General features: G+C 37.0%; 6 protein-coding genes and 2 pseudogenes across 8 annotated transcripts; 4 read left to right on the top strand and 4 right to left on the bottom strand.

The window, feature by feature from the left end:
• Positions 1-26052: 26052 nt before the first annotated feature.
• LOC145048950 (fe(2+) transport protein 1-like) lies at positions 26053-27582 on the bottom strand. The gene is made up of 3 exons (XM_078997606.1): positions 26984-27582; positions 26698-26847; positions 26053-26601 (listed from the first exon to the last, which is right to left on the bottom strand). The coding sequence occupies exons 1-3, from the start codon at positions 27569-27571 to the stop codon at positions 26296-26298; spliced, it is 1044 nt and encodes a 347-aa protein (XP_078853732.1). The 5' UTR covers positions 27572-27582; the 3' UTR covers positions 26053-26295.
• Positions 27583-43554: 15972 nt separating this feature from the next.
• LOC145030504 (dof zinc finger protein DOF1.7-like) lies at positions 43555-45539 on the top strand. Of its 2 annotated transcripts, XM_078978864.1 has the most exons (2): positions 43555-44658; positions 44972-45539. In XM_078978864.1, the coding sequence occupies exons 1-2, from the start codon at positions 43992-43994 to the stop codon at positions 44977-44979; spliced, it is 675 nt and encodes a 224-aa protein (XP_078834990.1). In that variant the 5' UTR covers positions 43555-43991; the 3' UTR covers positions 44980-45539. The 2 variants fall into 2 exon arrangements, with proteins under 2 accessions (XP_078834990.1, XP_078834987.1); XM_078978861.1 differs by lacking the exon at positions 44972-45539 and having other exon boundaries at positions 43556-44908.
• Positions 45540-55366: 9827 nt separating this feature from the next.
• LOC145030498 (ubiquitin carboxyl-terminal hydrolase 6-like) lies at positions 55367-58223 on the bottom strand (annotated as a pseudogene). The gene is made up of 13 exons (XR_013676608.1): positions 58048-58223; positions 57834-57960; positions 57669-57728; positions 57511-57578; positions 57357-57407; positions 57152-57260; positions 56958-57046; positions 56797-56866; positions 56638-56718; positions 56283-56378; positions 55932-56049; positions 55757-55831; positions 55367-55582 (listed from the first exon to the last, which is right to left on the bottom strand). The product of XR_013676608.1 is annotated as a ubiquitin carboxyl-terminal hydrolase 6-like (transcript).
• Positions 58224-61541: 3318 nt separating this feature from the next.
• On the bottom strand, positions 61542-64088 carry LOC145030492 (Ubiquitin-conjugating enzyme family protein). Its single transcript, XM_078978853.1, has 11 exons — positions 63952-64088; positions 63395-63460; positions 63217-63284; positions 63009-63042; positions 62848-62917; positions 62635-62692; positions 62369-62497; positions 62199-62290; positions 62007-62094; positions 61862-61940; positions 61542-61770 (listed from the first exon to the last, which is right to left on the bottom strand). Exons 1-11 carry the CDS (start codon positions 63956-63958, stop codon positions 61703-61705), a joined length of 759 nt encoding a protein of 252 aa, XP_078834979.1. The 5' UTR covers positions 63959-64088; the 3' UTR covers positions 61542-61702.
• Positions 64089-91476: 27388 nt separating this feature from the next.
• LOC145030486 (Tudor/PWWP/MBT superfamily protein) lies at positions 91477-96087 on the top strand. Its single transcript, XM_078978849.1, has 3 exons — positions 91477-92303; positions 93428-94200; positions 94899-96087. Exons 1-3 carry the CDS (start codon positions 92113-92115, stop codon positions 95720-95722), a joined length of 1788 nt encoding a protein of 595 aa, XP_078834975.1. The 5' UTR covers positions 91477-92112; the 3' UTR covers positions 95723-96087.
• Positions 96088-119166: 23079 nt separating this feature from the next.
• LOC145030464 (ESCRT-related protein CHMP1B pseudogene) lies at positions 119167-120114 on the top strand (annotated as a pseudogene).
• A 3029-nt stretch (positions 120115-123143) lies between these two features.
• Positions 123144-125654, top strand: LOC145030471 (IAA-amino acid hydrolase ILR1-like 4). Its single transcript, XM_078978838.1, has 5 exons — positions 123144-123672; positions 123980-124105; positions 124403-124717; positions 124815-124943; positions 125040-125654. Exons 1-5 carry the CDS (start codon positions 123337-123339, stop codon positions 125433-125435), a joined length of 1302 nt encoding a protein of 433 aa, XP_078834964.1. The 5' UTR covers positions 123144-123336; the 3' UTR covers positions 125436-125654.
• Positions 125655-125838: 184 nt separating this feature from the next.
• On the bottom strand, positions 125839-128316 carry LOC145030479 (Core-2/I-branching beta-1,6-N-acetylglucosaminyltransferase family protein). Its single transcript, XM_078978845.1, has 2 exons — positions 127358-128316; positions 125839-126726 (listed from the first exon to the last, which is right to left on the bottom strand). Exons 1-2 carry the CDS (start codon positions 127865-127867, stop codon positions 126088-126090), a joined length of 1149 nt encoding a protein of 382 aa, XP_078834971.1. The 5' UTR covers positions 127868-128316; the 3' UTR covers positions 125839-126087.
• Positions 128317-144179: the final 15863 nt, after the last annotated feature.

Genomic DNA, 144179 nt, shown 5'->3' with positions numbered 1-144179 from the left:
ATGAATCTTCAATAAATGACTTCTTTTTGAGCATTTGGGATTTCTGCAGAATTTGACATTGAACGCACATTGGGTGAGGAGGCATCTTGTAGAGATTCATGAAAGATGGAACTTTCAGCTTGATAATCTTCAGAGAGAACAGAGAGAACGAATCTTCTGGATCACTTCCGCAGGTTTATAGATAGCAACAGACTGATTGAGGAAGCTTTAATGCAATCCGTCACATAATCTTGAAGTCAGCTTCACCTTGCTTCTGGGGATAAAGGATTGAATGTCGAAAGAATAATCTTCATTTCTTGCTCCTTCGAATGAGAATTCTTTGATGATCACGGATGAAGCTTTGGCTCAAAAATCTCGATACAGTCTCCACGAGTCTCATCTACGTCTGAAATCATTTTTCAAGACAAAAGAAAACTAAAAGAAAAATTAGCACACAAAAAAATATTTTTGGATTTTTGATATTTTCTGAAAAAATAAAACAGAAATAACAATATTTTTATTTTTAATTTTCTATTTTTTGTTTGATTTTTGAATTTTTTGATTTTTGATTTTTTTTTAAAATTCTCCCCCTAAATTTGTGCATAGAGAAAAACTATGAACAAATTTAACAAAAACAAAAATATTTGAGATCAAAATGTTAGACAACCTTAATCTGTTTGTTAGTACCTTCCCCTTCATGAATATATCTGGTTGATCGTCGATATTGTGGTCCACTTAAGCACGAAAAATTGTGACAAATTTTGGACATGCTATAAGTGACAAGACAAGTTAATCCTATGTTCCTAGATAAAACTTCCTAAGGACCATTCATATGACGACGACCAAGGATATTGTTGTCCACCTAAATTGAGCAGTGAGATCTACAGACAATCTAGAATTGTTAAATTTTAGATGTACTAGAATATGTTTCCCGCTTCCTGACATACTCCAATAATCAAGAACTTCCGAGATAATCCTTACTTTAGGTGAGCAGACTATTATTCATAGAGAGGATAGATTTGGATTATTATTAATTATAGTTTTTATTAAAGGGATTGAGAAGTAGAGGGTTGCATATGCTGTGTACCAGGTCGGATTGTTAATCACACAAAGGAGACAACATATCGCTAACAGATGGGAAGAATTTCATAGATATAAGATGCATAGAAATAGATTTGCATATGTTGCAGTCCAGGTCGGATCTCTTCCAATCACGTAGAGGAGGCAACATGTGACTAACAGTAAGAAAGAAAGAAAATAATTTTCTACAGACCTACTTTATCGGAATTCCCCAGTCGCTCTGTCAATACCGGAATTAAGGACAAAATCCGTACATCGAGGAAAAGTAAAACCACAGTTCTAGATACGGGTTCTTTAATGTGACTAGTGGATTCTCATGTATATCTCCCTGCTTAACCTATCTAAGCGTCGTATTGTCAAGCTAAACGAATCTATCTATGTCAAGATTTGTCAAGTCATTTGATTTCTTAAGTTCATCTGCACCTAGTCAAGTCCATTAAAACCCTTCGTGCCTACCAGCACATCGAACACATAGCCTAGACAATTCAACTTTGATACTTTACACAGACTCAGATTGCCCGTTATCACTTGTTGATATCACTTCCCAAACAATACCTACTAAAGAAAAACTATAAGAAAATGAAAAATTGTCTTTAAAACGAATCATAGTACGATAAATTCAGGAGTTTAGAGAAGAAAACTCAAACCGTAAGTCACCGAATGAATTTGCATCCAAAAGGTCTGAGAACAACACGCATAATCTCAGAACAGATCCAAAAATTCTTCATGTCATTAAGCACTAACCCCATTTGTGATCTCTTCCTTTCCTCCTATCCCGCAAAGGACACATACTCTCAAACAAAGTTTTGAGTGTTACACAATTGAGGGATGTCCCCTATCATGTGCCTGGAACAGCCACTATCAACAAACTGAAATCTGATGATATACCTCCATAGCTGATCTGACTCAGAGCGGGATCAATTGGTCTTTGGAACCTAGTCCATTTTGAAACCGGGTTGACCTTTGTCATATTTGCAGGGTACTCTCTCCCATGACATATTCTGCTTATCACAAACAGATGACGTGGAAACGTTAGAGTCATTAGGTGATTTGGGAGATTGAACCTTTGGAACCCATTTGTAGTTAGGTTTGACCGATTTTTTTTCGATCCGATGGGTGCCTCGGCACTTGATTTTAAACTTGAAGCCGATCGTCGAGATGACTTTGACCTAACCGGTCTTGGCTTCACTGGAGCATCTCTTGGATTGGGCTTCTTGGTCGGCATTCCCTTCTTGCCTTTGGGATTTGGATTCTTGGCCTTGAAAGTTTGATTCTTGGCCTTCTGCGTGTTCCAGTCAGCATTGTCTGAACGTGACCTGGAAGGGTTTCTTTTGACGTATCTCCCTCTTGGCACGTTCTTCCAGCCTTGTGCATAGTAAGGAACGTATGCACGATTAGAATAATTTCTGGCAATATGTCCAAGTGTTCCACAGTGAAAACAAGTCTTTTTCTTCACTGTGAAGTTGTTTCTTCCTTCCCCTGGTGGCGTGTCCTTGCCTTGTCTCTGGTTGTTCACACATGCATACTTACAGCAAGCCGTCGGCTTTGCTTGTTTTGGAGGCCTGTATTTCTCAACAGCAGGTTGATCAGAAGCAACTGAGTTCGAAGCAACAGATTCAGAGTTCAAGGAGTCATTGTATTTTTCAATAGTTTTCTCATTGTTCTCATCTTCTGCTACTTTACCTGCACATGTAACAAAATCATTAGAAACGTTCACTTCATTCTTTTCTGGCACAACCGCAACATGTTTCCCATATTGTGTTGGATTAGTGTCTAAGTCCATAACTGTTTTGGTATGTACTTGACCCGATTATGAGCATGGTCCTTTTGGGTTGCCTTCACTATAGCAATATGTAGGATGATTTAAGAAGAGAAAGGTTTAAATATGATTTATTAATATATTATGAGAATAATATATTAAAGGAGAAATCATATTGTTTAATTAATATTGGTCAAGAATTAATTAAGAATTACTTTTGTGGCTAAAAGAGATTAATTAAACTTAGGGGACTGAAGTTGTAATTATAAGATAATTATAATTGGGCTATGGATCACCTAATAATATATAGGTTGAACGAATTCTATGGGAAGCCCATTAGAAATCGTCCAAGGGATATGTTTAAGGAGTCCATGGGCTGCTTAGGGCCTAAGCAGTCAGATTAGGGTTTCCTAGTTGTAAACCCTAATAGCCTACATGTATAAAAGGGACCCTTAAGCCCCAAAAACGTGGACAACACTTCCATTAGGGTTTCCAGCCGTTTTTGGTGCCTCTTGTTCTTCTACTCTTCATCCAAGTTGCATATGGTGTTTGTGACTCCATTAGAGGTACTACATTTGTGGTGCTTGCTTTCAAGAGCTAAGGAAATTCAAGGAACTAGTTGTTATTGCTATATAACAACAAAAGGTATGTATTCTAGCTTTATATATGAATTTCGAAAATTATAGTAGCATGCCAGGTTTCTTTTTGTGTTCATAAAGTTGTATAACTAATAGTGAAAACATAGATCCAATACTAGGGTTGCATGCACACATAGGATTGTTTGTATAAAACCCATCAGTGGTATCAGAGCCATTGGTTTTTGTTTTCAATTAGATTTTATTCAAATTTGTGAACTTGACATATTAGGGTTTATGGCTAATAAACCCTAAAGGCTAGGTAATTTTCGCAATTAGGGTTGCAAAACCCTAGATGGCGATTTTTGCTAGGGTTTCCCAAATCCTTTCCTTAGCCTCCAAGATTTTGAAATCTAGGGTTATCCAACCCTTGGATTTCGAAATTACCTCCTTCCCCAAGGTTAGATCCTAAATTTTAGGGATTTGGATAATCCCATATCTTGTAATTATCTTTTAATTGTTAAATATGGTAATTAAAGATCTTGAATTATCCCATCCCTTATTTTCGAGATTTAGAGAGGGATTCAAGGGATTAGGATATCTTAGATGTATAATTGTTAATTATCCTCATGATCTAGATAATCCCTTGTGATTTAATAATTTAAATTAATTGTTTAATTTATGGTAATTATTAAATCAAGAGTTTTAATATTTAAAATTTTAATTTAAATGTCTTAAATTCGAAAATTTTAAGTGTGATTAAAACCTAATTGTTTTGAAGAGTTTCAAAACTTGCCCTCAAGTTTTGGAATTTAAATTGTTGATTAAAAGTTAATTTTGAAAGTCTAAATTCCAAAACCCTGATTTTGAAAAGTTCAAATTAAACCCTTATGGTTTTATTAAATTAATTAAGTGTATAATTAAAATAGATTTAATAAATCCATAATGATTTTGGTTAATTAAAAGTATAATTTAAACCACCTAGTATTTTAAAAGTGTAAAATACACCCTTATACTATATATAAGATTAAAAGTTTAATATTATATATGTATAACTAAAAATTCAGTCTTACCGTTAGTAGGCCTCATTCACGAAGCTAGTCTATAAGGGGTGTTTAAGGAAATTGCCTATAAAATGGCGATTGAATGGGTATCCACTCTTACCCACCGCACTCTTGACTAGTGGAGGGTCGTTAGCCGAACGGGTAGGATAGGACAGAAACCTTCCATTATAAGTATAATGAAGTACAAAGTAACTAAATGCTTTTTCAAATTCCCAAATCATAGTTACTTTAGGCAAAATGTGAAATTGTATGCTAACCCATGGAATTACACTTCGTACCCTTGTCAAACGTTAGTGGAGCGTGTGTGGTTAACCGGCACACTAATTTGGGGATGACATTGGTGGCAAAGGATGGCTCGATGCTTATCATAGATCAATGGAGCGTGTGTGGCTAACCGGCACATTGATTAGGTGATAGTAGCATTGGGTGCACCACATGATTCGTATGGTTATTCACACCTTGTTTGTGATCCTCGGCATCCCAGTCACGAATAGTAGGGCATAATCGAGATTAAACATGCCATTGAAGAGTTCAATGAGTCTCAAAAGATCTAGGAGTTTCAATTCATTTAAAACTTAAACTTATTTTTCGTTTTTCATGGTGGAAATTGGTAAATCGTCATTTACCTACCTTCAAATATTCTGCAACTAGATTACGGCATCCCTCTTCTAGGTTGTAGAGTATTGTGTTGGATCCTAGCTTGATGTTTCATTTGGGTGTTGCATCAAGAATTCTAATCAACTTTGGAACAAGCTTTCCAAATGAAGATGACGTTCCGAGATACGATCAAGGAAATGAGAGTCATGCTTCACTTCCTCCACCTCCTCCAATTATTCTCCCTGACCCACAAGTTCAAAGGCTTGAAAAGTTCAAGCTCACTCAAGCCCTTTTGGCAAGTAAACACGAAGATGGGAAACCTGTGTGTGCGCACGTCTTAGAGATGAAGTCATACATTGATAGGTTAAACATGTTGGGTGTCGAGATTTCAAGTGAGTTGGCTGTTGACTGGGTTCTTCAGTCACTTCCTGAATCATATAGTGAGTTCGTTAGAGAGTACTATATGATGGACCACGACGTGACCCTAATTGATCTCACCTATTTGCTTATAGCTGCTGAATCAGCAATGATTTGGCGTGCTGGTCAAGCAAATTTGTCTAGTGAATCAAACTCCCAAACTTTAATGGACACTGGCAACATTGGAAGTCCAGAAAGAACTAAGTCTGTGATTGTCCGATGTGTTGTGCCAAAGGAGTCTATTTGCTTTTATTGCCAAGAGAAGGGGCATTGGAGACGAAGCTACCCTAATTACCTGAGAGATCTAAGAGATGGGAGAGTCAAGACGTATGGCTCTGCTTCAGGTAAAATCCATTAACTAACTCTTTTAAGTTCCTATTCTAGATTCTTAATACATGATGTGATAAGATTACATTTTGATGTTTTGAAGGATCGAGGAAAAGAGTGGAAGCTTGAGAAAAGAAGTGAGCTGAATCTAATCATGAAGAAATGGATGTCGATCGCATTACTTGAAGAATGGATTCTTGAGCTACTACTTGGAGTTAGAATAGATTGTTAAGAAAATGTAATAACATAGTTTTTCAATTGAATTACATTGTAAGGACAAATTTTTCCGCAATAAAATAAATTTTGATTTTATCTTATTTGTTTATCCTTGCGATGGCATGTATGAAAAAATTGATGTTTGAATGTTTCTATTATTAGAAATAATGGATTTGATTCTTAATTGTATTATTTGTGGAAGTGTCAAGAGTTTACCAAGTAAGGAGAGTTTCTCATCGCCCAAGTTTCAATTGGACAGAAACTTGGAATCATGCAATGTGTATTGTATGATGAATGGAAAAACTTTCACATTTGGGAAACTTAGACTAATTCTTTGGCAAAATGTCAGTTGAAGGACTAGGAGATCAAGTACACTAGGTTGTGCGTTGATCAAGTCCACCACAAGAGTGACAAAGATATTCGTCATGATTTACTAAAGTTTAGTAAATGTGATTATACTTATAAGATTAAGTGTAATTCTGAGATTGATTGAAAGAGTTTCAATGAATAGTAGAACGAATAAAGAAGAATCGAGTAGGCAGAAAGATAAAAGTTTCTCTTTTCTAGGAAGAAGGGAGAGTACCTTTTATTGTGTTTTATGATAAGTCTTAAAGATTAAGAACCATGTCTCAATAGATCCTCTAAGTGAGTCTTAGTGCAATTGCATGTCTAAGAAGAGGAATCAAGTATTGTAGAAATGGTTAAATCAAGAAGTCAATCATACTTCGTTCCAATATCAAGTCTTAGAGTCAAGATTGTGACATTGAGTGAAAAGTCTTAAGTAGGTTTATAACACTCATCAAATGTGGAATTTGGAAAAGTTTTCTTATTCTTGCACATTTGAAATTGGTAAGTTGTGCTGTCTTGGATAAGACAAAGACCAACTAGGACCAATTGTGTGAAGTGTTTTGTCTTGATAAATGCTTCACTAACTCTTGAATATTTGTTTGTCAAGAAATGTTTCTTGACAAGAGAATCTTATATGTCAAGAAGTCAGTGGGAGTCTTAATGGTCTTGAAAAGTTTCAAGAACAAATCAAGAATAAACCTTATCGATCATCACTAGCACACGACTTGAGGTTTACAACCTATCGTGCTGACATTGTTTTGTTTCTGTGCCATTCCAATTGAGTTAATTGTGTATATGAGTTCTATGAGTTCTCATTTGAATATACACTAAAGCCTTAGTCGATGGAAAGTAAATTGATATGTAAGGACAAGTTACTAAACTACTTGGAAGGCATGGTGGGCACTCGTGTTACCATAGGGCAAGAAATCAAGATTAAGAAAGTTCAGTCCATATGAGTTTGGATTTGTCGCAAACCTTGTTTTTGGCAAATTCACATGGATAGGAACTCATACACCATAAAATCTAAGTGTCATAAGATTCCCTCCTTCATGAAAATGACTGTGAGGAAATGCTTTCACTAAGAGAGATTTTAAGAAGATAGCAATTGTGAAAATTGTATTCTCAAATTCGATTATGGTTACGGCATCCCTTTCCATAGTTCGAATTGTGAGATTTCGCAATTAGTTTCAACATTTGGAACTTAGTAACATAAGTTATGAATTGTTTAAACACACATATGAGCTATCTAAGGCAAAGGTGTATAAGGTTAAGAAGCTTAGATAAAGGCTTATCGAAGCATCTGGTATTAGAAATATGAATTTCAGAGATTCAATAGGCATTGTTTTCTGGAAGTTCATTTGTTTTTTGAATACATGTCAAAGCTAGTGGGAGCATAAATGTTATGCTTATATGATAATCATCATGATAGTGGGAGCATAAGTGTTATGCTTGTATGATTGTTATGGCGAGTATTGCAAGTTAGCAATATTAATTATAGAAAAACAAAGATTCCATTTGCAAAGTTGCATGGGTTGAAAAGTTGTTTTGCTATAATTAAGGGAGAGAATATTATACTCCATTTCAAAATCTAAAGCTTAGATTAAGAAATTTTAATATTTTCAGTCAAAGGATACATTGTGTGTTCTTAAAATTCGATTATGATTACGGCATCCCTCTTCATAGTTCGAATTGTAAGAACATAACACATAAAATATTATGGCAAAAGATTGGTAAAGTATCATATCTTTATGTAAGACATTATGCATCGTGTCCCATACGCTTCGGGTATAGGATCGATTGTAAATGCTATAGTATTTTACCATTCTAAAATTTTCCAAATGTCTAGCGCATTAAGAGGGAAAAAGGAATAGAATTGGTTTTGACTGAAAGAATTTAACAACTATCAAAGGACGATCCAAATTTCGCTGAGGATTGATCGCTTGTAAGTAGTTGGAAGTATGGTATTGGATGGACCATATCGACATTATTATGAATAGATAAGATTCTATTAAGAATGAGTTGTCATATGGCAAATGTGGAAATGTTTCCATATTGGAGTTGGATATTGAGAGTCTATGCCTAGATTAGAAACTTTTATGTAAGAAGGATGTTCAAAGGAATGTACTTTGAATGTGAGACTTCACATCTATGGAATTGTCTTGTAACAATTTCTAAGAAAGTACTTTGTAATTTCATTAGCTACGTCTTGGTGACTTTTGTGCTATGATTTTGCAAAGGGATCGTTGCATAAAATGTTAGAATCTAGCATATTCTAGTAGTGGCAAGAACCTTGTGTTCTTACACTAATAATTAGGATTAAGGAATTGTGAAATGAGCATCATTGGAAAAGTTTTCAGGTGATCTATTTCGCAAAGCATGGACCATAGGAAACAAAGTGTGCATGTTTAGAGCATGGGACAATTGTTGGTATAATTCAAGTAATGAGTTGATTATCCGAAACATTAAATGATAAATAATGAGTAATCAATATGGTGGATAAATAGAAGGGTTTTATTTACTCTCACAAGTTTGAGGCCATATAGGATTAAGTATTGTTGTCATGTTTCAATTTGCATGTTTTGACTTCCAGAATAACTAGGTTATTCAAACATCCACAGTTGGTCATACGTTGGGAGTAGGTATGAATAAAGACTGTCATGAATCTGTCTGTAGATTGTCTGAAGTGTTTAGACATGGCACAAGTTTGCTGCAGAGTTCGTGAGTGCTTTGATAAGATTAAAGTATTGGATTAAACCCACGCTCACTTGGATCACTTCACGGTTTTATCATGAGTGATTAGTGAGACGATAATATTGTATATTCTTGAAACCGAGACGTGTGAGTTGTTATTTGTTGGTCAGTTACACATTGATAATAAGTAAACGCACCAGTAACTTGGTGTTATAAAACTTATTGTTGTGTGTGATTCGATCAGTAAATGCAAGCGAGCATTTGAGTCGAAGTTTATCCATTCCTTTTACCCAAAGTGGGATAAAAGCGATATATGTGGGCCTCTCGATGATTTAGTGATGACACCTAAGCGCTTGGCCAAGCCAATACTAAGTTGATGTGTTCAATTGTAGTCTGTTATCAGTCGTCATGAATCGGAAGTCGGGAAATAGTATAGAGAGAATGATTGAAATTCATGTCTTTTGTCTATACGATATCTTGAGAATGGAGGAATATATAATCCCTTATCTAGAGGACACGCTATCTGATAAGATCAGAGTTGACAGCGGCTTTTGAAAGCTACGATTGCTGATCAGGTTCTGAAGTCATACGGAAAATAGTTATTAGACTTATCCAAGTGGGAGACTGTTGGATTAGTGTCTAAGTCCATAACTGTTTTGGTATGTACTTGACCCGATTATGAGCATGGTCCTTTTGGGTTGCCTTCACTATAGCAATATGTAGGATGATTTAAGAAGAGAAAGGTTTAAATATGATTTATTAATATATTATGAGAATAATATATTAAAGGAGAAATCATATTGTTTAATTAATATTGGTCAAGAATTAATTAAGAATTACTTTTGTGGCTAAAAGAGATTAATTAAACTTAGGGGACTGAAGTTGTAATTATAAGATAATTATAATTGGGCTATGGATCACCTAATAATATATAGGTTGAACGAATTCTATGGGAAGCCCATTAGAAATCGTCCAAGGGATATGTTTAAGGAGTCAATGGGCTGCTTAGGGCCTAAGCAGTCAGATTAGGGTTTCCTAGTTGTAAACCCTAATAGCCTACATGTATAAAAGGGACCCTTAAGCCCCAAAAACGTGGACAACACTTCCATTAGGGTTTCCAGCCATTTTTGGTGCCTCTTGTTCTTCTACTCTTCATCCAAGTTGCATATGGTGTTTGTGACTCCATTAGAGGTACTACATTTGTGGTGCTTGCTTTCAAGAGCTAAGGAAATTCAAGGAACTAGTTGTTATTGCTATATAACAACAAAAGGTATGTATTCTAGCTTTATATATGAATTTCGAAAATTATAGTAGCATGCCAGGTTTCTTTTTGTGTTCATAAAGTTGTATAACTAATAGTGAAAACATAGATCCAATACTAGGGTTGCATGCACACATAGGATTGTTTGTATAAAACCCATCATATTGGAGATGTGCCTCCTTGTCAATTTCTTCCTGTGTCATAGGGATGGATGTGTAGTTATGATTGAAAGGTGGAGGAACACAATCATACCCTAAACCCTTGTTTTGATTTTCTTTGAATTTTAATTGGTTTTCAAATAATGACTCGACTATCTTACTTGACACAGTGTAATTTTTGAAACTAATATCTGTTTTTCCACACTTAATTTTCAACGCGTCAAGTTCCTCAGTTACAGCAGCAAGTTTTTTCTTAATGTTATCATAATTTTCACACTTGTTGCTGTAATCTTCTTGGAATTTTTGGAAATCCTTGATTTTGGTTTCTAATTGAGCTTTTAACGATTTTTGTTCTTTCCTAATAGTGTATCTTTCATATTTTAGGTCCTCATTCTCTCTCTTGATTAGATCTATTGATTCTCGTAAAAATTTAATAGTTTTAACACAAGATGGAGTACATGAACCTTCATTTACCGGAATTGATGTGGAACTCATTTTTTTTTTTTTTATTAATTGTCCTTTGACTTAAAAACAAAATGAGAAGGTCAACCTTAAAATTCAAAATTAAAAAATCAGACTTAAAAGTCAAATCGAAAAGCTAAATTTGAAATTTTAAAAGTTAAACAAAAAAGTCAAAGATTAAAGTCAAAGGTCAAACTTGAAAGTCAAAAGCAAAAATTTTAAGGAAAAAGACAAAAATAAAAGTCAAAACTTAAAAATAAAATCAAAAAATAAAAACTAAAATTTTTGGGTTGAAAAAGTATTTTAAAAAATAAAATTTTGAATTTTTTGGCTGATTTTGTCAAATTGCGAAAGTTTGGAACCGAATGGGAGTCTTTAAGAATAAAAAATGGGAGTTAAGGAACAAGATGCAGTCTAGAAGAGTTGGTAAGGCGTTGGGTTGCTCAACTGGTCCCAGGTTCGATTCTCGGCAACCTCAATTTTGTTCCCCTTTTTTATATAAGGCCGCACTGCTGCCAAAGTGAGTTGCTGCCGAGCCAAGCTGTCCAAGCTGATCACCGTTCACCGAGCCGCACACGTCCGAGCTGTACACCCGAGCCGCACACATTCAACAGATTCGCGGAAAAAAACGACGTTTTTCATCATTTTTTGCTCCAAAACTCGATCAAAAACTCGTTTTTATGAAAAATGCAAAGAAGAAACCCCTCTTATTTTTCAGAGATCTATCAAAAAACGCAATTATCTTTTCAAAATAAGATCAAATAAGTTCCAGATTTGAAAAAATTGATTGATACAACTAATCTATGATACCAATTGTAAGTCCCCAAAATTGCTTATGTATCAATCAGATCCAATTGATGGTGCGGAATCCCAATCAATTGGATGATGTCAGATCAAAATAGAAGAGAATGAGAAGAAGAATTAAGATGAATCTAATGATGTATTCAATAATATGATTGATGCTCCATATACATAGATTCTCTCTCACACACACTCTTCTTCTCTCTAGTTTATCTCTCTTCTCTCCTAGCCTTACACTCCCACATGCACTCCTCTATTTATATCACTCCCAGAAGTACACGAGTGTACACCTGCACACACGTGTATGGCCGTACACAGGGTGTGCAGCCGTACACAGCCACAAAATTACATATTACATTATAGAAAAATATATTTTCCTAGAAAAGCAAAGTATAAACCATATTTTTGACCCAACATATTTCTTGCATTTAGTTAATAACCGGGGCATTTGGATGTTTTATTCAGAATGTATGGTACTTCACCTTTTTTCAATTGTTTTGTAGATATTATGGATATATGGATGATGGATCAAAGAGCTATGGAGGTGAGCATGAAGTAATGGAGCATTGGATCATGGAGCATAGATGACAGAGCATGGAGAGAAGGTGAGTGGGACGAGTCGCAAAAGAAAACTTGAAGACATAACCCACATCCTTGCATTTCATCATAACAAATGACTATGTTTAAAACGTGGTTCGTGTTACCACACACAATCAAATAGATAACAACATGCATATATATGAGTGTGGATGTGCGTTTGAACCGAATACCCGAACCAAAACCGAAAACCGGACCGGACCGACCCGAATTAGGACTGAATAAGTTATTTAGGTCGGTTCTCGGGTATCTATTTTTGCCCAATTCGGGTTATTCGGTTTGGGTTACCTGAATAAATGTTTAATTGGGCCAAAAGAACCAACCGAGAAAGTGAATAGTCACTTGAACTGAACAACCCAAATAAACCAAAATGTCCCGAATAACCCAAATAAACCGAAATTGTCCAAATAACCCAAATAAAGAAATTCTATATCTAGTTCAAGAAAAAAAAAATATTTAGTTCAAGAAAAAAATATTAAATTAATATTTTTTTTCTTGAACTAGATATAGAAAATTTCCTTATTTGGGTTATTCGAGTCATTTCGGTTTATTTGAGTAATTCGGTTCAAAAACATAGTGAAAATGTTTATTTGAGTTATTTTGGTCCTTTCAGGTTAGTAACCGAACCAAACCGGTCCATATTAGTATAATCAATCCAGGTTTTGGTTCCCACTTTTCATCAAATTCGGGTTTCGGGTTATTCGGGTTTAGGTCGGTTCCGGCCCAAAGCACATCCCTATATATGAGCCTTCAGCATGACTAGACCGCCTTGCAAGGTCTACAAACTATCTGGACCGCTCCAACTGCTGGCTCTACCGGTCACATATACAAAAAACAACAACCTAATCTCAAAATACTATTCAAATTACCCAAATGCCCCTAAGTCAAGCTTAGTTAAAGTCAACGATCTACACCAAAGTTAACTCCAGCTGGTTGCCACGTTGTGGCCATCTTTGGCCACGCCGTATCCATAAATCGCCAAAACAAACAGGCCTTAGTCCAGTCGCCACGTCGTGGCAGCTTAGGCCATGCTATAAATAGAACTCGAGATCAGCCATTTTCCTTGCGATTTTTCTTCCTTTCTCTCTAAGTTTTGCATCTTTTTGCGTGCCAATTATATCCCGAAGCCCCGATATCATTCTCGAGTCCCGAAGATCCCGAGAGGTGAGATTCCCGAGCCGAAGCCCTGCCCGCGAGAAGCCAGGTTTTTGTGAAGATCTTCCAGATCTACCGAAGAATACTACTTCTACAAGTCGTAGTGTTGTCCGATCATCTTCTAATCAAGTGAGTGTGTGGCCACTTTCTTCTTACATATAAATATTAAGTATTTGCTATGAAATATGTATTATGTGTGTGTATATATATATTTGTTGTTTATTTGAGATAATTGTGGAGTGGATAAATTATATAGGTTTTAATAAGTTAAACCATATATGTATTTTGTATCTACCAATATGTTGGGTAGAGCATGGGTATATGAGATTCTTGGTATGGGATAAAAGATGATTTGGATCATAAGATATAAGAGTAAAGAGATAAACTTGTTATAGATTCGGGAGTATGGATTAGATCAAGAGGTTATTTTTAGATTCAGGAATATGGATTAGATAATGAGGTAAATGTTAGATCCAGGAGTACGGATTATCTATTTTTGAACTAAGTGTTCATCCGACAGGGTATCATGTGCATAGTCCCTTTCATGAACATAATTTTAATACAAGTATTGATTAAAGAGTTAATTATATATGTATGTGAAGTATTTGTTCTTGCCCGAAATACGTGTTATATATATAATTGATGATATACAACGTACGTACCAGTAATGGTCCTATATGTGTTAAGATGTGTATATATTACTTAAAAACTTTGTGTTAAGTAATACTCGTAGTTAGCGTTTCCAAATGGAGATAGTATCAAAAATTGATTATAGGCATCGTAGGGTTGCCTAGCGATGGGTTAAGACTTAAATAGGGATGTTTAGTTCCATTAAGTTTGGACATTGGGTAGCCTCTTATTAAGAGTACGTATGTTGTGAGATTAATGATCGGTGGAGTACATCCTACGTACATAAATACATTTTATGTACGAAGTCCTTTTCAAAGCTCTGTGTCTTGGGTGCTGCTTGTGCCAGAAGTACTATCATGTACAAAGTCTTTTGACAATTTTGTGCGTCGGTTACGGGAGCGTACGGGAATACTCTATTAGTATTTCCCCACACTTTTATTTTGAGAGAGCTTTGGAGTCAGCGTTTCTTTTATGAAGTGATCGACCGAGCTTCATATGTCAGCGTTTTCTTTCACGAAGTAATTAAGGGAACTTCGTAGACTGCCTAATAAAGTGTGTCGGTAATAGACCACTGCTAGGTATGTCTGGTGTTATATTGCTGGATAGGGTGCGTCTGGGGGTGAAATACCTCATGTATTCAGACCATAGCCTAGGCATTAGTCGGTGTTTCCATTTCTGATGCTGGTTAGGGTGAGTCTGGGGGTTCGGACCATAGCCTAGGCATTATTCAGCGTTTCCATTGCCGGATAGGGTGCGTCTAGGGGCTACATACCTCACGATATTCAGACCACAACCTAGGCATTGATAACTACCCTTGACTTAATTGTCTTGTTGTTCTTTCTTTTACGAATGAAGGTTCGTGGTGAAACTTATTCCATTCCCCTCATTTGATGTCTTTATTGATCCTCGTTTGCTGCTAGGGAATTTCCAAAGCAGCTTCATCAGTTTGTTGTTCATATCAATTCCTTAGGCTAGATCTCGTAAGATCATAGTATAGGGTCAGTATGTGGGGATCGATGGGATGGGATAGATTGTTTTAGAAATATGATTTATATGTGTTAATACTATTAGTGGTTTTGCAGGATCGAGATATACATTATTATCACCTGATTTGAACTAAGAGCTTTCGTACTCTGTGTTCCTTAGGTGATTGAGTTCACCACGGATATTTGAACTAAGTGTTCATTAGGTGTTTTTGAACTTGGTGTTCATTAGGTATTATTGAACGGAGGGTGTTCAATGAGTGTTCTTGAACTAGGTGTTCATTAATTATTTTGAACTACATGTTCACCATAGTAATCTAAGAACCATGACAGCACTAGACTTTGTACCAATTCCTTAGTGCAGTTCTTAGAAATGAATGGAAGAAGGATAATTGGTTCTTAGGATAAATATTTAAGAAATAAATGGAGATAATGGGGATGGGTATTTGAATTGATTGTTTGATAATTAAAAATAATAATTATATTATTGTGGGTTGAAAACCCTATATGCTCACCAGGCTCCCAAACCTGACCCACTCAGTTTTCTTTGCATTACAGGTAATGGCACAAGGGCATAAGTTGGTGGACTTGACGAGAGATTTTGGATTATAGGACAGTAGTTATGAATAAGTGTTGTAAGGTCTATTTTGTTCTGTTTATGCTTTTGGTCTGTATTGAGCATGACATCCCGAGATTTTGTTATATAATGAAAATACATTTCTTTAAAGAAATGCTTTGATAATTTTTATCATATTTTGTTTTGGGAACAAATTCCGCAACTGTATTCTTTAAAAGTGTTGGAATAGTGTCTAAGGCTGCAACTATATTAGACAAGTGTTTGACCCGATTGTGCATGGTCCTTTTGGGTTGCCTTCACCATAGCAACTTGACCGGATGATTTATTATGAGAGAATAGATATTATTAATATATTATGAGAATATTATAAGGAATAATAATATTGTTATTTGATTAATATAAGTCATAGATTAATTACTATTAATTTGGTGACTTAAAGAGATTAATTAAATAAGAGGGTATAAACTCTCAATTGTTTGATAGTTACACTTTGGGCTATAAATCCTTAAGAGATAGGGTTTGGACGATTTCTAGGGCTAGGATAAGCTCAAATTCGTCCAAGGATTATCTAAGGAAAGGATTAGGATTGCTTAGGGTTTAAGTTATCCAATTAGGGTTTAAGGGTGAAACCCTAGGAGCCTTAGAAGTATAAATAGACCCCTTGGGGAAGGGAAATCAACACCTCTTCAAAAGCAAGGAAACCCTAGCCGATTTCCTCCTCTCTCCTCTCTCTCAAATAATTCTCTTTGCTAGTTTGTGTTTGTAAGCCATTAGAGGAGTGACATTTGTGACTCTAAAGCTCCAAGAACAAGAAGATCAAACAAGTGTTTCAAGGTAAGCTTCTAACTCTGGTTTTGTATTGTTCTTATACCTAATTAGTCACTAGAAGTCTTGGATTCAATGCATGTTTAATTAGAGAAACCTAGATCCAAGCATTAGGGTTTGTATGTGCACATAGGAATGTTCATATGATCAAAACCCATCAAAAAGAATACTCTGATTTTAAAAACATAGCTTAAACAAATCGGTTTTTTCTGACCGTGAAATTGGGGATGTCACAGTTGGTATCAGATCATTAGTTTAAGCGAACTATGAATTTGTAGGAAATTTCTAGACTTAAACTTTGAATGCTAAGTAATGATTGTGAGGAGTGTGTCTAAAATATGTTAGGTAGTACATCTAAATTGACACAAGCACTAGTTTATTTTAGGAATGATGCCTAAAATGCTTTAATGTGCTAAATGTTTTGTGTGATAGCTATTTTGATGCTATTATTTGTTCGGATCTATGGTCTGTTGCCGACCGGATCTGGAAACCGGATCTGGAAACCTTATGTATTTAGGATTCTAAGCGTATGACTACGATATTAGAACTAGCATGTAAACGTTTTGGGGTGATAAGGAGATTTATACATTTATCGTAATTAAAGCTTTCTTATCTTAAATTCTCGCTTGGTACACCGAACGTCTGCTTGGGTGTACGAAAGGTCACGGTGAAGACACGTAGGGAATTAAGTAAATGGAAGAAATGAAAAGGCTTATGATAGTGAACAACACCTATCGGAAGATATAGTAAGAGTGGTATCTTGCCTATTGAAAGTCTTATAAGATAACATTACATTTAAAGGAGTACGGTACGTCTAAAGTACACCTTGGATTGACAGGATGATGGAACGATTGGTGAAATTCTTGAAGTTGTCTCATCGTTTGGTATTTCCATCACTAATCGAGTTGAAGTGGAGTTGATGATTGAAGATTGAGAAATGAAGAAGTCCTAGTAGAGTCTATGGAAATTGTTTATGATTATTTGGACACATTCGTATGTGTTAAATTGTTTTGTGATTTTCTTGTATGATGACTTGGTCGACCGCAGGACAATACTAGGGACGAGTATGAGTAGGTTTGAAAGGTAGTAGATGCATATACTACCGGAAGCACCTGACTCGCACTTGGATCAGGGAAAGTCACAAGGTTACCAAGAAGCTGGTGATTGATTCCATTTTATTCTAGTATGTTATTACCATTGTTTCAGTAATGATTAGTGAGATGGTTGTTATTCCGACCCTAGTGGTCATATAAATTTAAGTTCGACTGCGATGAGTATGTTACGTGGTCTAGAGGACCAAGTTAGATGTAACATCCGACTAAAGTCAGAAAGTTGAAATTAATGTGATCGATAGTATCGCACTCGTTGTTAAAAGAAGTTTGCAGGTAGAAATGATACATGCTGAAATGTGATTATATCACATTAGAATATGGAGGAAGGCATATTCCATTTTGGAATTTAACTCTAAAAGATCGAGTCTAAGCGTCGTATCATGTGATGAGAGGTTAATAGAGAATGACCCATCGATCTGTTGCAATAGATAAATGAAAGTGTTTATCCTAAGAAGAAGAAGAAGGAGTCCACAATAAGGAATTATTTGGTAACTTGAAGATTACAATGGAAAGTACAACATAGTACGATAAGCAGATGTAAGATTGGGCATCGTCTGCGGTCAAGAAAGCCATACAGTTAAATACTCTTTCGAGGAAACATAGAAGTTACGATTATTACCTAGGATGAAGAAATTACGTGTGGAATCATTATGAAAGTCGTATTTCGTTGATGATTCCGGGACGTAATCATCCTAAGGGGGAGATAATTGTAACGCACGTAGATCCGGGCTAGTCAATTTAGAGATGATAGGCGTCAAAAATGGATTTTTGATGAAAGATTATTTAGAATGAATAATCTTAACTAAGTTGTAGTATATGTTACAAGGTTTCTGTGCATATAAAGAACGCCGAAATCTGAGTTATAACGAAGAAGTTATGACCTGTCGAAGTTTTGCGACAGAATCGGCACGACACAGTATGACGTAAATAGTGAATTTACGAAGGAGTGATATTTAGCCTTAGTGATCAACATGAAAGATGTATATAATGTTGAACCGAGAGCGTGCATAAAAAGAAACGCCTAAATCTGACTTCGTATGAGGAAGTTATGATTTTTCGAAGTTTCAGCTTAGCAGTAGACATCCTAAAAGTTCGAATTTAGATCGAGCGAGTTTTAGCCAAAACTTTCTAAACGAGAATCGAATATCTCGTTGATATTAGTGCATTGGTGAAAAGACAGACGAAAACGGACGTCAGACGAAGAAGTTATGAATTTCTAACGAAGTTTTTCTGTCCCGGCCTACTAAAAATAAATAATAAAAAAAAATTAAAATTAACCGACGGAGTCAAAATAAAAGTTGTAGAGTATGGTCTGAACTACGCTTGGATATAAAGAACATTGAAAACGGAGCTCGTATGCGAAAGTTACGCAATTTAGAAGTTTGACGAGTCAAATTACGCCGAGCGTAATTTGAGTACGCCCCGCGTACTCAGAGGAGTGCAAGTTGCCTGACCAATACTCGAGTGCCACTAAATGACGCATGCATTGACGTCGAAGTACGCCCATCGTAACCAAATTACGCCCAGCGTACTGAGTACGCCCAACATACTTGGAAATTACGCCCAGCGTACTTGGAAATTACGCCCAGCGTCATCCCAGACCCAACAACTTATAAATAGAACTCGAGATCAGCCATTTTCCTTGCGATTTTTCTTCCTTTCATTATAAGTTTTGCATCGTTTTGCGTGCCAATTATATCCCGAAGCCCCGGTATCATTCTCGAGCCTCGAAGCAAGTCCCGAAGATCCCAAGAAGTGAGATTCCCGAGCTGAAGCCCTGCCCGCGAGAAGCCCGGTTTTTGTGAAAATCTACCAGATCTACCAAAGAATACTACTTCTACAAGTCGTAGTGTTGTCCAATCATCTTCTAATCAAGTGAGTGTGTGGTCACTTTCTTCTTACACATAAATATTAAGTATTTGCTATGAAATATGCATTATGTGTGTGTGTGTGTGTATATATATATATATATATATATATATATATATATGTATATATTTGTTGTTTATTTGAGATAATTGTGGAATGGATAAATTATATAGGTTTTAATGAGTTAAACCATATATGTGTTTTGTATCTACGAATATGTTGGGTAGAGCATGGGTAGATGAGATTCTTGGTATGGGATCAAAGATGATTTGGATCATAAGATATAAGAGTAAAGATATAAACTTGTTATAGATTCGGGAGTATGGATTAGATCAAGATATTATTTTTAGATTCGGGAATATGGATTAGATAATGAGGTAAATGTTAGATCCGGGAGTACGGATTATGTATTTTTAAACTAAGTGTTCATCCGACAGGGTATCATGTGCATAGTCCCCTTCATGGACATAATTTTAATACAAGTATTGATTAAAGTGTTAATTATATATGTATGTGAAGTATTTGTTCTTGCCCGAAATACGTGTTATATATATAATTGATGATATACAACATACGTACCAATTATGGTCCTATATGTGTTAAGATGTGTATATATTACTTAAAAACTTTGTGTTAAGTAATACTCGTAGTTAGCGTTTCCAAATGGAGATAGTATCAAAAATTGATTATAGGCATCGTAGGGTTGCCTAGCGATGGGTTAAGACTTAAATAGGGATGTTTAGTTCCATTAAGTTTGTACATTGGGTAGCCTCTTATTAAGAGTACGTATGTTGTGAGATTAATGATCGGTGGAGTACGTCCTACGTACATAAATACATTTTATGTACGAAGTCCTTTTCAAAGCTCTGTGTCTTGGGTGCTGCTTGTGCCAGAAGTACTATCATGTACAAAGTCTTTTGACAATTTTGTGCGTTGGTTACGGGAACGTACGGGAATACTCTATTAGTATTTCCCCACACTTTTATTTTGAGAGAGCTTTGGAGTCAGCGTTTCTTTTATGAAGTGATCGACCGAGCTTCATATGTCAGCGTTTTCTTTCACGAAGTAATTAAGGGAACTTCGTAGACTGCCTAATAAAGTGTGTCGGTAATAGACCACTGCTAGGTATGTCTGGTGTTATATTGCTGGATAGGGTGCGTCTGGGGGTGAAATACCTCATGTATTCAGACCATAGCCTATACCTCATGTATTCAGACCATAGCCTAGGCATTAGTCGGTGTTTCCATTTCTGATGCTGGTTAGGGTGAGTCTGGGGATTCGGACCACAGCCTAGGCATTATTCGGCGTTTCCATTGTCGGATAGGGTGCGTCTAGGGGCTACATACCTCACGATATTCGGACCACAACCTAGGCATTGATAACTACCCTTGACTTAATTGTCTTGTTGTTCTTTCTTTTACGAATGAAGGTTCATGGTGAAACTTATTCCATTCCCCTCATTTGATGTCTTTATTGATCCTCGTTTGCTACTAGGGAATTTCCAAAGCAGCTTCATCAGTTTGTTGTTCATATCAATTCCTTAGGCTAGATCTCGTAAGATCATAGTATAGGGTCAGTATGTGGGGATGGATGGGATGGGATAGATTGTTTTAGAAATATGATTTATATGTGTTAATACTATTAGTGGTTTTGCAGGATCGAGATATACATTATTATCACCTGATTTGAACTAAGAGCTTTCGTACTCTGTGTTCCTTAGGTGATTGAGTTCACCACGGATATTTGAACTAAGTGTTCATTAGGTGTTTTTGAACTTGGTGTTCATTAGGTATTATTGAACGGAGGGTGTTCAATGAGTGTTCTTGAACTAGGTGTTCATTAATTATTTTGAACTACATGTTCACCATAGTAATCTAAGAACCATGACAGCACTAGACTTTGTACCAATTCCTTAGTGCAGTTCTTAGAAATGAATGGAAGAAGGATAATTGGTTCTTAGGATAAATATTTAAGAAATAAATGGAGATAATGGGGGTGGGTATTTGAATTGATTGTTTGATAATTAAAAATAATAATTATATTATTGTGGGTTGAAAACCCTATATGCTTACCAGGCTCCCAAACCTAACCCACTCAGTTTTCTTTGCATTACAGGTAATGGCACAAGAGTATAAGTTAGTGGACTTGACGAGAGATTTTGGATTATAAGCCAGTAGTTATGAATAACTGTTGTAAGGTCTATGTTGTTCTGTTTATGCTTTTGTTTTGTATTGAACATGACATCCCGAGATTTTGTTATATAATTAAAATACATTTCTCTAAAGAAATGCTTTGATAATTTTTATCATATTTTGTTTTGGGAACAAATTCCGCAACTGTATTCTTTAAAAGATTACTTTGATTTTAAAAACAAAGCATACACAAATTGGTCTTTTCTGACAGTGAAATTGGGGATGTCATAGTATATGTGCTCGTGTTTGATTGGTGGTTGAGGCTTATCTTCTTTGTGCAAGAGCCAAAAGACCTGGACATTGCAACCCGATGGTTATGGGCGGTGAGTATTCCATCCCGAGGATTATTGGACTCGCAGTATGCGGCCATTCCAACACGATGGTTGTGGGCTGTGAGTATTCCATCTTAATGATGATTGGACTCGTAGTATGTGGGCATTCCAACCCGATGGTTGTGGGCCGTGAGAATTCCATCCCGAGGATGATTGGACTCGTAGTATGTGGGCATTCCAACCCGATGGTTGTGGGTCGAGGGTATAACATCCTGATGATGATTGAACCCATAGTATGTTGGCATTCCAACCTGATGGTTGAGGGCCTGGTTTATTCCAATTCGATGGCTGATTGGACCCATAATATGTTGGCATTCCAACCCGATGGTTGAAGGCTTGGGGTATTCCAACACAATGGTTGATTGGACAGCCCATAATATGTTGTTTGTGATTATATGTATATTGTTGTGTGTAGGTATTTTGGAAGAACTCACTAAGCTTCGGGATTACAGTTTCAGTTTTGGTTTCAGATACTTTGGATGATCGCGGGAAGGCGAATGGATGATCGTACAATTCCTCACATTTTATGATTTTGATTTCTTGGATACTCTGACATGGAACTGTTTTGAAAACACTTTGTAATAATTAATGGTTTTAATGGTTGAAAAGGTTTTAAATTGGCTTGATTTTTATGGGTGTTACATAATTGTCCATTAACTGTTCCTCAACTAGGCCAAAGCCCAAGTCCAACCTTGATCCAAAAAGGTACAAAATATACAAGGCCTATAATTGGCCTAATTTTCCAAATCGGGCCCAAATACTTATTGGGCCTTATCCTAAGGTCCAACTTTCTAACTAGCCCACCACTCATACTCAAAAAATTCAAACAAAGGCCCATGATGAGTTGGCCCAAAGATGGCCTAACTCTCAAAGGCCCATCAGAAGACATACGTTGGGCGTACTCTGAAACTACGCGGGGCGTACGTGAGCCTCGCATTAACTGGAAATGGGGTTGTTGACTGCGTACGCGGGGCGTACTCCCGTGTACGTGGGGCGTAATCCCGTAGAGTTCAAAACTCGAATAAGTGCTTAATGGCTTAAGCACTTAAGCCCAAATTCCAGATCCATTAACCAAATGTATCTCAAAACCATAAAGTCTCAAAATTTAAGACTTTAGACATCCAAAAAGTCCTTAATACATGGTCTTAATCCATTAAGACCTTTCTACCAAATGCATGGGATACTTCTAGCCATTGGGACTTCATTTCTATTACTTAGGACCCTTCCTAGGGTCTGAAAGAACAACATAAAATGTCCAAAACATAGCATGCACAATATTGGGACTTTTGGGACAAGAAAAGTACCAAAAAGCTAACAAAACAAGATCCACACAATACAAGCACAAAGGCATAAGCTTTTTACGTTATGTAGCTTCTAAATGACAAGATGATCCTAGATCTACAAGCTTGTTTCACTCTCCAAACACCTTGATGCAACTTCTTCTTCTTCAACCATAGAAGAACACACTCTTAGCTCACACACACACACACAAAATAGAATCTAAAGTTTGCCAAAAATGATCTCAGGACTTTGAGGCTAAAAGGATGGGGGTAAAGAGTCCATAATCGGGTTTAAATACTCTACAAACCCTAAAAGTTAGGATTGTACCGAGACATACGTACGCCCTGCGTACATATGTGTACGCCCAACATACTACGCCTACCATACTCATATCTACGCCTAGCGTATTCCCTTCTGCCCAAAATTACCAATTTGCCCCTCGGGTCACGTAGGGTTAAATTCAACCAAATTCAAAGACCAATATGACATATTAATTACCGAAGGAAGGATTTGAAAATACCTAGAATAATGGGATGTTACAACCAGAAACACTGCTTTTTAACACATGTCAAAGGGAAAATACTCCCGAGTTGATGGAAATAAGTCATCATGTTCCACAACAATAGTTGTGATTGTTTTTAGTGTTTGCTTAATTAGTGTATTGATGTTCATGTCAACATTTGTTGCCCCTGGTCAAAATCTAGTCTTTCTAAAATTTCTGTCAGTTGGCATAATATTTTAGTAATTATATCGAAGCAAGACTATAAGTGTATAGTGATTCATATGTAAATCACAAGTGAATCACATATGAACTAGATGTGATTCACATGTAAATCACAAGTGAATCACATATGAGTTACATGTGATTCACATATGAATCACATGTAATTCACATTTAATCACAAGTGAATACATATGAATTAGATGTGATTCACACATAAATCACAAGTGAATCACATATAAATTACATGTGATTCACATATGAATCACATGTAATTCTAATGTAAATCACAATTGAATAACATATGAATTACATGTGATTCATATGTAAATCACAAGTACATCACATATGAATTATGTCTATATGCATACATGCATTTTGTGTGAATGTTCTTCGTTAATTATTATTATTATTATTATTATTATTATTATTATTATTATTATTATTATTTTTAATTTTCTTGTGAATTTCACATTTGAAACATAAAAGATACAATTACATTTGAATATCACATTATATAATCACATGTGTATCTTGTATGATATAATTACATTTGAATCTTACATGATATATACATATGCATTTTTGTGAGTATTATTGCATTAATCATTTTTTAATTTTCTTGAAGATTTTGGAAGAATTTGTGGAAAATATTGAAAAAGTGAAAAGTAATAAATTGAAGAAAATATGGAAATCTTAACACGAAGAAATGATAACATTTTGAAACTTTGTAGCATTTTTTGTTTTTTATATTTAATTTTGTATCGAATAAAATACTTATACTATTGTGCTTATAAATTAGTAAATAAAAATGAGTTTTTTTAATGATTTACTTACGAACATTATAGTATATGAAATATGCATATATGCACATGAAACATTAATTATTTTGGTTAAAAAAATTATAGTTTTTTTTTTAATTTTACTTTTTAATTTTACTGAATTTTAAAAGTTTACTATTTTTAAAGAACTTGCTGTCTTTTCTAAAAAGAATATTTTTTTCATTTTTTTTAAATTCATGTTTTCTAAAAAATATTTAAAAAATCTGCATATTTAAAAAAAAGGCGAAGATTATTATTTTTATATAAAAAACTGAAAATGTGATTTATAATGTTAATTTTTAGACATTTTTATAAATATTTCGAATAACACACAAAAAAAATCAAACATTAAATAAGACCGGTAATATGACGATCATGTCCTTAATGGATTAATTTTGATCTAAAGTTCCACCTTTAATTTTTGGTTCTCGAAAAACTATGAGTTCTCAACAGATCTCACCTTATAAAAAACTAATTATTTTACGATTTTGTCTCATCTAGTTTATCCTTTAAATCTCCAAACGTCAATGTCTCATCGGTCGCTGGGGGTGACAAATCGGATAACCGTTTCGTGTTTTTAACTGTCACGACATGTCATAACAATTTTTTTATAACATGAACAGGACAAGACACAATGATGTGTTTTGATTTTCTAACACAAAAACAACCAAATTAAAACATGATAAAAACGACCAACATGACAAACACAAGAAATATAAAATAAAATAATCCTTTAGTTTATTTAAATCATATAATTAATCTTACAAAATATGGAAACGCACATTAATATCTTGTCGATTTTGTATATAATTTAAACACGAATACAACACGAAATGACGTCGTGTTTTTTATATTTAACACAAACACAAAATCGAATTTTAGTTTCGTTCTAATTTCGTTTCATGCCGTGAATTGTCACCCTATACCGGTCGCAGTCCAAATTGAGGGTGACAATCACGTTATGTTTGAGTTTGTGGGTCAAAGTTCATAGATCCGGGTTAATTGGTCATTAAAAAAATGTCTAAATATCACATATTAATTATTGGTTCTTCCTCTTTTTTTTATTTAATAAATATATTTTTTACCTTTTTAATTTAATTAAAGAAACGTGTTTAAGGTCAACCCGCAAAATTATTTGCAAACACAAAAACAACTTGTAAAATAAACAGGTTAACGGGTCAGAAAAACTCAACTCAAACACATTTATATTCATGTCGGTTCCGTCGTGTTGACATTAAATGTTCACCCGATTCCTTACGGATGTTTTTTATTGGTTTTTTTCTAGTGTTAATCAACATTCTACTTTCATTTACTCCTAGATAGAGCCAATTAGTAATGAAACCCTGTGATGAAAGGGTAAATTTTTAATTTAATTAATCTTTGATGCGTCAATATTACCCTATTTTACACATTCTTAAGCCAAAAACCTTCTCTAAAAGGAACAAATTAAAGAAATCAATATTGTTTATGCCCAAATTGCCATCACAGACATGCCTCCAGCACCTAGAAACACAGCGACATATGAAGCTGCTTGAAGCTTCATATCTTCTTGAAGCTTCTTCCCCATGAAATCCGCCGCCAGTAGATCCACCAACGCCATGTAATTCAACAGCCCTGCTGACACCGCGTCTAGTATTCCGACCACCATCAGAGCTGCCGGACTATTCTCACGGTAGACATTTGATAACCCGATTCCAAGTGCTATCCCAAATGGAGTTGTCACCGAGAAGAAAAACACCATCATTGCCTTCATCTTTCTCTCATACTCCGCCTATATACAGTACTCATCATCGGATTAATAAAATCAATGATTTTGTTTAAGACTTAAGTTTAAAAAAAAGCCAAATTGGAGTAAAATCGAACTGACCTGAAGAATGCAACCACCAAGACCCATTCCTTCGAAGAATTGATGAAAGCATAGAGCAGCGACGAGAGGTCTTATGGTGCATAAATTATCCGATGCACCCATCGATAGTCCAATCACAACTGAGTGTACAACTATTCCTAGCTCTAGCACCTGCATTATCATATATAATCATGCATGCATATCTAACATGTTAATTTGCTATAAAATGATCATTAAAAACAATTTTATATATGGACAAATAAGTTGTAAATAATATTGTAGACTTAATTAGGTAAAGGAAATGTACCTGAGCAACCACTCGATATCGCCTCAACTGTGATGTTGGTGAATCAATCCCAGAAGATCCATCGCCATGGAAGTGACCCGAGATTTTCGGATCCAAATTCTCGTTTCTTGGCCCGTATTTCTTGTACCAACTCATAGCGTACGAATCAACCATTAATGTCAATACAGCTGACAACATTGCAATAAACGTTGTGAAGGGAAACTTTCTCCATGGGTTTTCAGGCAAGCATTCGGATGTTAGGCAATCAAATGAATCGGGTAAGACGTGCATGTATCCAGTTGCAAGAATCACACCAGAAGCAAAGGCTTTAACCAACACAAACAGCTTCTTATCGGGTTGTAAAGCGGGTATAGCCCGTGAAAGCATGGGTAGAGTAACACCCATCATACTAGCCACTAGAATTGCTGCAATGGCGACGAGTTTAAGCTTTAAAGATTTGGTTTTGCTGTGGCATGGTCCGCCGGTGGCCTTCAGGCATTCTTCCGGGATGGTGTTGGGTGGTTGGGTGGTAGGGTTAGCACCGTGAGACGGTGGTGGGAAGGTTGAGAGTAGGAGGAGTGAGAGGATGAGGAGGTGGAGTTTCGCCATGGGTAATGAGGTTTTGTTGATGTCGTTCTTACGGAAGCCATGCGATATTATATAACAGGTTAGCGGGATTTAAGGATTCAAGCTGGCTGAGCAAATGACTATGTTATCCTTTCCTAAGAGATGGTGTTTTGAAATTAGTAAGGGCAGAATGGGAAAAAGATCTAGGAAAGAGTCAAATGGGTGGGCGTGTGGCGAGAGTGTTGTAGCCGCCGAAGTGTGTTTGATAAAACCATGCTTTTGGTGATTAGGATGCTGACGTAGCACATGATAGTATAACGAGGAACAACACTTTTAATTCATTTTGAATCATCGTCATATTTTTTTGTATAAAAATGAATGTTATCATAAAGTGAGAAAAATGTCATATAAATAAATAGTTAACCGCAAATAATGTCCAACCTAGTTAGGTTGATGTATAGGGTTTTATATTCACGTGGGACGTGAATATACTCATGTGGTGTCCAATTTAGCTAGATTGATGCATCGGGTTTTATATTCAAGTGATGTTATACTCATACGAGGCGTGAGGTTGATAGTTCAACTTCCTTAAACTGACTCTTGTGGTGTCACATGTGAGATTTTTTTCTTCTAAAAATCCATTTTAAAACCTGAGTTTGCCTTGTAAATGAGCTTGAACTCGAAGTACTCGTTGAAATATTGCGACTAGACTTCCATTTAATACGTGTGCCGTTTCTAAAAAAATAAAGGAAAATTGAGTAATCTAACTTTTATAAACGAGTATTTTTTATAATAATAACCATATTATTATTATTATTATTATTATTATTATTATTATTATTATTATTTAAAATGACAACTTTCCCCGGATTATGTGTACTGATTTCGGAGCTCTAGTTCGAAACAAGAATCTTCGTACATTCCGGACCGCCATTCCAAAATAAGAACCTATGTATGGCCTCCTGTTGTGAAGTGACAATACAAAGTCACAAACACAAGTTTTAGATTGGTATTACGGACCGCCATTCCGAAATAAGATTCTATTATCAACGCATCATCAACGATCGAGTCATTAGTTATTGGAGACTGAAAATAAAATATAAGGACCATACATATTAAAAACCTACTTGTTTATAACATAAGTAATAATAAGAACACCAAATTGCTGAAACATGTCCATAAAAAAAATTACGACTAATCTATTATAACAGGTTTGTCTATACTTGTTTCAGTCAAATTTTTCGGAATTTAATCTGCTTTTAATTTAAGTTTTAACTCTCATTTTTTTTAATTTTATATGTGTCTTTGCTGGTTTATTTTTTTTATTTTATTTTTTAACTCAACATCTTCGTTTTTTATATGTAAAAAACAAATTTTCAGTAACATTTTAATACATTTCCGTAAAAATAAAAATAAAATTTTATTACAATTTTTTGTTTTTTGATTTTACCTTTATCGCATGCAATTCTAAAAGCTTCTGTAAATAGAATACAACTTCTTCTTACGTAAACCCGCCATTTTTAACAACGCCCACGTAAAATCATTTTTGGACTATTAGGGCTTATTAAATATCATCAGGTATAAAAATTATAATCAGTAGTTATTTCGGATTATCATTTTGTACATCATTCCGGAATAGATTATCAGGTTCCCAACTACGTTATTCGTGTTCCAGACTTACAGTAACATTCTGGATTGCCTATAGAAACTATTTCTGGTCTAAAAAATGATCCTAAACACACTCCAATATGCTTAAATGAGATTCATATATGTATATCGATATGAAAAACATAAAAAAAATTAAAAAAATTAAAAAAAAAAAATCCAGACTTGTTCATCATATTCCAGACTATTTTGGAATACTTATAGTTGTTTGTAAAATCAAATGTAAGTAACTTAAAAAGTAAAACTCACTTTAATTCATGCTGAAAATTACGTCCGGAATACGGGCAGATCGATCCTCCGAATTGCAAAATCTAGAATGCGTGTTACGGATTCATCTGTGTAGAACACATATATATACCATTGGACTACAATATTTGGCTTGGGCCGAACTTTTGTGTCCGGAATGGCCTATCCCGGACCAAATTGTTAGTTTTTATTAAAAAAAAAAAAAAGATGGTTACTTTTGTTAACTACAACTCTATCTATGGTTAGATTACTCAATTTTCCAAAAATAAATAGTTAACCTTTTAATGTAACAAAAAAAAACACTAGATCAACTATAGTATTAGCTAAATGAATCGTCCGATCGTTCTAAATTAACATATCAAATAACAAATCTCTATTTTAAAATAAAAATTTGTGATAATATATAACACATTAAGGGTGTTTGACATAGAGCTTTTGGAAGCGTTTGGAAACTTTTATCTTTTAGTTTTTAAGAAAACGCTCTAGTTTAAACAAAAAGCTTCGTTTGACAATAAGAACGTTTAGCTTTTAGTTTAAACAAAAACGTTTAGCTTTTAGTTTAAACAAAACGCTCCAAATCTAAAAATTACTTTGTGTAGCGTTTAACAAAACGCTACTGAGCGTTTAACTTTTGGTCTAATCAAAACGTTCCAAATTTAAAGTTACTACATGTAACGTTTAGCAAAACCCTTAAAAATATATTTATAAATTTATTTATTTTTAAGCAATTGTCCTTTTATATAATCGTATATATTTTAAAAGCTTTTAACTATTTTTGTCAAACACACATATAACAAATAAAAGTTATAGATTTCTGCTACCAGCTACCCGCTATACATTACTAGCTACATGTTACCAGTTATCCGCTACCCACTTCTAGCTAATAGTTACTTTTTCCAAACACGCCCTAATTATTTATATTTGGAAATGGGTTTTCTAAGGTATGCAACTTTGTTAGCCTATGTTGGTTTGTGTTGATTAGTATTGTCCCTATGGAATAATTCTTTTTCATTAATCACAAAATTTTCCCTACGGAATAATTTTTTTCATTAATTACAAAAGAGAAATTAAATTGATTCCTACTTTTTATTTATACTAATATTACTACCATTAAAATCCATACGTTTTTTATTCAAAGAAATATTCCTAAAATTAAAATCAAGACATTTGTTACCATTTTTCTATCTCATCAAATTATATTTATATCCCTAACTACCTTTAACGAAACAATTAAAATAAAAGAAGCAAAAAAGAAAACATGTATCAATCCTCATTACGTCTCTAATGTCTCTAATCCCTTTTCCTCATCTGGTTCCCCACCTGCTTCAATCGACATCATCAAACCCCAAAGTCTCATAAAATCGCATGTAAGAGTGGTTAGTTTCAGTAAACAGTAATATAAGACATGAAATTTATTAAAACCTCCTTCTATCCAGAAGTACCTGAAACATAAACTAAAAACTGTAAGCACGAAGCTTAGTGAGTTCCCCAAATACCGGATATCATACATATCTTCCAGCTCAAGGCTGTGTCGGGTCTATTTCACCCCGAGTCTATTTCAACTCATGCATCGGCCCAAGATGTACCGAGTCTATTTCACCCCCGAGTCTATTTCAACTCATAAGTCAACACAAGGCTATATTAAGTCTATTTCACCCCCACGTACATATAACAAATAGGCACACAGGCATATAACACATACAACAGGAGTCACACAGACTACAAGCACATAACATATCCTAGTGCCCTACAATATTGTGAGCAAACTCACATCAGTCTGCTGACAATCAAACAAATGATCGGGCTGCTGAACCGGAAATCCCCATTAAATCACAAGTAAAGAAACACTAATTAGAAAATAGGTTAATAATCCAACCCGTGATACCAAACCCCAAATCCTAGGCTTAAGGGAAATAGTTACTTATTCCTTACCTTATTAGGCCTAGCCCATCATGGCCCAAATGCTACTAGCCAATAAGCCCAAAAGATAATCTATGTCCAAAATGGGCCCAAACTCCAAAGGCCCATTACAGAAAAGCTTATGACCCAAAAAGGGCCCAAAGTCCCTAAGTCCCACACGTGGCCCGGAATAATCCCAAATCCCACTCTGATGAGTACGCTCAACGTGCCAACGAGTACGCACTGTGTACTCAAAACCTTCGCATCATCGGGACTTCAAACGTGTACGTGCAACGTACCCTAAGGTACTCCCGGCGTACGGTGCAGTTGGCTAAAACCTCATTCTAAGGTCTTAATCAGTTAAGACCAAACATCAAACTTTAGATCTAGGCTTATTAAAGTGCATTAGGCCATAAAGTTGCCAAGTTTATGCTTTCGTATGTCTCAATGGGGCAAATCTTAGATTTAACCACATTATCTTCATTAAACCACCTTCAATCCTTGCATAATTGAATTTAATCCATCAAGACTCCATTTTTATGCTCAAGGGATGATAGAAACACTAGAATCTAACATTATAACCTTCTGTAGTAGCTCATACTCTCGCAAAATATCTTAAGGACCATTTTATGGAGAAATAAGCCCTAAACTAACAACTAATACATGGAGTCATCAAGGTAGAAGCTTTTTACCTTCAATAAGCTAGAAATGATGAGAAACCTCTAGATCTACAAGCTCTTTATGACCCAATGCTTCTTCACAACTCTTCTTCTTCTTCTTCTATAAGCACCACACACACACCCAAAACACACACAACCAAGCTTAAACTTAAAGGGAAATGGATTATGGTTTCAAGATATGACTCAAGAGGAAAATGAGGCTGATAAGGTGGTGAACTTGAAGGACTTAATGAGCTTAAATATGCTGCAAACCCTAAAAATTAGGGTTTGCCTCTGGCTTGAGTACACCCTGCATATGTATGGGTATGCCCATCATACGTAGGGTCATCCCTGATGCACACATGCAAAGGAGCACGTTATGCGTACCTAGTGTATGCCCAATGTACTCATGGTCTAGTCATTGATTAATTAAAATAATGGTTAAAGTTTATACCTAGCGACTCGGGCGTCACAACACATTAACCATTTTTTTTGTAAATTGGTCAAAATTTCCACCTCCATATCCTTACAAAAAGCTACTATTAGAAATCCAAGGATTATATTGTTGTGGGTGTGTGTAACTACATAGAATTGAAATCATGTTGATCTTTGTTTTATGGTTCCTACTTCATGTGTAAATTCCTTAGTGAATGGGGACTACCTAAAAATAGTGAACAAGAATGCAGGAGCCTGAATTTTGACTTTGTAACATCTAAAAAATCAAGGTAAAATTTTCATTTTTAAAATACAACCAAAAACCATAATTGTTTACAAAACATAGCTCCTAAAAGTAATAATCACAAATCAAAGTATCCCAAAATCAAATATCATAAAATCAGAAGAATATGCATGTTCACACCTTTGCTTTTCCCCGATCATCTAAAGTACCTGAAACATAAAACTTAAAGTGTAAGCCAAAGCTTAGTAAGTTTCCCCCAAATACCACACAATAGAACATATACAAATAATACATATTGGATCCACAACCTTCCAGTTGGATTATCCATGGCCCACAACCTTCCGGTTGGATTGTCCTTGGCCCACAACTTCATGTTTGGATTGCCACTGGCCCACAACCTTTCGATTGGATTGCCCGGGTTTGTTAACTGGCAGCACAAAGCAGTACAGTCTCAAACCAACCACACTATGTCGACATGCATACCATATAAAACACATAACAACAACCAAATAATCATACAGATCTTAATATAACACTACAACATAACAACATTCTAAACCAGAATCTACAATCTACTGGGTTGGAATGGGCGCCTTCGACCTACAAGTATAGTGAGGAAAACTCAAATCACAAATCTGAAAAGATAGTAGAAACAAATGTTGATCCAAAGCCAACTCTACAGGTCACCTATACAACAAACAGTCAAAATACCTAAATGCCCTTAGGTCAAACTCCAAGTCAAAGGCTCAACAAGTCAAAAATCAAGGGAAGGTCAAGCTGGTTGAGTATGGTCTGCGTACTCAGCTGTTACGTTGGGAGTAGTCAAAGACTAATCAGACCATCTAGGCTTTAGTTCAGTACACGCAACATACCACTTAGTATGCCCGACATACTACGCCTGAACCCATTTTCTTTTCAAACGTGCTTATTCCATTAAAGTCTCCCATCCTAACACATATCTAGACTCAACACATTGTTCTAAGTCATAAAGTTGTTTATGACTTTCCGTGGCTAGACAAGGCCCAAAAGCAAAAACCTTAACTTGATAATCCATTAAGACATCACAACACTTTGCGTGGAAGGAAAAGAAGGACCAAGATCACATTTTTATGATCCCTAACACCTAAAAACATCTGAAAGGACAACTCTCCTGGTTAGAGTAACCCACACTCATGAACACCAAGCTTATGGGACCAAAATGAACATAAACTCAAGGCTAAAAAGATCTAAGCAAATAACTTACCAAGATCTGACCTTTATACCTCCAAAGGGTGCTTGAGGGTGAGATACTTTTACATCAAGATGGTCTTGAGCTTCAAAGGTGTATCCACCTCCTTCTTCCTCTTTCAAGAACACAAAAAACACACTATTAGGCTCAAGAATGCCCACAAGAACGGATTAGGGTTTGCAAGGTCCGAAATGGGATTGGATACTAATGAGGGAAGGAGTATTACGGAATTAATGATGCTTAAATAGTGCTCAAACCCTAAAAATTAGGGTTTGCACTTTACCAGGTGCACCCAACATACCAAAACGTACGCCCAATATATGCACAAAGTAGCGTGTTTACTTATGGAGCCATGGGACTATTTTTGAAATTAAATTCCATACTTTGGGTTAAAAAAATAAATTACTTGAATCATAATTCATCCTCAAAATCCGGTGCTGCGAATAACTTTGGGTAGTGCTCCCACATCTCTGCCTCGGGTTCCAAAGTCCATTATGAACTCTTCTGATGCTACCACTGGACCTTGACCAAAGATACCACCTTGTTGCACAAGGCGTTTATCTTCCTATCCATGATTTCCATTGATCTCTTGACATAGTTCAGGCGATCATCAACCTGAATATCATCCAAAGGAGCAACTGTTGAGTCATCAACCACATACTTATGGAGTTGAGAAACATGGAAGATATTGTGAATCCAACTGAGCTTCTTAGGAAAATCCAACCAATAAGCTACAATGCCTACCCTACCTAATACTCGAAACGGCCTTATATATGGGGGGCCCATATTTCCCCTCTTCCTGAAGCGTATTACACCCTTCCATGGTGATACCTTCAGTAAAACCATGTTGCCGACCTGGAACTCCAACTCGGATCGACGTCTGTCCGCATAGCTCTTCTGCCGAATTTGGTTTGTCTACAACCTCTTCCTGGTCTGTTGAATATGCTTTGTCGTCTGAAGGACTACCTCAGTCTTTCGCATGACGCTGTGACTAACCTCTCCCCAACAGACTGGGGTATGGCATTTCCTTCCATAAAGAAGCTCAAACGGCAACGCAACATTACTGGAGTGATAGTTATTGTTGTAAGAAAACTAGGCAAGGGGAAGGTAGGAGTCCCAAACCCCATCGAAATATATGACACAAGCTTTCAACATATTCTCAAGTGTCTGAATGGTCCGCTCACTATGGTCGTCCGTCTGCAGATGATAAGCAGTGCTAAAGTGCAACCATGTACCCAGTTCATCGTAGACCCTCTGCTAAAATCGAGAAGTGAAGCAACCATATCTATTAGATACAATGGAAAATAGAACACCATGTCGAGCGATGATCTTGCGTACGTCAACATCAGCCAATTTCTTGGCCAAGAGCTCTCCTGAATGGCTAGAAAGTGGGCACTCTTTGTCAGATGGTTCACTATAACCCATATCACATCCAATCCCTTAGCCATCCAAGGTATCTTGGTGATAAAATCCATGGTGATCTGTTCCCATTTCCACATAGAAACCTCCAAAGGCTGGAGTTTTCCATTTGACCTCTGGTGCTCGGCCTTGACCATCTGATAGGTCAAGCACCTCTCAACATACAAGGCTATCTCCCTCTCCATACATGACCATCAGTAATTAAGTCATAAATCCCCGTTGGTCCCAAGCCCTTAGTAATTAACTCACTAAGTTTGTGCTTACAATTTTATTGAATGTTTCAGGTACTTCCAGTGATAAGGGCAAGGGCTCGGCTTGATGGCGTGGCATGCATTCTCTAGTGTTTTCACATTTAGTTTTCATACTTTAAACTTTAAATTAATATGGCTATGTAATGGGATTGTTGGACACATTGTGGTTGATATTTATGAAATTAAAAGTTAAAATTTTATGTAAAAATTTGGGTTGTTACAAATCACGCCCCAACTAGTCAATCCAAGAGCTAGACCTAGAATAGAAAAAACTATCGATATCCTGATACTTAACTAACAATGTAGATGCCTCCAAGGCACCAAAAAATATGCAATGAAAAGAAAATTTGTAGCGAACAAGTATCTACGTACTTACGTTCAAATGGAAAATAAAAACGGACTGATCAACCGGGCCACCCAACACAAAACCAGTGAGAAAAACACAATCATAGGCCTCAAGGGCTCATCACTTCTCTCTAATAAACATGTCGACAAGGTTAGGGGAGTTAAACTCCTAATCACAACAAGTAGGAGGCCTTAAAGGATGATAACATTTCCCTCAAAATGCATAATGCCTAAGCTCATAGACCTCGATATGATGATCTCGGTCTTGCTTAGACGACTAGGTCCGGAGTACAACTCCCCTTGACCCAGGGCTTAAATCCCGAAAGCGAAGGCCTTTAGCTAGGAAAAAAGCCCTAACGGAACAGACCAGCCAGAGTTCGCACTGACATGCTAGCTAAAGCCTCGACTCACAGAAACCAACCTAAGGGGGAGCACTAAGCCCATCAAATCAGATGTCTTAATCCCCCCAAAACTTGTTAAACAAATGATAACCGTGACCAAGACCCCCAAAGGCCAACACTAACCTCTGGGGAGATTCCAAACCAAGGTTGGCCAACACAAACCATCTAAGACGACAAAAAATGGGGGAAGAAACGTGATGAACTAAAAGCAAACTTAACATACAAGAAACAAATAGAACATATTGTTTAACCTGGTTAACCCCCTAGGATTTGAAAACGACCACGCAAGGCCAAAAGAGAAAATTAGACATTGTTTTGAAAATTGTTCCACAAACACCATGAAGATGCAGCATCACCTTAAACATTAAACAACAAAAAAGGGTAAAATCCATCACTTAGTTAGGAGTGGAGGAAGGTCCAACCTGAGAAGAGCCACCTTCAAGATGGCCTTCCTCAGAGTTAGGATCATCGCACATCTGGCGAAGGCCCCCTATGTCCAGCTCACCCAGGCGAAGGTAGGAGGCAAAATTTGTCTCCATGAAAGATTTTATAGCAGCATGTATCGCCTGAGCATGCTTCGCAGTAGCGTCCATTTCCCCGAAAATAAGCTTTCTGGTGGCAACCTGCTCCTGAATCACCTGTTTTCCATTTTCTACACTGGCAATCAAACATGCCATCTTCATCCGCTTAACCCCCAACGCAAACTCATTACTCTCAAAAATCTTATCCACCACCTGGACAATGCCTTTCTGAAGCAACCACCCTAAATCCTCATATGCAACCTTCCTCCTCGCAATATCCTCCTCCAACCTCTTGTTAGTGCAATTCGGTTGGTTCTCCAGCACTCCCTTCTCCTCTACTAAAACCTCGATTCGTTGAAAAAAAATGTTCTACCAATCCATCTAAAGCAGTCATATTGTCCTCCAAAGACGCTTTCTCCCTTGCCAAAAGATCATAGCACTCCTTGAACGACCGCTTCTCCCTTTCTAACTCCAGCAGACTCACTTTCAGTTCATCTCGCTCGGCCTTAATCAAAGCAAGCTTACTGGAGCTAGAGTCGGTCTGACGAAGGTGAGAGGCAGTCGCCACCATGTACGAACCAACTTGTGCATCTTTATATAAAAGGTCATTCGAAAGATGTGAGTTAGAGAGAAGCTCCAAGGCCTTAATGGTAGTAAGGGGGAAAGCATAAGAACCCTAATCATATGTCGTTGAGTGTTGGAAAAGACGAGATACCCGGGTTATCCCCCATGATGGCACATATATGGTCGGTTCTACCAGAGGAACAGAAGCAGAGCCCTCGACGGTACCCTCCCCAGTCAGAAGAAGGACCAGCGAGTTGAGAACACATTCACGAGCAACATCTGAGGTAGTAGTTTCCACTGGCTCCTCTTTAGGTTCACAGGGCAGTTCAGTCGCCCCTTCTCTCATCCCTTCCGACTATTTTGGAGTGTCATCATCGGGGATGTCAACCACTACCGTGTCCTCCCCCAAAAGTAAGTCCACATTTCGCCTCTTTAGCAGGCGCCGACCTGAGGAGCTGGCCTCAGCAGACTCTGCAAGTGGCGAATCCAGCCAGGAAAGCCGTCATTTGGAGGTCGTATGGGTGTTATGTCGAGTCAGTTCGGTCGACGTTTCCTCTCTTTCCATATTAGAAGGCAAAGGGTCCTCACGAGAAACACCACCGACAGGCACATCAATCAACACCTGACCAACGAGAGAATCAGACCTGAGCGAAGAGGCAACAAGAGGACCGACAAGGGCCAAGTCACAGTCGAGACTGACCGGTGGAGGGGGTGTCTCAACCAAGGGCACTTCTCAATATTAACAGGTGCCCTGAAAGCGGCCCCTCAGCACCATCTCAAAGGGAAGGATCCTCTTGTGACCTACAAACAAGAATGGAAAAACATAATCGAAACTCATATGTTACAGGAGTTGTGGGTTGGGGTGGAATGGGATGAACATACAGGTCCTTGTAATTCAATATTAATAAAAAATTTAGTTAGGATTAAAAAAACCTTAAAATGCTATAAAAGTTTTTTAGATGCTCATGGACCAATCATGCAATAAATATAAACCATAAGGATTATCTGCAAAAAAAAAAATTATGAAATATTGAATTTATGGCTTTTGGTAAACTACACCATTCATTTAAAGTAATTTTGTCTTATATTTTTTATATATCAATAAATAGATGTTTTCATATCACTTTCAACCTCTTTATTTTGTAAAAAAAATTATTTTTAACAATTTGCTTTGTAAAATATTGTTTTTACACTTAAGCTTTGAGTGTTCTAAAATGTAATTTTCATCCATTTCCTTTTCTGAATTTTTTGTGTTTACCTTTTAGTATTATAATGTGAATTTCCTATGGTTGTTTCAAGTTTATAAAATATCACTTTCACTTTTCAGTTTTCTAAATGTTAGTGTTTATCCTACCCACCAACAATTGTCATCTATTAACTTTGTAAAATATCACTTTAACCCCCTTGAATTTGAACTTCGTAAAATGTCATTTTTACCCCATCACCGTCTAAACTTTTGTTACAGTCCGTAATATATATAATGTGATTTTTCTTAATAAATTGTGTTCATTAACTGTAAAAAAATTAGGTGCTTATTTTTATGTATGAGTTAGTATAAATTCGAGGTGGCATTTCGATGTAAATTTAGAAATTTCATTCGTTAACATTTTTTAAACAAAAATTACTTGCTTTTTTTATTAAATGCGGTATAAATTCGACTTTGTCTGCGTTTCAACGTAAATTGTTTTTACGTTTTCATGTTTATTTTTATATATGTTTCCTACGTGTATAAGTCATATCACATATAACACATTTTTGTTATTTGAACTTTCGTTCATTAACTTCAATAAATATATATTACTTACTTATTTTTATGTATGTGTTGGTATAGATTGAAGTTTTTATTTTTTTATTTTTACGTTTCAACATAATTTTATGTACATTTTTATATTTATTTTTATCTATGTTTCTTATGTATGAGTTGAGTTACATGTAATAAAATTTCATTCAAGTGTATAAATTAGGGTTAGTTATGTATCAACCTTGTATATTTATCTATCAACAAATACAATAGTTATCTAATTTTTATCAATATAATTATTAAAATTCAACTTATAAAACCCATTCCTAACATGTGACATTAAGGAACTGGTTTAGATTAAACCGTGTGTTGCAAAAACCAATCTCTATCTTACCTTTCAAAACTACGAATTACTATTTTTAATTTTTTGTCTATTGTCTAACACTTAAAAGTGTTACTCCTTTATGGATACTTGGAACACTTTTTGTCTGTTATTTGACTCCTTTAACATATATGTTTTTAAATTAAATAACCTTTTACATACTTGAAATGCCTTGTTATCTTTTATGTCAAAAAAATGTTTTATTAGAAAAACTGTGTATTTTTATACATAATCATTTAGTTTTATAATAAATTAAAAATTTTAATCATATATATAATATTTTTTTAATATCTTTGAATATGTGAAAGTAATAATACTTTTTAACAAAATTTTTGAAAAAACTTTTACATATATTTGTGTTGGAAATGAATAATGATTTGGTAGGGTCCCACTGTCCCTTCTCTGGCAAGCTTCATTCATTCCACCCACTCCACTGTTGGGTCCCAGTTTGTTCTCCCTCGATTGTTTTGTGGGCCCACTCGAAGAATAAATTAATACAAAACCGACAGATAATGGGCCGAAGACCTGGTAAAACGGGTCAAAATGGATCGAATTTATATTATCGTGAGTGGGAATAGATTAGGTAAGGCGGAATCGACTCATAATTTTTTTTTAAGAAATTTTTTTTTATTCACTTTGGATAAATATTATTTTGTAGTTATTTTAAAAAAAAAAATCCAATCATTTTATAGGTTTTTTTACTTTATTAAATTTTATATAATATTTTAATATAATACTTACAATAAATATAATAATAAATAATATCAATTTCATTAATAAACTTACATTTTAATTTTATATTTTTTAATTTGCTTATTAATTAAAACTTAATAGTTTCTTTTATTTATTTAAATTAGGTGTAAGATTCAAGTATTACATGAGTTAACTAAAAAAAATAAATATAAAGATCTATATATTTAAGAACTTTGAATTTATAAGAAAATAAAAAAAATAATAAAGTATTAAAATTGATTTTTTTATCTTTTAAACTTAAATAAATAAGAAAAATAAACCAATAAGCTTTAATTTGGTTATTTTGAAATAAGAATGTAAGTCCATTAATGAAATTGATATTTATTTATTACTATATTTATTGTAATTATTACATTAGAGTATTATGTGAAATTTATTAAAATAAAAAAAATCATAAACTGACATGTGGAAAAGAAATTAATTCAAAATAACCATAAAATTACATTTGGCAAATTGAATCAGAATGTGATATATAGTAAAAAAAAAACATTCATTTATTAGAGTAGATTAGTATTTGTTTAAATTTGAAAGATAAAAAAAAACATTTCTTTTGTAATATTAATTCAATATTTTTCTTTTTTTCTTATAAATTCAAAGTTTTTAAATATTTTGATATTTATATTTAACTTTTTTTATAAATTAACATATGTAATATATGGATCTCACAACTAGTATTAAATATACGAGATAATGACTTAAAATGGTAATATATTTTTCGATTTATACACATTTAGTCATTGAGTTTTTTTTTTTGTCCATATTTATTGTTTCAATTTGTTTAACTGTACACAATTAGTTCTTATGACCGACCACTCCAGGTAAGCGCAAAATAATGATTTAATAGGTATATTTCCCACTCTATACATATTTAGTCCTTAATATTTGTGTTCACATTTAGTCATTAATATTTTATTTTGTTACAAAATATGTCCATGTTTAATAGTACACATTCAGTACTTAGTACTTATGAACGGTTTCTTTAGTTTTTCTCACTGTATCCTATATGGGACAATCATTATTAAAGTGTTTGGGGTTGTTCATCTTTTGGTCAATTGGACGTCGATTGCTTAGTGCTTAGGTTTTGCCTTCTAAACGTCGTAACTTCTTCATATGACTAAATGTGTATAAATCGAAAAATATATTATTACTTATGATATTTATCTATCTATATATGTTCTTTATAAATGTATGTATGAACATTTTTTTTTGTAAAATCATAAGTAAAAATATATCATTTTTAACGGCAGTAATGTAAATGAAAATTGTAGTAGACTCAAATACGAACGTGTGTATAAAATCGTTAAAATTTGAGATCGTATGAAAAAGGTTACAGTGTTCAGAAGACAATACCTAAGCACCAAACAATCGAGGTCACGGTGGTCATAAGCGTGAAAAACCTCAAATACCTCATTAATGATTGTTTCATGTGAGATGTCGTGAAAAAAACCTAAAAAAATCATTCATAAGTATTGAATGTGTACAATAACAATTACTTGTTTTACAATAATAAAAAATATATTAATGATTAAATATGCATAAAAATATTAATGACTAAATGTGTACAAAATGAGAAATATATTACCCTATTAAGTCATTTTTTTCGGGTTTACCTAGAGTTGTCGGTCATCAGGACTGAATATGTACAGTTAAACAAGTTGAATGAGTAAATATGGACGAAAAATAACTCAATAGTACAAATCAAAAAAGTATATTACCTTTTAAGTCATTATCGCGTAAAATATATAAAATAATTTAGAAGGTAATATCCATATTATATATGTTTTCTTACTCGTACTATCAGATTTGTTAGCCATTTTTTTCTATTTTATTTATTTAATCTTATTAGTATATGGTATAACATTTTTTCGTTTGGATCAAAACAAATAGAATCGGGTTCCATTGACTTGTAAATCAAATCCCCTTCGTGCGTATTTCAAAGGTTTCTTCATAAATAGCCAGCAAGTTAAACGTTATTACAAATATTGCAATTAAAATATTAATATAAAACTATTTCGAAAGTACATTTTGGGCGATTTTCAGCTTAACCCTTTTTTAACTATCTTTTAAAGCTTATTCTTTTAATACATTGATGATAGAAAATTAAAAAATAATAATAACAATTAATTTGATGTCAATTTTACTTGTTTAGCCTGTGGACCTATAATAATATCTGAGATAGTTCGTGCTACCCTTTAAAGTTCAAAATATTTTGTGCAGAAAAATCTTTTTGAAAATTTTGCTAGCGTAATATAATTGGAAGATGATTTGTACACAACAATTTTTTTTTTCAAACACAGTAATTGATGCTTTAAAATGTTGTATTGTACAACTCTATAATCCATACATTGTTGTATATGGCAAAAAACTGTTGTGTACGAATCAATTCTCAATATAATTATGTCGGCGTGCTAACCTTAAAATCATGTGTGCTGACTCTCATTCTTGTTTTAGAAAAAAAAAAATCCAAATAAACTAATTATAAGATAAAATGTACCATCATCCGAGGAAAATGAAATGAAATAATTGCTAATTTAAGTATTCCTAATAGCATATTGCTTCCATAAGCAAACTCCCCAAAAGATGGACCGAGAAAATGTAAGCCTTAATTAATTGCAGATTTCATTAAAATCTCTATTATAAAACTAAGAATGAATGTTTTATTTGATTCACTTTTAGAAATTCATGTAATTTCTATTAATGATAATTTTGCATATTGTGACTCCAATTCTCTTATTTTGTATGATTGGAATAAAATTTTGCAAAAGTTAGCAATTTTAATAATTTTATATTTGATTCACCATAACTAACTTATAAATTATTTTATTTTTCTAAGTTTTTTTTTTATAATTTGTCATGTTTGGTAAATCATAAAATAACAAGAGCTGATAAGTTAACTGTTTAAAAAACTACTCATAATTTCAATTAGTTTATATAACTTTTAGAAAACCCATATATATATATATATATATTATTTATAATAAACATATTTTTTTACATACAATTTTATCTATAATTTCCAGTTAGTTTTTATTAAATGTCATTTTTATTGCTTATTAACTAACTTTTAAGATAAACTTTTAGATATAGCTTTCATATTATTACTTAAAACTGTAATATATATAAAATTGAAATATATTATTGTTTAAAAAATGTGTGTCAGTAATGTATGACATATTGCTATTCGCTAATCTTATATAGTATTTAAATTATATTTAATAAATTATGTATTTTATAAAATAAGGAGTTCGGAATTTTCCTTTGTTTTTATTTGAAATGAAAATTATGTGACTAAGCTTAGAATTCCCCAACAAGAATTCCAAGTTGAAAGAGACCACTGTTTGATAACAGAGAGTGGGAGGGAGTGCTGAATGGTGGTCGTCATTTTCACGCAGACTTTGCTCCATCTCCATTCATCATCACTGATTCCTACCCATCATCCATTTCTGAATTCTGATCGATCCATGTCTCTTCATTCTTTCAAATCTCTCTTTGTTATTTTGTGTCGGCCAACTACAGATCCATGGAGGTCATGAGCATCTTTTTTAGTTTTTTTCTTTGAAGATCATGAAGAACGCTGGTGCTGTTGCTTGAATCTGTAGTCTGTACTTTTTTTTTTTGTCACTGTTGATCGTTTCTCTGATTAAACTCCGTCACTAGCTCGATTTAGAGAAGAAATTGATCGAAGGAGGTCGAATTTGTGGTTAACGAAATGCAACGAGGCGGTTCATCGATGTATTCACCGACGTCGATTAATATGAACCCTAAATTCCCTGAGCACGAGCATCTAAAATGTCCTAGATGCGATTCGAGCAACACAAAATTTTGTTACTACAACAACTACAATCTCTCACAGCCCCGTCATTTCTGTAAGAACTGCCGTCGATATTGGACCAAAGGCGGTACTCTTCGTAACATCCCCATCGGAGGCGGCACTCGCAAAAACAAGCGATCTTCCGTCTCCAACAAACGCGGCACTAATTCTTCTCCTTCTTCTTCAAATTCGATGGCGACGACGATGGCGGTGGCGGTGGCGGTGGCGGTGGCTCCAACGCCAGTCGAGCAGAAACCAGAAGCTTCAGGGATTTACGGGTATGGTAATGACCAGATGGAAGGAGGTGGTGTAAGTTTCAGCTCGCTGTTGGGGTCGAGCCCAGGTGGACAGTTCGCAAAGTTATTAATGGATGGTCTGAATCCCAATCTGGTGGGTGGATCCAATGAAGATGGTTTGATTCGAAACCCGACTGCTGAAGAATTTGAGAGTAATTTCTTGAGCGTGAATCATCAAACTAATCAAATCGAAGAAAACGGAGGAGGAGAATCGAGCTGCTGCAATCAGGGTGATAATGGATGGCCTGATCTTTCCATTTACACACCAGGTTCGAGCTTTCGTTAGATTATAATTAAGTCTTCACACTAAATCCATACCTATATTATATTATAGATTTATAGATAGGAAAGTTTTCTTTGTTTTGCTTAAGTTTAAACTTTTGACGTTGTAGTTTATAAAATCTGAGTGGGGTTTGGTGTTTACTGGTGGATTATTCTGCCATCAAGAAAAATGTTTTTTCTAAAAACCAATGTATTTATATATTATGAAAAGATATTTGAGTAATCTTTAGTTGACAATTAGAATGTTCTTGATTTCTTTCTACAATGCGTTCTTCGACTCAAATTATGTTCTTTTTGTAGTTTTCTGAATTTTAGGAAATGAAGGTTTAACTAGACCGATTTGGGATATTAATCTGCATTTGTGCATACGGGTGTGTGGATCTAGGGAAAAAAAATCAAAACGGGTCCAATATTCTAACTTTCACCTTGGTGGATACCTACGTATTGGAAAACACCCCCGAAAGTTGGGTGAGCATTCACCGGTACCTGGTTAATTTGGCCGGAAGTACCGGTTCCTTTAGACCGGTAGGTGCACCCTCTACCGCATATTACAGATGCTGATTTGGCGTCGCAGTGTGTGCACAACTCTAACCCCCCCCCCCCCCCCAATGCAGTCTAAAACCTTACCACCACGGGTGATGACTTTAATGCACCATTTTTTTTTACCGTTGGAGTGTGTGAATGTGTGTTGTGTGTGATAAGGTGCGGTATGACATCCATGTGGGGTGAGGGGAAAAATATTGTGGCGATGACGTGGCAGTGTAATAGTGTGGGATGGTTATAGCCTTATAATGTTGGAAACGAACCTGTGTGACCGATTCTTAAACTTTTGGTATTGTTACTGGAACTGTCGGTTCCGGTTTTGTTATTTTTTTTTTTTTTTGCCGTTACAAAAATAAATTATAATCCACAAATAAATTACAATCAAGAAACATGGTCAAATAATATGCTGCAAATGTATTAAAAAGAATTATAATGCATAAGTAAATAGCACCATGAAACATATAGTTTGAGTGGGTAAACTGAAAGTTATAATCTATTAATTTGGACACAGGAAGGACTAGACATGCATCAAAACCTCGAAGAAAATAATGACGATATTTGACAATTTGACATCTTCAACATCTCAACGAATATAATGACAGATTTGACAATTCGACATCTTATACCAAAACGAAAATAATGATAGATTTGACAATTTGACATCATCATAGAAACGACATTAGAATAATAAGATACCTGGTTTTCAATAGGCAGTCCTGAGTATTTAAAATCAAATCTCCATGACGATATATATATATATATATATATATATATATATATATATATATATATATATATATATATATATATATATATATATATATATATATATATATATATATATATATATAATGAGAACATCAAAAAGGTTGAGAACGCGAAAACAAGGTATATTTATTTGTGAAGAAATGATAAATTTTTACGCTTTTAATTTCAATTGAAGAAAAAAAAACATATTCATGTTGATTATGCGTAAAAATTTATTATTTCTCTACAAATGAATACATGAAATCACAAATTAATATACTTGTTCTCGCATTCTCAACCTTTTAGGTGTTCTCATCTGATCATTTCCCAAACCTCAGTGAAATTCAATAACAGACTCTCTGGCAATAGACATAGGTCACATATTATTCAAACCATGTAATCCTTGTGTTGTTATACTTGCATGTGTTTTATATAATTATATTCCCGTTGTCGTGTTACAAATAAAGTTGGACGTGTTGGTATCTCTTTCTCCCATTGTATCCATGCGTTTTAAGCCGGATCCTATACGCAAATTATTGACTGGATTATACTGATTTATTCGATTGGGAGAATTTCTCCCATTATACTAATTTATTCGATTCATGGTTCACTATTCTTAACTATATTCTATCAAAATGTAGATGTGATAATTTCGAATCATTTACTTATCAATAAGCCATACTTTAATTATCTGTTACATTTAACAGTTATATGCATGGGTAAAACACTAAAACCAGAAGATCTATGTATTTTAACTATATGGAAATGGATTAAACGCCTAGATATTGTTCAAACTTCAAAGGGAATTTTCTTAATAACTAGATTAATTATTATTCAAATCATATGTTTTTTTAATCTTATCTAACACAGTAATTATTTACAAAAACTTTTAACAAAAAGTGATTCAGGTCAACGTGTATCAAAAACTAATTTTGTCATGCATATAAGCCAATTATAAATATGTAATTATTTATTAAAGTGTTTTATTAAACTAATATGGTATAATAATATTTCAAACTGTGAAAACTTAACCGGTCACGATGTCACCTCTATACAATATTCGGCATAGGAAAAAAAAGAACTCAACAAACCACAAAGCATGTTTCCAATATGGTAAAGTTTTTTAGAAAAAATATGTATATGCCTTACCAAATTCAGTTTATATAAGCTTTATATTTTTATAAATATCTTTATAGTTGATATTAAATTAAATAACTAAACATGATATAATTATATATAATTTTCTTATTTTTGAAATAAATCTAAATTAGATGTATATAGTGTCTTGTTCGTCTTTGTTTATTTTAAGTAACTAAACAAACAAACGAACATGAACATATAAGTAAACGAAATTTTTGTTTGTGTTTATTTGTTTAACAAATTACTTTGGTACGTACTCATTCGTTTATGTTTGTTAAGAATTAAAAAAAAAAAAAAAAAAAAAAAAAAAAAAAAAAAAAAACGAACATACATGTATGCACAAAAACAATCATAAATGAGCAAAACATAAAAATAAATAAATAAATAAAACATAAATGAACATCATTACATCAACATTCAAATCAAGAATAGTAAACGATGACGGCAACATTTCTAATATCTTGATCGTACTAACATTAACAAAATCTCTAAGGTGCTGTTTGTTTTTTCTGAGGCAAAATGTCTGCAGTCTGCGGACCACATCTGTAGACCTCTACAGTAGAAGTGGTGGACCAAACGTCTGCAGTCTGAAAAAAGAAGACTGTTTGTTTTTTTAACATCTGCGGGCTATTAAAATAAACTGAAATCTAAATAAACTGACTTTTTAAAACTTCAAAGCGAATTTTTTATATATTTTTACGACTTTATTATAAATATATAACGAATCTAGATCAACTTTTATGTATTATTATATAAAAAATAAAAATAAAAATGGTATTAATTCATATACATATTTGATAAAAACCAACAACTTTGATTGCAAAGTTATAACTAAACATTATAATTAGTGATCAAAGAATTTGTACATAAATAGATGGAAATAAACTTCGATTTTTTCAAATAAATCTATTAAAAACGTACGATAAATATTTTCTCGAGAAATTGATGATACTCTATTAAATAAAGTTTTACAAAATTTTGGCAAAAAAATATAAGAATATATTTTGATTTTTTTTTCATATTTATATAAACAATTTCAACGACTATTATTATAATAAATTTTTATTTATAAATTTGTTAAAAATATCATGTTTGTATCATCAAATGTTTTTTTTTAAGTTTTGTAATTTTTTTTTCATATTGTTTATCATTAATAAAGTTGGAAAAAATATAAATTAAAAAAAAACTTAAAAAAAATAAAGATATATATGTTTTTTTAAGCTAGAAGATGTCTGAAAATGTTAGAAGACTCTGGTCCACATCTGCGCCAAGAAGAGGATGCGCAGACATTTTTAGGTCTGCAGTCTTCAAAAAAACAAACAGTCTGCGAAGACTAATGTCTGCGCGTGGTCTGCGCGGCGCAGACAGAAGACGTCTCGCAGATCTACAGACAAAAAACAAACACTACCTAAGTTGCAAAACTTGAACCAATCTTAAAAGGGTTTTTGACACTATAACACATCAATGTTTGGTCAATATGCACATTTAGTCACTAAAGTTTTTTATGCTCAATTGATCCTTAATGTTAGTAACTACAGACTACTTACCCCCTTATGCACCCGGTAAACGGAACAACCGATAATATTGCTTACGTGGAATAAGTTTACATTATATATGTCATTTATTTTATCCATGTAGGATTTAGAGGTCAAAATAAACACATTTATTTAGCCAGAACACTCATTCTTCGTTCTTTCTTTTTCTCATCTTACACTGAATATGAAGCACTAAACCTAGGGTTCGAAGTCGTTTTCTCCGATCGAAGTCAGTGAGCAGTCAGCCAACCCACAATATCTAGCTTGACGCCAAACCCTGATGGACTCCACCCTATAGTGGAGCTGAACTTCAAAGGTGTTTTTTCTTAGAAATCCTTTCTCGTATAACCATGGTATCAATTTCACTTTCAATGATCATGATTTTTCTATAATGACATACGGTGAATGTATCACCTTTCTCGAACGGTTCATGCAAGAAAGTATAAAGAAGTTATACTATTGTGAACCAAGTAAGCCCTTAATATCTGGGATAACTGCTATCGCTAATGATGAAGACTATGGTGGTTTCATTTTCAAGCATATGGGACAGATGGTAAAATTTGTATATATGTGGACCATGATGGTCAAGGAATAGAAGATTGGTTTGGTTCTGAAATAGAAGAGGAGGATGGAGATGATTCTTGCATTGATGGTGGTGAGCATGAGGACAAAATTGATAATCTAACAAATGTGGATGTGGACTTTAATGAGGACATAGTCACTATGAATAGGAAAAAGGGTGATGAATTTCTAAATAGTTTATGTGGCGAAGAGGAAGAGGGAAATGATAACAACATAGATGATGATGATGGGCATGAAGAGGATGCCAATGTAACTCAACAACATTCCATTTTTAATGAGTTAGTTCCATGGAAAATGCAGATCCTAATACTTGGTATGAGGTTCAAAGATCCATCTCAATTAAAATCAATGTTATGCAACTATGCTGTTGCGAATGGGTACCAACTTTGCTTTGAGAAAAATGATAGGAAAAGATTGTTGGTTAAGTGTTGCAAGGGTGAGTGCACATTCAGGTTGTGGGCATCTTGGATGAGTGATGAATCAAGCTTCAAAATTAAGTCTTTAAAGCCAGTCCACAAATGTGCAAGGAACTACGTTAGGGTCCATGGTCACTTAGAAAAAAGATGAGTGTTAGAAAGCTAAGAATAGTTGTGTCACAGAAGTTTGGTATTCATGTTAGTGTTGGTCAATGTAGAAGAGCTAAGAAATATGCACTCCAACTAATAGATGGTACCCTAGTTCAACATTATGCAAAGTTATGGTCGTATGCAGAATAGATTATGAGATCAAATCCAGGTAGCACTGTGAAGCTTGATGTAAATCATATGCCAGATGGGAAGAACTACTTTAGTAAGTTCTATGTTTGCTTTGATGCATTGAAGAAAGGGTAGAACGAGGGATGTAGGAAGATAATAGGTTTAGATGGTTGTTTCCTTAAAGGGATCTGCAAAGGGGAGTTGTTATGTGTTGTTGGAAGGGATGCAAACAATGGGATTTATCCTATTGCATGGGCAGTAGTATGTGTAGAGAATAAGTAAAATTGGAGGTGGTTTTTGTATTTACTCATTGATGACTTGGGACTTAACTTGGGCTATGGATACAGTGTAATATCGGATCAACACAAGGTAATTTAATTGTTTATAATCAATTTTCCTATCTATTTGCATCCTTATTCACTATATTTGGAATTTGCTAACAGGGTTTGATTGAGGCTGTGAAATAACTCATTCCATATGTAGAGCATAAGCAGTGTGCCAAGCATATTAGCCAAAACCTTAGGAAAAGGTATAGTGGTGCCCAATATGAAAGCATATTCTAAAAGGCATGTAAAGCAACAAAAGAGGTAGAATTTAAGGTTGCGATGAAAGAGCTTGAAGTGCTAGACCCAAGTGTTCACCAGTATCTGATGGACAAAGACCCCAAAACATGGTCAATGGCCTATTTCCAACCAAGAAGATGTTGTGATGCTGTGGAGAATGGAATGTCAGAAAGTTTTAATGTTGTGATTGTAGATGCTAGGAAGAAACCAATTATCACCATGCTAGAGGATTTGAGGATGTATATGATGGAGAAGGTGTTTAAGAAGAAATGCAAGGGTCTAATATAGGGAAACCAAATTTGTCCAACAATTATAGAAATAGTGAATGACATTAAGAAGGGTCTAAGACATTACCAAGTCTTACCTAGTGGACTAAATCAGTTTGAAGTAAGAGGAACTACAGATGCTTATGAAGTGGATCTTGAAGAAAGAACTTGCTCATGTAGGCTTTGGTAGCTTAATGAAATCGGTTGTGTCAATTCTGTTGCAACTATTAGTTTTATGAATAAGGATGTAGAGTCATATGTAGACAAAATGTTTAGTAGCATCACTTACATGAAGGCATATAAGTTTAGGTTAGCACCAATGGATGGAAGTAATTTGTGGCCTACAACTGATTACACCGCACCTTTACCTCATGTTCGTAGAACTATGCCTGGGAGACCTGCAACTAAAAGGAAAAGGGATGCAACAGAAAACCCAAACCAATCAAGTAAAAAAATCAAAGAAAACTACCCAAACACAAAACAAAGGTAAGGAGCATGTGAAGGTATCCAAGGCTGGGAAAAAACAAAAATGTAGCCTTTGTAAGATTGAAGGACACAACAAAAGAGCTTGTGATTTAACAAGGCCTCCTAAAACCAAAGCTAGTAGAAAAACAAAACAGGTAAATAAGTATTTAAATGGTTAATCTTTACAATTTCTTTTTAAATTTCTAATAATGCTTCATATTAGTCAATCAGGGTGTAGCTGAAGCACTCAATGAGGATGATGAAGGTAATCAAGCTAATGCAATGAATGAAGGTGATGAAGTGAATGAGGGTGATCAAGCAGCAAATGATGATGGAGGAGCAGTAAATGATGGTGAAGAAGCAGTCAATGAGGTGCATTTACAACAAGACTATGATGAGGTGGAACTCACTCCTTTGGAGTTTGATGCATCAGCAAATGGAGAACTTACTTAGGTTCATGTGCAAGAACATGAGGCTAGAGAAACACCACTTGCAACCCTATTGAAGAAAATCAGGAGAAAGAAATCTGAAAGGATTATCAAGTTGAAGTTGGGCAAGAAAGTTGGTGGTGCAGGTGCACCTGGGAATTCAGAAGCTAAACATGTTACTGTATAATAACTTTTAATTGTTGGTTTATGTGATATGGACATGGTATGTAGTGTGAAATGATCTGTTTTGGTGTATTTTTGCTGTTTTTATGAAACTGCTATTAACTATGCTAGTTTGTATGAAACTATGTTGGTTTATGTGATGTGTATATTGTGTTACTTAAGTTGATTGTTATTTTGAGCTTTTTGTTGTGTTAATTTGAAGTTGCATTCATGGCAAGGACTTGTGTGGTTAAACTGCATGGCAAGGGAATATATTTGCATATATAGATAATTTAAAATTTAAAATTATGATTGATTATGTCCTTATATACCACGCGTGGTCAGTGGTCCATATACCCTTACCAACCCTTACTTTTCCATATATACCCCTACACAGAACTCTAAACACAATGCACTTTTAAATGGACCAAGTGAGTTCCTTATGGCCAACAATGTGGTACCCACACTTTAATTTTTAAAAGGAGCACATGCATATTATAAAATTTAGCAAGGTATATCATAACTAAGATCTTTCATATCAATCATTGAATCAACACAAAGTCATTACAATTGCTCCCATGTACTGCCATCCCACTACATCTACATTCCATTACATCTAGCATCCCATACACACACTGATCAAACAAGCATTCAACCAAAAACCTGACTATACATTACAACTAGGATCTAACCATGACCATGTACCCATACACCCATGCACCCATACACTTCCCAAAAAAGCAAATAACTTTTAACATCCACCCATACACTTTCCAAAAAAAACTGGTTGGAATTATATACCATCAACCATAAATACCTATTTGATCTGCTGCACTTTTCAAGTCCATTTCAACCACATGGCAATGACTACAATTACCATAACAAAGATCCCACACTTCAACATTCTGTTTTGCTTCATGAACTCCATGAATTGTGTCTCAAACACTTGCTTATATGCTTCCATAGCTTGCTGCAGCTTAACTAACTTCTTTTGAACCTTCGAAACTTCACTAAACTCTTCTTTCCTTTTCAACTCAAACCTCATCTTGTGAAGTTGTTCTGTGTAGTAACCCTCCTCCATTTCTTTGTCTTTCCACATATAGAACTTGCATTTTGGACCTTCATCTGACTGATTAAAAGGGAAAACCAGAGTTAGGGTTAGGGTTGCAATTAATGATAATGTGTACATTTCGAGCTCAAAATAACAAATACAGTGTAAGTAAACAAAAGGAATACTCACCAAAGAGTTTTTGCATTTCCAAAACCTGCGAGCTACATTATTGTCGGTCCAAGCAGTCCTTTCCACGCTTATTGCATCTTGACAATCACAAGGTGGACAGGGGACATCACCACGAAGGTTTCCGACACGCAGGAGGTTGATTGATCGACTGGAAGAGGCAGACATTGTTCTAGTTAAATCGATTGAGTGTGAGTATCGGGAGGGAGGCACTAACCTAATTTGGGGTAACAATGTATCCTCGATGGTTCAATTAAGGAAGGTTTGCACGTTAAAGATGTCATGGTCAAATGATTGTCCACATAAGCCAATACACGTCAGCGATGACCCTTAAATCGGTAATATTTGCTCTCATTCCTTTAATTAGCCGGTAGTTACTAACATTAAGGATCAATTGAGCACAAAAAAAACTTTAGTGATTAAATGTGCAAATTGACCAAACATTGACGTGCTACAGTGTCAAAGCCCCATCTTAAAAGCTTCACTTTCACTTTAATTAGTTGTATAAGATTATAAAATATAATATAACAAATTGAACATTTACGAAGATAACACTTGTATTTTAGGATAGAAATTTTGTTTTTTTGTTAAAAGAAATTAAAAAATCAAAGTGTTCAATATGATTAGAAGATGAAACTTAAGGTTAACAGAAAATTTAAGTCAGGAGGTTTACATTTGCCAATTTCATGAAATTTGGATTTAACCTTGTATTAGCATAGGTGAGACCAATGTGTTAAGAAACTTATTCTGTTTATTTTTTTATAGAAAAAATAGGTTTTAGAGGTTAATTAGGGTTATTAGTGTGAAACTTAAGGACTATAAGTGCTAAAACTCAACTTTAAAACATAACACTCATTTCCCTCCTTCACTTCTCCCTTCTCCATGTTGAAGGAGATTGTTGGATGGTTGTTGTGTGGCCATTTCTAAAGGGATTTTATGAGTGTTTTTTTAAATGACTTGTTAATTTATTGATTTTTTAAAAAGTCAATAAGTTAAAAAGATGTTTGGTAAAGATTAACTTTTTAGACAAAAAATGATTTTTTTAAAGTCAGGAATACTTAACTTTTCCAAAAATCAATAAGGAGTTTCAAAATCACTCTCAAACACGCCCTAAGCTAAGAAGGAATATTGAGGTCATTTGGAAGTGTATTTGAAGGATTCAAGCTAGGATTATCATTTAAAACAATAGAGGGTATAATATCTAGCCTTTTTCTTTTGGAATTCGACCTAAGGCCTGGGGATTTTCCCTAAACCCGAAATTACTTGATGTTTAGGAGATTTTAGATGAAATTCCGGTTAATTTCAATCATTAGATCAACAATAGTACAATACAACTTCAGTATACTTCTACATTGCTTAATTTAATCTAGTGTCATTTCGAATCTTCGAACCCTTTGTCATGGTGGATTTTGATGTTGAACCTTCTTATGTGAGATGATGCTAATTCCAACCTTGTTTTAAGGTTTCTAAACTCCTTTAGATCAAATGAATTCATCGTATAGATGTTATTTCACTTGGATAGACATGTTTGTATGGTAGCAATAGAAGCTTAATTCATAAACAAAAGATATAAAAAAAACATACTCATACAAAAAATTTATTTTGTCATGATGTAGGTATATCTAAAGTTACCTAGCACAACATTATTTTCTGGTCTTTAAACCAAAAAATTAACTGTAATCAATATACCCAATACATTGATCAAATACTAATAATAACTTATTGACAAACAATGGTTTGTCTTTGGACTACAGTAGTTTACATGATGCCACTTCATAATTATTAAAAATCTACTATTGCAAACACAATGTTATTAAGCCAAACTAAGGCTTCATTTGTGTCTAGCATTGTTTGTATCAATAATAATTATACACAATAAATGTTACTTTGACAACATTTATTGATTAATTTAACTAAAACTAATAAATAGGACAATGTAATAAAATATTTTGAAAAACCATTTATAAATGTCCAATAAATTTGTCAAATTTAACTAGAGTCCTCATCGAACTTGATTAACCCTTAACTTTTACCAAATCAAAATTATATAACTATTCATGACTCAAGTCATAAAATGTCCCATAAACAATTGTTATAATTGATCATAAACTATCAAAAATAATGTAAAATAACATACTACAGAATTTATCACTTAAAAAACTATGTTCCTTAATTTCTAGAGCTATTATTTGGTGATGGGATCATAATTGCCCCCAAATAGAAGAGCAATTAATGATAGTTATTGGCCGATTTATTATGTTGAGACGGGGAGTTTGATTGTTTCGTGATGTGGAGTTTGATTGACCATAATACTCTTAAACCTCATCAAGTATGAACATCAAACAAATTCACTATCTATATACTGTTTTTTTTGTAAGTATAAACAATATTTAACTCAACAAATATAGTAGCAAATGTATCAAACAACCAAATTACATGTAAAAATCATGTATTCCAATAATCAAATTACACAAACACCAAAATGGGAAAATGTTACATGGCAATGGGCGGGCCTTGTACATACAAATGTAAGCCATATGCCAATCACCTGCAACAATAAATAACTAGTATTATTAAGATTGTATAAATATTTTATATATATATATATATATATATATATATATATACACACACACATAAAGTGATAAAACTACTATTAAATTAATTATTGAAAATCCAAACTACAGTATCTTTCACAATCATGGATGATTGAAGCATGAACCTCCTCCAGATAGTTTTGTTATATCTTCTTCCCTATGTGGAATTGGATTATCATCATCAAATTCTATCCATTTCCCTTTACCGAAATTCATAATTAGGAACATTTTGTCAAATTCAACTATCATAAACCATTTTTTTTATTTAAAAAAAAGTACAAAAGAGTATGAAAGAATGACCATTTTCTTGTTTGAGCCACGCGACATAATGACCTGAATCAGCACTTCTGCCTTTATGAGTCAACACAGCCACCAAATCATACACTCCGGTCAACCGATTTTTCTTCTCAGATAATCCCTGATTCAACATTTATAAAACAAAATTAAAAAATAAAAACAATGCAACTTTTGTTATATCTGTTCATGTAGGCCCCGTTTGTACTGTGTTTGGAGTGCATTGAACCAAGACTGAAATTGATAACAATGGGACAAAAACTTGCAACTTTTTGTGCCCCATTAAAAAACATGGGACCTCTGGTCAGTGGAAAAAGACATGAATGCCCTTCAATTTAACAAAATTACCATACTGACCTCTGCATCAGGCATCTTAACATCATTGTCTACTGCGATGGAGCTCTTTTCTTTGAGTTTTAAACCAGCCTTCCTACCTTCCTCATATCTTAACATCTAGAAAATTAAAGCTAAAAATCCAAATGAGAAACAAAAACACAAATAAATAAATATACATAAATAGCAATTTATTTACAATTCTTAAACTATGTATATACACAGAATAACAATATGTAACAAATAAAGTATGTTACTCATATTGGTAGCAAAATGCAAAGTAATGTTGCTACTTGCTATTATTAGTAAAAAATATATATGCAAGTATGTTGCTATTATCAATTATGGATAACATTTATGAAGGGTAAAATTTATAAACTTGTCGAGGAACTTCCAAATGTTTGCGAAGATTGTCAGAACAAAGATCAAAAATGTCCAACTCCAATGGATAATCCACTTTCTGAAATATTCCAGAAAATCCATAATCAATAAATTTTGATTATATGAAAAGTTAATGAATGATTGATATATTTGTTACCCTCAAGATCTTTGCCTTCTGATTAGATTCCCTTTTCCAGATATATCGAACAAACTGAATAGTCAGGTACCTTGAAACAAAAGAATCGTTTATAATACAGTTTTAAAGTTACATCCTTCATAAGTTTATAATATAATATATATAATTAATAGAGTTTTTACTTTGGCAAGCCATTAATGTGTGAATCTTTTAAATAAACTGCACTCTGTCCTAAAGTTGGGGAAACTTTTTCCAGCTCTGACTTCAGCCCCTCTAAAGATCGAATATGATATGTTTATGGAAATTTACACTTCACACCCCTTAGATTTTGATGATCATTAAACAAGCCCCTACACTTATACAAAATAGAACTTACATGTTTCAGGCCCTCGTGCAAATTATTCACTTCATGTGATATGTGACATTTAAGAGAATGAACTGATTCTGTTTCTGAATTTTCTTCACCACTTTCTGCACAATGCACCCTACATATGCACCAAAACAAATATGTAATTATGGTAGAAACTTGTTTACAAAAATCATGAGAGAAAACTTTAATATAAAATGGACCCAAAAGATACCTGCTTACTAGGGCAATTCCAAAAAGTTCCTTCACTGTATCAAGTTTCTCACTGCAATTCCATTAGGATAGAGGTTATTAACTTTCTAAATCATTTAAACTATGAAGTTTATTATTGTCTGCAGAAAATAATGAATGAAAATGACTCAAAATACCTGGAACTTGGTCTTCTAAGGGCCTGGGATAGAGTATACAAAATTTGTGTCCAGCATTCTTCAGCATCCTGATGTAATCAAAACTCGTGTCAAAAATGTAAAATAAAAACTTTTGAGTAATAAATGTGATAGAAATAATGAATGAAAATAAAAGAAACCTGTCGCATAAAGGACCCATTATGCAGCTGGCCAAACTGAGGATATTTTTTCCACAATACCTATGAAATTATAACATATATAACTTCATTACATAATGTTAATTACATATTTATTGTATTGGAACAAAAATAACAATTCTAAGAGTTATTGAGAAAAAATAGTACCATCCAGAACTACATTGGTGGAACTGGCTTAACATTTTTATCAAGCTCAATAAACAAGTCTCTTGTTGCAATACTCAAAAGATGAGAAGACTTATCTAAATCATTGCTTCTTCCAGATTAAGGATACCTGAGCAATAAATCAGTGTTCAAAAACATTCAATGGATTAAAATACAATTGAATATTACTAACACAAAAAGAAATAAGAAATCTCACAAAATTAATGCAGATTTGAGCTCAAGAACCGAATGCAAGCATTGGACTGTGGAGTTCATGTAGCAGGTATTTCCCAGATTGAATAATCCAGCAAAATGACCCAAATAAAACATTATTGAGAAATTGGCAATAAAATTCAATCTGTAACTTTAAGAGAATTTGAAAATAAGTCAAGAACCCTACCACAGCAACTACTTGTTCTTCTTCTGGAAGGTCTACCATAAAAACTGGATTCTTTTCAGGGGCGTTTGCAATCTCATCTGTTGTTCCCATCATCATCAACCTTTGCCCTTATATCATGTAATAAAGCAATGCCAATGGTTATTGGTTACCAATTACCACTAAAGATCAATTCATGGAAAGAATAGAATCTTGTAGAAACGTTTTATTTACCTCTTTCACCCCCCATTTTTGACCAGTCGGAGTCATCCTAATCATGAAAACAAGAAATAGAGAAATTAGTTGAATCGTGTCAAGAAACAATAGCTATAGAAGAATGTGATTACCTTTAATAATCCACCTTTCATCACTATCTTTTGCCTTTCAGGTGGAACTCCTGTGAGGTCATATAATTGACATTTGAAGACGTATGGAGGTTAAGTTGTATCTATCTCCACATCCCGATATAACTCTTTTTGCCATTTTACATTGACTGTAAATAAGATAAAGAGTAGTGTAAAGTGTAAACAACGTAATCACAAACGAGCAATTGATTATCTAATTGTCACAATAATCACTTTAAAACCACCCATCCAAACACCCTTTGATAAATACTCGCTTTTTTTAAGTTAAAGCATAAGAAAATCAAGATTGGCTCCTTAAATTCAATCCACGAAAGACAAAAACTACATGAATATACCATGTTGAGCCCTAAATACATAAAATAGTAAACAAGAGATTAAATCAACGTAACCGATGATCTCAACTTACTAGCAGTAAGTTGTATTTTTTTGTAAGAATAAAGAAAATTCGAGTGAATAAACAGTGATTTGATCATGAATCAGCAAGCAAAAGGTTAATTCACCTGTGGGCATAGTTAGACGGACTTTTCGACTGTTGGATTGGATCGATTGAATGGGGGAAAACCAAGAGTTATGTGTTGTTTTGTTGGCTTGGAGGAAAGGGCTAAGATAAACGATGAAGCAAGTTAAATCTTTGAGGACAAGAAATGCAAATGTCCAATTGTCCACGGAAGAGTATTACGTGAAGGAATGGCGGATGGTGGAGGGAAGAAGGGGCACCGTTTTTGGGTTGATTTGGTTGTTTGACCACTCGGACTCGGGTCGGGTGTGCTCGGGTTTAAAGAGCTATACCGGGTTTAAAGAGCTATACCGTTTTTGGGTTGATTTGGTTGTTTGACCACTCGCTAGGCTCGCTATCCATTGTGGAAAACCGCCCCCTAGCGCTCACTAGAGGTGTCGCTGCCTCCAACTTGTTGCAACCTTGGCAACAAGAGAAAGTATGAGAGGAAAGAGAAATTTGAAAAGAAAATAATGATTCTGATCGGTTCTTTTCTTTTTGTGTTTTTCTTCTTCCTTTTTTTTTAAATCAATGGATTTTCACTGGCTCTTTTTCATTTGATTTTTTTTTCTAAAATAAGTGTATATGAAGCTTAGATGGCAGATAAAATATGATATGAAAAGATGTTAAACATATTATAATTTCTTATAGCTTAAGCTTGAGCAAACAATCAGCAAATAAGATTATGTACTTTGGTCGTAAGAAAATCCATAATGATTAACCATTTTTAAGATTTTTATTTATAATCATATGTTAACATCTTGTTTTTGAGGCATAAATATCATATTATATTTATGTAAAACAAAAAAACAATAAATTATATATATATATATATATATATATATATATATATATATATATGTGATAAAATAAAATACTTATAAAATATTTAATAAATAAATTTATTCAATAAATAATAAAAACATAAAGCTTAAATATAATTAGGAAAGTCATGGAGTGTTGAGGGGTAAAGTGGAAGCATCACCCAATTTGTTTTATTTTATATTATACATTTTTTTATTTAAAAAAAAACTTATAATAATGATAAGGTTATTTATTTCTGATTTGTCCTAAACTTTTGAGGATATTTAATTATTCAAGACCGTCTTAAGGAAAGTAACAAACTATATATGAATGGTGAATTTTAATTATATAAAATACAATTTCAAAAAATAAACATACATTAAAGAAAACATTTTAATAGCTAAATATGATATCATTAATCTTTACAAAATTAGAGATGCTCTAATGAATTTGAAGAGACGTCTTTGAAAGTCAAAAAGAATTCTTGATCTCGAGTTTATTGGCAAGATGAAAAAAGAGAAAGAAATTGAGATAATTTTCTTTTTCTAAACCTTTGCCTAAGGTCGGTCGGTGTACCGTGTACCACACATTGAGGTATAGTGTGGTATGCAGTAAACACCGTCCCGAACCTCCAAACAAAAGTGTTGTGTACACATTGAGGTATAGTGTGGTATGCAGTAAACACCACACCGAACACCCAAACAAAAGTGTGGTGTACGTTTTGTGTGTTACAGTTTTACCACATGGGAAAAAAACCACATCATTCAATTGTAGTACTTTGTGCATAAAAATATGTATTGTGGTGGGTATGGTATGGCACTCAATAGTTTTATAGCATAGCAAAAGATGACGTGACAATAAAAAATATGGTAAGTGTGGTATGACACCCACCAGCCTAAATGTGAGAAATTTTTAATAGGGGAAATAAACACTGAGTCAAATTTTAGGTGTCAAAAGGTCGTCGTCTAAACTTTAACATATTTTGTATAATAAAGTTATAATCATGGTCGAAAAAATCTAGATTTTGATTTTTATATCTTATGAGAAGCCCAACGGTAAGGAATGACTCTTAATATAAGAGGTCATGAGTTCAAGTTTCAACGGAAACATAGATGATTAGAAATATGTTAATTAGTTTGTCGTTTAAAAAAAATCACAATCATCCTACAACCAATTCCAAAGTAAAATTTATATTGAAATTTTAAGTTCTCAGGATCATCAGAGTTTATCCCCGACCTTATCGCACCTCATTAACCTTTATTTTGATCGTTAAGTTTTAAGTGCACTTAAACACTATAAATTTGTCATTTATGCTCACAAAAGACAAACCCATGCACAAAGTCTAAGAAAACTATTCATCCAAATCAAATTCGTCCTGAGCATTGCACACCACAGGAAGGCTCACAAAGCAGCACAGCTAGATCCATTCATCTTGCATTAGATAGAGCACCGGGACACACATGTTAGTCCATTTGTGATCTTCTGTCATTACTCATTAGTTCTACATGATGACAATAATATATATTTTTTTTCGGTTAAGATGTTTTCTTTCTAATTCTTGCGGTTTTCATCCACTGGAATTATGTTACTGCTTAAGAACTTAAAGTTGATTCCAGTACCGATGTCTTAATCAACATAAAGTTATAAATGGACACTACACAAACACCACCTTTAACGCAAATTTAGAGACTAGTTCATTTTAGTAGGATCTTTAAAATCTGGAACCGATCTTACAATCACAATCTTGCAAAACGTTCTTTAAGTTTCCTTTAAATACGATTGTTTAAGTTTCCTCTTTTTCAACTTGAAAAATATTACATGTCTGATGCCTCTAAGTAGCTCTCACTGAGGAGTCTGATTTCTCAGCTAGATAGTGCTCAAGCATGTCATCTTCATCATCTGCAACCAATAAAGATAGTATTTTATTATTCCATTAGATGTGATCAAATGTAACTACAAGTCAAAAAAGAAAAAAAATAATAATAATAACCTTCAAAGTCATCCTCATCATCAAAATCAAAATCTTCATCTTCTTCTTCAGATCCATCTTCCATTGGTACTGCACCTTTCTGCCAAGAATAATAACCATTTAACCAATTTTCCTTTTTAGATTAAATCAGCACTGAAAACCTTACCACAGAAGAAGCTCTTCCACTTTCAAACCACTGTCTGCCTGAGAGTCTCTTTTCTTTGGGTGCTGAAAGTGCTGATTCTGGCATCAGCCTGGAAGTAGAAACAACAAGCTTATTTTTTAGATCATGAAAATTAAAAATAGAATGTATTTAAACTTCCAAGTGTTTGGAAATTGCATTAGAGAAGTAAGTTACTTGGCTCTTTGAAGGGCCAATTCTGCTTCAAATCTCTCTCTCCATGCCACAAATGTATCAATGGTCACAGGTTCTCCATGAGGCACAATTACCTATAAACCCCCAAATCCATTTTCATCAAATCAAACCTTAATAACAAATTCAATTTCAATTCATGACAATTGACATGCCTCATCCTTTTCTGAAACCTCCTCTTCATCATCATCATTGTCAGCATCTTGAGCATATAATTCAGAAAGCCAATCCTTAGCTGAGCTGACTAGAGTGTAGATCATAGACATTCCAAGATTCTCTGATGCCTGAATATATCTCCACAACAACAAAGCTTTCTTTAGGGTTTTGGGTCTCAACTGAGTTTTAATGCAAGTTGGAACATTGTAATATACTGATGAAAAACATAAGACGAAACAATTAAATGAAACATGATCTCTTTTACCTCTTGTTCAAGCTTTTCTTTCAATACTTTGAGATCCGAGGTGTGAATTCCTCTTATACTGATGAAAACCATAACAAGGGAGGATTAATTAATTAATTAATTACAACATAAAATGTGAATCTTAGAGTTCATCATAGAATATGAGCGTGCAAATTACATCATCATATAGCCAAATGAAACTAGTGCATGTTTTGAAATGCTATAGTAAATCACCTTTTCACATTTAACAGTGGTATTTCATCTGGATATTTTTCTGTATGTGAGAATATTAACCCCAACTGAACTGCAACAAAATTTAGCAAAAAACCAACATTATTAAGAAATTTAAGCCTCCTCAAGCTGTAATCTTTAACAACAAAATGACAGATAAAAACCTGGAGTGCTAAAAGATTCATCATTCTCATCATCCTGCAAAAAACAAAGCAACATACTCAATGCTAGTACAAGGTTTTCTGTGTAAATTAATGTGTTTAATTTGATTCCACATAATGTGTTCTTTATTTGTGAATTAGTGGTACTTACTATGAGATCTCATCATGAAAAAGAAGAAGGCTGACTAAATAATGTAATGAAATTGGTTACCTGTGGAGACAAAGTAATTTGGAAACATCGTTTTGAAGTGTTCAATCCACTTTCACTCGGGTGGATTTCTGGCAAATACATTAAAACAAAATGCTTGTCACGAGTTTGAATTTGGAAGTTAAATATAAGAAACCTAGAAAGACCAAAATGAATGTCAAGTATTATTTATAGTGCAAACCTTGAAACTCATCCATAAGAATGGCTTCTAAAGCTTCGATTTCCATCTCCTGCTCCTGCACATGGTCTGTTGTGAACAATTCAGTGAACAGGGATTTCATATCCTTTCCTTGTTAATCCAAAATTCATGCTGACAAACATTGGCCTTTTACACAGTTCAATTATGCAGTAAGGCTGCTTAAATATGATTATCCCACATTCCAAAATCCAAATGACTTGAATTCCTTAATATCATGATTCCATCACACTTAATCTATTCTACAGGCTCCTCTTAGATCTAATCGGACTACCCATTTCAACTATGAGCACGCCATGCACAAAATAAAGTTCCCACATTCCAAGTAATAACGTATTAAGCTGTAAGATAGCAAAAATATCCCCAAATCAACTCTACCTCGATTGGATTACAATCATATTCTATAGATACACCGATACGTATAAGCAATTACTAACCTAACTAAACTCTAGATAGAACTTATACTGTTTTCCAACACAAAGCATCAAATCTTCAACATAAATCGTATAGAGTTTCACAAAGATTCATCGATAATCGAATACCTGTCATTTCTGCGGTTGTGATGTCCCGATTATACTTTATCTTCCGAAATTCGTACAACGTGTCTTCCGATTCAGTCACGGCCACTCTCTCCGTCAATAGCTCTTTAAAAACCTAGGCCAGTAATCAAAAACACAGTACGACTTGGGTCTTGGGTTTTATTCGAGTGTTTTAGTACGTATTGTAGTTAGCGTAGGATCGCGTTATATCACCGTTACCGAGCCGTTTCCATCAACAGACAACGATAGAGTATCCGGGGGGCTTCGGATTTTGCTTTAAGGGTAAATTATGTCAGAAAGCGTGTTTAGTTTCTATTTTCAAAAATTAATTCGGATTTTTCTTCGTTTTGTTTAAACTTGCATGTTTCATCCCTCGTTAATTTAAATATGCACAATTCATCATTTTCTTAACATAAAATGACTACATTGCCCTTAGTGTTTTATTTTGTATTTATAAGAAAAACAAAAAAATAAATTTTAATCCTTCATTTTTACATTTATTAATAATTTATAAACAATTAAGCATGTCACCCCACCCCATTTACCTAGAAATACCCTAATTCTCCATTCATACTCTTTATATCGCCCTCACTTCCCCTTAAAATCAAAATCTGGTGACCTGAGATACAACCACCACCAGAACCTGCTTAACCATCGCCACTGACCACCACTTCACTTCCCTTCCTCGATTCATGTCAGAAATGTGGACTCAACCACCGACGGACTCAACTATGCAATTTCTTGAAATCAACCATCGTTGTTTTCGGATCAATAACTATCTCATTAGAAAAAGAATAAGAGCAACCCTCTTTGCAGCTCCGACATAACCCTCTTTGCAGCTCCGACATCGACTAAAGGGTACCTCGTGACTACTGCCGATTACCCCTGATCGATCCACCAAATCATCTGGCAACCACAAACAACATGGATTTCTGGGACCCAACTTGCGGCAGCCAAAACCTAGATCTCATTGTTGCCTTGGTTGTTTTTTACCAAACCCCCCATCTCCTTCTCCTTCGTTTTCTCCCCGTGATTGCACCTCATATCTGACTGTTAAGAAGAAACTGAACCAATATCTGACTGATTAGGCTTTAAATCATAAGAAATCGAATTTGCATTTTTTCCGTACGGGGTTTCTGTTGGATTAGTGTCTAAGTCCATAACTATTTTGGTATGTACTTGACCCGATGGTGCATGGTCCTTTTGGGTTGCCTTCACCAAAGCAACTTGATAGGATGAATTATGGAGAGTAAGGATTAAATATGATTTATTAATGTATTATGAGAATAATATATTAAAGGAGAAATCATATTGTTTAATTAATATTAGTCAAAAATTAATTGGTAATTAGTTTTGTGACTAAAAGAGATTAATTAAACTTAAGGGACTGGAATTGTAATTATAAGATAATTATAATTTGGGCCATGGATTGCCTTATATTAAGGGATGGACGAATTCTAATGGGAAACCCATAAGGAAATCGTCCATGGGCTTGATAAAAGGAGTCTATGGGTTGCTTAGGGCTTAAGCATCCAAATTAGGGTTTCCTTGTTAGATAACCCTAATAGCCCAACTATATAAAGACCCCTTAAGGCTCAAAAACGTGGCTAATGTTCTTGTAAGGGTTTACACACGTTTTTGGCAGCCTCTAACCTCTCTCCTCTTCATCCTCTTGCTTATGGTGTTTGTGAACCATTAGAGGAGTGACACTTGTGACTCTAAGCCTTCCAAAGTCAATACAAGGAGATTTGGGATTGTTATTGCTACATAACAATCAAGGTGTGATCTTAAACCTAATTACATATTAATAAATTGTTTTGCAAGAAATCATTAAACAAATCAAATATGGATAGTTATGTGATTAAATGTTAATTTAAAATTATTTGTTATTTGATCCTTGTTGTTATGAAAGGTTTCATATTTTCCCCTTTTGGTTTTATAGTTTAAATTTGAACCCAAAAGTTTTGGAGTTTTGAAATTTAAATAGTTAAAACCCTAATGTTTTGAAAAAGGTTTCAAAACTTGCCCTCAAGTTTTGGAATTTAAAAGTTGATTAAAGGTTTAATTAGAAATGTTAAATTCTAAAACCCTAGTAATGTTTTGAAAAGTTCAAATCACACCCTTATGGTTTTATTAATTAATTAAGAAGTATAATTAAAAGAGATTTAATAAATCCATAAAAGTCTAGGTTAACTTTTTAATTGAATTAAAAGTGTAATTGTTAAAGTTAACCATATAGTAATTTAAAAGTATAAAATACACCCTATACTATATATAACATTAAAAGTCTAACATTATATATATGTATGAGTAAAAGTCAGTCTTACCGTTAGTAGGCCTCATTCAAGAAGCTGGTCTATAAGGGGTGTTTAAGGAAATTGCCTATAAAATGGCGATTGAATGGGTATCCACTCTTACCCACCGCACTCTTGACTAGTGGAGGGTCGTTAGCCGAACGGGTAGGATAGGACGAAACCTTCCATTATAAGTATAATGAAATACAAAGTAACTAAATGTTTTTCAAATTCCCAATCTTAGTTACTTAGGCAAAAGTGAATTGATGCAATTCCATGAAATTACACTTTGTGCCCTTGCGAAGACGTTAGTGGAGCGTGTGTGGTTTACCGGCACACTAAATGGTTCTAAGCAAAGGTAGCAAAGGGTGACTCAATGTTTGTCATAGTTCGGTGGAGCGTGTGTGGTTTACCGGCACATCGAATAGGTGATTGTAACATGTGAGGGCACCATGTAGTTTGCATGGTTATTCACACCCGCTTTGTGATCCCCGGCATCCCAGTCGCAAACTAGAGGGGCATATCGAGATTTAAACATGCCATTGAAATGTTCAATGAATCTCAAAGGATCTAGGAGTTTTCATAGATTTAAAACTTAAATTTCTTTTTTGTTTTTCATGGTGGAAACTAGTGAATCGTCATTCACTTACCTTCAAATGTTCTGCAATTTGGGTTACGGCATCCCTCTCCCGAGTTGTAGAATATTGTGTTGGGTCCTAGCCTTGGAATTCATTTGGGTGATTTACCAAGGACTCAATCAATCAACTAACTTGAATTCGTTTTTCTCCCGATGTCAAAGTTCGACAACTATGGTCTTCTCAAATCCCGTGGAACAAGCATTCCACATGAAGATGATATTCCACGATTCGATCGAGGAACAAGAAATCATGCTTCACTTCCTTCTCCTCCTCCAATTATTCTCCCTAACCCACAAGTTCAAAGGCTTGAAAAGTTCAAGATCACTCAAGCCCTTTTGGCAAGTGAACATAGAGAAGGAAAGTCGGTGTGTGCATACGTCCTAGGGATGAAGTCACACTGTTGGGATCCGTTGTCTGTGAGGAAATGGCTGTTGATTGGGTTCTTCAATCACTTCCTAACTCATATAGTGAGTTCGTAAGAGAGTACTATATGGTGAACCGCAACGTGACCCTTAATAAATCTCACCTATATGCTTATTGCTGCTGAATCAGCAATGGTTTGGCGCAATAAAAAAGCAAAGTTGATTGGTGAATCTACCTTCGAGACCTCTATGGATATAGACAATGGTAATGAAAGACATGCAATGATCGAAAAGTTTGATCATAAGAGAAAGGCAATGTCTGAGGTAGTTCCATGTGTTGTTCCAAAAGAGTCAATTTGCTTTTATTGCCAAGAGAAGTGGCATTGGAGACAAAGTTGCCCTATTTACCTAAGAGATCTAAGAGATGGGAGAGTCAAAAGTATGACTACGCTTTAGGTAAGAATCCACTATCTAACTCCATTAAGTTCCTATTCATTGATTCTTAATACATGATGTGATAAGATTGCATTTGAATGTTTTGAAGGATCGGTGAAAAGAAAGGAAGCTTGATAAGAGAGCAAGATGAATCTAATCACAAGAGATGGATCTCGATCGCATGGACTTGAAGATTGGATTTTGAGCTTAGATAGTTATGATAGAGTTGTTAGAAATTTTCTTTTTACATAGTTTTTCAATGAGTTGCATTGTAAGGACAAATTTTTTCGCAATAAAATAAATTTTTGATTTTAAATTTTATTTATTTATCCTTACAATGGCGTGTATAAAAATGAAAAATTGATGTTCACATATTTCTACAACGAATGGATATGATTCTTAGTTATGTTATTTATGGAAATGTCGAGAATTTACCAAATAGGGAGAGTTTCTCATCGCCTAAAGTTTCAATTGGACTGAAATTTGGAATCATGCAGCTTGGTTGCATGATGAATGAGAAATTTCATATTTGGAAATTAGACAAATTCGTTGACAAAGTGTCAAGTGAAGGATTAGGAGATCGAGTACACAAAGTTGTGTGTTGATCAAGTTCACCATAAGAGTAACAAATATATTCGTCATGATTTACTAAAGGCTTAGTAAATATGATTACACTTACAAGATTAAGTGTAATTTTGAATTGATTAAAGGGTTTAGATCAATAGCAAAACGAATAAGAAGAATCAAGTAGGCAGAAAGATAAAAGTTTCCCCATTCTAAGAAGAAGGGAGAGTAGCTTTTATGCTTTATGATAGATCTTAATGATTAAGAACCATATCTCAATTGATCCTCTAAGTGAGTCTTGGTACAATTGTATGTCCAAGAAGAGGAATCAAAGATTGAAGAAATGGTTAAATCAAGAAGTCAATCATACTTCGTTCCAATAACAAGTCTTAAAGTTAAGATTGTGACAATGAGTGAAAAGTATTAAGAAGGTTTATAACATTCATCAAATGTGGAAAGTTGTGATGTCTTGGATAAGACAAAGGCCAACTAGGACCAATTTATGAAGTGTTTTTTATAATAGCTACACTAACTCTTGAATATTTGTTTTGTCAACAAATGTTTATTGACAAGAGAATCTTATATGTCAAGGAGTCAGTGGGAGTCTTAATAGTCTTGAAAAGTTTCAAGAAAAAATCAAATAAACCTTATCGATCATCACTAGCACACGAGTTGAGGTTTACAACCTATCGTGAAGACATTATTTTGTTTCTGTGCCAATCCAATCGAGTTAATTATGCATGTGAGTTCTATGAGTCCTCATTTGAACGCATAAAAGGCAAAGCACCTTAATCAATGAAAGGTACATTGATAGGAAAGGGTGAGCTGCTTAACTACTTGGAAAACGTAGTGGGCAGTTGTGCTACCATAAGGCAAGAAATCAAGATTAAGAAAGTTCGATCCATATGAGTTTGAATTTGTCGTAAACTTTGGTTTTTAACAAATTCACATGGATAGGAACACATACACTGTTTAAATCTAAGTGTCATAAGATTTCCTCCTTCATGAAAATGATTGTGAGAAAATGCTTTCACTAAGAAAGATTTTAAAAGATAGTGATTGTAAAATTGCATTCTCGAATTCGATCATGGTTACGGCATCCCTTTCCATAATTTGAATTGTGAGGTTTGGCAATTAGTCTTAATTGTTTAGACACACATATGAACTATCGAAGGCAAAGGTGTATAAGTTCAAGAAGTCTTGATAAAAGATTATCAAAGCACTAAGTATTAGAAACATGAACTTAAGAAATTTAATAAGTATTGTTTTTCTGAAAGTTAAGATGTTTATGAATACATGTCGAAGCTAGTGGGAGCATAAGTGTTATGTTTTATAATAATCATCATGATAGTGGGAGCATAAATGTTATGATTGTATGATTATTAAGGCACGTATTGCATAGTTGGCAATATTAATTATAGAAAACAAGAGTCATACTTTGCAAAGTTGTAAGAGTTGAATGGTTGTTTTGCTATAATTAAGGGAGAGAATATTATGCTTCATTTCAAATCTAAAGGATTAGGTTGTGGAATGTTAATAAATTTAGTCAAAGGTGCATAGTGTGTTCTTAAAATTTCGATTATGATTACGGCATTCCTCTTCACAATTCGAATTTTGAGAACATAGCAAATAAAACATTATGCGTCGTGTCCCATACGCTTCAAGTATAGGATCGATTGCAAATGATTTAATGTTTTACCATTCTAAAATTTTCCAAATGTCTTGCGCATTTAGAGGGAAAAGGGACTAGAATCGGTTTTGACTAAAATAATTAAACAACTATCAAAGGACAATCCAAAGTTCGATGAGGATTGGTCGCTTGTGAGTAGTTGGAAGTATAGTATTGGAAATTATGGAAATGTTTCCATATTGGATGGACAATATCGACATCATTACGAATAGATAAGATTCTATTAAGAAATGAGTTGTCATATGGAAAATATGGAAGCGTGTCCATATTAGGAAGTAAATATTGAAAATCTATGTCTAGATTATAAACTTTTATGCAAAAGGATGTTCAAAGGAATGTACTTTGAGTGAGAGACATCATATCTAAGGAATTGACTTGTAACAATCTCCGATAGAGGACTTTGTAATATCATTGGCAATAGTCTTTGAGACTTTGGTGCAGTGACATTACAAAAGGATCGTTGCATAAAGTGTTAGAATCTAGTATATTCTATAAGTAACAAGAATTTGATATTCTTACACTTAAGAAAATGGATTTGGAGTTGTAAAATGAGAATGATTGGAAATGTGTTCAATTTGTCTATTTCACAAAAGTAAGAATCATAGGTAAACATTGTGTGCATGCTAGGAGCATGGGACAAGTGTTGGAATTCAAGTAAGAAGTTGATTACCCGAAACGAAAAATAATGAGTAATCGATATGGTGATAAATAAAACGTGTTTTGTTTATACTCAAAGGTTTGAGGCCATATGGGATTAGTATTATTTTTGTGTTTCACCTTGCATGTTTTGACTTCCAGAATAATTGAGTTTATTAAGAATAATCGAATTATTCAAACGGGCCACAGTCGTTCATATGTTGGAAGTATATATGAATGAAGACTGTCATGAATTGGTGTGTGGATTGTCTAGAAAAGTATTAGACATAAGCAAATGTTTGCTGCAACGTTCATGAGTGCTTATGAATATGATTTGAGCATTGGATTAAACCCACGCTCACTTGGATCACTATCTCGAGTGATTAGTGAGACGATAACATCTTATATTCTTGAAACCGAGATGTGTGAGTTGTATCTTGCTAATCGGTTGCACATTGATAATATGTAAACGCACTGGTAACTTGGTGTTATACAACATATTGTTGTGTGTGATTTGGTTAGTGAGTGCAAGCAAGCATTGTATCAAAGTTTATCCGTTCCTTTTATCCAAGGTAGGATAGAAGCGATATCTTTGGGCCCCTCGATGGTTTAGTGATGACATACGTAAATGCTCGGCCGAGCTAGGGCTAATTTGATTTGTTCAATTAGTCTGTCGTCATAAATCGGAAATCGAGATATAGTACAAAGAGAATGATTTGAAATCATATCTCATACGATATCAAGAATGGAGGAATATATGATCCCTTATCTAAGGACACGCGTATCTGATATGATAAGAGTTGACAGCGACTTTGGAAAGCTACGATTGCAGATCAGGATCTGAAGTCATACGCAGAATAGTTGTTAGACTTATCCAAGTGGGAGACTGTTGGATTAGTGTCTAAGTCCATAACTATTTTGGTATGTACTTGACCCGATGGTGCATGGTCCTTTTGGGTTGCCTTCACCAAAGCAACTTGATAGGATGAATTATGGAGAGTAAGGATTAAATATGATTTATTAATGTATTATGAGAATAATATATTAAAGGAGAAATCATATTGTTTAATTAATATTAGTCAAAAATTAATTGGTAATTAGTTTTGTGACTAAAAGAGATTAATTAAACTTAAGGGACTGGAATTGTAATTATAAGATAATTATAATTTGGGCCATGGATTGCCTTATATTAAGGGATGGACGAATTCTAATGGGAAACCCATAAGGAAATCGTCCATGGGCTTGATAAAAGGAGTCTATGGGTTGTTTAGGGCTTAAGCATCCAAATTAGGGTTTCCTTGTTAGATAACCCTAATAGCCCAACTATATAAAGACCCCTTAAGGCTCAAAAACGTGGCTAATGTTCTTGTAAGGGTTTACACACGTTTCTGGCAGCCTCTAACCTCTCTCCTCTTCATCCTCTTGCTTATGGTGTTTGTGAACCATTAGAGGAGTGACACTTGTGACTCTAAGCCTTCCAAAGTCAATACAAGGAGATTTGGGATTGTTATTGCTACATAACAATCAAGGTATGATCTTAAACCTAATTACATATTAATATGATTACTTGTATGCTAGAATTAGGGTTTATAGTCTTGGATTCAAAGCATGTACAATAGAGAAACCTAGATCCAAGCATTAGGGTTTGTATGAGCACATAGGATGTCTTATGACCAAAACCCATCAGTTTCTTCTTCATATTCATACGAAGATATAAACCACATTTGTATGTATGTATGTGTGTTAGTTTATGTAAGTATTGATTTATGAATTTGATGTCGTGAATGGGTTTTTGGATATGATTTTTTAGATAGTTTTGATGTCTTGAATGGATTTTTGGGTTAGCATTTTCTTTTTTGGATTAGAACATGGATTGCATGTGTTTTCTCCGATAACAGAGGTAGCAGTAGCAGTCACCGGAGGTTAATGGTGGTTGTGACCGGAGGCTAAGGGTGATGGTAGTTTGAAGTAATTTTACAATGGTTGAATAAAATGGTCCACATATTTAATAAATAATATTTTTAATGGTTTGGTAATTAATAGTTAATTAATAAATCAAAAATAAATAAATAAATAAATAAGGGTAAAACGGTGTTTTTATGTCCAGAGTGATGAAATATGCAAGTTTTAAACAAACGACGGACGGTCCGAGTTAATTTTTGAAAATAGAGAATAAACATGCTTTTTGGTATATGCACGAGGGACGAATGGTGTAATTTACCCTTTGCTTAACTTAAAAAGTATTTTGATAAAAGTTATTATTATTATTATTATTATTATTATATATATATATATATATATATATAGAGAGAGAGAGAGAGAGAGAAGGGGGGGGGGGGGTAGGTTCCATTAAATAAAAATAAAATAGTGATCTTGTGATTCAACCTCAGTCATATATTTCACATCTGTCACTCTAACCCTCCGGCATATCAGCGCGATAACCGACAAGGAATCGTGCGTCATGTGAAACATAGGTCATCGTCGTTTGTATGTTATAATCATAAATGAGTATGGGCATGTTTGGCACGGAACTTTTGAAAGCGCTTAATAGCTTGTAGCTTCTAGCATTTGACAAAACGCTCTGTTTTAAATAGAAAACCTTGTTTGGCACTACAAGCTTCTAGCGTTTAAATTAAACAAAACTTTCCAAATCCAAATGTTACTTCATGTAGCTTTTAACAAAACATTGCCAGCTAGAAGCTACCCGCTACAAGCTACTTCTACCAGTTATTTTTGCCAAACACGTTGTATATAACGTCGTCCGTTCATTTCTCCTCGGTGACCACCACAACCGTTACCGCTACCACAACCTCTAACACCAAATGACCCCACCATTATCACCTTCGTTACTTATATCACAAACTGTCATAATATCATAATCATTTATAATTACTCAATCTATGAACAAACATATATGTATAATCATTTATGATTAGGCATATACGTATAAACATGCATAATCATATAGATTATACCTCACTGTCATATAATTAGGGATGAGTAAAAGGACCGAGCCGGCCGGAACCAGCCCGAATCGACCCGACCCGGGAACCGACTTCGGCCAAAATCATGAACCAAACCGCCCCGGTGGTTCTACCGGTTCCCGGTTCCTACCGGTTCTTGTTGTGTCTTCAAATATTGGAACCGTTCCTCGAAAAATAACATCATACGGTTCCAGTTTTTGCCGGTTCTACCGGTTTTTTCTAGTTCTACTGGTTTCGATTATATCGGTTCCGGTTCCTACCAGTTCCCGGTTCCAAATATCCACAAAAATAACGTCCCGGTCTCGACCCGACCGGTTCCATCGGGTTCCGATTCCGATGCCGGTACCGGTTCTGGCCGGCTCCCCGGTTCATATGTTCATCCCTACATATAATCGTTTATGATTAGGCATACTCTGATGTTGTCGGTACCCTGGAGCGTTAGAGCGGCAAATGAGAAATATGTGGCTGAGGTTGAATCTCAATATCTATACTTTTTTTATAATCTCAAGTGAACCGTCCCATATGTATATATATATATATATATATATATATATATATATATATATATATATATATATATATAATTACTTGAGAGGGTAAGGTACTTTTGCCTTTGATCACATTTGGTCACTAAACTTTATTTTGTGTTTTATTAACCCTTTAACTTGTTGAATTGTATTAATGTTCCCCTTATTACCGGTTTTAGCCGGTTTCAAAGGATTTATCGATCATACGTGTACTTTTTAGATTACGTGGCGAATGAGGTGGCATATAGGCCCCAATTTTTCTCCCCCCTCTCGTTAAACTTTACCTCGAAGTCTCGTTTGGTCCTTAAACTCGATTAGTGCATAAAATTCTCCATCGACCATTCATCTCCTTCAATCGTTCTGTAGAATGACATCATCACCAAATCTCACTCGATCATAACTTCATTGTAGTGGATTTCTACAACAATGGTCAGATTGCACCCAAGCCTTTAGTCTACTTTGATCCTGACAGAGCATCAGTGCGAGATGTTGACTTCAGTGCATTTGGGTATGAGTGGTTCATGGAATTCCTTCACAAGCTCACCAGAACGACAACCAAATACATCTATTTATGTCTTCCACAAGAGTCTTTAGGTCAGGGAAATCATACACTGGTGAATGAGGTTGATTACAAGGAATTTTTGGATTTGGCATATGCTAATGACAAGAGAATAAATGTATATGTGGGTCACCATAGTGAAAATATCTCCAACTGGATTGAGGTTGGGATAAGTGAAAGTGAAAATAAAGACCTATATGAAGATGAAGATTCATATATTGTTGATCATGAAGAAGATGATGCTACCTATCCATTTCCAGCAAAAAAAATTGCACATGATAGATTTTTAAACATCCTTTGTGAACCTACGGAGAGTGAAGATCAAGATGATAAATATGTTCCACCCTAGTACCATGTGTATGATGAGAGACAGCCATGGGATCAGATGAAACCAATGATAACCCTAATGAGCTTAAACATATGTTAAGCAGCTATGCAGTTGTTAATGGGTATGATCTATGGTTTGAAAAAAAAAGAATGAATTTGATAGATTGTTATTGAAATGTTGCAAAAGAATAAGTCACCATCTTGCCCCTTCAGATTATGGGCCTCTTGGATAGGTAAAGAAAAGACTTTTCAGATCAAATCTCTAGTGAGTGAGCATAATTATTGTAGGGTGTTTAAGTTTGGGTCAATAGTAACTTACAGATGGATAGTCAAACATTTTATGAGTCAAATTACAGAGAACCCAAAAATAAGTGCAAGGTAGATGAAAGCTAAAGTGTCAACAACATTAAACATAAATGTGAGTGTGGGACAATTAAGAAATGCAAAGAAAATTGCATTACAAGAGATTGAAGGAAGTATGATTGAACATTATGGGATATTGTGGTCATATGATGAGGAAAATATCAGGTCAAATATTGGGTCTACTGTGAGGTTGGATATAGACATCATGCTAGATTCCACAACTTTGTTTTCCAAGTTTTGTGTGTGTTTCAAAGTTGTAAGGGATGGTTGGTTAGAAAGGTGCAGGCATGTAATTGGGCTTGATGGTTGCTTTTTAAATGGTATAGTTAGAGGAGAAGTTCTTCCAACTGTTAGGAGAGATGCAAACAACCACATCTTCCCTATAGCATGGGTTGTGGTCTGTGTTGAGGATAAAGAAACATAGAAGTGGTTCATAGATTTTATTATGTATAACATTAATGGTGGTCTTGGTGAAGGCATTACCCTTTCTTTCCGATGGACACAAGGTTAGTACTATGTCCTTTTTATGCTTCGTTTTTGTGCTTTTTTCACTCATAATGATGTTGTGATTTGTAGGGGTTATTACGAGCGGTTAAGGAAAGATGTTCAGAAGCTGAACATAGACAATGTGCCAGACACATTGTGAACAATTTTAGTAAAGGTTTACTGGTCAAGAATACATGAAGTTATTTTTGAGGGCTGTAAGGGCTAGTACGGTGGAGAAGTTCAGAGGGGTAATGGAGAAGATCAAATCTATTGATACTCATGCTTATGATTACCTTATAAACAGAGATCATACTACCTATTCTACGGCATTCTTTCAAGAGGGAAGATATTGTAATGCAATGGATAATGGGGTCATTAAGAGTTTCAATTCTGCTATTAGGCATGCTAGAAGGAGACCTCTCATCATTATGCTAGAAGATATTACGTTATTTGTGATGGAAAGGTTGTACACTCAAAGAGTTGAAGGAATGGAATGGGATTTTGATATATGTCCAACTATTAGGAAGCATATATAAGAGTTGAAGGTTAAATAAAGGTAAGTTTTTTAGTTTAATATGCATAAGTTAGTTATGGAGATGTGTTATTGATTAGTAGTTTTGTTCCTTAAACTGATTGTGGGGAGTTACTCATTGTGGTTATCAAATCTATTGGGTTAGTTTCACTGATGTTTCATATGGAGTGGATCTAATTGCAAAGAAGTGTGTATATAGAATATGGCAACTTATAGGGATATCACGTTTACATGGAGTGGCAACAATCTCTTACCAAAATCGGGATATAGAGACATATGTGTCCCAATCCTACACTACTGAGGCTTACCTAAAGTGTTACAAATACAACATTAATCCTCTCAATAGTAGTGATATGTGGCCAAATGTTCCATACCACAAGTGTAATACTCGATTTTAAATTTGCTTCTTTATTTGGGGCAGCGACCCAATCTCCAATGGTCATGAGGCTTAGGGCCTTGGGGAAGGAATAATTTGGTCCTTCTCATGTGTGGGCATTATGGTTTAAGTGATCCAAGTGTTCGATTGTGTCTTTAGAGGTCAAGGGTATAATCGTAATTTGATAATTCAATCTTTTATGAATTTTGAATTTAATTTTGGTTGGTTTTCAGACTAAATATTTTTTATATAAGTGTAGGGCTTCTCATTACCTTTTCGTTGATATAAAGAACGTCAAAAACGGATAAAGGATGCAAAAGTTATGACCATTTGAAGTTAGAGGGGTGTTGGGTCAAAACGGGTGCGGATACACTTATGAACGCCCTGTATTCCCTAAGGAAACGCACTGCGCTCATCAAGTTAGATGGAAACCCTAATTTAGGGTCTTGGACCCTATTTAAACACCTTAAATCACCTCTGACCCTCATTTCCTTCAGCCTCCATCATTTCTAATCCTAAGAACGAAACCCTGGCCTCCATTCAAGTGATTTATGTGTGTTTTTAGTGCTTAAGGAAGAAGACGGAACTTCTTGAAGAGTCATTGCTTGACTTGGAGCTTTTCGACCCAGACTTTGTGCACATAGATCTATCTTATGGAGGTATAAAATCTAAAACTTGATAACTCTTTCATGTAGATCTAGCTAACTAGTATTTTGTTATGAATTTGGTCTCTTTGATGTGGTTCTTGTGAGTAGAAGTTACTCCAAAACCTTTGAGCTTCATATTTGGTCCTTGTTGAGGTTATGGAGTCATCAAGTTTGGATCTTGATGGGTAAAAACCTTCCATGCATGATTTAGTAGTCATTTGATGAAGTTTAGGGACTTAGGGTTTTTAATTGGTTCCCATTGAGTTATGTTAAGTCATAAAGTTGGAAACTTTATGACTTAAGAAGTCCCTTGAAATTAGATCTGGAAGTTTGGATTGAGGTCTTAAGGTATTAAGAAGTTTTTAAGACATTTCAAAGTGATTTTGACCTTTGGAGTTCATCTTTGGTGTTGGGCTTTATTAAGCCATGCAAAGGCTTAAAGCCTTCGACTTCATAGATTAAGTCACTAATATGAAGCTATTATGAGGATTTGGATGTTGGACTTAAGGTATTAAGATGTTGGTGTGATTTTTGGTCAGTGGTCGAGAACGCATTGCGTTCATCTCGGGAACGCGGCGCATTCAGTCAAGGGGTCCCGATATGTGGTTTGGCAATGAACGCCCTGCGCTCCATCAGGGAATGCAACACGTTCGGTTCATCTGTAGGGTTTTTGGGCTTTTGGCCATGGGCTTGTTTTGGGTATGTTTCGTTTTGGACTTGCTGTTTGAGCCTCTGGGCCATCTGAGATTTATTATTGGATAAAGAAGTATTGGGCTTTAGGATAAGGCCCATACGGATTGGACCCAAATTGGAAAATTGGGCCATTAGTGGGCTTATGGATCTTATAGTTTTGGGACGTTACAAGCTGGTATCAGAGCCTTGGTTTAAGGGATTCGTGCATACTCTCGGTGTGCCTGAACTCAAACTGAGGGTTTGGTGAAAAAATTTATAAAATAAACACATGAGTAAAAAGAAATTTCTAAACAAAAAAAGGGGTGTGATGCATGCAATCGTCCATGCTCAAGTAAGTGGTTCCCAAAATACCAATACATGTTTAATATGTTATATGATATGATTATGTGAATTACATGCTAGATTAGGGTTAAGGATCTGCTCAATATTATATGTTAGGAAAGATGCCTTTATATGCCTGATTGTATGAGCTTTATAATTGCATGCTAGTATGGTTTTCATATCAGTGGATAAAATGGCTTGATTAGTGTATGTTGGTTAGATTTTCCATTGCCCGAATGTTGCTTGCTTTGTACTTTGTGGGATTCTTAGTGATGTGGATCAACTACTAAGTGAATATGTTAAGTCATATTCGACACATGTTAAATAATCTAAAAGTGATGGATTGGACCCTATTGTGAAACTCTCGTTTGAGTCCAACCGTTATAGGGTTGAGTCTTTTACTCGAAGGATTATCTTATCTCTGTTGCATGTCACTGTATTCATGACATAGTTTGTCAACATTTGTGAGAGTCTTTCAGCAGTTGAGGGTAGGGTGTGGTCGGGAACCTAAGAGAGCCTAGGATATGATTCAGTGGGTTTAGTGGTGCGGGTTAAGTGAGTTTTGGTGCATTGGTTTGAGGAGGTGACTTAGAGGATTTGGGAGGATTATTGAGGAAAGTATAGATATGTCTGGAAGGTAGTATTGGGCCCATACTACTGAAAGCACATGATCCACACTCGAATCGGTGAAAGTATTGGAGAACCTAAGAAGCGTATGAAAAGGAGGATTCTTGGGTATGTTTTGATCATTGGCATGTTGTATTTCAGTTGGTGATGAGCACTTAGGGAAGTGGTTCAGGTTCCGGTTCTGATTCTAGTTCGGGTTCCGGCTTGGGTGTAAGTATTGAACCGATTAGCGAGAAGTTGCGGGAGTGAATCTCATTAGAGATTTTTCACAATATTTTGGAGATCTTGGATGAGCGCTTAGGGGCGTTCCGTGCAGAGGTTATGGCTATCATTGGAGCTCGCACTCTTTCTTTCCGGGATAGGGCTTAATTGGTATCACAATATACAACAGATGAGGAAAAGCAGAAGGCGAGGTATCATGATATGTTGCGGGATGATACTAGGGAGTTTGTGAGTATTTCAGGGTGCGAGACCCTAAATGATATGGTTTCTAGAGCCCGAGAGTGGGAGATCGATTTAGAGCACCTTAGGAAGAGGGGATCAGATCAGGTATATGCAGTGGAGGGTCCCGGGAAGAGATCCAAGACTTCTGATCAACATTTGAGAGGCCATCAGGGTCGGGGTCAGTGCAGCAAGTTTGGGAAAATGCATGATGGAGTTTGTCGTTCCAGGGGTTTGGGCTGCTACAAGTGTGGCAAGGTTGGTCACGTCAGCAAGGATTGTCCTCAAGGTTGAAGATGGGTTGTAAACAAGCTTTGAATCTGGTTGAAGATGGAATCTATAGGTTTGGTGCTGTTTGATCGAATATGCATGTATAATCGGAATCCGCAGCTGTGGCGGTTGACGACAATAGTGGTGGTGTCGGTCAACGACAATGGTAGTGGTGGTGTTGAATGATAGTGTTGGTAGTGGTGTTAGTGGGGATAGTTTTTTCTTCTAATAAGGAAATTATAAATATATAATAAATAAATGAAAACATAATTAAAAGAGGGTGTTATAGTTTGTTCATGTATGCCATGGATGAAAAACAAAACGAAAACAAACTATAGGGACGGTCTGAGTGCAAAACAAAAGATAAGGATCAATCATGAAATTTTTACAAACCACAATGACGATTTCAATAATTTGTTCTTTTTTCTTTTTAAGCATAGCCATGAGCCTTTTTGTAACACCCAAGGTTTCGAAGACCAAGAAAGGAAAGAAAACCCTAAGTTTAGGGGTCGACTCGGCGAGTCTAAGGAGGGACTCGGCGAGTCCGAGCGGGATCCGGGTCGGGGAGTAAGTGACCGACTCGGCGAGTCGACCAGGGTGACTCGGCGAGTCTGGTCTGTGCGTGGAAAACCCTAAATTCGGGACTTGGGGCCTATATAAATGTCTTAATCTTCTTCCCAGGGTTCCTTACTGGCTCTTTAGCCCTGGATATCAAACCCTAGCCGTCATATCTCCTAGTTGAGCCTTGGAAGGTGCTTTAAAGCTTGGAAAAGGAAGAAGGAACTTGGAGGAGCAAGAAGGAGCTATAGACCTGGGATTGTGAGTTCATTTTGAGCACTTGGAGGTAATAAACTAGTTCCTGGACCCTTTTTGCACCTAGATCTATGTGTGGTTGTTGGGGCTCTTTTGCCATAATGTTATTATTTTGGGTTAGAAGCCGGATCTGGAGTTGCTACTTCAGATTCAAGTGTTTTAGGGCCTGGAGAAGCATAAAGTATCAGTCATTGTGTTGATTTTGAAGTCCCTTGGCCTTACACCCTAGTTAATGGCGTATCTTGCCTAGATCTCCTTCTCTACACGTAAAGTTTGCAACTTTACGTAAGGAATAGACCTTAAAAGAGTGGATCTACATTTTGGAGTCCATGCATGACTCAAAGGTCCTCTGCATGTATGTAGAACCGTATGGACTCGGCGAGTCCTTCGAGTGGACTCGGCGAGTAGCTTGAAGATGAGGAGGAACTCGACGAGTAGGATGAACAACTCGTCGAGTCGGATGAAGTTAGGCATGGACTCGGCAAGTTGGATGAGCAACTCGGCGAGTTGGTTGAAGATTGTCTAGGACTCGGCGAGTCTGTTCTTGGACTCGGCGAGTCAGATCGCGAAAACCCTGAACCCTTCGAGTCGAGGCCCGAATCAGTGAGTCGGGTGGTGACTTAGCGAGTTGGACAGGACAGGACTTGGAACTGGTTGGACTCGGCGAGTCATGGACTGACTCGGCGAGTCGGGTCGCGAATAAGAAAGACCCTAAGCTTATGAACTCGGCGAGTCTTTAGGAAGACTCGGCGAGTAGGGTTGACCTGGAAGGTTGACTTTGACCAGAGTTAACTTAGTTGACTGTCAGACTAAGTGTTATATGTATATTGATAGCTCGGAGAGCTGGAGGAGCAGCGGATCAGGGGATTGTCGAGTAGCAGCCAGAGATTTATCAGTAGGGCTCAGCAGTTCAGGTGAGTTACCTTCCAGTAGTGGTGGGCCTAAGGCCACAATGCCGGCCCACCAGTAGGGGACGTATGATAGATGATTGTCTTTGTGATATCATCTAGGTTTGCTATTACCTGTTATGTTATATGCTCTCATGATACGTTATATGCAATAGTAGTAGAGTTCGGTTGTTAGGACCGCAGGGTAGTCAGACACCCTAGAAACATCTGACTGTATGTGATGGTATGCTTGTATGTTGGCCTGTTATGTTATGCGATAGAGGTAGCGGGAGGGGACCAGTCCCCGAGGATCGGTTGTTAGGACCGATGGGTAGTCAGCACCCCAGAATGGCTTGACATGGGTAGTCAGCACCCCAGAATGGCTTGACACGGGTAGGACGGCACCCCAGAATGGCCGTATGGGTAGGTCGGCACCCCAGAATGGCCGTACCAGGTAGTCAGGCACCCCAGAATAGCCTGGCAGTATTTATGTTATGTGTTTGTATGGTATGTGGTACGTTGGGGGAACTCACTAAGCTTTGTGCTTACGTTTACAGTTTTGTTTTCAGGTACCTCTGCACCGAAGGGGAAGGAGCCGGCGCGGTAGCGGCACGTCATGCACACACTCTGTCTTCCGCATTTACGAGAGTCACTGGGATTGTACTCTGATATTTTGATGGGATGTATGGTTTGACCTTTTAAAACATGGTAGCGATGTGTTATGGTGTGATCAACAATGTTTTTATTTATTAATGTTTTCTAAAGTAATATTTTAAAATGAAATATTCGGACGTAAAAATTGGGTCGTTACACTTTTCTATGATAAACCAATGTTTTTTGTAGTACCCAATTTCTTTGTCCGGCCTAGGAAGGCTTAAAAAGCTGTCGCAGATGGAATACAAGCTCGATTTGGGAACATTGATAGGGATCACCTTACACTTTTGAATGCTAATAATGCATACAAGCAAAATAGTGAGTATTGTATTGCCTATCACATTACTAGCAAGGTTAGGACTTAAGAGTAAATATTGAAAATTATCAATGCGAAAAACTATGGTGGATGTGGTGCAGTCACGTCAGACCCTTCCCTTCCGTACTGGAAGTATCTGAAACCATACACGTAAAACTGTAAGCACAAAGCTTAGTTAGTTCCCCAAAATACCACATACCACACATATGTGTCAGATCAAAGTTGTATCGGGTCTATTTCAACTTATATTTCAGCTCAAGGTTGTACAGGGTTTATTGTACCCCGAGTATATTTCAACTCAATCGGTAATTTTCAACTGTATGGGTCTATATCACCCTCGAGTCTATTTCAACCCACATACATGTAGACAATAGGCATGCATGCATACAACAAGAGTCACAAAAGACAACAAGCACATATCATATCCTAATGGGCCGACATTGGTGCCTTCGATCCACTAATACAATGAGGAGACTCACCTCTTAATCTGAAAGATCATTGAACATGAAACTTCTTTGAATATCAGCTCTACCAGTCACCCATTCATTTGATCATGACCAAACTTAAAATGCCTCTACGTCAACTTGGTTAAAATAGGTCAATGTCAAAAAGTCGAAAAGTCAACCGAGTCAACTTAGCTGAGTACGCCTAACGTACTCAAGCCCTGGAGAATATTTAGGTTGACGACAACCTGAATTACATTGAGCGACCTGTGACGATCCTTGACCGGAAGTTGAAGGATCTGAGGAACAAGAGGGTCGAGTCAGTGGCAAGACTCAACGAGTAGACTCCGACTGGGTAAAACCCTAATTTGAGGGTTTGCACCCTATTTAAACAACCTTATACAACCTCCATCGCCCCTTTATGCTCCTAGAACACTCCATACAGAACCCTAATCGTGTTGTGAAGATCTAAAGGCCTTTTTGGTGATTCTTGGTGGTTTGTGGTGGCAAGAAGGAAGGAGAAGCTTGAGGAACCAAAAGGTTGGCCAGAGGAGTCAAAATTGGGCATCATCTATAGTTCTTGGAAGGTATAAAGTCGACACCTTGCTCCTTCTTGTATTAGATCCCTTTTTGGGGAGATTTAGGGCTTTTATAAGCCATTCTTGGTGACCAACCATGATTGCAAGCATGGTTGGGGGTTGAGACTTTAGATCCAAGCTCCTTAAGGAGTTAGAAGGTAGAAAGAGACTGCCTTTGCACCCATGGAAATCCCCATGCAACTCAAGAGCTTCTTTTAGGGTCTTTTTAGCTCATAGTCCCATGCATGCACGTAAAGTTTGTAACTTTACGTGCTAAATCGATCTTAGGAGCCTAGATCTATCATTTGGGCAAGTGTTGCACATCAGAAATCGAGAAATGAGACTTGAACAACCTCGACTTGACGAGTTGTTCTTGGGAATCAACGAGTCCAAGGCTTGAATCCCCTTTTATGTTAGGGTTCAAAGGAACCCAGTTGAGTGTTAGAAGGGTTTTAGAGGGTCCAAGGAAGTGACCCAACGTATTAGACTTAGCCATAGACCTGGAGTTCATAGGACTCGACAAGTGCATGAGCAGACTAGGCGAGTCCAAGGCAATCTCCCAACTTTTGAAGATGAACTCGACGAGTTTTTCATACAACTCGGCGAGTCAATGACATAACTTTTTTGTAGGACAAGGATGAACTCGACGAGTTGTTCATACAACTTGGCGAGTCAGATGAAGGTTCATTCGAGGTTGTTTTATAAGGAGAACTCGTCGAGTCATTGCTAAACTCGACGAGTAGAAGCGTGAAGAAGGGCAAATGAAGGGTAGGGACTCGACGAGTTGAAGGCCCAACTCGGCGAATCAGGTCAACTGGAAGTTGACTTTGACTTTGAATTTGACTTGGTCAAGGGTAAAATAGTTATTTTACCCTATGAACAGTTATTAGTGTCTGACTAAGTGTTTTATGGGAATTATAGTCGTAGGATCACCGGAGCAGCAGTTGGACATCTGTCGATTAGCTTTTAAGCAGTCAGCCTTATGAGGTGAGTTACCTTCCAGTAGCGGTAGGTCTACGACCACAATGTCGGCCCACCAGTAGGGGTTGTATGTTAAATGATTGTCTTTGTGATATTCATCTAGGTTTGCTACTACCTGTATGTTACATGTTGGCATGATATGTTATAAGTGATAGTAGTAGGGTTCGGTTGTTAGTGTCCCGCAGATTCGGGCTAGTCAATTTAGAGACAATAAGCATCAAAAATGATTTTTTTATGGAAGATTATTTAGAATGATTAATCTTTTCCAAGTGTCATTATATATGATACAAAGGTTCCGTACATATAAAGAACGTCAAAATCCGAGTTATAACGAAGAAGTTATGACCCGTCGAAGTTTTTAAGTAAAACTGGCACGACAACGGGAGACGTAAATAGTGAATTTACGATGGAGAAATTTTTAGCCTTATAAATCTAAACAAAAGTATAGTATATGTTAACCAGAGAACATACAAAAAAAGAACGCCAAAATCTGACTTCGTATGAGGAAGTTATGAATTTTCTAAGATTTTGCATAGCAATGCACTACCCGAAACTTGAATTTTAGGTCGAGCGGTTTTTGGCCTACTCGACCTAAATGAGAGTTTAATATCTTATTAATAGGAATTCAACGGTAACAATACAAACGAAAACGGAGTCCGTATGTAGAAGTTATGAATTTTACGCGAACATTTAACAATATAATCTCTTCGTATTGTTAACTTTAAGATCGGTCGAGAATTAGCCGATGGAGTCAAAATAAAAGTTGTAGATACTTATAATAAATACTTAGGCTATTATTATGTGTTATATAAGTGTTGTTTAACGCTTATATAATAGTAATAATAGCTAGGCTATTAATTAGTCTCGGTGAATAGTAAACTAAACTCTAGTGGTAATAATACTGTGTTTTGTTAAAGGAAAATTGTGTTAAGAGTAACGAAGTGCTGTCCGAGTTCCGAGTGACCACCTTTTCAAGTGAGTGCATGGTCCCTTTCATCTTACACATAGATATGAAGTATTTTATATAAACTACGTGCTATGTGTGCATATTATCTATGTACTTGCTATCTATGTTGGATGAACGATTTTATACATGTTTTATATGATTTAAACTTTATATGTATTCATATCTACATAATATGCTGGGTAAAACATGGGTAGATGAAATATGAGTTAGATGATGAGTTTAGAGGTGATATATACCATGAGGTAAGGGTGAGAGGTGGATAATGTGAGAAGCCTTATCCCAAATGTTGGCCCCGTCATCTAGCAGAGTATGGATGACAACCACGAACTATTCTAGACAGTCTAGTGGAACACTAGCAGACTCGCAACCTATAGGTGTTGTGAACGATGTGTTCACCGGTGTACTCTAAAAACCCATTGACATGTATTGCGATTGGAATCTCGAAAACGATACTTTCAATAAACGAGATAAACCCGGGAAACTATTGTAGCACCTGGTTCCTGGTACGTAAAATTTATCTAAGTATTTGTTATTTTAGCCTTGGAATCGGCGAGTTGTAGGTCCGACTCGCCGAGTAGGGACGCAGTTCGGGGGTGCGTTTAAGTTGGCGACTCGGCGAGTCCATATTTTGGACTCGGCGAGTCACCGCTGTTTGATGAAACCCTAAATTTCAAGGGTTTGCACCCTATTTAAACCCTCATTTCCGCCCCAAGCTCGCCCCCATTCATCCTCAGAGCTCCCAACATCGTTTTTGCCCTTTTCCTTGTGAGATTGAAGTGTTTTGGGTGTGTTCTTGAAGTTTTTGAGGAGAAAGAAGAGTAGATCAAGAAGAGGAGAAGGAGGCCAAGCATTTTTGTGACATCTCAATGTTTTCCTTGAGGTATAGCTTGTTTCTCCTCTGTTTTCAAGCTTGTAGTCCCTAATAGCTTCATAAAAGTCCTTCTTGAGCCATTCTCCAAGCTTGTTTATGCTTTGTGGGTTGTAATAAGTTGTTAGCCTTTAGATCTAGGCATGATTTAGTCCCTAGAGCTTGGATCTACTGCCTTTATGGAGTCATATTGCATGAAAGTCCTAGATCTACCCCTTTTGGTGCACTTTGAGTCCTAAAACCTTCATTGGTGATTATCTACACGTAAAGTTGGAAACTTTACGTGTAAACCAGGCCTTAGGAACCCAGATCTATGAATGACATGGACTGGATTCAAGCAAAATCGCGTGTATAATTTTTGCATGAGGAAGACTCGGCGAGTTGTTCATCTGACTCGGCGAGTCGGGTCGCGAGTCCCCGGATGGTTCCCCTTTTCGTGTTCGCGAGATGGAGTAGTGAGTCATAGGGTATGACTCAGTGGGTTGGAATCCAGAATCACTCATGAAGTAACTCGGCGAGTCAATGCCATGACTCGGCGAGTTCATGGCAATCTTCTTGTCTCAAGAACAACTCGGCGAGTTGTTCATACAACTCGGCGAGTCACAACTTAGAGTGTTCTTCGGATGAAGGCGAACTCGGCGAGTTGTTCATACAACTTGGCAAGTAGGATGAAGGACTATTGGACTTGGGTATAGAGAAAGGGACTCGGCGAGTTGGCAAGCCAACTCGACGAGTCTGGTCAACTGGTAGTTGACTGTGACTTAACTCATGACTTGTTAAGGGTAAATGGACAATTTACCCTGAAGGCGGTTAGCAGTATTTGACTGAGTATTGTGGGAATTACTATCGGAGGATTTCCGGAGCAGCAGCAGCAGGCAATCAATTTCCACACAGATCAACAATTACTTTGAGGTGAGTTTCCTTCCAGTAGTAACGGGTCTAAGGCACTAAGGTTGGCCCGTATAGATGAGACGTTAGCATTAGAGTGTGGGTCGAGCCTGTATCTCTTAGTTGAGTCGATTATGATATATGCCAGTATGGTAGAGTTGTCTATACTTGTTGTATGTGTGATACTTGTATGATATGGGTTAGCGGCTGAGTGTGGGCTAGGCCCGCATCTCTCTGAGAGTGTGGTGTGGGCGAGGCCCGTATCTCCCAGATAGTGGAGTGTGGGCGAGGCCCGTATCTTCCGGCTAGCGGAGTGTGGGCAAGGCCCGTATCTCCATGAGTGTGGACAATGCCCGTATCTCCTAGCTGCATGTTGTATGCTTGCATGGTATGAGGTATTATGGGGAGCTCACTAAGCTTCGTGATTACAGTTTTCAGTTTTGGTTTCAGGTACCTCTTCTTCGAAGGGGAAAGAGCTGGCGCGGTAGTGGTACATCACACACACACACCTGCTCGTATTCCACATTACGATATCTTCTTGGGAAAATTGTACTCTGACATTTTTTATGATTCTGACAATGTTTCCTGACCTGTAACATCTTTTGGTGAAATGAAATGTTTGTTGAAATTTTTAATTCGAATGTTTTGCTAAATATATGTTTTTAAAAATGAAATTCTTGGCTCGTATTTTTAGGATGTTACAAGTATGCAGACTTAGTGCCCAAATCCTGACAACTATGTAGACTTAGTGCCTAAACCCTGGTGACTACGCAGACTTAGTACCTAAACCCTAGCGACTATGCGGACTTAGTGCCTGTTGTATGAACCCTGGCGTCTATGCAGACTTAATGCCTAAACCCCGTGACGATGGACTTCGTGCCAATTCCTTAAGATGATGCTTAGGAATAAATGAACGACGAATAGCTGATTCTTAGGGTAGATCCTTAAGAGTAAAGAAGATAATGGGGATGGGTAATTTGGATGATTAATTGTTTGAAGATTAAACATAATATTTATATTATTGTGAGTTGAAAACCCTATGTACTCACCAGGTTTCCCAACCTGACCCACTCAGTTTATTTATATCACAGGTGTTGATATGAAATCACATTACACTGAGAGATTAAAGAGATATAAATCACTAGTGATAATGAATGTAAGTTCTATTTATGCTTATGTTTCTGTATTAACGATGACATCCCAAATGTTTTAAAACGAATAAAAATACTTTTATTTAGAAATGCATTGATAACGTATTTATCATGTTTTACTGTGAACAAATTCTGCAATATTTTTATTAAAATAGGTACTATGATTTTTATAAAGCATAAACAAAATCGGTCTTTTATGGTCATGAAAATGAGAATGTCACATCAATTCAGCGAGGAAATGGTTTGATGATATGAGATTGCCTTTGGGTAGTCTTCCTACTAGATGGAACCGATTTTTCCTAATTAAAATAAATATTTTTCTGTGGCTGGTTATTTTGGATCGTATATCGGTTAGAGTTAAACTGGTGGAAGGGGGAGGGGGGTGGAGATAGATTCCTTGTTGTGCTGGTGTGTCATAATTCGCAAGAAAGTGTGAATCATTTGTTCTTACTTTATTTGGTTCAAGTGCATGTTTGGAGATGGGTAGGACATTGGCCAGATTTGGATATTTCGACTTTTTCTTCTATTCGATATGTTGGAGTGGATGGATGCCAGACCTAATGCTCGTATGGAGCGGATGATTGTTGAGTCGGTGTTTATGGTTGTTATATGGGTGTTTTGGACGTTTTGTAATGCTTTATTTTTTAGTAGTTCTAAGCCTAAAAAATATAATTTTTTTTACTCTATTGTGGAATTTTTTTCGTTGGTTTTCTTTTCAAAATTCCAAGACTAGGATAGTTGGATGATGTGGATGCAAAATCCAATCCAACTTTAATTTGTATCTTCCTCTAGCTCCTTGCTAGAGGTTTCAGTTTTTGTTTTTATAAAGTGTGTTGTTCTACAAAAAATATTTAAGTATTGAAAGTGATCTTTCACAAAATATTGATTATTGTAAAATAAAAGATGTTATTGCTTCAAAATAAATGAAGGTTTTTTTGCCAATGGTAATATATATATATATATATATATATATATATATATATATATATATATATATATATATATACTCCTTAATAAATGAAGGTTTTTTTATCACATGTCAATCTCTCATGAATTTTGACACTTGTTATTTTGTAGTATTTTTGAAATAAATATTATCCACTTGTCAATTTTGGTTTGTTTTACTTTTTAAAATTAAAGTCATATACTTATATATGTAAAATATTATATATGTAAAGTATTAAATATCATATATATGATATGATATTAAATCCTCCTTAATAATTGAAGATTTTTTTTTACCATATGTCAATCTCTCATGAGTTTTGATAGGTGTTATTTTGTGATATTTTTTAAAAATAAATATTATCCACTTGTCAACTTTTTGGTTTGTTTTATTTTTTAAAATTAAAGTCATATATTTATATATGTAAAATATTGACAAAATTGCAAAAATGGTCCTTGTGGTTGGCAAAATTCTGTAGTTTTGGTCCAAAACGAAATGTTGGTGTACCACTGGTCCAATTTTAGATACCTTGTATGGTTTTGGTCCATATGGTTATATTTTCTTGTGTTTTTGGTCCACATCCCACCTAAAATGACTAATATGCCCCTTAAATAATTATATTTTAATTTCTTTTATTTATTTTCTTATTCTTAAAATAAAATGAAAAACAAAAACAAAATACACCCACCCCCTATATCTCTCTCTCTCACACTCTCTCCCCAACTCTTAAAATACCAACCCATCATCTCTTCCAATGTAGTGCCGGAAAAAGAGTAGGAAGAAGCTACACCACTCTACTACCCACCTCAATGATCCTTCTGGCCACCTTGCTCCACCAGTAACGACCAACACCTCCCACCGGCTGCTACTTCCCCTTTACCGTCGTGAATCGCTAGAACAAGCAAGAAAACCAAAAGTCGACTGCCACCCATCGCGGATGCAAACCACCACCATCGACCATAGCTGGTGTCGTCGAAATCCCTTCCCCGATCTCCCTTTCATCTTATACTTGTCTCTCTCCATCGTTTCTCATTTCTTCGGCGAAGAGAGCCACCACAATCGACTGTGGTAGCTCCTCCGCCCCCCTTGTCATGACCCACCACCATCAAACACCCCAATGCCGCTACTGCCTTTTATATGTTCCTCGCAAAGCTACCTAACAGAAGAGAGAGGAAGCGGCGGAGCAACCCACTGCTATCATAACTCCGCCATCACCACCCAATGCCACTACCCCATTGTTGTCGTCGTTATCTCCGACAATCACCACCCGATGCCACCCACTCGATTCACTTCCCTTCGAAACCCTAAGCCACACCTAGCCCCTTTCCTTCATATCCTTCTCCCGAGACAGAAGACACAAGAGCTGGACCACTGGACCATTCATCGACCTTAGGGCTGTTCCTGTTCGTATTTCTTTTTCTCCATCGGACAAGGATCTTCATTATTTTGTATGTGTGTTTGTTTAAGAAGATGAAGTTAAAGAACCCAGATGAAGATTGAGAGAGAGGGACAGAAGGGGAGATATATATATATATATATATATATATATATATATATATATATATATATAGAGAGAGAGAGAGAGAGAGAGAGAGAGAGAGAGAGGATGATGATGAATTTTTTTAGAGAGAGAAAGAGAGGATGACGGTGAGTTTTTTTTTTTGAATAAAAATAGATAATAAAAAAATGGAAAAGCAAATTATAAGGGTATAATGGTCTTTTTAAGCAAATATGGACTAAAAACAATAGAAATATCCAATTTTGGACCAGTGGTGCACAAACATTTCGTTTTGAACAAAAACACATAAAATTGACAACCACAAGGATTATGTTTGCAATTTTTGTCTAAAATATTATATTTCACATATATGATATGATATTAAATTGCAATAAATTGTTTTTTTCTTTTTTATTTTAAAATTATATATTAAAAAATATTTTCTGTTTACATGTTTTTTTTTTAAAATCAATCTATATAATTTATGAGTTTCCTACGTAGTAATAGAATAAATTTCTTAAATAATTGATAGAATAAATTTCTTATTTCGATATAGATATTAGTAGATAGTAAAAAACAACGACCGGCTCCATAATTCCACATATACACAACTACACAAGTATCCCTCCCCTTCCATAGAGAGGGTTAAACATGACAAATTACAAAGCTTAAGGGGTAGTTATGGATTTTCTTGGTAAAGTCTGTGCCCTAGGTTATGGTGGCAGACGATTAAAACCCCGTAGTCTTCCCCACTTCAAAAAATAAAAACATAAAATAATCCAACACAATCTCTCACTCACACCGCTCTCAACTCTGAACACACACATACTCTCTCTCTCTCTCTCTCTCTCTCTCTCTCTCTGTTCTTCTGTTTTTGGCAAAAAGATACCAAAAGGTACGCCTATTTTCATTCCGAATCAGAACCCATAAGCAGTTTTTTAATCAATCGCCATCATTCTCTCACACCCACTGCGGAAACGCTAGCACAAACAGCGGTTTGATTTGATGATGAAAATCTAAAGGAAATCGAAGAACAAGAAGCAAGGATTTTACATAAACCCAAACAAAATCGCTTCAGCTGTTTTTGAAATTTGAAAACAAAGAATTCGAATATTCTGTTTCAATTTCCCCTTGGATCTGCCCATCCGTTTTTCTTGATTTTGTTCAACTAAATTTGCTTGGATCAAACTTTTTATCCGGGGGTATGTCCTTGCATGCAGTATCACTGATGTATACTACTTTGAAATGGTTTTAGGGTTTAGGAGCAAAGACATTATTTAGTCATCAAAATTTCTTCTTAATTTTATTTTAATCGGATAAGCAGTTTTATCGTCGTCTTTAAGATGGAGGGTCTGAGATTGGGTTAAGGTGTTATTGGGGTTTTCTCTATCGGTTTTGGGGAATGGGAAGCTCTTGTGAAGCAAACGGCAAAAATATTGACCCAACCGTGGGTGGGTTGGTTTGGGTCCGGCGTAGAAACGGATCGTGGTGGCCGGGTCGCATATTGGGGCCTGATGAGTTACCGGAAAGTTGTCTGGTTTCCCCGAGATTGGGTACTCCGGTGAAGCTACTAGGAAGAGATGATGCAAGTGTGTAAGTGACAGTTCCATTATATCACTTATTTCTTTTCTGCATGAAGCTCAACGAATTTATGCCCTGTTTGTGCTGTTACCCTAATTTTTTCTTTAGTTTTTAACACTTCTTATTGTGCTTTTTGAGTGTCTTTGTTACCCTAATTAAAGCTTGTTTAACTTAAGGATGTAGTAGCTATTAGTTTCCTGAGTTGTTTGAAAGCTTTCCCAACCTATTATTCCACCCAAATCGACCCTTTTTCAACAAATTCATAAGAAGCTTATATTTTTTAACCACAATTTGCTGCAAATCAAAGATATTACCTGATCAAACCAAGCAATCCTCTTAGGTCCTGGTGGCTCCATGATATATGCCACATCAACATGGCATATACAATTGGTGATCAAATAGCATGTTAAATCATCAGAACAGACCAAAATAACAAGCTTGCAATTATGGTTTGAAATGATGTTTAGGAGTGGGAGAAATGAGGTAGGGGCATTAGTGAGCCCAAATTTCATAACTAAGTTGATAATAGCTATAATGGTACTATTGTAGTAAAAGTAGTCTTGAATATATCAGCCTTAGTTAGGTCCTTGTTATGTAGAGCCACTGCTACTGTCAAAACGACCCTTCACTACTCTTTTGCAGTGTTCAGTTTGATGGAATCAGGAAAGGGAATGGTCCATTCCAGTGTAGTGGAAAAAAGCTGTTTGTTTTATCTAATACAATGAAAGGGACCATTCCTATAGGAATGTGATTCCATCCTCTTCATTATTTTTCATTCCTTAGTCATAGGGTGTTTCCCCCTTTCCATCATGGAATGGAATTGTAACTTCCAGTGTAACCAATTCCTATTTATGTAGTTTTAAGTGACACAAATTTTTACACTTATATTATTTAATATAATCTTATATGAGATTTTAGCGACCCATTTTTTTAATTTGCTTGTCAATTCCATTCCATTCATAGTATCATTTCATTCTTTTCATGATTCCATTAATTCTGATTGTAAGCATGCTTGACTATATGGATAAAATGGACTCCTAAATTTTCTGAAATTTTTTTGACTTGTGAAAGAAGGAACAGTGGATTCCGTTTGTTTCAGAAATCCCTAAATCAGAACCACACTATTTATGATGCAGAGACTGGTATAATCTTGAAAAATCAAAACGTGTAAAATCATTCCGATGTGGCGAATACGATGAATGCATCGAAAAAGCAAAAGCATCAGCCGTCGTTCCTTCCAAAAAAGCAGTGAAATACGCACGTAGAGAAGACGCAATTCTTCACGCCCTTGAGATCGAAAGTTCCCGATTACCCAAAAAATCACCCCAACAATCCGACACTAAACACTTACAACCCGATCAAGATCAAGATGAAGAAGAAGAAGAAACCACCGAAGCCATGTCAGACAAATTAAGCGGCTTAGAATACATCTCAAATTCCCCACCGGAATTGGAATTGGAAATGACCCCGAATGATTCCGAAGACGATGGGAATGAAGGAAGTAAGAAACGAATGAGAGGACTTGAGGACATCGGAATCAGTGGGGCGTTTAAGCGGCGGCGTTCCCAGGTGGCACATGTTCATGAGTTTTTAAAAAAGAAAAACCGTCGCCGCCAGTTGACTAAGGTTTTGGAGACTACCGCCATGGTGACCGTGCCTGTTATGTGTGAACAGCTGACCGGATCCGGATCCTTCCTGCCCGAGAACAAAGTTTCCGGAAGTTTGTCGGTGGTAATTAATAATAATAATAATTCTGATAGCTCCAATAATGATGTCTCGCACTCGCCTACAGATTCTAAACAGAAAGAGAAAGAGAATGGAAGTTCCAGTATTTCGGGGTTACTTGACAATGATTCTTCTGCAAGGCTTTTTGATGTTCCTTTTATCGGAGAAGAAAAGGAGACTAAAGGTATTTTTCATCATTGCATCCAACTTTTATTGCACTTTTTCTTATTCTTATTACGGCATTCTACTTAGAAAAATTCTACTCGGTTACAGTGTTGTACCTTTTTTTTTTTTTTTCTTATTAAGACATAGCACTTTGACAATTCTACCCGATTTTAGATGACACTGCTATAATTGTGTAGATATTTTAAAGTATGATGATGTAGTAGGAAGAAATGAAAGTAGGATGCTATAATAAATAAATAAATGAAAGTATGTTGCTATTTCTTACATTTAGCCCTTGTGCTCATTATAACATCCTACTTCTGTTTCTTTATGTTACAGCATCAAAAATCTACCTGGTTATAAAACTTACAATTTTTTATTCTTATCGAGACATTGTACTTTATATATATATATATATATATATATATATATATATATTCTATCACTATAGGCTATAGCACTGAAAAGAAAATTGATTTGTAATTTGACAGCAGTTGCTACAGTTAGGTAGATTTTTCAAAGCACAACGCGTTGATAGGAATAAATGAAAGTATGATGCTATAAATAAATGAAAGTAGCCTTTAAAGCAACTTTAAACTTGCATTACATTGATATAATGCTGTAATAGGAAAGAAATGAAAGTAGGATGCGATAAGAAAGAAATACACGATCAACTGTAAACTTGTGCTAATTGATTCAAAATGTTTGAATGGACAGCAATGGTATCCGAAAAGCTTCAATCTGGTCAAAGTAGTCTCGTTGATACGGCTCCGGTGGGACCCAACGAAATACAAGAATCCGGTTCCATCAATTCCGGTGGCACTTCAAAATGGCAGCATAAAGGGAAACGGAATTCAAGAAATAAAAGTAAAACCATTCATAAGTTTTTAGATCCCAACGAAGCCAATGCGTATGTCTGTAAAGTGAAGTCGGAACAAATTACCGAATCGCCCCCGGTTGAGGAAGCAACGGCAACGGTAACGGTAACGGCCCCACATCGGTCACTTCCTTATCGGCAGTCCCGGTTTACAGTCAACCCGAAATACGAGTCGTCGTCAGATGTTGGTTTCCGAAAACAGGATAGCGGGTCTTTGTACGATGTTAATATCGAGGTTAATTCCGGACATCATCCTCAACATGTCCCATATATATCTCTAATGAGCAAGTTGACCGGTCAACCGATAACGGGGCACCCGCTTCTTGTAGAGGTTTTGAATGGGAGTGAAAGCGTATCGGATCTCGAATTGAACAGTTCGGAATGTCATAGTAGCAGCTGTGAGTTGGGTGGAGTCAATGGGGTGGTCAACAACGGGGATGTCCGGATGGTTCTAGAAGCACGTGTGAGTGTGAGCGGGAAGTCTCCGGGAAAAGCGAAAAGAAACGGGAACGGGATCTTATCGAACAAAAAGATCCGAAGGTTGTCGTCTTTAACGGGGTCTAAAAGACCGGCGAATGAAATGGGAAAGTTTAAGAAGCCTGGAGAAGCTTGTGTCCCGTTGAAGGTGGTTTTTGGTAGAATAAATACAGCACTTGGTAGGTGAAATTTTTATATACTGAAGAGGTGCGGTGGTGGTGTCTGTCTGTAACTTTGGATAAAATACAGGGATGATGAATGTAATTTATTAGTCTTAGCCCTTAAAAAGTAAAAAAACTATTTAGGGTTTTTGATCTGGTTAGAAAGTTCAAGTTTGGAACTTTGTTGGTTTGTTTGCTTGTTTTTAGTTTTTAAATACACTCTCAACGCCCCGTTGTACAATAATGGAGTTGTGGGTGGATGATGGCGTGCGTGGAGCAGGGTTTGTTTTAATGGGTCACGTTTTGTATAGAAATGCCAATGGTGCGTGTAACTTTAGTCTTTAGGTGTAAAGACTCGGGTCTAGTCATGATTTCGGACATCTTGGTTCAAGTTTCGTTAATTATTCTCGGCTTATGTGGGCGTGTAGCGTTAATTATCAATTATCAAGTTGATGGAATGTAATATGACAAAATATTTAAAGGTACTACGGATATATCAATATCTCATCTTGCTCTGTTGTCTTGTTTGTTTTTTAGGTTTGTCGTTGGTGTACGAGAAAGTTTAATAAAAAATTTGGTAAAGGGTTTTAGTTCCAATAGAAGCATATACATAAGAGGAATGATCTGGTCAAATTTTAGTAGGAAATGGACATCCCAAATCAAAGGCTTATTTATTTATTTATTAATTAATACATAAAAGGATAAACTTGTCAAATTTTGCAAAAATAATAGGTGTTACAACTTACAATGAGTTTTTTACAAACAAAAGATAAGGTGACGATATAACACTTTCACCAGTCACCATAACATGCATACTACGCCTCTATGTGTGACCACATCCAACCACACGACTTCTCTTTCTACTATTTTTTCCTTACTCTTCTGTCTTTTTCTGTGATGATCAAACGCTCTATAATGTGAAGGTGAAGTGAGGATGGTGTTGTACTGGCGGATGGTGACTTTATTGTAATACCATTGCAATTATATTATAATTTAATTATATTATTATTGTAATGTTATTGTATTCTTTTTATATGATTCAGATAATTCGGATCATAAAAATATTATTTTTGCTATAATATTATTAAATTCTCAATATCTGAGCAAAATAATGTTATTATATTCTATCTACCCACTGTATAATTTTGATAAGATAAAGAGTATTATCTTATTGTATTTTCTATTTTTTCTAAGAAAAAGTTGCATTTTCACAAAAGCCATTAAAAACTTATTTTATTTTCGAAAAACCTCTGAAAAGTTTGTTTATTTAAAAAAAATCCATGCAGCCAATAAAAGTTTTTTATCACCTAAAATCTCAAATGTGTAAAGATTTCTTGATTTTTTTTTTGTCCTTTTACGTTAAAAAAAAGAAAGTCATCATTTTTTTCATAAAAAAACCAAAGTTTCGAGACTTTTCTATGAATACTGTGTAAAATATATATTAGGTGGTGTTTAGTGTGAATTTTGAGATTGATAATGTGATCAGTTAACTGTTGAGGATTAGGTGATGGGACATGGTATGTAACGTTCCAAAATTTCTAGGTAAAAATTTTATTTTTAATTCAACCATAAAACTCCATTTAGTGATAACAATCATTCAAAAGTATTTAAATGTAAAAACAGTTACTAGGGTACAATCCCAAAGACCGATAAATTGCGAAAAACATGGTTGGATGTGTTGCGATCACGTCGGACCGTCCCTTTTGAACCAGAAGTACCTGAAACCATAAACACAACGTTTAGTGAGTTCCCCAAAATACCACATACCATACATACAATAGAAAATGCTATGTGCGAACTATAGTCTTGCCATTATGTCACGATCCATATCATGGTCTTTCCTTGCCAGGATGGGGGCCAAAACCCTAGGTCTTACATACAAGTGTCAATAGCTACCTCATGGTCGTCCATGAAAGTATCACAAACACAATTAGCAAACAATCTATATCTAACTCTCTACTTATATGCTAGGGTCTGATCCCTGGTCTTGCATACAAAATTGTTAGGACCCACTTCCTGGTCGTTCATACAAATGCCAAGGGCCACCCTTGGTCTCCCTATAATATATAAGCCAATGAGCCGACATTGGTGCCTTCAACCCACAGTACATTGAGGAGTGTAATGATGAGATTTTCAAAACAAAATTTTCATTTTTCAACAACCAATTTATGTAAAAACATTCTCAAAAGTATTCAACAATAGTTATCAAAATATAACATACCCCAAAATCACAAGAAATCAAATCCTTTCTCTAATGTGTATGGGTCACGCCAGCGCCTTTCCACAGTCATCGCTAGTACCTGAGACACAAAACACAACAACTGTAAGCATAAAGCTTAGTGAGTTTCCCAAAATACCACATACAACACATACGCCACTCGAGGCTAATGTACGACCCTCCGATCGACGTGTCTCAGCGGGACCCTCCAGTCCCGTAGCTCGTTGGGCCCGGTCTGAATTGTTGGACCCTCTAGTCTGGTCTGTATAGTTGGACCTTCCGGTCCGGTCTATACAATCATATAACATACAAATATCACATAGCACATAGATTCACATAATCTCATACACAACACATAAGACCCTCCGGTCCACATAAATACCACTCTAGGTAACGTATAGTGAGAAGACTCACCTCGTGTAGCTCGGTAACTTGTAAATCTCGGACTCCGTGGGATAAGATCTAGTCTCCGCCTAATCATATGAAATAAACACTCGACTTCAACACATTTCCCAAGGCTAGACCATCCCTTCTCTTAATACTCTCATGAGGGTAAAAGACCATTTTACCCCTCACATGGCTCAAATACCCTAAAGTTGACCAAACCCTAAAAGTCAACAAAAGTCAACCCTTCGGGTTACGCTGCACGTACCAAACATGTACGCTGGGCGTAATCGATACCTTCAGAGGATTAGGGTGCGCCACCCCTTACGCTGCGCGTATTGGAATTACGCCCGACGTAATACCCAGTTTCGGTCCTTCAGCTCTTGGGGTCTTAAACAGTTAATACCCACGTCCAACTTTTAGATCTGACCATTGCTAAGCCTCTTAAACCATAAAGTAGATGAGTTTAAGCCTTTGCATGGCTGAATAAGTCACTAGCACCCAAAACATTTCATTATATATCCCTAGAAAGCATAGAACTCAAGGATGACCTCATATCAACGACCAAATGGGAACTTTATGGATCTAGACCACAAATACTACTGAAAAGGGACAGATCTCGGATCGTGGAGCACCTTACACTCATAAACTCTCCACCTTTGGGGTTTTTAACCCAGAAATGGCACATGCAACAACAAACCAAAACGAAGAGGAAAGTTTTGAACTTTATACCTCTAAATGCAGCTCCTTTCTCTGTAGATCTTAGATCCAAACTTGCACTTCAAGCTTTTAGTCTCCACAAGCTCCTTTCTTCCTTCTTCACTAACACACCAAGGCACTATTAGCTCCAAGAACACACACACTCACTAAGGATGATGGAAGGTTCTCTCTTACGATTTTACTCACTGATATGGAGGCTGAGAAATGAGCCTTAGCATCCCTTAAATAGTGCACAAGTCTTCTTAGGGTTTTGCATCTGGACCGGGTACGCCCGGCGTAATTATGGGTACGCCCAACGTACCTTAGCAACTCTGCGTCCAAAATAAGCGCATGCGCGTACTCACTTGCAAGGCTTCCTCCACTCAAGGACCAATCATGACCAATTGACAAAGAATAAGGGTGGAATAAATGTACCTGAATCTCGGGGTGTTACAAGGAGACTCACCTCAAGCTGTTGAATATCTTAGATAAAAGATCGAATTGTCGATCCGGAAAACCCCTGCGTGCTAGCACCATCAAATAATACCAAATTAATAATTGGTTTGCAACCCATAGCTAGGATCGAAGTCCGATTGTCCAACACTCAGGGTAAAAGTTCATTTTATCGCTTGCTCACTTGGCCCAAAACCGAGGCCCAAACCAATAGCACCAAAAAGCTCAATATGGCCCAACTTCTTCATTGGGCCCAAAACCCTTCATGGGCCTAATCCAAGGAGGCCCAAAATTCTAAATGACACCCAAAGCTCCAAATCGTCCCAAACACAAGAAGACCCAAAGATAGAAAACTAGGCCCAATAGCCTAAAACCTCATTTCCCGTCCTAATCAGCCTTGGTCACGTCATGAGAGCTCACTTAATCACATCCCAAATCATCACGACTCAACCTAGCCAACTCAGTCAAGGGAAAGTCAACAGGGATGCCCTCCTGTCGTGAGAAACCTTCTCTCACATCGTGAGCCATAATCAGGTAACCAAAAACGGGAGCAAACGATCCTAACGTCGTGAGTCCTTTTGTCTCACGCTATGAGAACAGTCTGAGGCTAAAAATCCAACTTTTAAGTCCTTAATCCATTAAGCCTTCGACCCCGAACTCTTTCAGAAGTTAATAAGGACTCCTTAAGTCAGTAAAAATGATCACGTGATGGACAAGCAGGCCCCATGCATGTCCTAAACCCATCTTAGGTCAAATAAATAGAAATGGCTCCAAACTCATGCAAGATTCATAAATTACAACTACACTTTAGATCCATAAGATATGATGCTCAAAGGACCCTTAGGGATCATAAAGTTGTTGACTTTATGAATCTCTTCCATGCAAACTTCATCATCCAAGAACGAAAACGGACAATAATCTAGATCTAGAAACTTGATCTTATAAAGATTTGATCATGGACACCTGAAATGGTCCAAAATGTACACAAGATGATGATGATGAAGCCTCATTGTTGAACCAACACTCTAGAACCTCTTTTCTCTTTCTTCTAGCCACCAAATCACAAAAATAGATCAAAAATCACCAAAATGGATTAGGGTTAGGGTTTTCAGAGTTAGAGTGTAACGACCCGTTCCCGGTATGTTAATTCATTAGTAATTGTTTTAAAGTTTTGCAAGAGGGACTTGGCGAGTTCATAGCCTGACTCGCCGAGTAGGGTCGCGACTTCGAGCACGTGTTAGCTAGTGACTCGGCGAGTCCATATCCCGGACTCAGCGAGTCTGTCCGTCTGGGTGAAACCCTAAATCCCCGGGTTGCCCACTATTTAAGTCACATTATAGCCCCCATTCTCGCCTCCTTCACCCTCTAAAGCTGTGAGAAAACCCTAGTTCATCCTTGAGAGTTTGTAAGTGATTTTGTGTGATTTTGTGAAGGCTTGAAGAAGGAGAAGAAGAAAGGAGCAAGGAGAAGAGGTGGAGTGCCAAGATCCAAGGGCAAATCTGAGTTATTTGAGGTATTTTCGGATTTCCCCTCTTGTTTTATGCTTTAAACCTCCATTAGAACTCTTCTAAGATCTAGTTGATGCTTGTTCCAAGCCTTATGATTGCATGAATGCCCTAACAAGCCGAGATATCCTTAGATCTATTCATTGAGAAGTCCCATAGTCCAGATCTATTGCCTTTATGAGGATACTTTGCATATTAACCCTAGATCTATCCCTTTTATGCATCTTTTAGCCTTATTTTCCCTTATTCATGTGTTGTACACGTAAAGTTGGAAACTTTACGTGGTAAACCAGCTTATTGGACTCAGATCTATCATTTGTATGTGTTGGATTCAAGCAAAATCGGGTGAAAAATAGTTGCATGGCGGCAACTCGGCGAGTCGGGAAGAACGACTCGGCGAGTTGAGTCGCGAGTCCCCGATTCCTTCATTTTTAGCAGTGTTGAGTGGAACCAGTGAGTTAGAGAGTGGACTCTGCAAGTTGAAGGTAGACTCAGTAATGGAGGGACTCGGCGAGTTGTTCATACAACTCGGCGAGTCCAAGGCAATCTTCTTAAGATCAAGAACAACTCGTCGAGTATGTTCATACGGCTCGGCGAGTCGGATGAAGATTGTCTGAGTTCTTGGATCAAGAGGGTACTCGTCGAGTCGATGCCATACTCAACGAGTAGCAACGAGTAGGATTGAAAAGTGAGAGTAGGACTCGGCGAGTTGGGAGGCCCAACTCGGCGAGTCAGTCCAAATGAGAGTAACTTTGACCAAGGGTAAAAGAGTCATTTTACCCAAGTGCAGTGTTTAGTATTTGATTGAGTGTGTTTATGGACTTGTAGCCGGGGAGATACAGGAGCAGCAGCCGTTAGCTTCCAGAGCCACACACTCAGCAGCCAGTTTACGAGGTGAGTTTCCTTCCAGTAGGGACGGGTCTAAGGCCACAATACCGGCCCGTTCAGTTAGCAGTAGTTTCCGGACTTTGATCCGATGCAGTAGCTAGTATGTTTGATGCCTTCGTGGCTCAGACAGGATTTGTGTGCTATGTTTTATGTGTTATGTATTATGTGTTCCGGGCTACGGCCCGATGTAGTATGCAGTATATGTGTTCATGCTAGTTGTTATGTTATGCTACGCTATGCTCAGTCAGTTAGTTCCGGACTTCAGTCCGATGCAGAGGACAAGGTCCCAGTCGGTTCCGAACTTTGGTCCGATGCAGTTAGTTCCGGACATCGGTCCGATGCAGTTAGTTCCGGACTTCGGTCCGATGCAGATAGTTCCGGACTTTGGTCCGATGCAGGGGACAAGGTACCAGTCAGTTCCGGACTTCGGTCCGATGCAGTTGTCGGGCTTCGTCCCGATGCAGTGGGCAAGGCCCAATATGTGTTTATATGTTATTGTATGATATGTGGTAGTTTGGGGGAGCTCACTAAGCTTCGTGCTTACAGTTTCAGTTTTGGTTTCAGGTACTTCCGCAAGCAAAGGGAAGAGCTCGGGGTGACGGCATCGCACACACCACAGCTTTAGCTTTTAGCCTGGGATTGATTTAGTTTGTTTTGATTTGACGTAGTATGATACAGTTTTCCACACAGTGTTTTCTATTATGTTGGAATACATCACGTATGGTTTTATTATATGACACTCTGATTATGGTTTTGATTATATCGAAAAACGAAATTTTTGGGTCGTATTTTTGGGTTGTTTCAAGTTAGTATCAGAGCCCTGGTTTGAGGGATTCGAATACACTCCCGGGTGTATCTGAACTCAAACTAAGGGAAATAAAAGATTTTATTTTAAAAATAATAAAAACGTATTACAAAGAGAATTTTGAAAGCACTTAGAAAGAAAGAATAGTTTTTAACAAGATAGAGGTGTGTGCATGCGGTCAGCCGAGCTCAAGTAAGTACTCCCAAATTACCCATACAAGTTATTTGTTCAGTTTCAGTTTCGGTAGAACAGCATGCTAGTATAGGACTAAGGATCTAGGAGAATGCCTTATGTTCCTGCTTATGTGTTACAGCTTTATGAGTATTGCATGCTAGTACTGAGTAGACAGCAGTAGGATAGCCTGTTTAGGTTATGCCTGATAGTATGAGCTTAGCATCCTTTGCTAGTGCAGTTTCTTGTTATGAGAATAGTTTTGCCTGAGTCTGTTTCCCTTATCCGAATGCTGCTTGCTTCATGCTTGGTGGGGTTCTGAGTAATGGGAGTTAGCCATTAGGTGAACACGTCACACCACATGTGATCAGGTTTGAATAATCCCAGAGTACTGGAACTGGCCCTATTGCGCAGCTCTTGTTTGAGTCCAACCGTTATAGGGACGGGTCTTTTACTTGAAGGATTATCTGATCCTCATCACATGTGATGGTGTTTAGGTGGTGGCTAATTGGCATTATGAGGAGACCTTCAGCAGCTGAGGACCAGTCGTGTTGAGCCTGAGGTTTCCCTAGGGCAAGCCTAGGATGAGAGTAGCAGAGAATAGCAGTAGTAGAAGTGACTTGGTGGAGTCAAGGCAGTTCTTGAGGAAAGTACGGATAGATGTGGAAGGTAGTATGGGCCCGTACTACTGAAAGCAGAGGATCCGTACTCGAATCAAGGAAGTCCAAGACAAGACCAGGAAGCTAGTAGCAGTGTCATGATCCCTTGAGATATTTCAGTGTTCTGATGTTGTTATGATATGTTTCAGAATGGTAGTTTTGCGTCCGAGACCAGCAGTCAGGAGCTCAGATGCCGGAGGGGGATCAGGATCGGGATTAGGCCCGGAGGTCGGGCAGATGGATGAGCAGACCAGAGAGTTCCTTTCTTCTGAGGTTACCCGCATCATACTGGAGCAGACTCCTGTGATCTTCGGTTCGATCAAGGAGGGTATTTTAGAGCTGATGGATGAGAGATTGGGTATTTTCCGTGCGGAGATGGCGGCCATGATGGGGTCGCGCACACTTACGTTCAGGGAGTTCAGGGCATGCGGAGCTCCAGACTATCATGGGGCGCGGGACCCCATAGCGAGTACCAGATGGTTGGCGGATGTGGCCAACGCTTTCCGCACTAGCAGGTGTCCCGAGGGGGACAAGGTCAGATTGGCGTCCTGTCTTCTGAAGGACAGGGCACGGGATTGGTGGTAGGAGGTCGGACATGCCATCGGGGATGATGCGGCATTGGATGCCATGACCTGGGCTGATTTCTCTACCAGGTTCAGGGCGGAGTTTGCACCAGTCATTGAGGTGCAGCAGTTAGCTAGGGAGTTTCAGGACCTTACCCAGACTACAGAGGCAGTGGCGGAGATCACCGCCAAGTTCAGGGAGAGGGCTCTTCTTGTTCCTCAGTATGCAGCCGATGAGGAGATGAAGAAGGCCCGTTATCATGAGATGTTGTGGAGTGATATCCGCATGTTTGTGAGCCGGTCCAGTTGTAAAACGCTGGACGACATGATTGCTAGAGCTCGGGAGAGGGAGATTGATCTCGAGATTGAGAAGAAGAGGAAACCGGAGGCGGTTTCGGGTTCAGGCAGTTTGGGCAAAAAGCCCAAGGTTTCAGATCACAGGTCTAGGAGTCAGCAGAGCCACGGTCGGTGTGGCAAGTGTGGGAGATTGCACGAGGGGGCGTGCAAGGCAGGGAGTTCTGGCTGCTTCAAGTGCGGTCGGACTGGGCATTTGAGTAGGGATTGTACGGCCCCTGCTACTACGGTTACAGCATCAGATCTGATTTGCTTTCAGAGCAATCAGAGGGGACATAAAAAGTCCCAGTGTCCCAGTTTAGCTGCAGCAGGGAAGGTGGTTGCACCTGCCCCTGCCACCTTGAGGATTACAGATGGCCGGCAGGGCCGATCTGATGCGCCAGTGGCGAAGAGTAGGGCGTTTCAGATGACAGCAGAGGAGGCGCGAGCGACTCCTGATGTGGTGACGGGTAGGTATCTTTCCTTCATCTTTTAATTATTATTATCGTTTGAATATTACTTGATGATATGCTTTATTTAGGGTCGTTCTCGGTGAACGGCATTTCTGCTTTGGTATTGTTCGATTCGGGGGCTACCCGATCATTCGTATCGCTTGCTCTTAGTAAGAGATTTAGCAGAGCTCCAGGGGAGCTGGATTGTCCATTAGAGGTTGAGATAGCAGATGATAGGACCGTGAGGGTCGGCAGAGTACATAGGGAGTGTACTCTTCAGATATTTGATGAGCAGTTTTCAGTGGACCTGGTACCTATTCCCCTGCGAGGGAATAAAGTTATTGTGGGCATGGATTGGCTGAGCCCCAATGGGGCGGTGATTGATTGTGAGCTTCAGCTAGTGAGGGTTCGCACTCCCAGTGGGGGAGAGTTAGTGATTCAGGGCGAGAGGCCACAACGTGGACCGATCTTTTGTTCCGCCGCTAGGGCGAGGCGCTATGTTCAGCAGGGTTGCGCCGGTTTTGTAGCTTACGTCTTGGATGCCCGGGAGAAGGGCAAGACGACGATTGATGATGTTCCTACTGTTCGAGACTACCCGGATGTGTTTCCTGAGGATTTGCCGGGGATACCTCCAGAGAGGCAGGTTGAGTTCAGGATCGACCTAGTTCCTGGTGCGGCTCCGATAGCCAAAGCACCGTATCGACTAGCTCCCCCTGAGATGCAGGAGTTGTTTACACAGCTACAAGAGCTGTTAGACAAGGGTTTCATTCGGCCGAGCAGTTCGCCTTGGGGAGCGCCGATCCTGTTTGTGAGGAAAAAGGATGGGTCGCATCGTATGTGCATTGATTATCGGGAGTTGAACAAGGTAACGGTGAAGAACTGTTACCCACTTCCGAGGATAGATGACTTGTTTGATCAGCTTCAGGGAGCGTCTTGGTTCTCCAAGATCGATCTACGCTCCGGTTATCATCAGATGAGGGTTAGAGATGAGGATGTACAGAAGACTGCTTTCAGGACCCGGTATGGTCATTATGAGTTCGTGGTGATGCCATTTGGGCTCACCAATGCCCCAGCCGCGTTCATGGACCTCATGAACCGCGTGTGCAGGCCGATGCTGGATCGGTCAGTGATAGTATTCATAGACGATATCTTGGTATATTCCAAGACACAGGGGCAGCACGAGGAGCACCTGCGGGAGGTGTTGGAGACTTTGAGGAGGGAGAGACTTTTCGTGAAGTTCTCCAAGTGTGAGTTCTGGTTGCGCGAGGTGCAGTTTCTTGGTCATCTCGTCAACCAGAAGGGTATTTTGGTAGATCCGGCCAAGATAGAGGCCGTGATGCAGTGGGAGGTCCCGAGGTCTCCATCTGAGATTCGGAGCTTCCTAGGGTTGGCAGGGTATTATCGGAGATTTATTCAGGACTTCTCCAAGATAGTAGTGCCGCTCACCCGACTAACCAAGAAGTCAGTGGTATTTCGTTGGGGGCCTGAGCAGAAGGCGGCGTTCGAGACTCTCAGACAGAGATTGTGCGAGGCTCCGATCCTTACCTTGCCAGAGGGAGTAGAGGACTTCGTAGTCTATTGTGATGCTTCGATCACAGGTATGGGAGCAGTATTGATGCAGCGAGGCCATGTGGTAGCTTATGCCTCGAGACAGTTGAAGCCTCACGAGGCTAATTATCCTACCCACGATTTGGAGCTGGGGACAGTTGTGTTTGCCCTCAAGATTTGGAGACATTACCTTTATGGGGTCCGTTGTACTATATACACGGATCACAAGAGCTTGCGATATCTTATGGATCAGCCGAGTTTGAACATGAGGCAGAGGAGGTGGTTGGACGTACTGAAGGATTATGACTGTGAGATCCTTTATCACCCAGGGAAGGCCAATGTGGTGGCCGACGCCCTAAGCCGCAAAGTGTCGGCGGCCCCTATCAGAGATCTGTGTATGAGGATGACAGTGATCACTCTGTTGTTGGAACGGATCAAGGAGGCTCAGATGGAGGGTCTCAAGGAGGGGAGGCAGAAGTGTGAGAGAATAGTGGGCCGATTAGCTTCGTTTGATTATGATAGTCGGGGTTTGCTGACGCTTCATGGTAGGGTGTGGGTACCGTACTGGGGTGGAGTACGGCAGGTGTTGATGGACGAGGCTCATAAGTCTCGGTTTTCTATCCACCCCGGGGCGACAAAAATGTATCGAGATCTTCGACATGATTATTGGTGGCCCTACATGAAGCGGGACGTCGCTTGGTATGTTGAGAGATGCTTGACCTGCCGGAAGGTCAAGGCGGAGCACCAGAGACCTCACGGCAAGATGCAGCCGTTAGACATTCCCGTGTGGAAATGGGAGGATATCACCATGGATTTTGTCACCAAACTCCCCAGGACCGCACGTGGAGTGGATTCGATATGGGTTGTAGTGGATCGGTTGACAAAGAGTGCCCATTTTATTCCGATTCAGGAGAGTATATCGGCGGAAAAGTTAGCCGATATCTATGTGCGAGAGATTGTGGCACGTCATGGAGTGCCGGTATCGGTGGTGTCAGACCGAGATGTTCGTTTCACGTCCAGATTCTTGAAGCGGTTCCACGACGAGATGGGTACTCGTCTCCATTTTAGCACCGCTTTCCACCCTCAGACTGACGGGCAGAGCGAAAGGACGATTCAGACTCTTGAGGACATGCTTAGGGCATGTGTTCTAGATTTTGGGGGCAGTTGGGATACGTATCTTCCGTTAGCGGAATTCTCGTATAACAACAGTTATCATGCGAGTATTGATCGACCTCCTTTTGAGATGCTGTATGGGAGGAAGTGTAGGACCCCGATTTGTTGGGGCGAGGTCGGTCAGCGAGTCATCGGGAGCACCGAAGTGGTGCTCAAGACGACTGAGTTGATCCAGCAGGTCCGTAGTAGGCTGCAGACTGCGCAGAGTCGGCAGAAGAGCTACGCTGACAGGAGGCGTTCGGACTTGGAGTTCCAGGTGGGAGATATGGTTCTTCTGAAAGTCTCACCTTGGAAAGGTGTCATCAGGTTCCGGAAGAGGGGCAAGTTGGGCCCCAGATTTATTGGTCCTTTCAGGGTTTTGGCCCGGGTGGGTCGGGTTGCTTATCGGTTAGATCTTCCTGAGGAGCTTAGTCAGATCCACAACACCTTCCACGTGTCGCAGTTGAGGAAGTGTTTGGTGGATGAGTCGGCAGTCGTTCCCCTAGAGGATATTCAGGTTGATAGCAGCCTGAATTATATTGAGAGGCCGGTCGCGATTCTGGATCGGAAGACCAAGACCTTGAAGAACAAGGTAATCCAGCTAGTGAAGGTATAGTGGCAGCACCGGAAGGGGTCTGAATGGACGTGGGAGGCTGAGGAGGAGATGAGAACGCACTACCCGGAGATATTTACAGATCCAGCCGTAGCAGACTTCGAGGACGAAGTCTGAGATAAGTGGGGGAGAATTGTAACGACCCGTTCCCGGTATGTTAATTCATTAGTAATTGTTTTAAAGTTTTGCAAGAGGGACTCGGCGAGTTCATAGCCTGACTCGCCGAGTAGGGTCGCGACTTCGAGCACGTGTTAGCTAGTGACTCGGCGAGTCCATATCCCGGACTCAGCGAGTCCGTCCGTCTGGGTGAAACCCTAAATCCCCGGGTTGCCCACTATTTAAGTCACCTTATAGCCCCCATTCTCGCCTCCTTCACCCTCTAAAGCTGTGAGAAAACCCTAGTTCATCCTTGAGAGTTTGTAAGTGATTTTGTGTGATTTTGTGAAGGCTTGAAGAAGGAGAAGAAGAAAGGAGCAAGGAGAAGAGGTGGAGTGCCAAGATCCAAGGGCAAATCTGAGTTATTTGAGGTATTTTCGGATTTCCCCTCTTGTTTTATGCTTTAAACCTCCATTAGAACTCTTCTAAGATCTAGTTGATGCTTGTTCCAAGCCTTATGATTGCATGAATGCCCTAACAAGCCGAGATATCCTTAGATCTATTCATTGAGAAGTCCCATAGTCCAGATCTATTGCCTTTATGAGGATACTTTGCATATTAACCCTAGATCTATCCCTTTTATGCATCTTTTAGCCTTATTTTCCCTTATTCATGTGTTGTACACGTAAAGTTGGAAACTTTACGTGGTAAACCAGCTTATTGGACTCAGATCTATCATTTGTATGTGTTGGATTCAAGCAAAATCGGGTGAAAAATAGTTGCATGGCGGCAACTCGGCGAGTCGGGAAGAACGACTCGGCGAGTTGAGTCGCGAGTCCCCGATTCCTTCATTTTTAGCAGTGTTGAGTGGAACCAGTGAGTTAGAGAGTGGACTCTGCAAGTTGAAGGTAGACTCAGTAATGGAGGGACTCGGCGAGTTGTTCATACAACTCGGCGAGTCCAAGGCAATCTTCTTAAGATCAAGAACAACTCGTCGAGTATGTTCATACAGCTCGGCGAGTCGGATGAAGATTGTCTGAGTTCTTGGATCAAGAGGGTACTCGTCGAGTCGATGCCATACTCGACGAGTAGCAGCGAGTAGGATTGAAAAGTGAGAGTAGGACTCGGCGAGTTGGGAGGCCCAACTCGGCGAGTCAGTCCAAATGAGAGTAACTTTGACCAAGGGTAAAAGAGTCATTTTACCCAAGTGCAGTGTTTAGTATTTGATTGAGTGTGTTTATGGACTTGTAGTCGGGGAGATACAGGAGCAGCAGCCGTTAGCTTCCAGAGCCACACACTCAGCAGCCAGTTTACGAGGTGAGTTTCCTTCCAGTAGGGACGGGTCTAAGGCCACAATGCCGGCCCGTTCAGTTAGCAGTAGTTTCCGAACTTTGATCCGATGTAGTAGCTAGTATGTTTGATGCCTTCGTGGCTCAGATAGGATTTGTGTGCTATGTTTTATGTGTTATGTATTATGTGTTCCGGGCTACGGCCCGATGTAGTATGCAGTATATGTGTTCATGCTAGTTGTTATGTTATGCTACTGTAACGACCCGTTCCCGGTATGTTGATTTATTGGTAATTATAGTGAGTTTTTCAAGAGGGACTCGGCGAGTTCTAGCCTGACTCGCCGAGTAGGGTCGCGTCTGAGGGCACGCGTGAGCCGGGGACTCGACGAGTCCATATCCCCGACTCGGCGAGTCCATCTGTCTGGGTGAAACCCTAAAATCCCCGGGTTGCCCACTATTTATACCACCTTATAACTCCCATTCTCGCCTCCCTCACCCTGAGAACGCAGTGATAGAGCCCCAAACCTCCATTGAAGAGCTTATATGTGTTTTGGTGCCCTCTTTGTGAAGGTGTGAAGAAGGAGAAGAAGAAAGAAGCAAGGAGAAGGGCTGTAGTGCAAAGATCCAAGGCCAAATAAGAGTTTATTGAGGTATTTTCGGAGTTCCATCTTATTATGTGCTTTAAACTTCCATTAGAGCTCTCCTAAGAGCTAGTTGGTGCTTGTTTCAAGCCTTACACTTGCATGAACGTCTTATTAAGTCGATATATCTATGGATCTGAATGTTGGGGTGTTGTAGAGCCCAGATCTACTGTCTTTTTGGAGTTATATTGCATGATAACCATAGATCTACCCATTTTATGCATCTTTTAGCCTTATTTTCCTTATTCATGAGGTTGTGCACGTAAAGTTGGAAACTTTACGTGGTAAAACAGCTTATTGGACTCAGATCTATCAATTGTATGCATTGGATTCAAACAAAATCAAGTAAAAATCAGTTGCATGGCGGCGACTCGGCGAGTCGGAAGAACGACTCGACGAGTCGGGTCGCGAGTCCCGAGTCCTTCAGTTTTATCAGTGTCGAGTGGACGAGGTGAGTCAGGAAGTGGACTCAGCGAGTTGAGAGTGGACTCAGTGATGGAGGGACTCGACGAGTTTGTTCATACAACTCGGCGAGTCCAAGGCAATCTTCTTGGGATCAAGAACAACTCGTCGAGTCTGTTCATACGACTCGGCGAGTCGGATGAAGATTGTCTGAGTTCTTGGATCAAGAGGGTACTCGTCGAGTCGATGCCAGACTCGACGAGTAGCAGTGAGTAAGAGTGAAAAGTAAGAGTGGGACTCGGCGAGTTGGGTGGCCCAACTCGGCGAGTTAGCCCAAAAGATAATTGACTTTGACCGAGGGTAAAAGAGTCATTTTACCCCAAGCACAGTGTTTAGTATTTGATTGAGTGTGTTTATGGACTTGTAGCCGAGGAGATTCAGGAGCAGCCGCCGTTAGCTTCCCGAGCCACACACTCAGCAGCCAGCTTACGAGGTGAGTTTCCTTCCAGTAGGAACGGGTCTAAGGCCACAATGCCGGCCGGTTCAGTTAGTAGTAGTTTCCGGATTTAGGTCCGATGCAGTAGTTGGTATGTTCGATGCCTTCGTGGTTCGAACAGGATTTGTGTGCTATGTTTTATGTGTTAAGTACTATGTGTTCCGGGCCACGGCCCGATGTAGCATGTCGTATATGTGTTATGCTAGTTGATGTGTTATGTTATGCCATGTTCAGTCAGACAGTTCCGGACTTCGGTCTGATGCAGTCAGTTCCGGACTTCGGTCCGATGCAGTTAGTTCCGGACTTCGGTCCGATGCAGGGGACAAGGTCCCAGTCAGTTCCGGACTTCGGTCTGATGCAGTTAGTTCCGGACTTGGGTCCGATGCAGGGGACAAGGTCCCAGTCAGTTCCGGACTTCGGTCCGATGCAGTTTCCGGGCTTCGGCCCGATGCAGTGGGCAAGGCCCAATATGTGTTTATATGTTATTGTATGGTATGTGGTAGTTTGGGGGAGCTCACTAAGCTTCGTGCTTACAGTTTCAGTTTGGTTTCAGGTACTTCCGCAAGCAAAGGGAAGAGCTCGGGGTGACAGCATCGCACACACCACAGCATAGCTTTTATCATGGGGATGTCTTTTGATGTTTTGGATTGATGTTGTATGATACAGTTTTCCGCACAATATTTTATTATGTTTTGGGGATACATCGCGAATGTTTTATGTTATGATACTTATATTACGGTTTAGATTATATTGAAAAACGAAAATTTTTGGGTCGTGTTTTTGGGTCGTTTCAGCTACGCTATGCTCAGTCAGTTAGTTCCAGACTTCAGTCCGATGCAGGGGACAAGGTCCCAGTTGGTTCCAGACTTTGGTCCGATGCAGTTAGTTCCGGACTTCGGTCCGATGCAGTTAGTTCCGGACTTCGGTCCGATGCAGATAGTTCCGGACTTCGGTCCGATGCAGGGGACAAGGTCCCAGTCAGTTCCGGACTTCGGTCCGATGCAGTTGTCGGGCTTCGTCCCGATGCAGTGGGCAAGGCCCAATATGTGTTTATATGTTATTGTATGATATGTGGTAGTTTGGGGGAGCTCACTAAGCTTCGTGCTTACAGTTTCAGTTTTGGTTTCAGGTACTTCCACAAGCAAAGGGAAGAGCTCGGGGTGACGGCATCGCACACACCACAGCTTTAGCTTTTAGCCTGGGATTGATTTAGTTTGTTTTGATTTGACGTAGTATGATACAGTTTTCCGCACAGTGTTTTCTATTATGTTGGAATACATCACGTATGGTTTTATTATATGACACTCTAATTATGGTTTTGATTATATCGAAAAACGAAATTTTTGGGTCGTATTTTTGGGTTGTTTCAAGTTGGTATCAGAGCCCTGGTTTGAGGGATTCGGATACACTCCCGGGTGTATCTGAACTCAAACTAAGGGAAATAAAAGATTTTATTTTAAAAATAATAAAAACGTATTACAAAGAGAATTTTGAAAGCACTTAGAAAGAAAGAATAGTTTTTAACAAGATAGAGGTGTGTGCATGCGGTCAGCCGAGCTCAAGTAAGTACTCCCAAATTACCCATACAAGTTATTTGTTCAGTTTCAGTTTCGGTAGAACAGCATGCTAGTATAGGACTAAGGATCTAGGAGAATGCCTTATGTGCCTGCTTATGTGTTACAGCTTTATGAGTATTGCATGCTAGTACTGAGTAGACAGCAGTAGGATAGCCTGTTTAGGTTATGCCTAATAGTATGAGCTTAGCATCCTTTGCTAGTGCTGTTTCTTGTTATGAGAATAGTTTTGCCTGAGTCTGTTTCCCTTATCCGAATGCTGCTTGCTTCGTGCTTGGTGGGGTTCTGAGTAATGGGAGTTAGCCATTAGGTGAACACGTCACACCACATGTGATCAGGTTTGAATAATCCCAGAGTACTGGAACTGGCCCTATTGCGCAGCTCTTGTTTGAGTCCAACCGTTATAGGGACGGGTCTTTTACTTGAAGGATTATCTGATCCTCATCACATGTGATGGTGTTTAGGTGGTGGCTAATTGGCATTATGAGGAGACCTTTAGCAGCTGAGGACCAGTCGTGTTGAGCCTGAGGTTTCCCTAGGGCAAGCCTAGGATGAGAGTAGCAGAGAATAGCAGTAGTAGAAGTGACTTGGTGGAGTCAAGGCAGTTCTTGAGGAAAGTACGGATAGATGTGGAAGGTAGTATGGGCCCGTACTACTGAAAGTAGAGGATCCGTACTCGAATCAAGGAAGGCCAAGACAAGACCAGGAAGCTAGTAGCAGTGTCATGATCCCTTGAGATATTTCAGTGTTCTGATGTTGTTATGATATGTTTCAGAATGGTAGTTTTGCGTCCGAGACCAGCAGTCGGCAGCTCAGATGCCGGAGGGGGATCAGGATCGGGATCAGGCCCGGAGGTCGGGCAGATGGATGAGCAGACCAGAGAGTTCCTTTCTTCTGAGGTTACCCGCATCATACTGGAGCAGACTCCTGTGATCTTCGGTTCGATCAAGGAGGGTTTTTAGAGCTGATGGATGAGAGATTGGGTATTTTCCGTGCGGAGATGGCGGCCATGATGGGGTCGTGCACACTTACGTTCAGGGAGTTCAAGGCATGCGGAGCTCCAGACTATCATGGGGCGCGGGACCCCATAGCGAGTACCAGATGGTTGGCGGATGTGGCCAACGCTTTCCGCACTAGCAGGTGTCCCGAGGGGGACAAGGTCAGATTGGCGTCCTGTCTTCTGAAGGACAGGGCACGGGATTGGTGGGAGGAGGTTGGACATGCCATCGGGGATGATGCGGCATTGGATGATAACTCATTAGAATATGACACATTGGTCCATTATAGTAATAAAATAACTTATCTTAAGTTTAAGAAGAAGAAGTAGTCTCCAGTAAGGATCGAGATTGTGACTTGAATGTCATAATTTGGAGTCTAACGTGAGATAGGGAGAAGGTACAAGATCAAGCACCGCCTGCAATCAAGAAGTCTTAGAGTTAGATATTCGTTCGAAGAAACATCAAAGTTACGGTTATTACTTAGCATGAAGAGATAACGTATAGAGTCATCATGTAAGCCCTGTTTCGTTGATGATTCTGGAATGTAATCATCCTAAAGGGGAGATAATTGTAACGCCCGCAGATCTGGGCTAGTCAATTTAGAGATAATAGGGGTTGAATACGACTTTTCATCAAAAGATTATTTAGAATAAATAATCTTAACCAAGTTGTAGAATATGTATCAAGGGTTCCGTACATATAAAGAACGCCGAAATCCGAGTTATAATGAAGAAGTTATGACCCGTCGAAGTTTTACGACGGAACCGACGTGGCACTAGGAAGCGTAAAAAGTGAATTTATGATAGAAGACTTTTTAGCCTTATTAATATAAACCAAAGTCGTAGAGTATGTTAAACCGAGAAAATCCATAAAAAGAACGCCTAAATCTGACTTCGTATGAAGAAGTTATGATTTTTCAAAGTTTCGGCTTAACAGTGTACAACGCGAAACTCGAATTTTAGTTCGAGCGGTTTTTGGCTTACGCGACCTAAATAAGAGTTGAATATATCATTAATAGGAACTCAACGGTAAAAAGACATACGAAAACAGAGTCCGTATGAAGGAGTTACGAATTCTTCGCGGTCATTTAGCAGTCTAATCTCATCCTACTATTAAATTTAATATCGGTAGAGAATTAGCCGACGGAGTCTTAATGTAAGTTGTAGATCTTGTTTTTGTCTATGCGTGGAAAAAAAGAACGTAAAAAATGGAGCTCGTATGCGAAAGTTACGGGGTTTAGAAGTCAGCAGGGTGCTGCTGCAAAAGGGGTGACGTGGCACAATGTAGGCCACACACGTTTCGCCACCAGAATATTGACACCTGGCCTGGAACTCGACGAGTTGGAGGCCAACTTGATGATTTTTTTGGATTTCCAGCCTATAAATAGAGGTGTCGGGTTCCCTCATTCTTCACACCTTCCCAACTTCACTTTCTATCTCTAGGTTCTCTCTCTAAAGCCCCCCCCCCCCCCCTAAAGTCTAGGTAAACCCCCTAGCACCCGAAGGAAGCCCCAAGGCTCCCGAAGCCCCGAGAAAAGAGCCTGTCGGCTCGGGAATGCTGCTCCAGCGAAGCCCGGTTTTGCGAAAAATCCGTTGTAAGTGAGCTACGCCTACCCTATCGTTAGTATATCTTGTGTTTCAATATAGTAATGTTATTAGGAACTTATAATAAGTACTTGGGCTATTATTATGAGCTATATTAGTATTGTTTAATGATTATACGATAGTAATAATAGCTAGACTATCAATTAGTTTCGGTGAATATTAGACTAAACTCTAGTGGTAATGATACTAGGTTTTAACCGAGGAAAATTGTGTTGAGAGTAACGAAGTGTTGTTCGAGTGCTGAATCACCACCTTCTCAATTGCGTGCAAAATCCCTTTCATCTTACACATAGACATGAAGTATTTTATATAAACTACGTGCCATATGTGCATATTATCTGTATACTTGCTATCTATGCTAGATGAACGATTTTATACAAGTTTTAAATGATTTAAACTATATACGTATTTTATATCTACAAATATGTTGGGTATAACATGGGTAGATGAATGATGAGAGATAAAAGGTGATATGAGTGATCATTGGCAACTATGGACTTAGTACCTATTGAATAAATGATGGTAGCTATGGACTTAGTACCTGATAGATAAACGTTGGTAGCTATGGACTTAGTACCTAAACACTGGTAGCTATGGATTTAGTACCCGATGAATAAACTTTAGCAGCTATGGAATTAGTGCTTTACGAACGAGCATTAGCGGCTATGGACTTAGTGCCAGTCCTATAACCCTCGAAGTAAAGGACTTCTGAATGAACGGATGCAGGATAGATGACTCTTAGGGTAGACTCTTAAGAGTAAGGAAGATAATGGGGATGGGTAATTGGGTTGATTGTTTGATTGTTTAAACATAATAATTATATTATTGTGGGTTGAAAACCCTATGTACTCACCAGGTTTCCCAACCTGACCCACTCGGTTTATTCATATCACAGGTGTTGATATGAAGTCACATTACACTGAGAGACTAAGGAGATATAAATCACTAGTGATAATGAATGTAAGTTCTATTTATGCTTATGTTTCTGTATTGACGATGACATCCCAAATGTTTTAAAATGAATAGAAATACTTTTCTTCGGAAATGCTTTGATAACGTATGTATCATGTTTTACTGGGAACAAATTCCACAACGTTTTTATTAAAAGATATACTCTTATTTTTATAAAGCATAAACAAAATCTGTCTTTTCTGGCCGTGAAAATGGGGATGCCACAATGCATGTATAATGCATGTCTCCACCCAAACTAGGTCAAAATCATGAAGAAATGAACTCAAACTTTGAGTATGATACCAAAACTCCAAAGAACCATAGATTTACAACATATAACCCCAAATGGACCTCAACGATCCATACAGTTTCCAAATTTATGAAATCCTTCCATCCAAACTTCCATAATCCTGAAGAAATGGTACAAGAAACCTAGATCTAGAAACTTAGAATAAAAAGCTTGGGTATTGAACACTTATAAGAGTCCAGAGAATGCATAAGAGGATGATGTTTCCTTGCTGGATCAACACATTAGACACATTCTTCTTCTGCAAGCTACCAAAAACACTAAAATGAGCAAAGAATCACCAAGGCGGTCTAAGTTTATGGTTTTATGAGGTTTGAGGGTGATGAAGGCTAATAAAGAACCCTAGATTCAATTTAATGGGTTTAAATATGAAAGAAACCCTAAAAGATCATGGGCTTGGGCCAAAACAGATGTCACGTCGTGGACATACTACCACAACGTCCTGGCCATACTACTGCAACGTTGTGGCACTCATTAAATGCATGCATTCTTGGTTTGGCTCATCACGTCATGACCACCCTATGGTCACGTCGTGACATATAATTTTTTTTCCCCAAAAATCATGTCTTTGACTCCTTGGTGCCTTACACTGATCCGATCCGGAAAACAAGTGTTACACACATTAGCTATTTATTATATTTTTTACAAATATCTTAATTGTTTATAATTAATAGTTATTCAGTAATATATTAATATGAATATGATTAGAAATTCAGATTATATATTTTAATTAATTTATAGTTTACTTAACACAATTTTAGTTGTTAGATCTTAACCAAAATAAAGAATCGAGTAAATTACAAGAATGAATCCTATGGTTTGGGGTAATTTGCATATTTGGTCCCTAACTTATTTTTTAACTCAGAAGGTCCCTACTATTTGTTTTGTTACGCACTTCGTCCCTACTGTTTGTTTTTGTTACGCATTTGGTCCCTGTTTTACCTAAAAATACTATTATTTAAATAGGGAAAAATGGTAAGGTAGGTTAGATGAGATGAGATGGATGGAGTTGGGGTGTATTTATTTAAATAAATAAATAAATCAAAGGAAAATAATCTTTTTAGGTAAGACAGGGACAAAACGCGTAACAAAAACAAATTGTAGGGACCTTCCGAGTTAGAAAAATAAGTTAGGGACCAAACGCGCAAATTACCCTAAACCATAGGGACCATTCATGTAATTTACTCTAAAGAACCAGTCAAACAAGTAACTTTAAATGAAAAATAATAAAAATCAAAGAGCCTTTGACCTAACGATATTACAAGTTGACAAAAGAGGTAGATTTATGAGCATTTTAGTCAAAGTTTACAGGTTTAAGTCTCATTGGGACGAAATATATAGTTTAGAAGTAGCAGGTGTGTAGAAAAAACAAGAGTAAATTACACGAATCGTCCATGTGATTTGGGGTAATTTGTATGTTTAGTCAATAACTCATTTTTTTCACTCGGGCCATCCTTATAATTTATTTTTATTGCACGTTTGGTCTCTAATCGATATAGAAAGACAATTATACCCCTTTTGATTTTGTTTTTACTTTTACTTTTTGTTTATTTTTATATTAACGATACCCACCACCATCCCTTACTCTTCTTCTCTTTCCAGATCATCACCCCTCTTACTTATTGTGCTTGGCCACTAACCCCCTTCCCATCCATCTCCTTGTTCTAATACGTCCACCAACGCCGAAAACACATACACTTTCCCATATATTCTTCATAAATATCGATTAACTAATACATTCTTCATCATTCTGTCCACCGCCCACCGATAATCACTCTTTCGTTATTCCCTGAAAACCACCAACAATTGTACTTATCACTTTTGATGCACAAAATCAACATACATGCTGCTGTCTCCACCTCCAGTTCACCCATATTCAAAGCAAGAATCACCTTTTCCAGAAGCATCATCTGAATCAACGAGAATTTGTTGCATAATCTTTTAATTTTGATTTGTGCATTCTTGATCTCCAATGGTTGTCATCTCCACCACCACCACCACCTCCTCCTCATCCTCTATCTCACCCTTCTCTTTTGTATCAATTATGATTTTTCAGTCTCGATCTCCGCTGCATCGATTTTGAAATTTTAGGGGGTTTATTTAACAATTGGGAGATCATTGGGTTTGTTTAACATGTTTGAATTAAAAATCGTTTAACTGGTTTGAATGGAAAGTGCTTTACATTTTTTGGAAATAGCCAGTTTGTTTAATTGGAGGTGTGGATGGAACTCTCGTCGTGACACTGTTCCCAATGATGTGTCACAGTTGAGGAAGATGAAGGGTTTAGGTTTGATCGTTGTGCGTTTCATAGTTGATTGCAGATGGTGATTCAAGCAAACATGATGGTGAATCTTGAACCGCGACTTCGTTTTTTGCATCTTAAATCTTCAAAAGTATGGACTTATTGTGGTTTCATCCGGGTGCTTTGTGTGTGTGTGTGGTCTTGTGTTTAAAGTTGCAGATAAGGAGGTGGTGATGAGTTTTCACAAGATATTTGGTGATGGAGAGTTAAGTGAAGAAGACAGTTTGTACATCGATTATAGAGTTAAGTGAAGATTGAGGGACTAACTCCGAAACAAATTAAGTTGTAAGGATGGTAAGTGTTAAGAAAAAATATTATGAACCAAACACAAGAATTAACCCAAAAATCCATATAAAACCAATCTTGTAACGGTCACCCAACCATTTCATGAAACGCATTGAAACGCCCGATTCCCAAATCTCCAAGAATTGAAGGTACCAAACCCTAGCTCAGAAGAGGGCAAATCTTTTGCTGTTTCTCCGATCTATCGTCGCTCAATCAAAACATGGGGCAAGCGGAGAAATTGATGAATCAGATCATGGAACTGAAATTCACCGCGAAGAGCCTCCAACGCCAGGCAAGGAAGTGCGAAAAAGACGAGAAAACCGAGAAACTCAAAGTCAAGAAGGCAATCGAGAAAGGAAACATGGACGGAGCACGAATTTACGCCGAAAACGCGATTCGTAAGCGTAATGAACAGATGAATTACCTCCGTTTAGCCTCTCGCCTCGACGCGGTGGTCGCAAGACTTGATACACAAGCCAAGATGAATACGATCAGCAAGTCGATGGGGTCGATCGTCAAGTCTCTTGAGTCAACCCTAGCAACAGGTAATTTGCAGAAGATGTCGGAGACGATGGACCAGTTTGAGCGACAGTTTGTGAATATGGAGGTACAGGCAGAATTCATGGAGAGCTCGATGGCCGGTAGCACTTCACTTTCGACTCCTGAAGGAGAAGTTAACAGCTTGATGCAACAAGTGGCTGATGATTATGGTCTGGAGGTGTCTGTGGGTTTGCCACAACCAGCTGCGCACGCTGTGCCAACAAAGAATGCCGAGAAGGTTGATGAAGATGATCTGTCTAGGCGTCTTGCAGAACTTAAAGCTCGCGGGTAACTGAAATTGTCTGATCAGCAGTATATATATATAACTATCTGCAATTCCAGAATAAATGTGTACATTTTACTGACTTTAAATATGGTTTTATGTCTGGCTTTTATACTGTTATTCTATTAAGAGGTGATTGATTCATAGTAAGAATATGAAATGTTTGTCAACATTATATTAGTTTTTGTTTCTTTATTTCTTCATGTATTATGTGGGTATCTGGAGTTTTGATGACTGCTATAACTTTTCATATGGTATCATTTTGATTCAGCAAGCAGATAATACTTAAGAGCCAGTTGTGTCTTGTAATATTAGGATACTTTAAAGATGCTTCAACATGGTGTAGTTTTGGATTATTTATGGTATGAGGTTTGAGTTGCACTCTTTTTTACCAATTTATGAAACAAAATAGATTTCTTACTAATTTATGAAGCGAGTTCCTAAGAAAAATCTTGGGTTTGAGATCTACAAGATGAAGGGATCTTGTATTGTTCGTGAATTTGAGAATTATTGTTTTTTATTTCTAGGGGTTGCAATCTCTACCCATTTTTTACTAATATATGAGTTATGTTTATATCTCTAACGAATAACATTATCATAAAACAAGAGACAAATTTTGAAGCTGGATTGATGGAGTGGATAACAAGATGAACAAAAAAACCAATACAACGATTAAATTAATAACTTAATTGTTAGCACTTTCTTCAAGAAATATCAACTATAATGTGCATGAGTATCACAAAATTTGCTACACGAAATTAGAATCTTAGCTTCATAGAAAAACCAAACTAAATACTAATAATTTAAATGGATTTTGTTAAATTAATATTTCTTAGACCCCTTACATCTTATGAACACTTCTATTAAAAATCAATCTATAATAAACTATTCATAATATACTTTTTTTTGAAAAACAATATAGATTTAACCAATAAAAGTATCTTAAAAATCAAACAGAAAAATTAAATAGATTGTCCATATACAAAAATAATGAGTCAACTAAACTCATTCAAATACATGGACACGAAAAATTAAGGGAAAATACTAGTAATAATAAAAAAATAGGGGGTATTTTTAAAATTTAGACATGAAAATGGACATTTCTAGGTATAGATATGGATTCCGTGGAGATAGCTCCGCGGAATCTACTGTAACTCCGTGGAATGGCAAAATCGTAAATAAATCAGGATATTAAAAAAAAAAAAAAAAACTCAAGATCCATTCCGCGGAGCTACAGTAGATTCCGCGGAGCTCCGAGGAATGGATCTTCAGAAAAAAAAAAAAAAATTCACATCCGTTCTTTGGGGTTTATATTTGTTCCCCAACTATTTATTTTCAAGAAAAGATTATGATAGTATGATAGTCTTTTCTTGAAAATAATTAGTTTGGAATGAATATATAAATCCCGAAGAATCGATGTAAAAATAAAAATAATAATAAATAAAAAAATTGAAGATCCATTCCTTGGAACTATCTCAGCGGAGCTACCTTCGTAGAATCCATGTCGATACCCTAATTTATTTACGATTTTGCCATTCCACGGAGATACCTCCGTAGAATTCATGTCTATACCCGGAAATCTAATTTTTGTGACTATATTTTGAAAATACCCCACCAAAAATTAATGATGTCAAAGGGATCGATGAGTTGTCATTTGCGCACCTGCTTTTCAATTAAAGCACGTTTACAAATTAGGTGCTGGCGGGAATCAACGGTGGAGCCACCGCGAAAATATCGACGGCATCTTAATTCACCTACTTCTTATTCTTTAGGGTAAATTACACCATTCGTCCCTCGTATACATGCCAAAAAGCGTGTCCCTATTTTCAAAAATTAACTCGGACCGTCCCTCATTTGTTTAAAAGTTGCACACTCCATCCCTGATACGTGGTTTTGTTACAAATCTAGTCCATATAAGATCTGAAATGACCATAATGCCCTTTATTTATTTATTTTCTAATTATTTTTGATTTATATAGTATTATTAATTATAAATTATATTTAGAAAAAAAAATTAACGACCCTTCCCCTTATTTATCTTTTCTCTCATTAAACCTCACCCTCATATTCTAGGATTCCGACGAGCCATCAAACCCTCAGCCTCCAACATTCTGGCGATGTTCAGTTCAACAATTTCCGACATATGTGGAGGTAGTTTCCAACGATTGGGTCGATGGGAAGGAGAAAGGTTCTGGTGTCTAGATCATCTTTTCCCACCTCCATACTCCATCTGATGAACACCCTTCTAGCAACACCAAGAACACCCCATCACAAATTTATGTTTCCGATGAGAGGCAAAGAGGAGATCGGAGGAAACGGGTGAAGGTTTAGTCTTCGAATGATGCCCTTCTCAATTGTTTCACTGAGCAGCTTATCCCTATTTCTTCGTTTCCCCTTCTCCATCCTTCCTAAATCGATTTTGATTTTGTGTTTCTGGTTGATTTGGTTTCGATGGATTCTTCTGGAAACACGCAGATATGAATTTTTACCAAATCTGGAAAAATCACCACCATGGATTTCCCTCTCCTGTTAAAGAACTATGATGGTTCATCACATGATATCGGGAATAAATTATGGCTTGGTACATACGAATTCTCGAAACTTGATTTCCTGTCAAGTAATTTGACAAATCAAATAAAGCTATGGTCAGTTGGGTATATTCTTTTGTTAAAGCTTTATGAAGAGAGCAACCCCGACATGTACGACATTGACAAATCTAGAAAAATCACCACCATGGATGTCCTGATCGATTTTGTTTCAATGGATTCTTCGTAGGGTGGGTAATATATGGAGAATATGGTGGCCATAGTCGAATCTTGTTGCAGGTTTTAAGGGTTAGAGATGATAGTGATGATGACAGAGTTGGTGAAGGTGGCGGTGATGGGGTTTTCGTTGGCATAGGGATCGAGTGAGAAAGAAGGAGACGAAGGCAGAAGAAATTATATGTTTTATTCGATAGGAAGAAATGGAAGGGGGAAGGGTGGGGGTATTTTTTTGTTTATTCTTATTTTTTAATAAAAAAATATATATAAATAAAAGAAAATGAAAAAAAAAAGAAATTATTAAGGGCAAAATAGTCATTTTATGTCAATAGGGATGAAACGTGCAAGTCTAAAAGAAACGAGGGATGGTCCGAGTTAATTTTTGAAAATAGGGACTAAACACGTTTTTTGGCATATAGACGAGGGACGATTGGTGTAATTTACCCAATTCTTTAACACAAATATTCGTCGATTCAACCTTTTCTCCCTGTATTTCACCTCATTCCCAATGAACTACGATGCTCATAATCAGTTAATCACACAACATACACGCTCACCGTCCTCGCCCTACTGATTTTCTTCACCAATTTCTGTAATTCGTCCTCTTACGAATTCAATCTTACCATCGTACTGACTATTACTTAGTTGTTCAGACCAGACCGAAGAAATGAAAGTTTCGAAATGGTTTTTTGTAATTATGATTGTTTCGTTTCTTAAACCTCAAATCTCATTTGGGGTTTCTGAGATCTCGCAAGAATTTCTCAAATTCGCAAAGAAAAGTGAGGTTTTTGATTGGATGGTGGGGGTTAGGAGAAAGATACATGAGAATCCAGAGCTGGGATATCAAGAATTCGAGACCAGTAAAGTTATCAGAGAAGAATTGGATAAATTGGGGATTTCTTACAAACACCCAATTGCAGTTACCGGCGTTGTTGGATTCCTCGGCTCCGGCGAACCTCCGTTTGTTGCTCTAAGGGCAGATATGGATGCTCTTTCCATTCAGGTTTTGTTCTTTTTTAAGCTTAATTTGTGTTTTTTTCCTGCCAGATTAATTTCTAAGATAGTTGAAGTTGATTTATTATCCATTTCTATTGTTTTGAGTTTTGAACTCTGGCTAATTACAAGAACTACTTGTTATGTGTTTTGAACTTTGACTTAATAAGAACTCAAATCAAATTCTTATAGTTATTGTTTCGAGCTCTTATTTTCATCCAGTTGTATAAAAATGACTCCAGTTCTAACTACTCAATAATTACTCGTGGATGTAGTATAATAATTGTATTGATAAGTTTTATGATCTTTGTGATTAGGAAATGGTGGAATGGAAACACAAGAGTAAAGTTCCTGGAAAGATGCATGCATGTGGTCATGATGGTCATGTCACAATGCTTCTTGGAGCAGCCAAGATTCTCAAAAGCCATAGCCATCTTTTGAAGGTAGGTTTGTTTAGTTTTTCATTGCATCCTCTATCTTGAATGCTCACCATTTTGGTAGATAGAATTTAATAGAAATCAGATGGATTTGGGTACTTGTTTATAAGTTAAAAGGATTGAATTCTTAACAATAATTTAAGTTTTTCTTTAAAGCACAAAGTTGTAATATAAAGAATGAAGTAAGATGCAAACAAATCAATGAAAGTACATTGCTACTTCCTACATTAACCCTCTTTTTCATTTTTAAAAGAGTTTCATAGTCTGTACATTAAATGTGCATATTTGTTACCATTTTGACAGGGAACAGTAGTCCTGGTTTTTCAACCGGCGGAGGAAGGCGGTGGTGGTGCAAAACAGGTGGTGGATAGTGGTTCTCTTGAGAATGTGAAAGCCATATTTGGTTTACATGTTTTTCCACAGCCGCCTCTCGGTCAAGTTTTCTCAAAATCCGGTGCTATTTTGGCCGGAAGTGGTGTTTTTGAAGCGGTCATCACCGGAAAAGGTGGTCATGCCGCCATCCCCCACCACTCAATCGACCCAATTTTAGCAGCCTCAAATGTGGTTGTCAGTTTACAGCATCTCGTGTCAAGAGAAACCGATCCTCTTGATTCTCAGGTTTCCCAAGAGCCTTGTGTTATGAAAATACATAGATGAATTCTCATTTGTTTGTTACGAAAATAATAAAAGAAATTTTTTATTTTTATTTTTTTAGGTTGTTACGGTTGCCAAATTTCATGGAGGTGGTGCTTTTAATGTTATTCCTGATTCAGTCACCATTGGTGGAACCTTCCGTGCTTTCTCTAAACAAAGTTTTATGCAATTGAAGCAACGAATAGAGGAGGTATGTAAGTAATATCACTAATCTGTATGCATTAATGCAAAAACTTAGAATTTGAGATTATATTTATCCGAAACTAAAATTCATCTGAATTAACAGGTTATTGTAGGGCAAGCAAGTGTACATAGGTGTAATGCAAGTGTGACATTTGGTTCAAAGGATAAACCCTTCTTCCCTGCTACAATAAACCATGAGGGGTTACACAAATTCTTCCAAGAAATTGCAGGAGATGTTCTTGGTGTTGATAATGTTAAAGAGATGCTACCATTAACAGGGGCAGAGGATTTTTCATTCTACCAAGAGATTATACCTGGTTATTTCTATTTTATTGGAATGAATGATGGAAAAAAGGGAACACCTGCATCATTGCATTCACCATTTTTTGAACTTAATGAAGATGTTCTTCCTTATGGTGCTGCATTGCAGGCGACTTTAGCTGCAAGGTACCTTGGTCAAACTCTGGATTTGGAGAGACATCAACATGTTGAACTGTGATCTGTGAATTGTCATCTCATATGGATTAAATTGCTGCTTTCTTGCTGACAAAGAGACTATTTTGAAGCCTATAATAATTGGTGGTGGTGTTTATATATTAATATATTGCTTAATGTTTGTCAGTGAATCTAGTGGTATGGTAGGTCGTCTTTATATCTTGATCTTAGGTAGTGTTTAGTATGCAACAAACATGATTATATAAAGTAAGGATTCAGTCTATTATCTTGCTCATTTCATTACCACTTGATAATTTCGTTCATCATACAAAACAAACCTAACCTTGGATAACCAGTTTGTCTTCACTTGTTCTAAACTAGTTATTTCAACCATAAGTTATCAGAATCATCAAAAAAACTAATCATCTACAACTTAAAATAACGATAATCATTGAAAATACATATCAAAACACAGAACGAAAAGCGTCTAAGTTTCCATAAAACAGGGTGTTTCATACAAATACAAACACAAATACAAAATCTCTCATTTTGTATTATACAACTGCGTCACTACATCAATAGTGATAACAAATTATTATTCAGCCATCAACTGTTCCATAAATCTTCCTAAGATTAAGATTTACTCAGTATGTAATAGTATCTCATGCTGCTTAAATACAAGTAATCAGCTAAAAAAATTCTGCAGAATCTTGAGTCTAGAACCCAAAGAACTCCATTGAATGTTCCAACAACACAACCAAAGCACTAGGAGAAAACTTCCGTGCAAAAAGAAAACAAACAGAAGTTGGCTGATTATTATAAACACATTTTTGATCTTCAAGAATCTTCTTAAAAAACTCCTTCCTCATATCATTCTTCCCAAAAGTAGCCGGATGGGCCCCACCCCTTGACCAGTCAACATACGTAAGACTCCTATTTGCCAACAAATATGGTGACTGAATAGTCAACATGGTAGGGAAATAATGTTCATCAACATAACACGCAGGTCTACAAAACTGTTCAAATTTAGGGTAAAATTTGGTGTCTTTAATGATATCAACTGCAAGATTCCTATTGGTTTCAAACCATTGAGACCCTTTTCGCCATTGACTAATGTTGACTTCTGGTAACATGTTGGGGTTGTACCTACCCCGCCCGTATGGTCCAGGTTCATCCATTGCACCCATGAAGCTGAATCTTGATCTTGAAATGTATCGATAAATTATGCTGAAATTGTGAAGAGGTATGCATGCTTCTGATAAGAGGACAAACCATTCGTTTGAGATATCAAGTAATGCATTGGCTAGAAGTCGTCTTTCTGCATCACACATGCTCATTCTTCCCCATTCCACCATCTATATTTAGAGTAAAAAAAAATGAGTTTTAGTTGTTTATATATCTAAATGAAATATGGGTTTTGATAAAATTTGGAAAGTATATTCGAATTGATTGTCAAAGTTGAGTTATATATGAGAGAAAGAAGAAGAAACACTTTTCTTGATGCATTAAGTGAAAAGGAAAGGAAACATCACACATCTTCTTCCCCAAGAACAATAGGGTGTTGCTACATATTATTAATCATGTAGTTTACCCATACAACACTTACTGAGGGAAAAAAAAAAAAAAAAAAAAAAAAAACATCCCCATTAGTCCATTAAGTAAAAATGAAAATAGCCCTAACTTTTCTTTATGGAACAAAATAGAACTAACTTTTTTTTTTCGGAATTAAGTAAAACAAAACACACAGTCCATTGGCTTTTCTTTCTGCTATTTTCAATGATGATAAGGGTATACAATTACAAGCCATTTTATTCCACTACTTGGTAATCAATTTTGTTAAAATTAGTATCAAACTAAACCTAAATATGATCATATAATCATATTCAAAAATAGACCACGCAAACACTACAAACCAATTATGAAATCACAATTATCACATAATTTTCAAGAATGTAAGAAAGGACATAGAAGATAAATGTTGCTAACCTGACAAGGAATTTGCCTCCCATAAAAGACTGAAGATGTTGGAAAATCAGGTGAATACGAAGGCAAAGAATGAACATAAATTGAATAAAGCCCTTCATTTCCTTCAAAAAACTTCTCCCACAATGGCGACAGAGGTAATGGTCCTCTTGCCAAGAACATGAACGCAATTTTAGGTATTCTTTTAAACGGGTATTCTTTGATTTGAGGAACAACTGAAGCTCGCCATAACAGCTCACTGTCATTCATTGTATGCATGTAATTTGATGGAGGCTTAATCAGATTCTGTAAACTAATGGGTTCTTGAAAACAAGGCTGTGTTCCTGGAATGATAGCCCGAAAGCCTAAATTTCTGTTCATGCGTATACTAATGATTGAAAGAATAATGCCAGCGCCTAGAAAAATCAACATGAATCTAAGTAATCTAAATGGAAAAACCCTAGATTGATTTGTCTTGATTGAATTAGTGGTGGGATCTTTGCCTTCCTCCATTGTCACTAACCTTGACTGCATTTTTTAGGGCAGAATAAACGCAGATTCGTTCTGCGAGACAATTTCACAAACACATCCACTGCACCTTTTCGGTTAAGAACACAAAAAATCCGACAAAAACCTTGCGATTATGTAAAATTTTCATGCTTCTGCCATGTAAACATGAAATTCTTTTGTAGAAAAATCTATACCCATGTCAAGAAAATCAAAACCCTCATGCGATTCTTCACAGTACATTAAAAAATAAAAATAAGAGGAAGGAGTAGATCTTCTAACTACAGATATCTAAGCTGATTTTTTTTGGGAAAGAGTGGGGTGAGGATGAAAGAAACGTAAGTTTGATGAATGTCAGCCGACATGTGGGAGTTGGGAGTTGGGAGTGTTTTGTAGTGTTGGTTCTTTTCGAGTGTGATCGAAAGAGAGTCTTGGTGAATGTGCAGGTGGGAAGAGAGTCAAGAGACAAGGCAACAAAAGAATGACGAATTTAATGCAGGATTTTAATAAATTCTTTATTAAAACAACCTAAAAAGGTTAAATCTTAAAGGATGTAACGTATATGTTTTAACTTTTATTTATTTATACTTTTTTTTTAAAAATATTAAAGTATGTAACATATATGTTTTAACTTTTAACTATATTATTAAACTTATTTAATTTAAAATATCTCATTTAAAATTTAGCTAAAAGAGGTAATTGGTTACATTCTACTTTGTCAGTTTTTATGGACCTGTTTTCTCTGGTATAAATTTTCACAGGTCATGGCAACGTGGATTAAAGTTTAGTGATATTTTCTTATTTTTCCTAAGGTCCCGTTTGATAGTTTCGGTTTGGGAAAGTGTTGTCTGGGAAAGTTTTTTTTAATTGGGAAAGAAACCATGCTGTTTGATTGTACATCTGATTGACTGTACTGAATGATGAAAAATGATCATATTACCCTAATGTTCTATATTGTGATGAGTGAAATCGTTGAATAATTATAAAAACATACAAATTGTAATACAATATCAAAATTACACAATAATCATTTAAAAATCCAAATACAAAATGTCATACAAAGTAATTAAGCGTCAATCAATTAAAATCTAAATAAAATGTGGATTAGGTTGTTTCTAGTTTATTGTTTTTCAGATTGATGTTACATTGTTATTCTTTCTAGCTCTTTTAGTTTTTTTTTTATAGCACAATGTGTGATTCTTGACCAGGTTTATGTCCGATAGTGGTAGGATAGATGATATTTTTTAAAATAAATTAGAATGGTGGTGGTGTTGTCAAAAAAATTAATCCAATAAAAATGAATTAAAAAAATTAACTAAAAGAAATTAATAATCCAATAAAATAATATTTGTTAATATATTAATATTATATATTATAAATAATATTTATGAATATATAATAATCCAATAAAAAGAATTAATCCATAAAAATGAAATTAACAAAAAAGAATTATTTAAAAGAAATTAATAATCCAATAAAATTATATTCATTAATACATAAATGTTATATATTAAATATAATATATCTTAATATAAAATAATACATTAAAAAGTAATAATTCAATAAAAAATAAATTAAAAAATAATAATAATACAAGAAAGAAAGAAAGAGACAAGGTTTGGGCATAATTGTATTTCCAACCCATTCAGCCAGAAAGATATAATTTTGGGACTTTTTGAGAAAGACATATCTTACCCGGAAAGACCCATTTTTTTGTGCAAATTAAATAGTCTTTCCGGTCCATTCAGCCGGAAATATTTGTTTAGACCTGGAAAGATGTGTATCAAACGGGACCTAAGTGTTTACTTATTAAGTGATATATATACAAATAATGTTTAAAAGTTATTTAAAAAATAATAATATATGCCTAGTGGACGACTCAGCGGTGGTGCCTTCAGAGGATATTCAGGTTGATGACAGCCTGAATTACATTGAGCGGCCAGTAGCGATCCTCGACCGGAAATCGAAGGATATGAGGAACAAGAGGGTGGAGCTAGTGAAGGTGCAATGGCAGTATCGGAAGGGTTCAGAGTGGACTTGGGAACGGTAGAAGAGATGAGGGAGCACTATCCCGAGCTTTTCCAGGAGCAAGTAGCAGACTTCGAGGACGAAGTCTAATATAAGTGGGGGAGATTTATAGCACCTGGTTCCTGGTATGTATTTTAATCTAAGTATTTTGGCATTTTTAGCTGGAACTCAGCGAGTTGTAGGCCCGACCCGCCGAGTAGAGTCGAGATATCAAGCACGTTTAAGTTGGCGACTCGACGAGTCCATATCCTGGACTCTGCGAGTCCGCCTGTCTGGATGAAACCCTAACTTCAATGGTTTGCACCCTATTTAAACCCCCTTATGCGCCCCAAGCTCGCCCCCTTCACTCTCATAGCACCCTTTGGCAAACCCTAACCCTCCCCTTTGTGAATTGAGTGTTTGTGTGCTTTTCCTTGAAGTTTGAAGAAGAGAATGAAGGAAGGACCAAGGACAAGGAGAAGAGCAAGGATCTAGAACTTAATCCAGAGTCCATTAAGGTATATTTCGGAGCTTTTCTGTTGCCATGATGATGTTCTTTTAGAAAACCCCATTTAAGTCATCTTTATCCATTTTTCTAGCTTGATTGTAATAAAGAGATCATATTGAGTGGAATGGCCTTTGAATCTAGCTAGCTTTGAGCTTCAAGAGCCAAAATCTACTACCTTTATGGAGCCATGTTGCATGAAAGCCCTAGATCTACTCTTTTAGTGTGTTTTGAGCCTTAAATTCGTCATTGGTGTTTATCTACACGTAAAGTTGGAAACTTTATGTGTTAATCGAGCCCTAGGAACCCAGATCTATAGATGGAATGCATTGGGTTCAAGCAGAATTGAGTATTTACTGATTGCATGCATGCAACTTGACGAGTTGTTCTTCGGACTCGGCGAGTCGAGTCGCGAGTCCTCGATTTTCCCCTTTTTGAGTTATGTCGAGTGGGATCAGTAAGCTACAAGTGGACTCAGTGAGTCGGAAGCCAGACTCAGTGATGAAGGGACTCAGCAAGTTATTGCCCTGACTCGGCGAGTCCAAGGCAATCTTCTTGCCTCAAGAACAGACTCGACGAGTTGTTCATACAACTCGGCGAGTCACAGACCAGAGTGTTCGTCGGATGAAAATGAACTCTACAAGTTGTTCATACAACTCAACGAGTCGAATGAAGGACTATTGGATATCTGTATGGAAGGAGAACTCGTCGAGTCAATGCCTAACTCGACGAGTAGGGACGGGAGTGAGGACAATGAAATGGACAGGGACTTGACGAGTTAGCGAGCCAACTCGGCGAGTCAGTTCAACTGGAAGTTGACCTTGACTTTGACTTTTGACTTGGTTAGGGGTAAAATGGTCATTTTACCCTAAGTACAATTAGCAGTGTTTGATTGATTGTTTCGTGGGAATTGCAGCCGAAGGATTTCCAGAGCAGCAGCAGCAGCAGACAGACAGTTCCCGCACAGACCAGCAGCTACTTCGAGGTAAGTTACCTTCCAGTAGCGGTGGGTCTACGGCCACAATGCCGGCCCACCAGTAGGAGTTGTGTGTTAGATGATTGTCTTTGTGATATCATCTAGTTTTGCTACTACCTGATATGTTATATGCTAGCTTGATGTGTTATAGTAGTAGAGTTCGGTTGTTAGGACCAAAGGGTAGTCAGACACCCCAAATACGTCTGACGGTATGTGATGTCATGATTATATGCTAGCATGTTCTGAGATATGTGTTAGGGGTAATAGGAGGGGAACAGTCCCCGAGTTCGGTTGTTAGGACTGAAGGGTAGTCAGACACCCCAGATATGTCCGATAGTATGTTATGTATTGATATGTGAAAGTAGTAGTAGTAGGGGTGAAATAGTCCCCGAGGTTCGGTTGTTAGGACCGAAGGGTGGTCGGTACCCCAGAATGGCCGCACGGGTAGGTCGGTATCCCAGAATTGCCTGACAAGTATGGTATGTTATATGATTGTATTGTATGTTACATGATTGCATGGTATGTGGTATGTTAGGGGGGGCTCACTAAGCTTTGTGCTTACAGTTTTCAGTTTGGTTTCAGGTACCTCTTCGTCGAAGGGGAAGGAGCTGGTGTGGTAGCGATACATCATACACATACACTATTTTCCGCCTTACAAGATTGTTCTGGGATTTGTACTATGATATTCAGTTGATTTCGTATTTTGGTTTTTCAAACATGATATATGATTGTGGAATGTTTTGATCAGACACTGTTTATTTACAAATGCTTTTTAAAGTATTAATTGGCACCGAAACAATTTGTAAGGATGGACTTTTGAGAATAGGATATTTGTGATTTATTAATATATTATAAGTTCTAATATATTAATATGAAATCATATTATTTAATTAGTATTGATCAAGAATTAATTTGGAATTAATTTTGTGATCAAAACAGACTAACTAAATATATGTGGATTGATTGTGTAAATCATTCATTCTTATAAAGTGGGCTTATGATCCACAGTTCTTTATGTTGGGATAAACCCATGTGGTGTCCCATGGATACTCCATGGAGGTTAAAACCCATGGAGCATGAGGAATGTGGAAATTAATGCACATTAGGGTTTGCATGGTGTAACCCCAGTTGTGTCACACTATATAAGGAACCTCATGGCTACCAAAATCGGTACCTAAGAGATACACAAGAGTGCTAGCCAATTTTATAATTGCAAGTAACCTCCTCTCAAATTCATCCATTGTTGGTCGTGTTGTATGAAACATTTGAGGCATCACACTCGGGGTGCTAGGTGTGAAAACCCCAAAATCACGACTAGAAAAGACCGGTTTCATCTATGTTTTTTAAAATAATTTCAGAGTAAATCCATTGATTTAAAAGAGTTGTGGAATTTGTTCCCAAAACAAAATATGATAAATAAAATTTATCAAAGCATTCCTTAAAGAAATGTATTTTCATATATTACAAAACTCGGGATGGCATGTTCCGATATACACCAAAAGCATAAATGACACACTATAAGCCTTACAACAGTTATATACAACTATTAGCCTATAAACAAAATATCTTCACAAGTTGTCCAAATTATGCTCTTGCGCCACTACCTGTAATACAAAGAAACCGAGTGGGTCAGGCTTGGGAGCCTGGTGAGCATATAGGGTTTTCAACCCACAATAAATAATTATATTTAATTTTTCACCAACCAACAATAACCCGATTACCCATTCCCGTTATCCTCACTTTACATCCCTAAAACAACAACTATCACAGGGGACCTAGTCTAGGATTTTTCATCGGGATGGACATTACTGCAAAGGGGTTTCCTCAACAATAGATGTCCTAAAGGCAACCGTGAAGGGGATACAGTACACTGGTGAACACATCGTTCACAACACCTACAGGTTATGAGTCTGCCAGCGTTCCAGTGGATTGTCTAGAAAGAGTCCATGGTCGTCATCCATATTCCGCTAGATGACTAAGTCAACAACAACATCGAGGCATCTCATCAATTTATCACACGTCAACTATCTACCCATGTTCTAACCCAATCTATTCTGTAGATAACAATATATAAACATACATTCATATATAACTTAAAACTTGATGAGATATTCATTCAATACAGATTCCAAATAGACAGATCATATACATACATATATATATACATACATACATACATACATACATGCATACATACATACATACATACATACATATATATATATATACACACACACACATAACACGTACTCTATATGAGATACTTCATAGTTATGTGTTACAATAAAAGGGAAGATACCCTCACTCAAAACATATACTTAATACATACAATAGTACTTGTATTGATAATCGTGTTTATGAAAGAGACTATGCACTCACTTGATAAGACGATTATCGGATAGCACTGCGTCTCTTCAAGTAGTAACTCTTCGATAAATCTGGGATATCTTCACACACCGGGCTTCTTACGGGAAGAGCTTTTGCTCGAAACTCTTTTCTTCTCAAGATCTTCTGGGCTTCGGGACTTACTTCGAGTCTCGGGATGATACCGGGGCTTTGGGGGTACTTCAAGACGGCTAGAGAGAGTATCGGGAGTGAGAGAGAATGGGGAATTAGAAACCATGGTCGGCTGCCCTTCAACTTCTATTTATAGGGCTGGAATTTTGTGCTCACATCGTGAGCCACAACTACTCACGTCGTGAGCTCGATCTCACTGCATTCATAATTCGTCCACTTCCTCTGGAAGACGTCCATCACCTGCTCACGCCGTGAACACTGTGCTCACGTCGTGAGCTCTGACACAGGGGTTGAAGTTCGCGTCCCGAACTTCAGAAATTCATATCATTCGCATACGAGCTCCATTTTGACGTTCTTTATATCCACGTGTAGGTGAGATTATGCTCTACAACTCTCGTTTAGACTCCGTTGGCTAATTTTGAATTTAACTTTTATTATATTATTTTAGTAGGCCGGGACAGGAAAATTTCGTTAGAAATTCATAACTTCTTCATCTGAAGTCCATTTTCGTCTGTCTTTTCACCATTGGACTACTATCAACGAGATCTTCAACTCTCGTTTAGATTGTTTCGGCTAGAAATCACTCGATCTCATATTCGAACTTTGAGTTGCATACCGCTAGGTCGAAACTTCGAAAAATCATAACTTCCTCATACGAAGTCAGTTTTAGGCGTTCTTCTTATGCACGCTCTTGGTTTAACGTATTCTACGACTTTCGTTTAGATCACTAAGGCTAAATATCGCTCTAGCGTAAATTTGCGAGTTACGTCACATAGTGTCGTACCGGTTCTGTCACGAAACTTCGACATGTCATAACTTCTTCGTTATAACTCAGATTTCGGCATTCTTCATATTTTCGGAATCCCCGTAACGACCACTACAACTTCATGTATAGATATTGGGATTATCTAATATTCTATTATTACGCTTATTCTTGTTCTTAATTCATTTAAGTCACACAATTAAGCATAAAACACATAAAACACATAAAACTCAAAATAATACATTTTTATTATTTCACAACGGTTTACAAATGTTAACCTAGACTATTACATCATCATTAATGCTTAGCCTAGAAACACGGATGTTACGATTCTCTCCCCATTAGGATGATTCCGTCCCCGGAATCACACATCAACAAAAAAATGTGGATAGTGACTCATCATGTCACTCTCTGTTTCCCATGTGAGATTTGGCCTATTTGTATGTTTCCAACGGACAATCACTAATTCGACCATCATGCATCGCAACTGCTTAGTCTTTCGGTCAACGATTGCCTCTGGTTCTTTAATTAACCTTTTTGTTCTCATCAATTCTTAACTCAGAAATTGGAATTATATCGGGAACTTCTCCTGTGAAATTCCTCAAATAACACACATGGAAAGTGTTATGAATACCATTAAGTTCTTCGGGTAATTCTAGCTTGTAAGCTTGGTTCCCAATCCTCTGAAGAATTTTAAACGGCCCAATAAATTTTGGACTTAACTTTCCCCTTTTACCAAATCTTATAAGTCCTTTCCACGGAGAGACTTTAAGCAAAACCGAATCTCTAACTTCAAAAGTCATCGGTCTTCTCTTGTTGTCAGCATAGCTCTTTTGACGATCCTGAGCTCCTAACATTCTCTCCTTAATTATTTTTAACTTTTCAGCAGTTTAATGGACTATCTCCGGTCCCATATATTTTTTTCCCCAACCTCAAGCTAAAAAGACGGCGTACGACATTTTTGTCCGTACATATCTTGATAAGGTGGCATCTTTATGCTCGAGTGGAAACTATTACTGTAAGAGAATTCTACCAAAGGTAAATGTTCATCCCAGTTACCTTGGAATTCCAGGGTACATGCTCTCAACATATCTTCATGCGTTTGTATCATTCATTCGCTCTGACCATCAGTCTGTGGATGGTAAGTTGTACTCAAACACAACTTGGTACCCAATTCCTCTTGTAGACTTTTCCAAAACCTCGAGGTGAAACGGCTATTATGAACCGACATAATCTTTAACGGAACACCGTGAAGCCTCATAATTTATTTCACATAAGAATTTGCAAGCTTATCCACATACCATTTCTCGTTGGCTGCTATGAAATGCGCACTCTTAGTGAAGCGATCAACGACCACCCAAATCATGTCGTGACCGTTCTTTGTTCTAGGCAGCTTAGTGACAAAATCTATAACGATGTCATCCCACTTACCCATCGGCACAGTTAACAATTCTAAACTCCTATATGAGTTCTGATGTTGTGCCTGTTGGAATAGTGTCTAAGCCTGCAACTATATTAGACAAGTATTTGACCCGATTGTGCATGGTCCTTTTGGGTTGCCTTCACCATAGCAACTTGACAGGGTGATTTATTATGAGAGAATAAATATTATTAATATATTATGAGAATAATATAAGGAATAATAATATTATTATTTGATTAATATAAGTCATAAATTAATTAGGAATTAATTTGGTGACTTAAAGAAATTAATTAAATAAGAGGGTATAAGTTATCAATTGTTTGATAGTTACACTTTGGGCTATATATCCTTTAAGGATAAGGGGTGGACGATTTCTAAGGCTAAGGATAGCCATAAAATCATCCAAGGCTTATCATGGAAAGGATTGGGATTGCTTAGGGCTTAAGTTATCCAATTAAGGTTTAAGGGTGAAACCCTAGGAGCCTTACAAGTATAAATAGACCTCTTGGGGTGGGGAAATCGACACTTGTGTCTTTGGAAGAACCCTGGCCAATTTTTGTCCTCTCTCCTCTTTCTTAAATCATCCTCCTTGCTAGTTGGTGTTTGTAAGCCATTAGAGGAGTGACATTTGTGACTCTAGAGCTCCAAGAACAAGAAGATCAAACAAGTGTTTCAAGGTAAACTTCTAACTCTGATTTTGTATTGTTCTTATCCCTTATTAGCCATTAGAAGTCTTGGATTCAATGCATGTTTGATTAGAGAAACCTAGATCCAAGCATTAGGGTTTGCATGTGCACATAGGAATGTTCATATGGCCAAAACCCATAAGTGGTTTCAGAGCCAGGTTGGTTTCTATTAAATTGATCTGAGTGTTGAACTCGACGAGTCCCATAGTGGACTCGGCGAGTTGCCTTGACTCGGCAAGTCCAGTTGGGTACTCGGCGAGTCCGAGCGTCAGGAAGAGCAAAAATCGGGATTTTTTGATATTTATCTTATGGAAACTTGCCTTATCATATTAGATCAACCTAAATCCGATTTTTTGATATATATATGACTATATGCTTGATCTAATTGAAGATGTTTATCAATTAATAAAATATTTAATTTCCTTATGTGATAATTATTAATTATTTTAATTAAATTGGTAAATTGTTTTGCAAGAAATAATTAAATAAATCAAATATGGATAATTATGCGATTAAATGTTAATTTAGATTATTTGTTATTTGATCCTCTATGTTTTGAAAAGTTTAAAACCTACCATCAAGTTTTGAAATTTATGTTTTGTAATTAAAAGTTTAATTTGGACAATTTAAATTTCAAACCGGAGAATTTTACAAGTTTAAAATTCAACCCTATACTAATATAATATTACAAGATTAATATATATATATATATATATATATATATATATATATATATATATATGTATGTATAACTAAAATGCTAGTCTTACCGTTAGCAGGCCTCATTCACGAAGCCGATCTATAAGGTGGGTATAAGGTTGCTGCCTATAAAATGACGCTTAATGGATGTACACGCACACCCACCGCTTGCTTGATCGGTGGAGGGTCGTTAGCCGAACGGGTAGGATAGGGCAACCTCATCTCCTCATTAAAAGTATAATATGAAATACAAAGTAACTACATGTTTTTTCAAAATTCCCAATCCTAGTTACTTTAGGAAAAGTGAATTGATGCAATCCCATGAAATTACACTTTGCACCCTTGCTAAGAAGTTAGTGGAGCGTGTGTGGTTTACCGTCACATAATTGGTTCTAAGCGAAGGATGGTAAAGGGTGATTCATTGTTTATCATAGTTCGATGGAGCGTATGTGGTTTACCGGCACGTCGAATAGGTGATCGTTACAATGTAGGCACCATGTGAATTTGCATGGTAATTCACACCCACTTTGTGATCGTCGGTATCCCAGTCACAAACGAGATGGGCATATCGAGATTTAAACATGCCATCGAAAAGTTGAATGAATCTCATCCAAACCTAGGAATTCTCAATACATTTAGAACTTAAAGTTATGTTTTCATGGTGGAGAATTAGTGAATCGTCATTCACTTACCTTCAAATTGTTTGCATGTTAGATTACGGCATCCCTTTTCTAATATATAAATATTGTTGTTGGATCCTAGCCCTAATTTTTCTTATTGGGTGATTATTAGGGATCCAAATTCTAATCTATCTTTGTCCTTTCTATTTATAGATGTCAAATGCAAACAACACTGCTGCAAGCTCGTTCACATTTATGAGCCTTTGCCAAAAGGTTACTTTCGATGGAACGAACTTTAGCGAATGGATAAGATACATTTGCACGATTGCTCGCCACGAGGACAATGAGTATGTCCTCGATGAGAAGCTCGAGAAGATCAATCCTGAAATCGCTACTCCGGCTGAGATCACCGCTTTTGAAACTCATGAGCATGATGCAACGAAGGTTCATTGCATCATGATAGCCACTATGTGTTGGATAAGGTGTCTAAGTCCATAACTATTTCTGGTATGTACTTGACCCGACCCGGCATGGTCCATTTGGGTTGCATGGCACCATGCAATTGGATAGACTAAATGAGAGAAATAACACTTGGAGATTATTAATATATTATAAGTTCTAATATATTAATAATATTATTTGATTAGTTTGATCAAGAATTAATTTATAATTAATTAAGTGATCAAAAGATAACTAATTAAATATATGGGTTGATTATGTAAATCATCCATATCTTGTATAGTGGGCTAAAAGGCTCCATGGACTATCAAGTTGGGTTCCACCCATAGGATGCTCCATGGGAGTTACAAACCCATGGGTCATGGAAATGAAAAGTCATGACACATTAGGGTTTAACCCTAGATGTGTCAACACTATATAAGTAACATATTCTCCACCCAAAATCGGCTACACTAAGAATCAAGAGGGCTTGGCCGATTTTGAGAAGTGAGTATTCTCTCATAAGTTCTTCCAAGAGCATTTGGTGTTGTGTGAAGCATTTGAGGCATCACACTTGGGGTGCTAGGCTCACAAGGTTTCAAGGAACACAAGCAACAACAAGGTAAGTTATTCTATCTATACTTTATGTTAAAATTGTTCCCTATGTATGCTAGATAGGAATATAACCTTGGAATTCAACTTTGCATGACAAATTAGACAAACATAGATCCAAGGTTATTAGGGTTGCATGTACACTTAGGAAGTGTTAGAATGCTCAAACCCCATCAGTGGTATCAGAGCCTAGGCTTGTTTGTTCTTATTTGTGCTTAAAAGTTGAAAACAGAATCGGAAATTTTGCTGTCTGCGAATGGACTCGTCGAGTCTATAGGGGGGACTCGTCGAGTCCATGAGTATCTTCAACCAACTCGGCGAGTCAGTTTATGCACTCGGCGAGTAGGGTCGAATGAGTGCAGAATTTCGATTCAGTTGCTGGAAAATGAATTAGAAACATTACCCTAAACTGTTTTGGTAATTGAAAACTTGTTTTTGGTGGTGTAATGTCTTTGCTAATTCATTTACAACAACTAGTTATCAAAATTACAAAGTTTTATGTAATTTTTGATTGTGTTCATATTCATGTTCTTGTTCTTATGATGTTTTAGATGATCATAGGAATTATTTGTAACCTATTTGGTAGTTTAATTCTTGATCATAATGTGTTTTAATGGAGTCCATAACTTATCCTTAAGTTATGGAAAACCAAGAGTCACACTTGAGTTAAAACCATTAAGAAAAACACAAGAGTTAGAAAAATGAAGAGTCTTCATTTTATTACTCTATTAAACTCATAAGTTACAAGAAATGAAAAGTTTTGAAAGTTACAAAACTTGCCCTCAAGTTTTGGAACAAGTAAAGTGAAGTTAAAACTTTAAGTTCCAACCCCTAGAATTTTAAAAGTTAAAATTCAACCCTTACACTTATATTATGATAATTTAATAATTATATATATATATATATATATATATATATATATATATGTATAAGAATAAAGTCATCTTACCGCTAGTACGCCTCATTCACGAAGCCGGTCTATAAGGTGGGTATAAGGTTGTTGCCTATAAAATGGTGACTTAATGGGTGAATATTCTCACCCACCGCTTGCTTGACTGGTGGAGGGTCGTTAGTCGAACGGGTAAGACAAGGACTTATAAATTCTCATTCAAAGTATGATGAATATAATAAAGTAACTAAATGTTTATTAAATTCCCAATCTTAGTTACTTTAGGAAAAATGTGAATAAGGTGCTAATCCATGAAATTACACTTTACACTTTGTCTGAGTCGTTGGTGGAGCGTGTGTGGTTAACCGGCACACTAACTTGGACTTAACAAGGTAGGTAAAGGGTGACTTAAGGTTTATTATAGTATCGGTGGAGCGTGTGTGGTTTACCGGCACATCGATTGAGTGATAAACTTTAAGGATACCAAGTGATTTGCATGGTTACTTCACACCTCGTTTTGTGATCCTCGGCATCCCAGTCACAAAACCTGGAGGGCACTCTCGAGATTGAAACATGCCTTTGAAAAGTTCATTGGATCTCAAAGAATCTAGGAATTTCTAAAACCAATAAAAACTAAATATCTAATATTTCGGTTTTCGTGGTGGAAATTGGTGAATCGTCATTCACCTACCTTTCAAATATGGTATAGCTTAGATTACGGCATACCTCTTCTAAGTTATATTATATTGTGATTGGATCCTAGCCTTAATATTACATTTGGGTGTTTTATTAAGGACTCTCTTAAATCTAAACTAAACTTGTTCTTCTCTTTCAGATGTCTTCAAACAATGCTTCTGGCTCGAATCCTAATGGCTCCTTTACTCTTATGAGTTTGTGCGGGAAAGTCACCTTTGATGGATCCAACTTCAATAAATGGATCAGAAACATCAGGATGATTACCCGCTACGAGGACAAAGAATATGTCCTTGACAAGGAGCTTAAGGAAATTGACGAGTCCACTGCAACTCCCCAGGAGATCGCTGACTTTCATACTCATGAAAGAGATGCAACCAAGGTGGCTTGCATCATGTTGGCCACCATGACAGCTGAACTCCAAAAGTCTTATGAAGATTTCTACCCTTATGAAATGCACCAAGATTTGATGGAAAGATACCATCAAAGTGCACGATAAGAGAGGTACGAAGTCATCTGCTCCATGATAACAACCATGATGAAGGACGGAGAGTCCGTCACGAGCCACATGCAGAAAATGCAAAGGTATGTGGATCGTTTGCTGAAGCTCAATGTGAACTTCCCTGAGGAGCTTGCAATAGATATCATTTTGCACTCCTTACCATCGTGCTATGATCAATTCCGCATGACATATCACATGAACAAGGAAGAAGTCACCCTCAGCAAACTTCAGGGACTTCTCAAGACCGCAGAAACAGGTCTTAAGGGGAAGTCGGTTGCTATCACTCCTACTCCAGACTCAACTCCGGTCTTGGCAATCGGGCAAAGTCGAGGGAGGAAGAGAAAGAGATCTTCAAAGGGTACCAAGGCTCGGACCCTTGATGGCTCTTCTTCAAGTGGAACCAAGAAAGGTTTCATTACTCATTCTTCTGACCCAAAAGAGGCTGAATGCTTCTATTGCCATGAAAAAGCTCATTGGAAGCGAAACTACCCAAAGTACCAGCAGGATGTAAAGGATGGGAAAGTCAAACCCAACCATGCAGGTATTTACACTATCATTTCTAATAACTCACCCCATTCGAAATCTTGGGTCCTTGATACCGGTTGCGGTATTCATATTTGTTGTGACTTGCAGGGACTAGGAAGAAGTGAGAATGTGGAGCAAGGAAGAATAAACTTAATCATGGGGAATAGGAAAGTTACACCTGTCACCAAGATTGGAGTTTATACTTTATCGCTAAGTAGTGGGTTAACTTTAGATTTGAATAAATGTTGTTATTCGCCAGAAATGGCAAGAAATATTATTTCCTTTCATGCATTGTACAAACAAGGTTTCACCTTTTCGTTTGATAATGAAGTTGGTTCGATTAATGCTTTCTTTAATAATGTTCTTTATTTTAAAGCATTACCTTGTGATGGTGTGTATGAAGCTGTATCTATTGTAGATAACTTAGGAAATAATGTTTTGTGTATTGATTCTACTAATAATAATAACTTGGATAAAGCATCATTATGGCATTGTCGTCTTGGACATATAAGCAAGAAACGCATAGGCCAACTCCAAAAGGATGGAGTCTTGGAGTCGTTTGACCTAAAGTCAAATGATAGTTGCGAATCATGCTTACTTGGAAAAATGACAAAGTCACCCTTCACAGGCTCGTGTGAAAGGGGTGAAGGTTTGTTGGACCTTATACACACGGATGTGTGTGGACCATTCAAACATGCCACAAGGGATGCTAATCGTTATTATTTGACTTTTACCGATGATTACAGTAGATATGGATATGTCTACTTAATCAAGCATAAGTCAGAGACTTTCGAGAAGTTTAAGGAATTTAAACAGGAAGTCGAGAATCAATTGGGCAGGAACATTAAGATGCTTCAATCCGATCGGGGTGGTGAGTATCTTAGTTCAGAGTTCCTCGACTATCTAAAGGAATGTGGGATTGTCTCACAATTGACACCTCCCAGGACACCGCAGTTGAATGGTGTGGCTGAGAGGCGTAATCGAACCTTGTTGGACATGGTTCGTTCCATGATGAGTCGAGCTTCGCTACCAATCTCATTCTGGGGGTATGCCTTAGAGACTTCCGCCCATATCCTTAATCTAGTCCCTACAAAGAAAGTTGCCAAAACTCCTCACGAGATGTGGACTGGTAAAGTACCTAAACTAGACCACATCAAGATTTGGGGTTGCGAGGCTTTCGTGAGATGCGAGACTCATGATAAGCTCGAACCCCGAAGCGAGAGGTGTATTTTCATCGGCTACCCACAGCAATCCTTTGGTTACCTCTTCTACAGACCTAGTGACAATGTGGTTTTTGTAGCAAGAAGAGGAGTCTTTCGAGAAAGAGAGTTTATAAGCCAAGGAGACAGTGGGAGGCAAGTTGACCTTGAAGAAATTCAAGAGTCAAGTGGTGAAGGAACTTCAAACTCTAGCCTTCAACTTGAGGAGGAAACTCCTGTTGAGCCAATTGATGAATCTGTACCTCTGAGGCGTTCCACGAGAGTTAGGAGTGCACCTGAGCATTAATATGGATTTCATATTACTGCAGAATGTGAGACACTTATTAGTGATGAGACACTAGTAAGTCAAGATGACCCTAACAGCTACGAGGAAGCCATGGCAGGCCCCGAGTCTGCTAAATGGAAAGAGGCTATGGATAGCGAGATACAATCCATGTATGACAATCAAGTTTGGAACTTGGTTGAGAATGTACCGGGTCGAAAGACTGTAGGGTGCAAATGGGTCTTCAAAAAGAAGACCGACATGGATGGTAAAGTACACACTTATAAGGCTAGACTGGTTGCAAAGGGCTTCTCTCAAATTCCTGGAGTGGATTATGATGAGACCTTTTCTCCGGTAGCCAAGATTAAGTCTATTCGGGTTCTGTTAGCCATAGCCACATTTCATGACTATGAAATTTGGCAAATGGATGTCAAAACCGCTTTCCTTAATGGGAAGCTGGCTAAAGATGTTTACATGAGTCATCCAGAGGGTTTTGTCAGCAACAAGTACCCTAATAGAGTGTGTAAGCTTGAGAAATCCATTTATGGATTAAAGCAAGCACCTCGCAGATGGAATCTTTGCTTTGATGAAAAGGTCAAGGAATTTGGCTTTTCTAGGAGTGAAGATGAATCTTGTGTATATGTCAAGGCTAGTGGGAGTATAGTTAGCTTTTTGGTATTGTATGTGGATGACATACTACTCATAGGAAACGACATTCCAACCCTGCAGGAAGTAAAGTCCTGGCTTGGAAAGTGTTTCGCTATGAAGGACCTTGGTGAAGCTGCCTATATTTTGGGGATAAGGATCTTGAGAGATCGGAGTAAAAGACTAATTGGACTTAGTCAAAGTACCTACTTGGAGAAGATTCTGAAGAGATTTAGAATGCAAGACTCCAAGAAAGGAGAGTTGTCCATCCAGAGCAACGCCAAGTTGAGTAAGACACAAAGCCCTAGCACTGAGGCTGAGATAGTAGAAATGAGTCGAGTACCTTATGCTTCGGCT

This window comes from Lactuca saligna, chromosome 1, assembly GCF_052625555.1.
Source record: "Lactuca saligna cultivar CGN05327 chromosome 1, ASM5262555v1, whole genome shotgun sequence".
In the NCBI taxonomy this organism is placed as follows: domain Eukaryota; kingdom Viridiplantae; phylum Streptophyta; class Magnoliopsida; order Asterales; family Asteraceae; genus Lactuca; species Lactuca saligna.
The sequence above is the reverse complement of the archived record's forward strand: the minus strand, read 5'-3'. Positions and strand labels throughout refer to the sequence as shown.

Excerpts from the sequence above, each read along its gene's own strand:
- LOC145030504 (XM_078978861.1), top strand. The coding sequence starts at position 43,992 with ATGCAACGAGGCGGTTCATCGATGTATTCACCGACGTCGATTAATATG.
- LOC145048950 (XM_078997606.1), bottom strand. The coding sequence starts at position 27,571 with ATGGCGAAACTCCACCTCCTCATCCTCTCACTCCTCCTACTCTCAACC. Across the intron at positions 26,848-26,983 it reads GATATCGAGTGGTTGCTCAG|GTGCTAGAGCTAGGAATAGT; the intron begins GTACATTTCCTT and ends ATGATAATGCAG. Across the intron at positions 26,602-26,697 it reads TTGGTGGTTGCATTCTTCAG|GCGGAGTATGAGAGAAAGAT; the intron begins GTCAGTTCGATT and ends TACTGTATATAG.
- LOC145030492 (XM_078978853.1), bottom strand. Across the intron at positions 63,285-63,394 it reads TCTTATGGATGAGTTTCAAG|AAATCCACCCGAGTGAAAGT; the intron begins GTTTGCACTATA and ends TGTATTTGCCAG. Across the intron at positions 62,291-62,368 it reads AGGTTTCAGAAAAGGATGAG|GTAATTGTGCCTCATGGAGA; the intron begins GCATGTCAATTG and ends GGGGGTTTATAG.
- LOC145030479 (XM_078978845.1), bottom strand. The coding sequence starts at position 127,867 with ATGCAGTCAAGGTTAGTGACAATGGAGGAAGGCAAAGATCCCACCACT. Across the intron at positions 126,727-127,357 it reads GGAGGCAAATTCCTTGTCAG|ATGGTGGAATGGGGAAGAAT; the intron begins GTTAGCAACATT and ends CTCTAAATATAG.
- LOC145030486 (XM_078978849.1), top strand. The coding sequence starts at position 92,113 with ATGGGAAGCTCTTGTGAAGCAAACGGCAAAAATATTGACCCAACCGTG. Across the intron at positions 92,304-93,427 it reads GGAAGAGATGATGCAAGTGT|AGACTGGTATAATCTTGAAA; the intron begins GTAAGTGACAGT and ends TTTATGATGCAG. Across the intron at positions 94,201-94,898 it reads AGAAGAAAAGGAGACTAAAG|CAATGGTATCCGAAAAGCTT; the intron begins GTATTTTTCATC and ends TTGAATGGACAG.
- LOC145030471 (XM_078978838.1), top strand. The coding sequence starts at position 123,337 with ATGAAAGTTTCGAAATGGTTTTTTGTAATTATGATTGTTTCGTTTCTT. Across the intron at positions 123,673-123,979 it reads TGGATGCTCTTTCCATTCAG|GAAATGGTGGAATGGAAACA; the intron begins GTTTTGTTCTTT and ends CTTTGTGATTAG. Across the intron at positions 124,718-124,814 it reads CCGATCCTCTTGATTCTCAG|GTTGTTACGGTTGCCAAATT; the intron begins GTTTCCCAAGAG and ends TTATTTTTTTAG.